The 144,179-nt window shown below is 35.2% G+C and overlaps 6 protein-coding genes and 5 non-coding genes across 15 annotated transcripts; 3 read left to right on the forward strand and 8 right to left on the reverse strand.

The window, feature by feature from the left end:
* Nucleotides 1-19,809: 19,809 nt before the first annotated feature.
* On the reverse strand, nt 19,810-21,156 carry LOC107798551 (uncharacterized). Of its 2 annotated transcripts, none has more exons than XM_016621574.2 (2): nt 20,970-21,156; nt 19,810-20,292 (listed from the first exon to the last, which is right to left on the reverse strand). In XM_016621574.2, the coding sequence occupies exons 1-2, from the start codon at nt 21,070-21,072 to the stop codon at nt 19,976-19,978; spliced, it is 420 nt and encodes a 139-aa protein (XP_016477060.1). In that variant the 5' UTR covers nt 21,073-21,156; the 3' UTR covers nt 19,810-19,975. The 2 variants fall into 2 exon arrangements, with proteins under 2 accessions (XP_016477060.1, XP_016477053.1); XM_016621567.2 differs by having other exon boundaries at nt 19,810-20,295; nt 20,970-21,149.
* Nucleotides 21,157-31,187: 10,031 nt separating this feature from the next.
* On the reverse strand, nt 31,188-33,653 carry LOC107811774 (uncharacterized). Its single transcript, XM_016636768.2, has 6 exons — nt 33,297-33,653; nt 33,117-33,158; nt 32,485-32,600; nt 32,201-32,306; nt 31,976-32,029; nt 31,188-31,776 (listed from the first exon to the last, which is right to left on the reverse strand). Exons 1-6 carry the CDS (start codon nt 33,597-33,599, stop codon nt 31,618-31,620), a joined length of 780 nt encoding a protein of 259 aa, XP_016492254.2. The 5' UTR covers nt 33,600-33,653; the 3' UTR covers nt 31,188-31,617.
* An 8,642-nt stretch (nt 33,654-42,295) lies between these two features.
* On the forward strand, nt 42,296-42,377 carry TRNAS-GCU (transfer RNA serine (anticodon GCU)). The gene has a single exon. It is a non-coding gene; the product is annotated as a tRNA-Ser (tRNA).
* A 9,374-nt stretch (nt 42,378-51,751) lies between these two features.
* LOC107811785 (mitochondrial uncoupling protein 5-like) lies at nt 51,752-53,217 on the forward strand. Its single transcript, XM_016636777.2, has one exon. It carries the CDS (start codon nt 52,085-52,087, stop codon nt 53,051-53,053), a length of 969 nt encoding a protein of 322 aa, XP_016492263.1. The 5' UTR covers nt 51,752-52,084; the 3' UTR covers nt 53,054-53,217.
* A 6,121-nt stretch (nt 53,218-59,338) lies between these two features.
* Nucleotides 59,339-71,295, reverse strand: LOC107811792 (uncharacterized). 2 transcript variants are annotated; one of them, XM_016636790.2, is made up of 22 exons: nt 71,037-71,252; nt 70,328-70,700; nt 69,278-69,495; nt 69,126-69,182; nt 68,890-69,024; nt 68,533-68,651; nt 68,140-68,445; nt 67,688-67,775; nt 67,489-67,594; nt 67,285-67,398; nt 66,563-66,726; nt 66,339-66,459; nt 63,880-64,104; nt 63,578-63,768; nt 62,539-62,706; nt 62,354-62,459; nt 61,679-61,816; nt 61,251-61,412; nt 60,950-61,150; nt 60,585-60,779; nt 60,412-60,483; nt 59,339-59,819 (listed from the first exon to the last, which is right to left on the reverse strand). In XM_016636790.2, exons 2-22 carry the CDS (start codon nt 70,664-70,666, stop codon nt 59,667-59,669), a joined length of 3,378 nt encoding a protein of 1,125 aa, XP_016492276.1. In that variant the 5' UTR covers nt 70,667-70,700; nt 71,037-71,252; the 3' UTR covers nt 59,339-59,666. The 2 variants fall into 2 exon arrangements, with proteins under 2 accessions (XP_016492276.1, XP_075080839.1); XM_075224738.1 differs by lacking the exon at nt 70,328-70,700 and having other exon boundaries at nt 71,037-71,295.
* A 3,943-nt stretch (nt 71,296-75,238) lies between these two features.
* On the reverse strand, nt 75,239-78,924 carry LOC107811801 (uncharacterized). The gene is made up of 5 exons (XM_016636799.2): nt 78,628-78,924; nt 77,366-77,673; nt 75,854-75,958; nt 75,681-75,752; nt 75,239-75,511 (listed from the first exon to the last, which is right to left on the reverse strand). Exons 1-5 carry the CDS (start codon nt 78,755-78,757, stop codon nt 75,440-75,442), a joined length of 687 nt encoding a protein of 228 aa, XP_016492285.1. The 5' UTR covers nt 78,758-78,924; the 3' UTR covers nt 75,239-75,439.
* Nucleotides 76,392-76,477, reverse strand: LOC142166710 (small nucleolar RNA snoR128). Its single transcript, XR_012697109.1, has one exon. It is a non-coding gene; the product is annotated as a small nucleolar RNA snoR128 (small nucleolar RNA).
* On the reverse strand, nt 76,578-76,663 carry LOC142166711 (small nucleolar RNA snoR128). Its single transcript, XR_012697110.1, has one exon. It is a non-coding gene; the product is annotated as a small nucleolar RNA snoR128 (small nucleolar RNA).
* Nucleotides 76,767-76,852, reverse strand: LOC142166709 (small nucleolar RNA snoR128). The gene has a single exon (XR_012697108.1). It is a non-coding gene; the product is annotated as a small nucleolar RNA snoR128 (small nucleolar RNA).
* LOC142166712 (small nucleolar RNA snoR128) lies at nt 77,143-77,227 on the reverse strand. Its single transcript, XR_012697111.1, has one exon. It is a non-coding gene; the product is annotated as a small nucleolar RNA snoR128 (small nucleolar RNA).
* A 56,447-nt stretch (nt 78,925-135,371) lies between the features above and the next one.
* On the forward strand, nt 135,372-142,716 carry LOC107811808 (14-3-3-like protein D). 3 transcript variants are annotated; one of them, XR_012696386.1, is made up of 5 exons: nt 135,372-136,260; nt 137,523-137,645; nt 139,211-139,327; nt 139,644-139,723; nt 142,472-142,716. XR_012696386.1 is itself a non-coding variant. In XM_016636809.2 (4 exons), exons 1-4 carry the CDS (start codon nt 135,772-135,774, stop codon nt 139,662-139,664), a joined length of 750 nt encoding a protein of 249 aa, XP_016492295.1. In that variant the 5' UTR covers nt 135,373-135,771; the 3' UTR covers nt 139,665-139,820. The 3 variants fall into 3 exon arrangements, 1 of the variants encoding a protein (XP_016492295.1); XR_012696385.1 differs by lacking the exon at nt 142,472-142,716 and adding an exon at nt 140,347-140,857; XM_016636809.2 differs by lacking the exon at nt 142,472-142,716 and having other exon boundaries at nt 135,373-136,260; nt 139,644-139,820.
* The last annotated feature ends 1,463 nt before the right edge of the window (nt 142,717-144,179 follow it).

The raw sequence follows: 144,179 nt of genomic DNA on the forward strand, positions 1-144,179 counted from the left end.
ACAAAATGTTTTCGTCATTCCAGTCTTCAAAACATGCCAAGTGCAAACAACACAATTAAACAAAGATTTGTAGCCTCTTCTGATGGTGCTAGACTTGACAATTAAATTCACATATTTGTTTTTTTCATTTGTCCTCTCTAAAGCACCGTTTGGCGACACTCTCATTATCATGAACGACCCTCATGTCAATTTGGCGAATCCTGCCTTTAACGGTTTTCTTTAAGTTTTACTTTCCCCAGTTCCACATGACTCGAGGTCCGAATAATCCCAAACCATCCTTATTTCTTTTAAATGTTCTTATCACCTCTCAATGGTTTTATGATTACCTTTTAAGATTAGGCTCAAACTGTGTGCATATGTCATGTCACTAGAATCAGCGCTAAACAAAATGATAAATGAGCTAAACAAAAAGATGACTGGAAATAATAAAAGACCGGATTTTGCATTATACTAATAGTGAAATGGTTTGAATAACAAAACAAACAAAACAACTGGGGTACAACTTTAGACCAAGCCCAAAACAAATCCTAGACAACACTAAACAAACCACTATGATGAAAATGGAAGGATAAGAGGGTTTGACACAAGACCATGTCCAGATTACAACCCTAAATATAATCCAGACAACAGAAATGACAATAAAACAAGCCATCAAAGATCCTCTCCGGCGGACCAAGGAATGGAGCGTCTTTCCAATTGCCAGGCTCGGCATCTTAGCCACTGAATTCGGCATCAACCTTACTGGGATCTCCACCAAAATATAGCACTGAAAACTTTGCCATGCGCGGACCCCCAAGGATCTCAGAAGAATTCTCATACTCCTTTTCAAAACAAATCATATTCGACCTATGCATCTCACTTCGAATAGGCGATGGACTTTGGCTAGTGTCTGTTGCACCCGGATTTTGCACGACAATGTCACCTGCATCAATAAGCTTCTGAATTGCTTCCTTCAGCCTCCAACACTTCTCTGTGTCATGCCCCGGTGCATCTGAGCAATATGCGCACCTTTTAGAAAAATCAAGCTTCTTTGACAGAGGGTTTGGCGCGTTTATATGAATCGGCTTCAACATGTCCAATTGCTTCAACTTTTGGAACAAACCGGCATATGATCCTCCAATAGGGGTGAAAGCCTTTCTTTTTTTCAGCCACCTATCATTCTTGCATGCTTGACAGGGCCGGAAACCTGATCCAGATGGCTTTCGGTAGGCTTGTGAGGGTGGATAGGCATTTTGTGGTGCCGGGTACCTGGAAAGTGAAGTATGGTTTTTAGGGTCACAGGGAGAGAAGTGGTGTTGGGGAGGGGAGAAGCATTGAGAAAACATAGCTGGAGGGCGAGTGATGGAGCTACTCGGGTGGCTGGGCAAGCTATGATAGGCGGTTATATATGGAGAGTGTGGGGGAGCGTCTGGCGTTGTGCTCGGTGTTCGGGTAAGGACAGATTTCAGGAAGCTAGGTGGTGGCGGGGGTGGTGCTATCCGAGCCACCCACGCCCGATACATATCTGCCACATGTTGTCTCAGCATCTTCACTTCTTCTACCAGCCCGTTGTTCCGTTCGACCAGTTGTTGTCGGTCATTGATACCGACCCACTCGGTTCTGAGGTTCTGTGTCATTTTCTTTGCAGGGAGGAGTTACCACAACCAACCACTTTTCTATATATGAACACAGCAAAGGGAAACCATCACGTTAGCGTTAGGGCATTTGACAGATAATCATATATCAGAGATGCAATGCACCTAAGTAGTTAAACCGTTCTATCAGAGATGCGATGCATCCGCGCTTTCCTTTATTTTTCTCTCTCTTGTTTTTCCTTTTTCAGTGGTGGTCGAATCTTATGGAGATTGCCTACGTATCATGACCCCGCATGAATCAGACCTTGCGTAGTTCGGCCAAAATGAAAGGTAACAACAATGAAACATTTTTTCTTTATCAATTTTCATAATAAAACAAACTGGGTTTCAAAGGTTTAATGATGACCTACAAACTCGAAAATCAAACAACTCACATATTCTAATAAAAAAAATTACAGACTCAAAAACAAAAGGCCAGCTCCTTTTCTCCGTTCGACAAATGCAACCAAACAGTTATTTTTGCAAATGTAGCCCCTTCCAAATTTCACATGGGCCGGGGAGGATTATTTTATGACACTTTACAAACTTGTCCGTTCTTTTACGAAAATAGTCTTTCGATAACTGAAAGATACTCTAAGGCTATTTTGGCAAGAACGGTTTAAGACGCGGCCGAAGCTGGCTCGGTTTATTTTTGACTAAAAATTCCAACGGTATTCACCTGACCGCTGACTCTTTGTTTTTTTTTTCAAATTACAATAAAACCTGGTGCTGCAAACACGGCCCTTCAGCGCCTCGGGGACGAAGATTTTTAAGGCTGTGTGGGTCAACTGGACCAAAATCCTAAAAAAATGACCCAAAGTGGTTGTTTATTCAAAGTCAGCCCTCTGGCGTCCCTTTCGGGAACATTCGGCTATGTCTTGACAAAACAGCGTCATCCAACTTCTTTATGATGTATTAAAAAAATGACCCGACTTATTTATGACAAAATTAAAATTTTGACATGTTTTTTTTTTCTTTATTTATTTGTTTTTGGCTATTTTAGCAAAAGGGGAGGTTGGACCCGATGAGGGTTGCCTACGTATCTCACATCCGGTGAGAATCAAACCCGCGTAGTTCGGGAACATGAATAAAGTAAATAAACTAACTTTTTTTATTTTTTTATTTTTGAAGGAAAGACTTACAAAGAAGAAAGGGAGCATTTTTGCAAAGAAGGATTTCTAAAGAAAAAAGATTAAATTTTTTTTTTTTTAATTTCGAAAGAAAAACTTCTAAAGAACAAAGTAAATATTTTTGGAATTTTACTTTTAATGAAAGATATGCTTAAAAAAAATATTTTTGAATTTTAAATTTTCTTTTCAATTAAAAAGACTTTCTAAAGAAATCAATAATGGAAAATAAAGATATATATATATATTTTTTGCAAGACATATTTTTTTTGGAATTTTACTTTGAATTTTCTTGGAAATACAATTACTCTTTGCAATAAATAAAGATATATATTTTTTTTTTTGGAAATAAAGAAAAATACTTTTTGGATTTTTTCTACAAATAATAAAATCACGTTCAACGCACGACTCTTTTAATTTTTATTTTTGGCATTATCATAAATAAATAAATAAAACCATTTTAAAAACAAGACTCTTTTTCATTTCAATTTTTCATGGGAAGACAAACTATTTTCCTTTTCTATTCTTGAAGACAGAACAACGACTCATTTTTTTTTTCTTTTTTTCCTTTGCTTTCACTAAAACAAACTAATAAGACATTTTGTTTTCTCATTTTCTCAAAATTTTGGTAGAGTTTTGACAGTATTTGGGCATTGGTTTTTTTTCAAAAATAAATAATTAATTCCCTAACCGCTATTTCTTTTCCTCAACTGCACAATATTCCTGATATTCAAAAGTCGGTCAACACACAAGTCCGAATCAAATAAATGCACAAGTAGTAGCAAGTAAGATGCATCATGATGGTCATTTTTATTTTTTGGTACACCTGTCCTAGACAGACCCAACCCCTGTGTTGAGCCTCCAAAGTCAAATGCACGTGATGCAAACAAACGTTCCTACTAGGGATCCGGCATGAAGCTGAGTTATTCTAAAATTTGAAGCAGTCACTTACTTGGAGATCTGAAATTTCACCAATTACAGAGAATGAAAGAAAGAGAAAAGAAAAGAAAAAAGAAGAAAATAACAAAATCGACTAGTCGGAAAGGACCCACCGGTAAGGGAAAAGTACCTTGGAGGAGAAGATAAACATTGTATTAAGTAATAAGAAGACTATAAAATAAAAAATAAAAATAGAAAACAAAAGAAAATAAAAACAACATTAGAAAGGGAAAAGTTACGTGGCAATTTATTATTGGTGCGTGAAACATACAACATTCCTTGAATCAAGAATTAGTCGTAAAAAGTGGTATTTATACCATCCTGAACAAATATAGGGGATCCTGCAAAGTTTAGGTCTTATTCTTGAAAAACGGGTCAATTCTAAAGGGGGAATATGTAATTTCCCTAAACAATAGGTACATGTAAATAGTGGTGCAACAACTCAAAATTAGTTCGATGGAGTAGTAATATTTGGAATAGAAGGCATAGGAGGCAAAGTGACCTTAAGGATAGTAGTATTTGAAATTGTTGGCAAAGTAGGGAGAGTTGTGTTTGGCAAAGATGGCAATGATGGCAATGTTGTTGAAATATTTGGCAATTGTGGCAAAGATGGAATACTGGGCAGTGGAATTTGCAATAGGCTACGAGCTGCAAAGCTAAGGCTAATGCTTGAGATTGACAAGGTCATGACCAAGCACAAGACAAAGCCATTCTTGAAAATAGCCATTGTAAAAATGATTGGGAAAGAATGTTTTTTTTAACGGCAAACTGGTCTGGATAACACGGTTATAAAAAAAATACTTGTTTTTCTTGAGGAAAGGAAGTGGAAATTGTTTGTTTGTGTTATGAGGTAGGTTATAATGAGTATTTATAGAGAAAATTATGTTGAAGGATTCAAAAGTTTGGGATGAGATGTGGGTGTGTAGAAGCATGGAAAATTAGGAGTTTGTTCATCTCGTTACCTAATTTCTTTTTTAATTTTGAAGTTTCTCGAGTTAGATTTGTATTACTTGAAATTGAGTATAAGAGTAGGACTTGACCTTATGATCCGTCACTTGATTAGCTTCCCTAAAAAAATGTATAGTCTCGATATTAGCTTGATTCAATACATAATGATCTTGTTCATTATGTAATTACTAGCCTTCCTGTTTAGTAGTATCGAGCAAAAGCAATTCATTTTTTTAGATCCACTACAGATAAGCCTAGGGCAAGTTAGTTGGTCAGTTTGGTCAAGACCCAACTCCAGATCATTGAAAGTGATCGAACATTTAGGTTAATTTGGAAACTAAAATTTTCCATTTCTGTATTTCTTTCTAATGTAACGGGAAAAAAATACAAGAGGTTAAGATTTATACATTAACGGTGTAAGAAATATTTATATATTCAGATCATTTATAAATTCATTACCAATAAATCTCGGATAGAATATTAATTGGAAACATGGTAAAAATAGTAATTTACCTGCTAGCTATTATAATATATTAACTTACAGTAATATTATATACAATCTTTATATCATAAATATATATACCTTAACTATATATCACGAGTTAAGCTGCACTAGATATATATATGTGGACATCGTGGTTTGCGTTCAAGCTTACTTTCCTCGCTAGGTATATTAATAATGTCGAGTGGTTTGGTATATGGGTGGACCTAGGGCGGAAGAGATTTATTCGTACCTCTTTTGCCGGAAAAATTACACTCTATCTATATATATATATATATATATATATATATATATATGAATGTATGTGTGTGAGATTAAAATTGTTTTTTATGTATATATAGTAGTAGATATTGAATTCCTTTAACTTCTTCTAGTGTTTACTTCTTTATAGCTTGGGTCTGCTTAGTAAAAATTTTGCTCCCCGCACTAGTTTGATAATTGTTTGAGAGAAGCAAATGTTTGGTCGCCAGCTTGATCAGTATGAGAAACACTTGGAATACATATGCAATGGCGAAACCAGAAATATTTTTAAGGGTATTCAGACTTGAAAGAAGTAAATAAAATTATCCGACAAAGGGTGTTCAATATATGTTTATACATCTAAAATTAATATTTTACTTATATACACAATGTACGTTTTTATAATATTTCGGCAAAGGGTGGTCAGTTAGGTGGCCTCGCCCCTGTACATGTCACACCTCCTTTTTTCGCCCCCGCAGGGGTGAAGGAGTTATTTCAATTAAAGGACAATCAAAATGTGATTTGTTTATTTGTTTCAGAGTCGCCACTTGGGAGATTTAGGGTTTCCCAAGTCACCAATTTAATCCCGAATCGAGGAAAAGAATGACTCCATATTACAGTCCGCGAACCAAAAATCCGGATAAGAAATTCTGTTAACCCGGGAGAAGGTGTTAGGCATTCCCGAGTTTCGTGGTTCTAGCACGGTCGCTCAACTGTCATATTCGGCTTGATTATCTGATTTAATACATATTGAACCTATGTGCGAATTTTAACTTTTAACCGTTTTTGTCATTATTATTATTTTTATCAAGAATTGCAACATCGTGGAAACACATCTAGAACCACGTCACAATCAATGCACCCGTGGTTGTTGGCATATTTCAACTCTGTTGAGATTTGGATTTGGGTCACATAAATGTGCACCCGAGTTTAAGAAGATTAAATTATTAAAGGCGCGCCTAAAGCGACTAGCGTATCATTTACTTTGGGTAGGGCCGTGAAATTTTGCTAAACGGTCCATCCCAAAGTCTAAGCAATTTTAAAGCAAATATTTACCGAGGGCCCCGCAATTTTGTATTTTTATTCGGCGAGGCTCATCTCATTCTTATTTTTTAAAAGGAATTTGCAACGTCATGGACATGCATCTCGGACCACGTCACAATCAGTGTACCCGTGATTAGAGACACATTTCGACTCCGTTGAGATTTGGATTTGGGGAAGGCGGTGAAATTCACTAAACAGTACATCCCAAATTCTAAGTATTCATTATGATCAATTATTGAGGGCCTCGCAATTTGCATTTTTATTTGGCGAGGCTCGTCTCATTATTTTTTTTAAAAAAGGATAGTCTTAGAATGACTACATTTTCTATTTTTTGTTTTCTCTAAAATAACTGAAGAAAAGGTCCTACTTTATTTACATACTTTCGGGTTATTATAGTTAAGTTTCGAAAGTGAGACGTTTAAAGAGTTTACATGGGCAGCGCATAGAATGTTCTACATACAGACAGTAAAAGAAAGAAAAGACTACATTAAACTACAACTTCAAATCTTTCTCATTTTTGCATTCATGCTTCGAGTAGCTTACAAGATGAACCAGTGTATCAGTTTGTGTAACTGGGTTCGAATGGCAACCTCGACGCGCTGTAACTCGACGAACTCGACTGCGTATGAACTGTTTCGACAACCCCGACCAAAGCTCGAATAAACAAAATGGTGAGGTCTCGTTTTGGTTTTGGACTGAAGGCGACGAAAACAAAAGTGAAGCAGCTGCGATTTGGTTTTAAAACCAGATGCTTGACGAGGCAGCAGTATCGCAGCCAAAGCAGATGCTGGACGGGCTAGGGCAGCAGCAACGCAGCAGAAAGAGCTTGGTTTTGGGAGTAGCAGCGACGACACAGTAGGGTGTTTGGTTGAAGACGATGACAATGAGGTGAAGCAGAAGCAGTCAAGTTAGCTGGAGGTAGCAGCAATGAGCTGGGATGGTTGTAGGCGGAGCTGCTATTCGTGTGGAGGAGATTGAAGCAACAGGGAGCCAGCCATGGCAGCCATGGGAGCCCGAGCTTGAGCTTGACGACGAAGAAAACGAAACAGTGGCAGCGGGGTCGTTCGTGGCTGCTCGTCGACGATGGGTTATTCGATAAAGAAGTAGTAGCCATGGGTCCTGTTGACGTAGCAGAGGCAGTCAGTGGTGAAGACGACGCTGGTCGTCGAGAAAGAAAATCGTCATGGAAGCTCGAGCTTGAGCTTGGCGACGAAGAAGACGAAGCAATGGCAGCGGGGTCGTTCGTGTGGCTATGGAGGTTCGACGATGGGGGGGGGGGGGGGAAGCTGGACGATGGAGGGGTTGTGCATGTGTGTGAAGGTGAGCAGCCATGGTTGGCTAGGGCTTTTTGTGGTGTTTGGGATGGTGAAGGAGAAGAGAGAAAGAGAGGGGGCGGATGGGATTTTTAGGGTTTTTTTGTTTTGTTTTTGGTGAAATATAAGATAGGGAGATGGGGTGTTGGGTATTTGGGTTATGGACTGGGTCGACCCGGTTTGAAGTAGACCGGGTCATGGGGAAGGTTGGGTATTTTTTGGGCTTGTGGCTTGAATTTGAAGAAGAGCCCAATTCCGATTTTCTTTATATTTTTGCTCTCTTTTCTTCTTTTATTTTTCTAAAACTAAATTCTAAAAATCCTTAAATTATTATATAGAACTAAATTAATTTATAAAAGTGCAAATTATCTCCCAATAACAATTAACACATAATTAAGTAATAATTAAGCATAAAATTGTACAATTGGACAATAAATGCTAAAAATGCAAAATATGCCTATTTTTATAATTTTCATTTTTGTAAAACAAACTTAATTACTAACAATTGTAAACTTAAATCCTAAACGCAAATGCGACGTATTTTTTATATTTTTTTATTAATTTATAAAATAAATATGCACAGACAAATACAAATAATTATCCAAAATGTCACAAAAATTCTCAAAATTGCACACCAAGGAAAATCGTTTTCTTTTGAATTTTTTGGGAGTAATTCTTTCATAAGGCAAAAATCACCTGCTTATAGCTGCCCCTCTTTGCCTGAAGACACGAAGGGTTTTCGTGCAAAGATAAAGTGAGCGATTTTTTCCTATCCAAGTACTCCGTGCGAAGCATTTTTTGAAAAAGATTTAACCGAACCTTGCTTCAAAGGTTTCCTACATATCCCTGGCTAAAGGGGAATCGGGTTAATGTAGTTCGGGAAGTTTTGGTAGCTGGGACTACCATGGGACTGCAATGTTGTTGCTGTTGCATGCTGTTATCACTGCTTACCGATCTCCTTGTTACACCGTGCTTAAAAGAAAACAAAAAGCTAGGCTAGACTACGGATCATAAGATCTCATCTATCTTCAACTTGTTCTTGTTGCCTTGCTTTCTTGTCGGCTTGTGTTTCTTCTGGTGCTTTTCTTCCGAGAACTTGGGGATGACACTGGCCTTTTGCTTTTCTGAATACCCGTTTTCATCATTTTGTTCGGTCCGCTGGGGATATGGCTTCCTTCATTAAGCTTTTCGGTGGTTTCTCTGGGGATACGGCTTTTTTCATCAGATTTGTTATGCTGGGCATAATTTAATGTTCACAGGCCGCTTCTTTCAAGACGCGTCTTTTCTTCTTTTTGACTCATGCGCTTGAATTTGTGATGGGACCTCTTGTTGCAACCTTCTGCTTTCCGGTGCTGGGGATTTTTATTGTTTCCTGCTGAGGATTCCTGTTGTAACCTTCTGCCTTCCGGTGGGTTACTGATTTCAAGATCTGAAGTATAAGACTAAAAAGTATTCCTCTCATTATACATGTGGGCGCCTGAATGCAAAAATATGAAATGTATTCCCTCGTTATACTGGTGGGCGACCTAGGACATGAAATGAAAATAGAAACGTATGCCCGCATTATACTGGTGGGCGACCTAGAACATGAAATGAAAACAGAAACGTATGCCCGCATTATACTGGTGGGCGGCCTAGAAATGAAAAAACAGAAATGTATGCCCGCATTATACTGGTGGGCGACCTAGAACATGAAATGAAAATAGAAACGTATGCCCGCATTATACTGGTGCGCGACCTAGGACATAAAATGAAAAAACTAGAAAGTATTCCTCTCGTTATACAGGTGGGCGCCTGATTTCAACAACTTTGAAAATAAAATGCCATTCTTTTCTTTAGGCTGGCAAGATTTAAACAACTTTGAAAATAAAACGCCTTTCCTCTCTTCAAGCGGGCTCCTGACTTCAACAAACTTTGAAAATAAAATGTCATTCCTTTCTTTAGGTTGGCGAGATTTAAACAACTTTAAAAATAAAACGCCTTTCCTCTCTTCAGGCGGGCTCCTGACTTCAACAAACAACTTTGAAAATAAAATGTCATTCCTTTCTTTAGGTTGGCGAGATTTAAACAACTTTAAAAATAAAACGTCTTTCCGTTCTTCAGGGGGGCTCCTGACCTCGACAACAATAGAACATTGATAATCTTAAGAAAACTAAAACAAATGACTCCCTTTTTTTTCAAACTTCTTCTTCTTTTCAAATTATCCTAGGAGAAAATTCCATCGGACCAAGATTTTGACTCTAGGAGATAAATCGTCAAACTAGGTCCATTTTGTTGTGATCTTAGGAGAAAGATTCATCGGACTAAGAATTTGTTATATTATCTTGGGAGGAAACTTCCATCGGACCAAGATTTTGATTCTAGGAGATAAATCGTCAAACTAGGTCCATTTTGTTGTGATCTTAGGAAAAAGATTCATCGGACTAAGATTTGATATCTTAGGAGAAAATTTCATCGGACTAAAATTTCTATCTTAGGAGAAAAATTCATCGGACTAAGATTTGATATCTTAGGAGAAAGATTCATCGGACTAAGATTTGATGTCTTAGGAGAAAATTTCATCGGACTAAAATTTCTATCTTAGGAGAAAAATTCATCGGACTAAGATTTGATATCTTAGGAGAAAATTTCATCGGACTAAGATTTGATATCTTATCTTGGGAGAAAAAAAAATTCCATCGGACCAAGATTGTGACTCTAGGAGATAAATCGTCAAACTAGGTCCATTTTGTTGTGATCTTAGGAGAAAGATTCATCGGACTAAGTTTTCTATCTTAGGAGAAAAATTCATTGGACTAAGATTTGATATCTTAGGAGAAAGATTCATCGGACTAAGATTTGATGTCTTAGGAGAAAATTTCATCGGACTAAAATTTCTATCTTAGGAGAAAAATTCATCGGACTAAGATTTGATATCTTAGGAGAAAATTTCATCGGACTAAGATTTGATATCTTATCTTGGGAGAAAAAAATTCCATCGGACCAAGATTGTGACTCTAGGAGATAAATCGTCAAACTAGGTCCATTTTGTTGTGATCTTAGGAGAAAGATTCATCGGACTAAGTTTTCTATCTTAGGAGAAAAATTCATCGGACTAAGATTTGATATCTTAGGAGAAAAATTCATCGGACTAAGATTTGATATCTTAGGAGAAAGATTCATCGGACTAAGATTTGATGTCTTAGGAGAAAATTTCATCGGACTAAAATTTCTATCTTAGGAGAAAAATTCATCGGACTAAGATTTGATATCTTATCTTGGGAGAAAAAAATTTAATCGGACCAAGATTGTGACTCTAGGAGATAAATCGTCAAACTAGGTCCATTTTGTTGTGATCTTAGGAGAAAGATTCATCGGACTAAGTTTTCTATCTTAGGAGAAAAATTCATCGGACTAAGATTTGATATCTTAGGAGAAAAATTCATCGGACTAAGATTTGATATCTTAGGAGAAAATTTCATCGGACTAAGATTGTATCGGGAGGGAAATTCATCAGATTAGGACTTTTTATCCTAGGAGGAAAATGTAAAGATCAATGATTTGAGAAACTTACCTTTGTAATTTCATCTTTTCTTTTCTTTTTCCTTTGCGCTGCTTTGTTCCTGTTTCAACTCTCAAGCAAAGAAAAATTTATCAGTTTTAAAATGGTGTCCGATCTGTAGCCTTGTTGGGGATGGCTTCCTCCTTTAAAAGCTGGTGTTGTCTTCCCACGAGACTACTGGGGATAATGATGTTGGGGAATTACATACTTGTTTGCTGGGGATAATACCACTGGGGGAGTCTCCTTTCTTCCCCTCCTTCAAATTTTTTTTTTTATTTTTTTTTTATTTTCTCTCAACACTGCTGAGGATAAAAGTGTTATCTTCTTGGGATAACGTTGTTGAGGATAACGCTGCTGGGGATGATAATGGCTTTTGCTTTTTCTAAACACCAGTTTCATCTCTTTGGTTCTGTCCGCTGGGGATAAAACTCCTTTTATTAAAACTCGTTATTTTCTTTCTTTCAACACTGCTGGGGATAACACCGGTTCAAAAACCCACTTCCCTTAAGACTGGTGTTATCTTTCTTCTTCCCCATGTGGATACCGGACTTCCAGAAAATTTTCAAAATGAAAAGAAAATTTTCTGCCCCAGTTTGATAATCTTCTTTATGGCATGCCTTTCCGCCATCAATGTCATTTCCTTTAAGATTCGACTGTGGTGGTTGATTGTGATACTTCTACTGGGGATGGCTTTTCCCTTTCTCCTTCCCTGCTCTGCATTCCAAAAAACTTGCTGGGGATGATATTATTTGCTGGGGATGATCCCTTTCTGCTGGGGATATCCCTCTTCTTTTGTGGCACAGCTCGAAAACTGGCATTTCCCTGACCTTTTAGTCTCATATGAATTTCCCAAATCATGCTCATTGCTCTCCTTGATTTGTCCACGGGCCTTGGCCTTGAGGTTTATACCCTTTGATTTTGGCAAGGGTATCCCTCTTGACACTCGTTAATCCTTTTGTCAATTCCTTTTTGCTGGGGATATCTTTCTTGACACTGGCCCCGCGCTTGTTCCTTGCTGACTATACCACTTGGATGTACTAGTCAGATCTCATCTTGCATAATTGGAAAGCTGATGGCATATTTTGAAGTCATTTCTCACTTGTTCTGACCAAACAGACTCTACTGGGGAATTTTTCTATGAAAGGAAAAAGATAAAAAGGAACAGAATAAAAGACAAAGGAAAAAGATGACTCTTTAACAAAAGAAACTATAAATAAAAACCTATCAAACGCAAATACTGACTCTAATGGTCATGACATGCATATGTGGCCTATCCTCCGCCGTCAATCGTCTTTCAAGATCTTCCCTTGGCGATTCCCCATCTGATTCCCAATCTTATTCGACATGTAGTGCCCGAAGGGTTTTCACTATCAAGCCTCTCTCATTTTGGTTTTTCTCTCAGCTTTCCTCGCCTTATGGTGTCCGTAAAGATTTTCACCGATAAGACTCTCTCATTTGTATCACTTTCCAGCAGGGGATTTGGAGTGTTGCCGGTATGACTCTCTCTGCTGGGGATTAGAGTCCTTTCTGTTGTGGAATAGAGTGTTATGTTCATCGGTAAGACTCTCATTTGTCTGACTTGGCATTTTTTGAAGACTGATCAGAAGGTCTTTCTTTGGACTGTAATGTGGGTTTTTGGATAGGCTAGAAAGAAAGGGTATTAAAGGCTCAAAAAACAAATCAATTTGGGGTTCAAAATTACAACCTTTGGAACCATATTTGTTTACAACAAGCGCAACCCTTGTCCTAGTTTCTTGCTTAGGGATTTTTTAATTTTTTGTTACACTATGTTACACTATGCACACTATGCACATTATGCACCCTATGACCGAGCCGTGAAGCGCCTACGTATCTTCCTTGAGGAATCAGGTCAAACGTAGTTCCCAATTCCTCTTTTTTCATTTACCTATTATTTTCTTTTCTTTTCTTTCTTTTTATCATTTCTCTTTTCTCTTTCGTCGTTTTGTAGTTTTCTTTTCTTTCTTCTCTTTTTTTTTCTTTTCTTTTATTTACCTGCCATGTTTGTGTTTTCTAGTCGTTACTACTGATTCCGAACGAGGGGTATGAAATAAAAATAAGGCTCAAAAGGGGTAACGAAGGATAAAGTGTTTAGGTAGCAGAACAAAATGCCTTCGTCATTCCAGTCTTCAAAACATGCCAAGTGCAAACAACACAATTAAACAAAGATTTGTAGCCTCTTCTGATGGTGCTAGACTTGACAATTATATTTACACATTTGCTTTTTTCATTTGTCCTCTCTAAAGCACCGTTTGGCGACACTCTCATTATCATGAACGACCCTCATGTCAATTTGGCGAATCCTGCCTTTAACGGCTTTCTTTATGTTTTACTTGCCCCAGTTCCACATGACTCGAGCTCCGAATAATCCCAAACCGTCCTTATTTCATTTAAATGTTCTGATCACCTCTCAATGGTTTTATGATTACCTTTTAAGATTAGGCCCAAACTGTGTGTGCATGTCATGTCACTAGAATCAGCGCTGAACAAAATGATAAAAGAGCTAAACAAAAACATGGCTGGAAATAATAAAAGACCGGATTTTGCATTATACTAATAGTGAAATGGTTTGAATAACAAAACAAACAAAATAACTGGGGTACAACTTTAGACCAAGCCCAAAACAAATCCTAGACAACACTAAACAAACATTATGATGAAAATGGAAGGATAAGAGGGTTTGACACAAGACCATGTCCGAATTACAACCCTAAAAATAATCCAGACAACAGAAATGACAACAAAACAAGCCATCAAAGATCCTCTCCGGCGGACCAAGGAATGGAGCGCCTTTCCAATTTCCAGGCTCGGCATCTTAGCCACTGAATTCGGCATCAACTTTACTGGGATCTCCACCAAAATATAGCACAGAAAACTTTGCCATGCGCGGACCCCCAAGGATCTCAGAAGAATTCTCATACTCCTTTTCAAAACAAATCATATTCGACCTATGCATCTCACTTCGAATAGGCGATGGACTTTGGCTAGTGTCTGTTGCATCCGGATTTTGTACGACAATGTCACCTGCATCAATAAGCTTCTGAATTGCTTCCTTTAGCCTCCAACACTTCTCTATGTCATGCCCCGGTGTATCTGAGCAATATGCGCACCTTTTAGAAAAATCAAGCTTCTTTGACAGAGGGTTTGGCGCGTTTATATGAATCGGCTTCAACATGTCCAATTGCTTCAACTTTTGGAACAAACCGGCATATGATCCTCCAATAGGGGTGAAAGCCTTTCTTTTTTTCAGCCACCTATCATTCTTGCATGCTTGACAGGGCCGGAAACCTGATCCAGATGGCTTTCGGTAGGCTTGTGAGGGTGGATAGGCATTTTGTGGAGCCGGGTACCTGGAAAGTGAAGTATGATTTTTAGGGTCACGGGGAGAGAAGTTGTGTTGGGGAGGGGAGAAGCATTGAGAAAACATAGCTGGAGGGCGAGTGATAGAGCTACTCGGGTGGCTGGGCAAGCTATGATAGGCGGTTATATATGGAGAGTGTGGGGGAGCGTCTGGCCTTGTGCTCGGTGTTCGGGTAAGGACAGATTTCAGGAAGCTAGGTGGTGGAGGGGGTGGTGCTATCTGAGCCACCCACGCCCGATACATATCTGCCACATGTTGTCTCAGCATCTTCACTTCTTCTACCAGCCCGTTGTTCCGTTCGACCAGTTGTTGTCGGTCATTGGTACCGACCCACTCAGTTCTGAGGTTCTGTGTCATTTGCTTTGCAGGGAGGAGTTACCACAACCAACCACTTTTCTATATATGAACACAGCAAAGGGAAACCATCACGTTAGTGTTAGGGCATTTGACAGATAATCATATATCAGAGATGCAATGCACCTAAGCAGTTAAGCCGTTCTATCAGAGATGTGATGCATCCGCGCTTTCCTTTATTTTTCTCTCTCTTGTTTTTCCTTTTTCAGTGGTGGTCGAATCTACGTATCATGACCCCGCATGAATCAGACCTTGCGTAGTTCGGCCAAAATGAAAGGTAACAACAATGAAACATTTTTTCTTTATCAATTTTCATAATAAAACAAACTGGGTTTCAAAGGTTTAAAGATGACCTACAAACTCGAAAATCAAACAACCCACATATTCTAATCAAAAGAATTACAGACTCTAAAACAAAAGGCCAGCTCCCTTTCTCCGTTCGACAAATGCAACCAAACGGTTATTTTTGCAAATGTAGCCCTTTCCAAATTTCACATGGATTTTGAGGCCGGGGAGGATTACTTTATGACACTTTACAAACTTTTTCGTTCTTTTACGAAAATAGCCTTTCGATAACTGAAAGATACTCTAAGGCTATTTTGGCAAGAACGGTTTAAGACACGGCCGAAGCTGGCTCGGTTTATTTTTGACTAAAAATCCCAACGGTATTCACCTGACCGCTGACTCTTTGTTTTTTTTTCAAATTACAATAAAACCTGGTGTTGCAAACACGGTCCTTCAGCGCCTCGGGGACGAAGATTTTTAAGGCTGTGTGGGTCAACTGGACCAAAATCCTAAAAAAATAACCCAAAGTGGCTGTTTATACAAAGTCAGCCCTCCGGTGTCCCTTTCGGGAACATTCGGCTACATCTTGACAAAACAGCGTCATCCAACTTCTTTATGATGAAATATATATATTGCTATTTTTTGCAAAAAGGGAGGTGGGACATCACCCGACTTATTTATCACAAAATTAAAATTTTGACATGTTTTTTTTTCTTTATTTATTTGTTTTTGGATATTTTAGCAAAAGGGGAGGTTGGACCCGATGAGGGTTGCCTACGTATCTCACATCCGGTGAGAATCAAACCTGCATAGTTCGGGAACATGAATAAAGTAAATAAACTAACTTTTTTATTTTTTTATTTTTGAAGGAAAGACTTACAAAGAAGAAAGGGAGCATTTTTGCAAAGAAAGATTTCTAAAGAAAAAAGATTAAATTTTTTTTTTTTTGAATTTCGAAAGAAAAACTTCTAAAGAAGAAAGAAAATATTTTTGGAATTTTACTTTTAATGAAAGATATGCTTACAAAAAATATTTTTGAATTTTAAATTTTCTTTTCAATTAAAAAGACTTTCTAAAGAAATCAATAATGGAAAATAAAGATATATATAATTTTTTGCAAGACATATTTTTTTTGGAATTTTACTTTGAATTTTCTTTATATATATATATAGCAAGACATATTTTTTTTGGAATTTTACTTTGAATTTTCTTGGAAAGACAATTACTCTTTGCAACAAATAAAGATATATATTATTTTTTTTTGGAAATAAAGAAAAATACTTTTTGGATTTTTGCTACAAATAATAAAACCACGTTCAACGCACGACTCTTTTAATTTTTATTTTTGGCATTTTCATAAATAAATAAATAAAAACATTTTAAAAACAAGACTCTTTTTCATTTTCATTTTTCATGGGAAGACAAACTATTTTCCCTTTCTATTTTTGAAGACAGAACAACGACTCATTTTTTTTTCTATTTTTCCTTTGCTTTCACTAAAACATACTAATAAGACATTTTTTTTTCTCATTTTCTCAAAATTTTGGCAGAGTTTTGACAGTATTTGGGCATTGGTTTTTTTTCAAAAATAAATAATTAATTCCCTAACCGCTATTTCTTTTCCTCAACTGCACAATATTCCTGATATTCAAAAGCCGGTCAACACACAAGTCCGAATCAAATAAATGCACAAGTAGTAGCAAGTAAGATGCATCAGGATGGTCATTTTTATTTTTTGGTACACCTGTCCTAGACAGACTCAACCCCTGTGTTGAGCCTCCAAAGTCAAATGCACGTGATGCAAACAAACGTTCCTACTAGGGATCCGGCATGAAGCTGAGTTATTCTAAAATTTGAAGCAGTCACTTACTTGGAGATCTGAAATTTCACCAATTGCAGAGAATGAAAAGAAGGAGAAAAGAAAAGAAAAAAGAAGAAAATAACAAAATCGATTAGTCAGAAAGGACCCATCGGAAAGGGAAAATTACCTTGGAGGAGAAGATAAACATTGTATTAAGTAATAAGAAGACTATAAAATAAAAAATAAAAATAGAAAACAAAAGAAAATAAAAACAACATTAGAAAGGGAAAAGTTACGTGGGAATTTATTATTGGTGCGTGAAACATACAACATTCCTTGAATCTAGAATTAGTCGTAAAAAGTGATATTTATATCATCCTGAACAAAAATAGGGGATCCTGCAAAGTTTAGGTCTTATTCTTGAAAAACAGGTCAATTCTAAAGGGGGAATATGTAATTTCCCTAAACAATAGGTACATGTAAATAGTGGTGCAACAACTCAAAATTAGTTCGATGGAGTAGTAATATTTGGAATAGAAGGCATAGGAGGCAAAGTGACCTTAAGGATAGTAGTATTTGAAATTGTTGGCAAAGTAGGGAGAGTTGTGTTTGGCAAAGATGGCAATGATGGCAATGTTGTTGAAATATTTGGCAATTGTGGCAAAGATGGAATACTGGGCAGTGAAATTTGCAATAGGCTACGAGCTGCAAAGCTAAGGCTAATGCTTGAGATTGACAAGGTCATGACCAAGCACAAGACAAAGCCATTCTTGAAAATAGCCATTGTAAAAATGATTGGGAAAGAATATTTTTTTTTTAACGGCAAACTGGTCTGGATAACACGGTTATAAAAAAAATACTTGTTTTTCTTGAGGAAAGGAAGTGGAAATTGTTTGTTTGTGTTATGAGGTAGGTTATAATGAGTATTTATAGAGAAAATTATGTTGAAGGATTCAAAAGTTTGGGATGAGATGTGGGTGTGTAGAAGCATGGAAAATTAGGAGTTTGTTCATCTCGTTACCTAATTTCTTTTTTAATTTTGAAGTTTCTCGAGTTAGCTTTGTATTAATTGAAATTGAGTATAAGAGGAGGACTTGACCTTATGATCCGTCACTTGATTAGCTTCCCTAAAAAAATGTATAGTCTCGATATTAGCTTGATTCAATACATAATGATCTTGTTCATTATGTAATTACTAGCCTTCATGTTTAGTAGTATCGAGCAAAAGCAATTCATTTTTTTTAGATCCACTACAGATAAGCCTAGGGCAAGTTAGTTGGTCAGTTTGGTCAAGACCCAACTTCAGATCATTGAAAGTGATCGAACATTTAGGTTAATTTGGAAACTAAAATTTTCCATTTCTGTATTTCTTTCTAATGTAACGGGAAAAAAATACAAGAGGTTAAGATTTATACATTAACGGTGTAAGAAATATTTATACATTCAGGTCATTTATAAATTCATTACCAATAAATCTCGAATAGAATATTAATTGGAAACATGGTAAAAATAGTAATTTACCTGCTAGCTATTATAATATATTAACTTACAGTAATATTATATACAATCTTTATATCATAAATATATATACCTTAACTATATATCACGAGTTAAGCTGCACTAGATATATATATGTGGACATCGTGGTTTGCGTTCAAGCTTACTTTCCTCGCTAGGTATATTAATAATGTCGAGTGGTTTGGTATATGGGTGGAGCTAGGGCGGAAGAGATTTATTCGTACCTCTTTTGCCGGAAAAATTACACTATATATATATATATATATATATATATATATATATATATATATATATATATATATATATATATATATATATTAATATATGTATGTGTGTGAGATTAAAATTGTTTTTTATGTATATATAGTAGTAGATATTGAATTCCTTTAACTTCTTCTAGTGTTTACTTCTTTATATTTTGGGTCTGCTTAGTAAAAATTTTGCTCCCCGCACTAGTTTGATAATTGTTTGAGAGAAGCAAATGTTTGGTCGCCAGCTTGATCAGTATGAGAAACACTTGGAATACATATGCAATGGCGAAACCAGAAATATTTTTAAGGGTATTCAGACTTGAAAGAAGTAAATAAAATTTTTCCGACAAAGGGTGTTCAATATATGTTTTTACATCTAAAATCAATATTTTACTTATATACACAATGTACGTTTTTATAATATTTCGGCAAAGGGTGGTCAGCCTCGCCCCTGTACACATGCATCAAAACCCTTGAATCCCTTTTACCCACCTCCATCTAACTAATTAACCTTGCAACACGGATCTACTATTTAAACTTAAAGGCGAGCTCAAAATCCTCTCTTCTTTAATAATTGATCATACAGGTTTTAAACTTAATATTGTATGTTGCTTTTCAGCGTTTTCCACATAGTACTATATATTGATGATTCATACGCTAAAAATAATGAGTCCAATTAGTCGAACCTACTCTTAATATTATAGATCCGCCTCTCGTTGAAACTACCTATGTCATATGCCTTGTTTCATATCTTTCACCTTTTGTATGGAGGTAAGACTATATCCCCCTCCTTGTAATTTTCTGATCAATAAAAGCATGCACCATGCAGTGGGACGTCAATTTTTTTTTTAAAATCTAATTATGGCCTGTAGAATTGTTTGTTATAATATGATTTGTTTGTTCGAGCTTGAGGAAATTATGGGAACATTTATGGAGGAAAATTAGGGTCGGATGGAGAGAATAAAATACTGATATATATTTATTGCATATTTGCTACTGTATCATTTCCAGTACACATGCATGCAACTGCATTACGCTAAAAGCTAGAAATCAAGAAACGTAGTTTTATTTGGACTTATTACAAAAGCAGATTGACTCAGAAGTTGTTTAGGTTATTCATTTATGGGCGATTGGCTTCTTTTTGCATGTAGGCCAGAGCTTCTTGAGCAGTAGAGCAACACCTGCAGCCTCCTCCTCTCCCATATCCGCCGCAACACCCGTATCTGCATCCTCCGCCATGGCCACCACCTCCATGACCACCACCACCATGTCCACCGCCACCATAACCGCCACCGCCATGACCACCGCCACCATGACCACCACCTCCATAACCGCCATGGCCACCACCGCCTCCATAACCGCCATGACCACCACCACCATAACCACCTTGGCTTTGTTTTGCAGCATCTAATTGAACAGTTGCCTGGCCTTCATTTGCTGCTACATACATACAACATAATGTATTTCTCAGTGCATGGAACTAATATTGCTGAGTAATTTACTTAGTACTCCTTCGCGTTTTATTCTATATGGTTAGCTTTAAAACAAGAGTAAAGTTTGACATGTATCAAAAATATTCTTAGTTGTGATTTCAAATATGTTATAACATTCTTATAATTAAAAGAGTATGTCATTAAGAAAGAGTATGTCGTTAAAAATAAAATGAAAAATCCAACGTCAAAGAGTTTTCAAAAATAAAAAGATACTATTCTCCTTAAAAGAAAAATGACATTGTACAGCTGTGTAAAAATAATAACCGAAAAATTATATAAAATTTGTATATATATACATTATGTATGTTATATATAAAAATTATATAAATATTATACACTTTTTTTACTACCAAATATAAATAGTTTCTGGCGCAGGCTAAAAGTGATAATTCGCACTCCTAAAACAGGTCATATAAAGTACTCCTATCTTTTATATCTTATCATTGCGTGAAAGATTAGTTCAGAATATAACATCAAGACGGATGAAAAAGAGAACTAATTCCTAAACTAAACTATATTTAAGTAAGTGAAGAAATCAATAGTGTATATGTTTAAGCAAAAATAGAAATACTACTGTCTAAATCTGACCTAAATCATTAGAAGTACAGTAAACATTAGTACCTTTTTTCTCATGTTGAGATTTCTCATCAACTGCTAAAGTTGAAGCAAGAAAAAGAGATGCACATAAAAGTGATAGCAAAATTAGGGTATTATTGAGCTTCATATTCTTGGAACTTCTTTTACTATCCAACAAGAAAGACTTTTGAGAGTAGAATGAAACTTTCTTTCAATTGAGCCTTAATTTATACTGCAAAAATTCCCACTACAAGATGTAAACTCTGACTAGGCTCCATAATTTTAGATGGTTTTTCCATTGGATGACGAAATGAAGAAGAAAATTTGCTACTACAAGCTGAGAAGGAAGCAGAGTAAGCTTAGCTAAGCTACGTGGAAGATGTGAAGGCTATACATATGGAAATTGAGGTAATGCTGCTTAGAAGGAAACATTTGTCACTATCTTCATATAGTCAATCTTGGTGTCTTGGTTTGTTTTGTTAATCATTGTCTCTCATTTTCAACATCCTGAGATAAGCAGAGAAGTGGTGCAAGTCAAAAATTCTGACAAATTGATCTTAAGACTCCTATGTTTCAGCAACAACCCCAATATAATTCTGCAGGTAAGGTTGGAGAGAGTAGTGTGTACGCAAACCTTATCCCTATCTTGAGGGTAGAGAAGTTGTTTATGATAGACCCCCGACTAAAAAATTGAAAAAAAAATAGTAGCAACAAGCAGCAGCAACAACAAGATAATAAGAAAACAAGCAGAATGATCAACATGTAATAGAGAAAGACTCATATGTTTCAACAACAACAAAAAAAAATTCAGTATAATCCCGCAAGTGGGGTTTGGGGAGGGTAGTATGTACGCGAACCTTACCCCTATCTTAAGGGTAGAGAAATTGTTTCTGATAGACCCCCAACTCAAAGAAAGCAGTAGCAACAACAAAAAAATAAGAAAACAAGCAAAATGATCAACATGTAGTAATAGAGAAGGCCAAATACATATACTAACCATTAAACTTGGCCCAATTTTTCATTTTGGCACTTTAACTCAGCCTTGTTCCATTTTGGCTCTCCAACCCCATTTCTTTTGTTTCACTTTGACACAAAATTTTTTCTCCCAGGTAAAAATGCAGTGCGTCCAAATACTCAGTTGCTACCCCACCCCACCCCACTGCACCCCCCTGCAAAAAAAATTATTTTTTTACTTTTTTTTTTTTGTAATTTCAAATTATTATTTTTTTCGTTTTTTCTGCCCACATCCCGAGGAAAAATATTTTTTTATATATATTTTTAGTAATAACTACGGGTTCAACTGAACCCATAACTTTCGACGTATAGTAAAAATTTGTATGTAAAAATTCATTAAAATTATAAAAAAATAGATATAAACCCATAACTTTAAAAATATAATGGGTTCAATGTTAAAAACATTAAAATTGAATCCATAGGATTTAAATTCTGGATCCGCCTCTACGTTGGGAGTATGAAATTTGGCTTAAAAATGGCTCTCACGCGCTTACAAGAGTGAAGTAAATCACACATGGAATCTAGTCAACTTTTGTGTCAAAGTGGAACAAAAGAAATGGAGTTGGAGGGCCAAAATGGAACAAGGCTGAGTTAAAGTGCCAAAATGAAAAACTGCGCAAAGTTTAATGGGTTGTCTATGTATTTTCCCGCAAGTGGGGACTGGGAGGATAGTGCATACGCAGACCTTATCCTTACCTTGAGGATAGAAAGGTAATTTTTGATAGAGCCCCAATTCAAAGAAAGATAAAAAAGAAAGCAGTATCAACTGCAACATAATAAGAAAACAAGCGGAATGATCAATATGTAATAACTGAGAAAGATTCATATGTTTGAGCAGCGGGTAAAAAGATTGGCCAAGCTAAACTATGTATATATCCTATTCATGTAATGAACATTGTTGCCTTCTTCAATACATAGCACCAAATAGACACTTAATAATATACTACTCACATGATAATATTACTTCTGGAAACTAATTTCTACAGCAGATTTTGCCTTCTATCCAATATTTAGTATTTTGGTTTCAAACCACATACGCTTAAATATGCTTATAATACTACATGGTAATAACCTTTCCTTTGTTATAATGCATAAAATTTCCCCTGAATTATACTCGAAGTTGCACATCTTACTTTTACGGAGGTTCTATTACCCGCCTAATTTTTTTTTTCTTCGCACCTTTATTGCTGATGTGGAGCACTGCATGATAACACCTCCTTCAAGCGCTTGAGAACTTTAAAAAAAAGGCTCTAACCTATACGAAAAAGTCACGTGTCAATTCCAAAGCCGATTTTCAAGAACTCTTCATCCCCATTTTTTCATACATTTTCAAGAGCTCCAAATCTAATTTTTGGTGCCAAAATTTAACCAAAACTCAACTAAAACCACACCAATCAAGCTCAAATTTCAACTACAACTTCACAACAACATCATCATCATCATACCCCAGTGATCAATTTGGCCAACAACCAAGAATTTTGACAAACATATTTTTTTGTTCTTTAAGTTTTTTCAAGGTTTAACAATAGTGGATTAATTCAAAATTCTTTTTTCATTTTCAAATCTCATCTAGAACTATAGATTTAGAATGAATTTAATACTTGAATCTCCACTTTAAAACTTCAACGACGTCCGCATATGCTCAACACCTCTAATAATTTTTCAAGTTCATACAAAAATAATTTTTCTTTTCATTTTTCTAAATACAAAATAATATTTCCATTACATTTCGAGTTAAAAAAAAATAAAGGAAGAAAATGAAATAGATTTTAAAAAAATGCGAATTACATGTGGCGGTGCATGTATTTCACCGCTTGCCAAATGTTTGGTTCTCTATGCCACGTCAGCATTTAGTGTGACATTTATTCCACTTTAAAAAAGTTTAGGGATCCTACGTAGAAGTAAGGTGTGTCGTAGCAACTTTGGGTATAGTTTAGGGAGAATTTTATGCATTATCCCTTTTCTGGGGCCATGTTTTTCCGTCCGCCTATGTATGTATGTGTCCTCAAACGTATCCAAAAATTTTCATGTGGCGCCCAATTTGCCCGTCCATTAAATTTGTACACACTTTTTAAAAAAGATTTAATTGATACTTAATTTTTGGATAACTTCATATACATATACTTTTCTCTTCTTCTTTGCTGCTGCTTTCTTCTTCTTTATGCTTAGGCTTTCTTCTTCTTCTTGTTAGTTGAAAAATAGATTTCCTAAATTTATTGTTATTTTGACAATCTGATGATTAGACTTTGCTCTTTATGATATTTGAAAGTTATGTTTCAAATTTGAGCTTATTTGCAGTAGATTTATGTGTTGAATCGTGTCTTGGATTGTTAAATTTCGAAGAACAAGTTTATATTTCAAATTTGAGCTCATTTGCAGTAAATTTGGGTGTTGAATCGTGTCTTGGATTGTTAAATTTCTAAGAACAAGTTTATGTTTCAAAACTTAAGATTCAAAATCTGAAGTTGCATTGAAAAGATTAAACTACTTAAGATTCAAATTTTTGAAGTTGCATTTGAAAAATAGAAGAACTTCAACTACCTAAGATTCAAATTTCTAAAGTCGCATTTGAAAGATAGAAGAATTTCAGATTTGATTTCTGAAATTACATTGAAGAGATTAAACTACTTCATATTCGAGCGGGTACATTTTGCAAAATTTTGTACAATACAAGTATAACTTCAATAGTAGCCCCAGAAGTGAGTATATATGATAATGCCCCAACGTATCCTCAGTTTGCTGGACGTATATGGATGGATCTACGTGTCCTAAAAAGTATCCTTCCTGTGCTTCCAGTAAATGAGTTAGTATTTGTTTGGTCTTGAAGGCAGTAGCAGAACCACATGAAATAAAGGGATTCAATTGAATTCTCTTCGTCGAAAAGTTATACAATGCTAATAGGGTACAAACAATTTTTTTTGGCACACAATCAGTTTGAGTTCATGTTGGATCGCTCCACTACGAAAGCTATTCACCTTATAGGAGGTTGGTGGAACAGTACAGGGATAAGAAGAAGGATCTGCACATGGTATTTATTGACTTGGAGAAAGCGTATGATAAGGTCCCTAGGGAGGTGCTCTGGAGATGTCTTGAGGCAAAGGGTGTGCCGGTGTAGACATGTGATTTTTGACTCTCCCCAAGATTTTTTATATATTAGCGTAAAATATTTAATTTAGGCATAATATAGATATTTTAAGTAATTTTGACTCTTTTAATCTATTTTATTACAAGAAAACAAAAACTTACAAAAATAGGTTCATTAATGTTTTGTAGTTATTTTTAATCTAAAAAAATATACAAAAATAGTACAATATTTTTATTTTAATATGATATTTGAAAATACCAAAAATAGATTTGTTTAATGATTAGTTTTATTTTAATAATTATTTGAATAGTAGTAATAATTAATAAATGGGCTCATATTTTTAATCTCGTTCGCAGGGAAAGAATAGAACTTAGGTTCGAGCAACCCATTTTTAGACCTAATTTTGGACCTAGCCTATAATTCCTAGGCTCATACCCCTTAACCTAAAAAAACCCTACAATCTACAATATAAAAAGGGACCGAAAAAATCTAAAGGAAAGAAAAAAAAAGAGAGGGGAAGACTGAAAAACAAAAGCAAGAGAAGCCAGCGCAGCATACACGGACCCCCCTTCATCGGATTCATCTTCTCCTTCACTTGGAGGAACGAAAACCGAAACCAGCCGCAACAGTGCAAAGAGGAGACCCCTCTCTGAAATTCATCTCCTTGGTCATCCCCCAAGCACGCATGAACTTTGAAAATTGCAGACCCTTACTCCATCTCCACTAGTTTTTTTTTCAAGAGTTTTGTTTCAAGTTTTAGATTTCTTCTTCGGGTTTCTGATTTCGGAACGATGGAATTAATCGAAGTTTGGATCCATTTCCGAGTTCGGATCGTTGGAGGTTGCCGTTGAAGGTTTAAGTCCGAAAATCTGATTCGATTTGTGACGATTCTATTTGAAGTCACGTCAATATCCGGCTGTAATTGTTGCTTCATTCACTCCGTATAAACTTCAGGTTCATCTTTGCAGCGTTGGTTTCTCTCTTCCAGATTTAATCGGTTCATGTGAATGTTCAATGTAGTCTTTGTTTCAGCAAGTTTGAATGTGTATGTGATTAAGAAGATGTTAGTATTAATTAGTTGCTTCGTTTCTTTCTCTGATTTGCCTCTTACCTTGTGGTGTCATTGTTGGGTGGATTAGATGCCTGTGAAATGATTAGAACAAATGTCCGATTTCTCTTTTCTTACGGTGTTACTAGATATTGCTATCATCTTTGCCTCCTGTTAGTTCGGAATTAAAGTGTTTGGGTGTTTAATTGTTGGGGTGTTATTAAAAGGCTGTAACGCATAGCTACAGATCTGGATAATCGTATTTCTCATTTTCTTAAACTCTGTTTTGCTTAACAGTGTGCTTCCATTAATCTGTCGTTCTCTGTTTGGTGATGTGCTTGGGTTGAAGTTTTATTGTTTTGATTTGAGGATGGTTGACTTCTCATTTCCTTCCATTCTTATTTGCTGAACCTCACACCCTTGTGATAATATGATATCTTTGTACTTTTGGGTGGTAACATCCATACTTTTGGAGGAAAGATTATTAGAAGATTTCATCATTATAAAGCCTATATGTAAGTTTTTTTTAACAAGGTAATGTATGCAGTCTTATAGAAAACTAGAGATATTAATTTGTACAAGAGTAAATGGAGAACAATGATAGGGTAAGGAGAGTGCGTATAGGATGGGATGAGTTTTATGAGAGGCAAGTTAGCAAGTTAAAATAGTTTGTAAAATCTCAAATGAGATGAAGCGAGTTGCGGGTTAAATGTTTTAGAATATAGACCAATTGTTTGAATTCGAGTGCTCTGTTCGTTGATGGTATGGGTTACTACATCACTGTTTTGTTTTGAATGTCTAGATAATATTCACTTTGTTAGTAATTCTTGTTTGCACGTTGCTTAGCAAATAATTTGTTCCGGATGGAGTTTCGCCACTTCGTTAAGAGACAATTGCTTAAGGCTTCCCAACACCGGATTTGTGGGAGTTAACTTTCAAAACGTGAAGAAATTGGACTTGGATTCTAGATGAGGTAAAGTAGAATTGAGGTTAAGTTCGTGTTCTTATCTTAATATAAATAAAAAATACCATCGTGGTTGTGGACACGTTCGCGTGACACGGTTACGATTTCTTAAAAAAATAAATCGGAGTATACGCTCGCGTAACTTCGGCTAAACTTTCTTAATAATAAGCGCTATTAATTTACGCGCCAAAAATAGGTACACATACGCGTGACCCGTTTCAAGATAATTTTTAATTTAAAAGCGGTTAAGAGGTGAAAGCACATAGGTTTCAGAACGAGTAGGTAAACAATTTAGTAAGCCAAGTATAATTAAAAGTGACCGTGCTAGAACCACGGAACTCGGGAATGCCTAACACCTTCTCCCGGGTTAACAGAATTCCTTACCCGGATTTCTGTGTTCGCAAGCTGTAGAACAGAGTCAACTTCCTCGATTCGGGATTTTAAACCAGTGACTTGGGACACCCTAAATTATCCCAAGTGGCGACTCTGATTTTTAATAAATAAACGATCTCGTTTCGATTGTCCTTTAATTGAAAAAACTCCCTTATATTTATACCCTTCACGGGGTGTAGGTAAAAAGGAGGTGTGACAGCCGGTAGCCTACATAAGAGCTATCAAGTACATATATGATGGAGCTAAGACTAAAGTTAGGACCGTGGGAGGCGACTCGGAGCATTTCCCGATTGTTATGGGATTACACCAAGGCTCTGCGCTTAGCCCGTTCTTATTTGCCTTGGTGATGGATGCATTGACACACAATATTCAAGGGGATGTGTCATGGTGTATGTTATTTGCTGATGACATAGTTCTAATTGATGAGAGGAGGGTTGGTGTTAACGAGAGGTTGGAGGTTTGGAGACAAACCCTCGAGTCTAAGGATTTCAAATTGAGCAGGTCTAAGACAGAGTACCTGGAGTGCAAGTTTAGCGCTGAGTCGAGGGAAGTAGGCAGGGACGCGAGGCTTGGATCACAGGTCATCCCCAAGAGAGATAGCTTCAAGTACCTTGGGTCGATGATTCAGGGGGATGGAGAGATCGACGAGGACGTCACTCACCGTATAGGGGTGAGCTGGATGAAATGAAGGCTTGCATCTGGAGTCTTGTGTGACAAAAAAGTGTCACTGATACTCAAAAGTAAGTTTTATAGAGTTATGGTTAGACCGGCCATGTTGTATGGGGCGGAGTGTTGGCCGGTTAAGAACTCCCATATCCAGAGGATGAAGGTAGCAGAGATGAGGATGCTGAGGTAGATGTGCGGGCACACTAGGATAGACAAGATTAAGAATGAAAATATTCGGAAGAAGGTGGGTGTAGCCCCCTGTGGATGACAAGATGTGGGAAGCGAGGCTCAGATGGTTCGGGCACGTACGGATGAGAAGCCTTGATGCTCCGGTGAGGAGGTGTGAGCGGTTGGCCGTGGTGGGTACGAGAAGAGGTAGAGGGAGGCCTAAGAAGTATTGGGGAGAGGTGATCAGGCAGGACATGGTACGACTGCAGATTTCCGAGGACATGGCCCTTGATAGGAAGGTCTGGAGATCAAGCATTAGGGTTGTAGGTTAGGGGGTAGTAGAGCTTTCCTTACTTCATACCCGGGGTGAGGCGGGGTTGGATTAGGGTTGATCTTAGATGACTTGCAATTTATGTTGAGTCCACCCTATCCTTGTTGTTTATCTTAGCCCCGGGCCTTAGATACTGATTATTGTTATTGCATGTCATTTATCTTTTGGTTGTTATGCTTGTATTACTATTACGGGTTTCTACTGGAGTTACTAATGAATTGTCTTTTCTTATTTTTGATTTCCGTCTTTCTGAGCCTAGGTTCTATCGGAAACAACCTCTCTGCCCTATCGGGGTAGGGGTAAAATCTACGTACACATTACCCTCTCAGACTCCACTTTGCGGGATCTTACTGGGCAGTAATAGTAGTTGTTGTAGTATATATGAATATTTGAATTCCCTTGACGCAAGAGAAGTACAGGTTCAAATCTCGTATTTGACTTATTCTTATTCTTTTTAATCCCTTTGTCAGAATTCTTGATTCTATCACTGCTTGAAGGACGTCCAACCAGAATACTCAGAGTATCCTAGAGGATAATCAAGAGGTAGCATCACTAGTCCATATATATAGAGCTAGGAATGAGGACTCTTATTGGAGTCCCAGTCGTTTTACTCCTTAAATGGTCGTGAGCAATCCTTTATCTTATGATTGGGGTTGAACTATGACCAAAGTCTCTATTAGAGATCAAATCCATCTGCTCTATCCTCCGAATTTTCATTTCACAATTAGGGCACCAGAACTCAATTAAACAGAACTAAGGGATACAACAGCTGACTAAATTTGGATACATTTTCAATTATAAGATTCAGCATTCAGAAAATGCTGCACAAAACAAACGAATCTACGGATTGATTCTATATGGTGTCATTGGATCAATCCATAATAGTTTTTATAATACTAGCAACAAGATTTATATCACACACAGTTTATTATGTTCACTTAAAATTGGAGTTATGTTATAGCCTAGAAAGCAGATTACCTACACACTTTGCAAAGATTAAAAAAAAAGGGTAGCGCGGTGCACTAAGTGGATCCGGAGAAAGGCCGGACCACAAGGGTCTATTGTACGCAGCCTTACCTTACATTTCTTCAAGAGGTTATTTCCACGACTCGAACTCGTGACCTTCTGGTTACATGACAGCAACTTTACCGGTTACGTCAAAGCCCCCTTCAACATTTTGCAAAGATTGCAGCATATTATATGCTTATTTCTAGAACTTCAACTTGTATGATGGCAAATAGAAATTATCTTACATAGCACCATATAACTGTATAATCAACTCTATCAGAACTTCCATCAAATTCATCCTCCTGATTTCAAATAGAAAGAGAATGGGGGTTTAGTTATATTGATATTATAATCTTCTGATATACTCCCTGTCCCAAATTGCTAGTCTTGTACACTTTCATTTTATGGAAAGACTTAATACATTTTGATTATGGTAAATTTTTCTGCTACCACTTTTACTCAACATAAATTTATCCTTACTATATTAACTTCAATACAAAAAAGTTCAAATATGAACCAATAAGTTTCTCAACAAATATTAAACAACTTATGCTTTCAAGTTTCAAGTGTTAAAAGTCAAAATGACCAGCAAAATCGAAGTAACAAAGCGAGTATCACAAATGAACAAGAAACTGGTTGCATTTTGTTTGCACACAGTTATAGCCTATAATGAAACTAGTACAGAGTATTATCACCAAACAATGACCTAGCATTAACTTCCTCAGCATCATGATTCATGAGACAATATCAAAGGCAGAATCAAACAAGGATCTCGACAATCAGTTATCAGCATTCGAATTTTAGCAAAAAATACCAACAACGATATACCACCCTGCAATCTTACCTTGAATTTTCACCGAATCCAAGCATTACTCCACCTCCAATTTGCAGACGAAAAGGAAAACATGTTGATCATATCCTCAGAACAAATTGATCAAATACAATATATTCAAACAAACATATGAGGATATAAGCTTGGTATCATATAGCTTTCTCCACTCTACTAAGTAATTATCACAAAATAAGAACTATCGATGAATTACCTTGTCCCACAATTTCTGAATACCACAAGAATAGCTATACTGCAGGGTTTGTATAGCTTATGAACCATACGTCCGAAAAGGCGGATCAACATGCAAATAACTCAAACCTCAACAAACCCAGTGTAATCCCATAAGTGGGGTCTGGGAAATAATTCAAACCTCACGAAGAAGAAATGATATATAACTCAAATGCAACTGGACACCCTCAGCTCCAGCACATGAAAAGACTAATCAATTCTATAAACATAAGCCTGTGCCGATCACATCGCTGTAATTTAAGGCTCTTCACTGCATAAAATTTTACTTATCTACCTATACTTAAAAATGTCCAGCTCAGAAGAAAAATTCAGGATACTCCACATATTTTCTTAGATTTTGTATCACAAGTTAAGATTTCAAATATGATAATCACAGAGGTTATACATGATATCTTATGGCATTAGTTTTCCTTTCACCATTATTAGTAGCTAGCCATTAACAGATGTCAACACTCTATGTTGACAGATCATATTTAAAACTGAGTTCTGTTATAGACTAAGCTCGTAAACTGTATAGACATCCATTTCTTATTCATAAGAACTGAAAACACAAGTATTAGTAGATGTACAAGTATAAATTTCTGGAAGTTGTATAAACATGAAAGCAAATGAGGACAATCCACCTCTCAGCTTTCAAGGTCCTTCCTATAGTGACTCCCAATCACAGAACGAAGCCAAAAAAAGGAGACGGGCGGAAAGTGCAATCTACTTCCAGCTAGAGTGTATCAATCAGGTAAAGAAGCTAATCCACTCACTAAACTGTTAGCTCAGACTTTGGAGTGAACAAGAGCAATGCTTTGAACCTATCGGAAAAGAGTGAATGTTATTATCCATCTTGACGAGCAGCTTGCTTCTGGAGAAGAAGGTATTTAAGATCTCCATAAGTTCCAGCAAGATGGAACCGAACCAATCAAACAAACTGATATGGCAAAATTTTAGCGTTTGTAGAATACAATGTCACGGCTGCAGTTGGCCTTAATAGCTTCCTCTAAACCTTGTACACGGTCAAAGTCAACTTTGAAAGTGACCATGGTGACTCCATCTTTTCCGGTATCATAATCCTGCTTGATGTCCTCTGCTTGGAAAGACTGGAGCTGCATATCACAAAACAGATTTTCAGAAATGCACTAACATAAAGTAAACATGCACCAATTATGCTCTTTCGGCATCCAGCTTTTGACTAAGAGAATGAACCGAAAAAAAATGGAAACAGAAGAATCAAACACTACAGAGAATATAAATAGAGCAACAGCAAGAAATATTAGCATTTTTCATACATAAGATCAAACTTACCTGATGGTATAAAACCCCTAACAGGTCAAAAGGAACCTCCAAGCCCATCGGAACCTGAACCGAAAAGTATTGCCTAATCAATGAGTAGGTCTCGAGTTTATGTCAAAAGCGTAGAATGAAATGAGAAGAGTAGGATCAGCAATAGAAGTGGATTTTGAAACTATGCTTATACAAGATGGGCAAGGGACAAGGGGCAGAAAGCTGCTCAAGCAATTAGTTTATTACTTTAGATTTTATGAGACACGTAGGAGCATTTCTCAAACATTCTGCAGCTACTCCTCCATAAGCTCTAACTAGACCGCCAGTGCCAAGTTTAATTCCTCCAAAATACCTGCGATTTAGAAAGCAACAAGATAAAGAAACATGAATACTTTCACTTCTTGGAAACAGTCCCCAGTTTAGGTGCATGAATTTTCGTTTAACCTCAAGAAAGATGCAAGTCTAGTTTACATCTCCTTGACAAATATTATGCTAGTATTAACACTGTTTACTGAAATAAAATCGGGTACCTTATCACAACAACCATGACTCTATCCAACCCTGAGGATGCAATTGCAGAATGTATTGGCTTGCCAGCAGTACCGGATGGTTCGCCATCATCATTACTCCGATATTGTTCTCCAACCTAAAGAGAACAAACCATAACATTTTTTGGCATGGCAAGGTAAAAGCCAAGAAAGAAATTTAAAAAAATTGGAGAAACCTAAAACTAGAGGGACTCTGTTTCTTATTTGTCACTCCAAGCATAAGAAGCAGTCATCATTATGGATGGAAACAGTTGTAATCCAAAATTCTACTCGCGAACCACATGTTCTCAATCAAATAATGTATCAACTACACTTCAATCACTAAACCAGTAGCATACACTTAATCAGTGGCGGAGCTGAAGGGAGCCAGGATACTACTGTAGCGATAATGGGGTTCAAAAATAGCCTTACGTCACAAGTTTAAATCCGAGGTGTGACACTTTGGTATTTTTTGTTTTAATTTCCTCGTATGAATTTTTGGCTCCGCCACTGCACTTAATACTTGTTTCAACAAGTGTAGCTGTTTTTTTTATGTTAAAACTATTTTTTTCATCAAATTGCAGATATTTCTATCATATATCAATAAAAACATAATTTTGGCCATAAGTACATACCTTGTACGCCCAACAATTATGAGTAGCTCGAGGGTCTTTTACCTAAAATCAAATCCAATCAAGTATTACAAAAATATAACCAAAACCCAAACTAAACACAAATCTTCAAAAACAAACTCAACATTCCAATTCCAAGAACTAAACACATGCAAAAGATTCAATCTTTACACAAAAGGGTACCTCTGAAAGGAAGGATTGGGCAGAACGCTCGTCAGGAATATGGCCAGCAATTGCAATAAATTTGCTCTTTTTTATTTCTTTTTCAAAAGTGGCCCTTTCTTTAATTGTTGTAAATGCACCTTTATTGCTATTGGGATTTGAACTGCTGCTGCTGCTGCTGCTGCTGCTAGTGGCGACCATTTGTTTTCCGGTGCCGGAAAATAGGATCGCCGGTGAGAAATACAGGCGGTGGTTACGGAGGCGACAGTAGAGGTGGTGGTTCAGTTTTGAACAAGGAGTGGAAAATAACCAGTTAGCAGACATCTATGGCAGCTATTTCGTGGAGATTGAGGATGTTGGCAACTGGTGTAAAATTAAAAAGGGTAAATTGAATTTTTTACCCATTTAGTTTATGAAATTGCGAGAACTACTCTATAGTTTTGGTAATGACGAATTAGTCTTCGGAGTTAAAGAGCTCCCCAGTAGCTAGTGGTGCTTATCGGACGGATCGAGGGATAATTAAGTTTAACGGTTCGATTTATCGGTTATCAGATTATAAATATAGTAATCCGCTAGCCATCCGATAAGACAACGGGTGGACTGGTATCGAATTAACGATTATCGGGTGGTTTATCGACTAAACCAAATAAAAAAAATTTGAACAATTCTAGTTTTGTGAATATCAAATGGCCAAATTGCATAGTTCAAACTGTCTCTGTTAGTAGTAGTAGCTTTTCCTGATGAGAAGCCAGAGATGACCGTCGTTAGCTACAGACAGTTCTATCATTCTATGTACAACTACTTATGCAACAACGAAGTAACGGTTGCTATTACTTTATTGTGCTATAATATGAGTTAATTGTCTGTTCACAACAACAACAACAACAAAACGACCCAGTATAATTCCACAAGTGGGGCTAATTGTCTGCTCACTCGCTTTTATAATTTCAACCCTTATCACAGAATGCTCAAACTGAAACAAGGATAAAACCAGGTGAACCAACACAAAAGTAGCCTGCACCAGAGGATACCACCAAGCCAGTACCCAATGTTGCTTCTACGCAGCTGCAGAAATCCAACATTGATTCTATAACAGGAAATACTTTGCCGGAAATAACACCCCAGTGTATGGGCACAATAAAGACAAATTTGATTCTGATACAAAGATGAAAAACCTAAACTTCTTACTAATACTTTAGCCATTTAGGATGTCAATAGTACTTTATATATATATAGGGGTAAAAGTGTAAATATAAAAAATTTAACGAGTTAACGGTTTATCCGATAAGAAAATTGAGTAATCCTCCTTCCTAAACCGTTAAGCTGTTATTTATAAAATCTCAATTCGTTCATCACTCATTACCCCCGATAATCCTATACCAACAAGCCAATAAGTCATCGGTTCGGTTAACGGTTTCAGTTCAATTTTGAACAGTCCTACCAGTAGCAACTATACTTCTTGTAAAGTTAGGGCTGTCGAATTTGGCCCCAGCCTAAATGGCCCGCCCAAGGTTGGGTTGGTCATTGACGCACCCATTTATTGACCTTAGCATATCTTGATTCAACAAATCTCAACCTATTTAAAGTTGGGCTGATTTTTAACCCAAATTAATCCATGAGTAACTTTACTAAAATATCTTACAAATAAATTTTTTTTTGACATGTTATATATAACCATAACAACAACAAAAAAAGTCTTATTTAGTAATTATACAATTCATAAGAAAACAATACATATTGAGTAAAGTTTGATAAGAGTGGATGAGTTGGGTTATGACTCACATTTTAGCACATCTTGACCCAACATATTTTAGCTCAAGTAACTTAATGACCGCCCAATTATTGACTCAACTTATTTTAATAAATCCAAAATCGGTCCAACCCGCCCATTTGACACCCATATAAAGTTGAAAATTCTTCAAAATGGATGTCATTTCACTTGAGGAATAAAAGGTAAAACATTATACTCCATTAGAAGACCTCTTCTTTCATATAATGGTAGGAAAGAAAAAAAGATTTTCTACCTTATACTTTGTTGTGGAGAAAGATCTACCAAGGTTTAAATGGTAGTTGTATAACTATCAACTATGATATTCGGATGGATGAGATCTCAGAAAAATAATATTTATTCGTATTTGATATTTATATTAGATAAAATAATTTTAACTTAGTACTTTTTAAATGATAAATATATATGTATGAAAAACACATTTTTCATTCATTAATTTGATGTAAAAAAAAACAAGTGTAATTCTTTACAATATGATTCGCTCACCCTTAATCAGAGATCTCTAGTTTGAGCTCGAGAATGAAAAATGTTTTTCCCTCTAATATATCATATATGGTACAATATACCATGCAATGTTTTCTAGTAAATCATTTTGTCTTTTTATTTCCTTGAGCCGAGGGTCTTTTGAAAATAATTTTTTTATTTCTTCGGAGTAGGGGTAAGGTCTGCGTACACACTGTCCTCCTCAGACCCCATTAGTGGAATTTTACTGGGTTGCTATTGTTGTTGTTGTTGTTGTTGTTGTTGTTGTTGTTGTTATAGTAGTATAGTGTAAATACGAAATGCTTCGTGCACCGGGCGAACCAATGTGGTGTGAATCTAACTTAGTTAGATCGGTATGTTTCAAATAGCGGCTAAGCAACCAACAATAGTTTATAAAAATTGTGTCGTTAATACAGAGTATAAATTCTATATCATTCTCATTTTCTCTTCCTTTTTAAAATCTCTCTCAAAAGCAACCATTGTTTCTGTTTATAGCCTCGATTGCCTAAAACAATTTTACTTCATTCGTACATAAAACATGAATTTAGAGAAGAAAGGTATAAGCCTCCACATTATTTATTGTAAGAGCTTTAAAAAACAAAAAGTTAGAAAATTTCAGTTTTCCAATAAATCTTTGTTACTACTCTCGTGTTGCTTACTGTTATTGCTTTTTTTTTAATTTTTTTTTGAGTTGAAGGTCTATCGGAAATAGTCTTTATATCCTTATAAAATAGGGGTAAGATTTGCGTACATTCTACCTTCTCCAGACTCCACTTATAGAATTGACTGATTTATTATTATTGTTTTTAGTGTGTGTACAAACCGAACCTGAAAACCGTACCAAACCAAAAAGTCAAACCAAGCCGATTAAAAAATCCGACTAGATTTGGTTTGGTATTGAGTAAAATAAGATGAACCAAACCGACATATAAATATATAATTTTTATATATACTTTTAAGATTTTATATAGAATTTTCTTTAAAAAATATCTAGAAATATTTGGGATTATCTTGCGGGATATAATATTTAATACTATATAAAGTGCTCCATATTTATTAACCTTAGATATTGGGTTATATGATCACTTTCTCGTCAAGCGTTACTGAAATGCGTCAATCTCTTTGTCCTTCTATATTCATATCATATGTTAAGATCTACTAAATTGTTATATCTTTTTCGAATGTGAGGTGATTATTATTATTTAGGTACCATATTGATTTTTATGTTTAATTACTAAATTCGGTTAACCTTGAAAGTGTACATCAACGAAACATTATTGTCAGACAACTAAAAAAATAATTATTATGTGTTACTTAGAAAATTCTCTCATAAGAATATTTTAATAGATAATATGTTGTCAATTTTTTATATTTTTACTAAACATATATTTACTTATCAAAAAATTAACAAAGTAAGATTTAAATAATATTTAAGTAACAAAAAAACCCGAAAAACCTTAAATATCCGACAAAACCGAACCAATCCAAACGATATAGTTGGTTTGATTTGGTTTTGATAAAACCCGAATCAACCCAGTCTATATACGCCTCTAATTGTTGTTACCTGACAAAAATATTTTTTCAATGTTAACTTGTTTGGTCAAACTTCTAAGAAGCTTAACATGCTTATTTTGAAGAGTTAAGATATTTGATCGAAATTCTCTAAAAATTAAATAAAAATGTCATTGCGTTGTAGTAGAGCTATTTTTTGGTTGTAGTGAAGAAGTTGAAAAAATAGCTTCTCCTTAGAGGTAGAAACATAAGTTTAATTTTTTTAGGATTAAATAGCATTTTCAGAAAGACTCATCAAACAAAAACTACTTTTACAATACCAACAAAGTGCTATCCAAATCATCTTATGATAGAAACATAAGTTTAGTTTTTTCAGGATAAAATAACTTTTTAAAAAAGACTCACCAAATATAAACCGCTTCTCAATACTAACAAAGGCGTTCATAAAATGATTTGCTAAATACTGCTGCTATTATCTGAAAGTTCCTTTTACGAATCTCATCACAAAAAATACTTCTCAGAAATCGGGAATTGAATGTTGGAAAAATTGGATGATTATGAAGAATAAAATGTTTAGCTTGAGGCGTGTCAAGAACACTGTCCTTAAGGATATTTCGCCCATACCGAGATGAATAATATTAGGCATATCCCCCAGGATTCAACAAGCTCTTCTAGTATAACTAGGAGCAGAAACAACAAAGATTTATAAGAAGAAAATCCAGCACCAAAGCCACCATCAATTGTCAAACCGTTAAAATTAAATTGTTAATTGAAAATATTCTATCAGTTACAATTCTATCAAGATTATATTAAAATAATGAACCTAGACATAATTGTAAATATTCTTTTTGAGATATTAAAATATTTTTGATTCAACAATCCCCCACATAGTTCAAAAAGAATATTATAATAAAATAAGATAAAACTAAAAAAAATCCTGGGTTTTCACAATTGAGCATAATGCGTCGAATCTGGTGTCTCTTGGACTATGAACCATACCTAGATAAAATAAGATTAAACTTACAATATAATTGGTGAAATTTAGAACTTCTATGAACCAAGAATTCTTTTGTAAGTTTAGTGTCTTATCTATCACATTATACTCGCACACACTTTGTTGTTTATCGCAGTTTTGCGCTAATAGGCCATGCGCGCGCCTGGTTTTTATGAGTGCTCTAGAAATTTCGCCACAAATTTTATAGTAGCAGCCCCACTCCACACTCATATAGGTCCATCCATCAAGTGTATTATGCAGCACAATACACCACCCATAAAGGCTATGGATTATTAGATTAAGAGTTTAATAACTCAGCCTCTCATTCCTTGTAGTCTTGTACTATATACGCACACACACCATAGGAAGGGATATAATTAATAGTGCACGTTTGATCAACTAATGACTTGTTATTACCCATATGAACCTACTTCATGGGATCTCCAATCACATAGGTTGGGTTACCATCATAGTTGATATAACTCAAATTGGCAAAAGTCTCATTCCCCTCGATGTTTCAGATATTAATTTTCTTCCCAAAGGTTTAGTCAGAGGATCGGCCAAATTCACTTCTGACTTCACATAATCTATGGAAATAATTTCATCTTTCAGCAGCTGCTTTATCACATTATGTCTCAATCGGATATGTCTACTCTTTCCATTAAAGGATTTATTTTTTCTTTCCGCTACACCATTTGATTGTGGAGAATATGACGGAGTTATCTTGTGAATTATGCCTATTTCTTACAATAATCATTTAGCAAAATAAATTCACTACCTTTATCAGATCTAACTCTTTTGATTTTCTTATCTAACTGATTTTCTACTTCAGATTTATAAATTAAAAACTTATCAAAAGCTTCATTTTTATTTATGTTTCGGATATTAATTTCCTTCCCAAAGGTTTAGTCAGAGGATCGGCCAAATTCATTTCTGACTTCACATAATTTATGGAAATAATTCCATCTCTCAGCAGCTGTTTTATCACGTTATGTCTCAATCGGATATGTCTACTCTTCCCATTAAAGGATTTATTTTTGGCAATGGCTATTGCAGCTTGGCTATCACAATGCATCGACACAGAGGGTGTCGGTTTAATTCCTAGTGGAATACTCGCCAAAAGGTTTTTTAACCACTCTGCCTCATTGCCAGCTAATTCCAATGCCACAAACTCAAATTCCATGGTAGATCTAGCTATTATCAATTGTTTAGCTGATTTCCATGCCACAACACCCCCATCGAGGGTGAACACATAACCACTAGTGGATTTTGTCTCATCTGAATCAGAGATCCAGTTAGCATCATTGTATCCTTCTAGTACAGTGAAAAATCCACTATATTTAATACCATAGTTCATGGTACCTCTCAAATATTTCATTACTCTTAATAATGCATTTCAATGATCATGACTTGGGTTTTGAGTATATCTACTCAATCTACACACAGCATATGCAATATCAGGTCTAGTAAAATTCATCAAATGCATTAGACTACCAAGAACTTGAGCATATTTATTTTGATCTACAACATCTCCATTATTCTTTTTTAACTGACTACTAGCATCATAAGGAGTGCTTACAGGTACCACATCAAAAGTATCAATTTTTTTAAGAATTCTTTCAACATAATATTCTTGAGTCAACATCAAACTATTGCCATCTCTTATAATTTTCATGCCTAAAATAACATTAGCTTCTCCCATGTCTTTCATCTCAAAATTAAAAGACAAGAAAAATTTGGTTTTATATACCAAATCAAGGCTAGAACTAAAAGCATGTCATCCACATAAAGGCAAATAATAACACATGTACCATCTACACATTTTGTATAAACACATTTATCTACTTCAATCGACTTGTGATATTCGTTGATTTGTGCGGTTTTGTCCTTGTCCTCCGTCATCTCCCACTTGTAATAGTTTCCAATTACAAACTTTTGTTTAGTAGCATCTTCAGTAGTGTACTATGTTATCATTGACTCCTAGATTTCTTTTGTCTCCTTATAGGAAACATAGACATCGAACAATTTGTTAGAATGAGTAGAAATTATAGTATGTCTATATACCTTATTAGCATGAACCCATTGATCCATCTGAATGGAAGTTGCTTCAGTTGGCTTAGGATCAGTAAGAGTAAAAGCAACTCCATGCATATCCAAAATAGAATGCACCCGTTCCTGCCAACGCTTAAAATTATCTCCACTGAAAATCTCAATTTTTGAACATCATGAAAAGGTTTGGCATAGGTAATTGGTGATGGAACAGCAACAGAAATAGTTGGTGCACCAGATGTAGTAGCATCAACAACAACATTAGCAACGTTATTTTCCATAATAACTATGTGGAAATATCCTTAAGATTTTTGGAAAAATTGGATGATTATGGAGAATAAAATGTAGTAGCATCAACAACAACATTAGCAACGTTATTCTCCATAATAACTATGTGGAAATATCCTTAAGATTTTTGGAAAAATTGGATGATTATGGAGAATAAAATGTTTAGCTTGAGGCATGTCAAGGACAATATCCTTAAGGATATTTCGCCCACACCGACATGAATAATATTAGGCGTATCCCCCAGGATTCAACAAGCTCTTCTAGTATAACTAGAAGCAGAAACAACAAAGATTTATAAGAAATAAACCCTGCACCAAAGAAAAAAGAAGAAATTTTTTATTATTTTCACACTGCCCTTCTAGGTAAAACCAATAAAGTATATATAGTGCAAAGAAAATGCGCACTCTGATATATAAAACTGTCCAAGCCATAATGGCTTTTTAACTTACTATATGTTAAAAACAAAAAAATAACGTAAAAGAAAGGATCAAGAAAGAATTCACTGACAAACAAATCATTAAGAATGCAATTCTAAGAATGCCAAAACGAATCATTAAGAATTCAATGTCAAGAATGCAAAACGTAAAACCATTGAAAGCCACCATCAATTGCCAAACCGTTAAAATTAAATTGTTAATTGAAAATATTCTATCAGTTACAATTCTATCAAGATTATATTAAAATAATGAACTTAGACATAATTGTAAATATTCTTTTTGAGATATTAAAATATTTTTGACTCAACAATCCCCCACATAAGATCTATTTATCCTTTTTAGAAGACGGTATACCGACACTCGGACTCGAACCGAGATGTATTAGCACTGCTTCCTAAGAGCAGCGTGTCTACCAATTTCACCATAGCGCCGTGTCTTGAACTCATAATAGCCTATGAATAAGCAATCGTTGAGATTGAGGAAGCTATTTTAGTTTAGTAATGATTCAAATGGATCAATAACAATAAAAAGTTGTTCAAATAGGAATTTGAAGTTGAAGGTTCATTATTTTAGATTTGAGTTTAGAGTCTTAGTTTTTTTTATTTAACCTGGGACTTTCCCATATTTTATGCTTTCCTCGAATTGAACTCTTGTAACTAAACCGTTCTATACTCTATTCCTCTTTATAATAACTTTTTACCTATAACAGCAACGACCATATTTATGGCAGAACGCTCTTTGTAAACCCATTTATAACAGCCATATAGAATCATAAAGATTACTAATAATAACTTTTAAAATATGCACACAAACTTTTTCATTAAAATAAAGTTTCTATTTTTCATAAGATATAAGATTTGAAAAATTGCACATAATATCTTTTTCATTGGACAAATCTCAAAAAATATTTAGATTGACAAATTTAATTGTTAAGCTCTTAGATTGTCTTCAACAGAAAGCTATTAGATACCTTTTTGCTGAAAATTTGGAGACGAATCTTTATATCTCTAATAAAACAATGAACTCTACGAAAAAACTACAATTACAAAGTTCTTCTAGCAGTCTTTAAAGAATTTATTTTTCTAGGTAGCTTTAAAATGGCCGACTTAGAGTTTAAATCTTTATACATTTAGTTATGAATTTATTAATAATATATTAGCTTTCTTCAATAATTACCTAGTGAAATATGCATATCCTTTTTGAGAATTTAAATTTGAATAATTTTTTATATGTAATATTAAAAACGAAAAAATAATTGACTTTTGGATAATTTTTATCTATAACAGGCAAAAAATATTTAAACATCAAATGTTATTATATGTGTATAACAACCATTTTCTATAAAAGCCAAAAATTATTGGAACAAACAAAACTGTTATAGAGAGGATTGACTGTAGGTTAGAAAGATCGCTAAACATGTTATATTGAACAAATACTAAATTCTGTTTTAATAATTAAATTACAAGAAGTCGCTTTGGCCGAGTGGTTAAGGCGTGTGCCTGCTAAGTACATGGGGTTTCCCCGCGAGAGTTCGAATCTCTCAGGCGACGATTTCTTTTTGTCCGCTTTTTGACACCAATGGGCCCCAAGAAACTCAGCTGCTATTCACCTTTTGCCACGTAAGAGGAAAAAAATCAAAAGTGGGCCAAAGTGAATGAGCACCCTCCCCTAATAAACCCAAACGCGGTGACTCGGTCCCGTCTTTCCAGCTTATAGGGCAGGGCGATTGCGTCAACATTTTGTTCCTTTTTTATTACTATTCTCTTTTGGGTCCAAGTCAAGCACTCAAATTATTTGGCAAATTTCCTTTATTTGGACTTTGAAGGCTTTATCATTTTGAGCTTGCCTTTACTAATTTCTAGTGATAATATAGATAGTCTACCCTTTGCTTCAATGATTTGAACATGTAATCTATATATATATATATATATGCGAATGAAAATTTTCCCACATAATGTGTCAATTGAGATTGTTGCATCTTGAGCAATCTTCCATTAGGCGCGGAGGCAAAAGCTAAGCTTCGGGTTCGGCCGAACCTAGTAAATTTTGCTCAAAATGTATATTTCTATTAAAAAATTAATTTAATATATAAATATTGAATTCAAAACCAGTCACTAACACTTGAAGTCTGTGTATAAAATCCAGAACCTATAAGGTTAAAATCGTGGCTTCTCATGTCCCATGTTTGATTATTAGAAGCAGAAAAATGAGAGGATCGAGCAATTCTGTAAGGAGGTTGACACAATAAAGGCGGAGTCCTTGGGGTGGAAGAAAGGTATGGACCGCCTTGATGCAGAAAAAGAGACTGCTGGACTTGAGTTAAGAGTACGACAATTACATTTTTATATCAGTAGACGGTGTTCAATTAGTTTAATTTGTAAATTTCTTATCAAATAAAGAAGTGGTAAATACTTATTAAAATTTGTTATAATTTGTTGGTAAAAATATTGGATTATGGAGAATAAAATTTAGCTTGAGGCGTATCAAGGACACTATCTTTAAGGATATTTCCCTCGCATTATGATGAATAATGTGACGATCCCAATTTCCCTCCGTACGATATCGTGACGGCACATAGTCTCTAAAACTAAGTAAGCCTAACAACATGCGAAAATAACTGAAATAATAATTAAAAGACTCAACTCAACAACAAATGCAAAGACAATCTCCTCAACTCAGTATATAAGTAATAATCCAAAACCCGACGAAATACAAGTCACACGCTCTATGAAGTGATACTAAATATTTTTATACATCAGTGTCTAATAAAGGATAGAGAAATAAAATAGTTTAGATAAAAGGGGGACTTTGAGGCCTGCGGACGTCAGCAATTATACCTTGAAGTCTCTGCAATTGAGTTCTTGCTAATACCTGGGCTGGTAGGAGGTACCCGGATCTGCACACAAAAAAATATGCAAAAGCGTAGCATGAGTACACCACAACGGTACCCAGTAATTAAGTGTCAAGCCTAACCTCGATGTATTAGTAACGAGGTCAGTTCAAGGCCCTACTGAAAATAATACGAATCAGAATGAAAAATTTCACAATATAATAATAATGACAATGAAAATAAAACAAACAAGGAGCATGCCACAATTTAGATACACAAAATAAAGGTAAATAATAAATTACGGAAGAAAACAAGGATGTTATGACACGGAACTAAACAACCAAAATACAAGTGAAGAGATAGAAAGTATCAACAAGAGTCGTTACCGAGGTAACACCTCGTAGTCTCAATTCATAAATAAATTCACAATTCTTTCCTTATATCACTGCGGGAGCCTTTACATTTAGTTTTTAAAAACTTATTTTTCCCGAAATAGCATCCCATGTTTTAGCCCACCTTATCACCCCGCATGACTTCTAGTAGTTCCCCTACTAGCCACGTGTATCAAGCCCATATTATCTCACCACATGCGTTTCAACACCAGACCTTATATCACCACATGTGTATCAATATCACAACGTAACACAAATCACACCTCAAAGATATTCGCCAAAATGGCTATCATATTAAGACTACAAATGATGAAAAGATTGAATATCTTTATATTACTATAATAATGTCCGGTAAGAAATATGTGCTTGAAATGTTACATGCTCTTTCCTCCGGCTTATACTACACAAGTATTAGCAGGATTGAAACACATGCCGTAGTAAACGAGAAGTTTACTAATCAAGATAATTTTATTATTTGGCATGACCGGTTGGGCCATCCTGGTTCTAATATGATGCGTAAAATAATTGAGAATTCACATGGACATGCAATGAAGAATCAGAAGATTCTTCAATTTAAGGAATTCTCTTGTGCTGCGTGTTCTCAAGGAAAATTAATTATTAGACCATCAACTATTAAAGTTAGGATGGAATCCCCTGCATTTCTAGAACGTATACAGGGTGATATATGTGGGCCCATTCACTCTCCATGTGGACCATTCAAATATTATATGGTTTTGGTAGATACATCTACAAGATGGTCACATGTGTGCTTACTATCAACTTGCAATATGACATTTGCGAGATTGTTGGCTCAAATAATAAAGCTAAGAGCACAATTTTCAGATTATGCAATTAAGACAATTCGTCTTTATAATGCCGGTGAGTTTACATCCCAAGCCTTTAATGATTATTGTATTTCAACTGGGATAACAATTGAGCATCCGGTTTCTTATGTTCATACACAAAATGGTCTAGCAGAATCATTGATCAAACGCCTCCAATTAATTGCTAGACCAATGCTTATGAGAACAAAACTTCTCATTTCAGTATGGGGTCATGCTATTTTGCATGCAGCAGCACTTGTGCGGATAAGGCCCACAAGTTATCATAAAGTCTCCCTATTGCAATTGGCTTTTGGTCAGGAGCCAAATATTTCCCATCTCAGGATCTTTGGTTGTGCGATATATGTTCCAATTGCTCCACCACAATGCACAAAGATGGGTCCTCAAAGAAGGTTGGGGATATATGTTGGATATGAATCTCCTTCTATTATAAAATATCTAGAGACGATGACTGGAGATTTTTTTACAGCAAGATTTTCTGATTGCCATTTTAATGAATCAGTATATCCAACATTAGGGGGAGAAAATAAGCAGCTGAAAAAGAAGATAGATTGGAATGCATTATCACTGTCTCATTTAGATCCTCAAACAAATCAATGTGAACAAGAGGTTCAAAAGATTATTCATTTACAAAATATTGCAAATCAATTGCCAGATGCATTTACTAACCTACCAAGGGTAACTAAGTCACATATTCCAGTTGCTAATACTCCAATTCGAGTTGATATCCCGACAGAACAATTAATTAAAGCAAATGAGTCTAAGCCATGCTTGAAATGTGGTAGACCAATCGGTTCTAAAGATAAAAATCCTCGAAAAAGAAAAGGAGCAAGTGATCAAAGTGAACATAACACAGAGGTAGAGGCTCAAGAAGAGCCCCAAGACGTAACAAATGATAAGACCTTAGGGGAGGTCCAAGTGCCTAAAAATAATGAAAATGAAGAGATGTCAATAAGTTACGTCTTAATCGGGAAAAGATGGAACCGAAATAATATTGTTATCGATAACATTTTTGCTTATAATGTTGTTGTTGAAATAATGCAACAAGATGAGGATCTTGAACCAAAATCTGTCAATGAATGTAGACAGAGAAATGATTGGCCAAAATGGAAAGACGCTATCCAGGCAGAGTTAACTTCACTTGGAAAACGTGAAGTCTTCGGACCCATAGTTCGAACACCTGAAGGCATAAAGCCAGTAGGGTATAAATGGATTTTTGTGCGAAAACGAAATGATAAAAATGAAGTCGTTAGATATAAAGCACGACTTGTGGCACAAGGGTTTTCCCAAAGGCCTGGAATTGATTATATGGAGACATATTCTCCTGTAGTGGATGCTATCACCTTCAGGTATCTCATAAATATGGCAGTACAAGAAAAACTTGATATGCATCTAATGGATGTTGTTACAGCCTATTTGTATGGATCATTAAACAACGAAATTTTTATGAAAGTACCTGAGGGATTTAAAGTACCAGAAGCATATAAAAATTTTCGAGAAACTTGTTCAATAAAGCTTCAGAAATCTATATACGGATTGAAACAATCAGGACGTATGTGGTACAATCGCCTGAGTGAATACCTGTTGAAAGAAGGGTACAAGAATGATCCAATTTGTCCCCGTGTCTTTATAAAAAGGTCTGGATCTGAATTTGTTATAATCGCCGTATATGTTGATGATTTAAATATCATTAGAACTCCTGGGGAGCTTCCAAAAACAGTAGACTGTTTGAAGAAAGAATTTGAAATGAAAGATCTTGGAAAGACAAATTTTGTCTTGGTCTACAAATTGAGTATATGAAAGATGGAATATTTGTCCATCAATCGACATACACCGAAAAGATTTTAAAGCGATTCTATATGGATAAAGCACATCCATTGAGTACCCCGATGGTTGTGAGATCACTTGATATAAAGAAAGATCCATTCCGACCTCATGAAAATGATGAAGAGCTTCTTGGTGCCGAAGTATCATATCTTAGTGCAATTGGGGCATTAATGTATCTTGCCAATAATTCCCGACCAGATATAGCTTTCTCAGTAAGCTTATTGGCAAGATTTAGTACTTCGCCAACACAAAGACACTGGAATGGTATTAAACATATATTCAGATACCTCCAAGGGACCATTGATATGAGTTTATTTTATTCAAATGAATCCAAGCCATCATTGATTGGTTATGCAGATGCAGGATATTTGTCTGATCCACACAAAGGTCGATCTCAGACAGGCTATTTATTTACAAGTGGAGGTACAGCCATATCATGACGTTCGACAAAACAAACTATGGTTGCTACTTCTTCAAATCATGCAGAGATAATAGCCATTCACGAAGCAAGTCGAGAATGCGTTTGGTTAAGATCTATAACTCAACACATTCAGCAAACATGTGGTCTTTCTTCGAAAGAGAATATTCCAACAATATTGTATGAAGACAATGCTACATGCATAGCTCAATTGAAAGGAGGATATATCAAAGGAGATAGAACAAATCACATTTCACCGAAATTCTTTTTCACTCATGATCTTCAGAAGAATGGTGAAATAGATGTACAACAAGTTCGTTCAAGTGATAATTTGGCTGATCTGTTCACTAAGGCATTACCAACCTCAATATTTGAAAAGCTGATATATAAGATTGGAATGCGTCGTCTTCGAGGCATTAAGTAATTTTTCATTAGGGGGAGTAACTACACGCTGCACTCTTTTCCTTAACCAAGGTTTTGTCCCACTGGGTTTTCCTGGTAAGGTTTTTAATGAGGCAGCAAGCAATGCATATTATAAATAACTATGTATATCCCAATATTTTTTTTGTAAGTTTTTAATGAGGTACATTATCTTACATGGACATCCAAGGGGGAGTGTTATGAATAGTTTGTACATTGGATACTACTTTGGATACTACATTGGATACTACATTGGATGCTACATTGGATACCCATGTTGTGAATAACTTAAAGATTAAATTTCCTATTTTATGTCCATCATCTTTACTTTTTATGTCTATAAAAGGCCATGTAATTGCAATGAAAAATTATACCAAAGTGAAAGAAGAAAACATTTCTCCATTCTCTCTATCTCTTCTTGTTTACATTTTACTGCATTGCTTTTATTTTATAACAAGATTCAATTTGTTAAAATTGAATTCAAGCTTATCAATCGCTAGTTACAAATATTAAAGAAATGTATTCAAAATAATTAGTGTAAAGAAGACCCATTAAATCTTATCTTGGGATACGCTTAATTTATGGTTTATTGTGTAGGTGAAATATTTTAAATGACAATATCTTTGACACGCCTCAAGTTAAATCTTGTTTTCGATAATCAATTTTTCCAACAAAACTTACTACATTTGTGTTTATGAGTAAATTTTATTCAACACGTAATGTACTAATTTTCAAAACTTAGGAATGAAAAAAAAATGAATATACCTTTGTGATAGTCACTTTGTAGGGGTGGGGTGGGTGGGTTCTCTTTTGGGGGTAAAAGAATCATGGAGTAGATATTACGCATGTAAAATAAGCCACAAACTGCAGATGCTAGCTTTCTCCCATTTTCCGTAAACAGTTGACCGCACAATTGGATGGCCCGAGAGCCAAATTGGGGCATCAAATGCCAAGTTGACCCGTTGGCTTTAACTGGGTTTGAAAATGAGTACCTCCTATATATCAATTGACGTGATGCATTTTTTTAGTCTGCTGCACAAAAAAAAAGGGACAATTTTTTATATTTTTAAAAAATTACAATTAGACATATCATTTTATTCTTAATGATATGATCTACAGCTACGCAAATAATTATGGCCGATTTAAAATTATAAATTTTTAAAAACTTTTCTTTCTTTAATTCTATGTCTAATCAAGGCATATCAAATAAAATAGGACGGAGGAAGTATATATTAATGTTTTTGATTGCGCGGTTTCAAAGTGCCGGGTAAAACTTTGGGGTCCTTTAATTTATTCTCAACCTATACATACGCGCCATGAATTTTCTGCAGAAGAAAAAAAGGTCATATGATCCATTAATTACACAATAAAATTTCAACTTTTTGATAGCAATTCCTTCGCGTAACGAATAAGAATTTTTCTCTTTTCTATCTAACGATTCTTCTTAAAATAGAGTAACTATTTGTCATATTATAACAGAAATGACTTTAAATTTATCGAAATGGACACATATAGTTCATATATGCACTTGAGTTAACTATCTAAAAGTTGGGCGTACAAAGTAAACCGATAAACCGCACCAACCCGATAATTCGAGTCAAACCGAGAAAAAAACCCGACTATGATTTGGTTTAATTTGGTTTGGTGTTGGAAAAAAAAAACGACCATAATTGGTTTGGTTTGGTTTTAACTAAAGAAAGTCAAACCGAAACCAAACCAACCCTACATTACATATATAGAAATTTTAGATATATTTAATATATAAATATACTTATTGTGAGTTTATAAATATTTCTTAAAAAATTTCATAATTTTATCTTTTAAGGTATTATTTCAAGGTTGGACTTAGAACTTTTGAATGTTCCAATAAGTTTTATAGTCATTAATATTAGTAAATTAAATAATGCTAACAAAAACCTAACCAAAATCAAATCAATACTAATGCTGACAAAAGACATTCAATTCAATACTACAAAATTGAATATCTATTTTTTGTTTGCAATAATTTAGATAAAAATGCATAAACTATTTTTATTTTTTCTTTAGCGTTTAGTCATGTAATTAATACCCACTTATTAGTCTACTTATTTTAGCATGACTTAGTACTTTTAGATTATGCTTATTTTTATTATGGCTTTTTAATTAGCAATATTCATATTACATAATTTTATTATCTTTATTGTAGAATATTTTAGGATAATGTCATGACACATCTCATATTTCGTATTATTTTCTTGAAAAATACTTTATATAGTTGTATCTTACTAGGATTAAAGAAATATTTTGAGCATAATTTATATGTTTTGTTCTATGAGGATTTTACCGGGAAAAAAAAATCCGAAAAAACTCGAGAAAATCCAAGAGTGAAAAACCCGAGTTTTATTGGTTTGGTTTAGTCTTTAAATTTAATAACCCGATACAATTGATTTGGTTTGGGAATTGTAAAATCCGATTTAACCCAACCTATGTACACCCCTAATCTAAAGATCGGATAAATTAAAAAGGAAAGATCTTTTGGGAATTACGTGCAAATAAAGGAATACTTAGAGTTGGAAAGGTACGTACAAATTTGTATGGAATAATATTTCTTTCAAACTACTGCTTTCAAAACTAATATGTACAAAAACAAATTCAATGACGCACGTTATTGTCTAAAACTAAACCTAAAATCAACTACTTAGAGGTCATGTGTTTTTTTAACCATGGGTAATACGAAGCATCAATAGTATTCTCACTTACTTTTTATGCGATTTAAACTTTAAATAAATAATAATAATAACATACCCAGTATAATCTCATATAGTAAAGTTTGGAAACGATATTTAGAAGGTTAAAAGGTCTGTTGAGCGCCTCAAGGCTATGTCATAATAGATCCGAACACTTGCCCCGGATCGACAGGTAGCTTGCTTACTCTCAGACACTAGTTAGACGTGTGTACGCACAGAGGCAGATCCATGATCTAAACCGTTTGGATTCAACTTTTAAAATTTTTAGCATCGAACCTATTATATTTTTAAAGTTATGAGTTCATATATACTATTTTTGCAATTTTAATGAATTTTTACTCTGTGTTATAGGTTTAATTGAACCCGTCGAATATATACTACTTCCGCCTCTGTATACGCAGACCTTATCCTACCTTGTAAAGGTAGAGAGACTATTTTCATTAAAAATGAAATGCTTAATTATTAGAGCGAGTCTCACTCGTCCATGTTAAGCAAGATAAAGAAAACAATCAAATAATTAATAACATAATGTGGCGTTTCATTGACTTTTTCTTACAAAACCACATGGGAATTTTGAGAAAATATAGGAGTATTTGATATCCAAAGTTGTTAAAAAACAGATTTTCTTACTGTTCTATATTTCCTACCATACTTCAAAAGCTCCCCAAAATTAGGATCTACACTTAGATCTAGAGAGCACAATCATCTGCAAAAGACTTTCTTACCATCACTTTTTATATTTGTTTTTTGGACTAAAAGTGTGTTTGTAAATAGGAGAAAAGGAATTAATTTTTAAACAAATTCGAATCTTACATCCATGCCTGTTAGAAGTGTTTTTTCCCCGAAATAAAGGTGTTTGATCAAACTTTTAAAAGGGAAAATAGAGCTTTCAATTGAAGCAAAAATAATTTTTGAGAAACAAAAAAAATTCCCCCCCCCTCCCCCCCACAACAATAACAATAACCTAGTAAAATTTCACAAATGGGGTATGGGGAGGATAGAGTATACTCAGGCTTTACCCCTACCCCAAAAAAGTTGTTTCTGATAGACCCTCGGTAAAATATATTTTTGAAAGTACTTTTGAAAAAAAATACAACTTAAAAGTACTTTTTAAAAGTTTAGCCAAATACTAATTACTGCTCAAAAATATTTTTTAAAATTAGTTAACCAAATACAAACTGTTTCTCACCTAAAATATTTTTTTAAAAAAAACCGTTTTGAAAAAAATAATTTTTAAATTAAGCTAATTTTGAAGCTTGGCCACACATACTACCAATATTAGTACAAAGTAAAACATGATAGCCAGCTGTATTTTCCTAAGTTTCTTTCAACTTCATTAATAGTACTCCCTTTTTTGTTCCCTTTTGTAATATAGCACCACCACGTGGAAATTTCCAATAAATAAATTACCATGTCTCATTTTTGGCAATTTAAATATTTTTGGTAAACATGTTTTAGTAAAGAGAAAGAGAACCCGCGTATGCTTTTCCTCGAAACCCTATTTCCACTTCATTTCCTTTCTTTTCTCCTTCCCCTATAAATTCCTTTCTTCTACCTCTTTCTCAACTCACCAATTCATTCTTTACTGCTTATGTCTCAGAGACCCAACGTTCCACACTTCGCATCTTTAGCTTTTGGTCTTCATTCCCATCTCCTGGTCTCCAGTGAGATGAGCTCTAATTCCAATTGGTCTTGAATTGATCCATTTTTTTTTGTTCTAGTGTTCAATTTCTTAATTCTTTTCTAGCTCTCTTATTTCATTCAATTGAAATACCAAAATTTTCGATTTCGATTATTGAAAGATGGGTGTTAAAGGATTTGTTGAAGGAGGTATTGCTTCTATTATTGCTGGGTGTAGTACTCACCCACTTGATTTAATTAAGGTACGGATGCAACTTCAGGGTGAAACCCCTGCTCCGGCGGCGGCTGTTCAGAATCTCCGGCCTGCACTTGCTTTTCATAGTGGTACCCACGCTACGACTCATATTCATGTTCCGGCGCCGCCACCTCCTCCCCGTGTGGGTCCTGTTGCTGTGGGTGTAAAGATCATACAGCAAGAAGGTGTTGCTGCTTTGTTCTCCGGCGTGTCGGCGACTGTTCTCCGTCAGACGCTTTATTCTACTACCCGGATGGGTTTGTACGATATGTTGAAGCAGAAATGGACCGATCCGGATACTAACAACATGCCTTTGTCGAGGAAGATCGTCGCCGGACTAATCGCCGGAGGTATCGGAGCCGCTGTCGGAAACCCGGCCGACGTTGCTATGGTCCGCATGCAAGCTGACGGCCGGCTCCCGTTAGCTCAGCGGCGCAACTACAAAAGCGTTGTTGATGCTATAACGCAAATGAGCAAGAGCGAAGGGATTACTAGCCTGTGGCGCGGCTCGTCTCTTACGGTGAACCGCGCTATGCTCGTTACAGCATCACAGCTGGCATCGTACGATCAGTTTAAAGAGACGATCTTAGAGAAGGGGCTGATGAAGGACGGGCTTGGGACCCACGTGACGGCAAGCTTCGCCGCCGGGTTCGTGGCGGCAGTGGCATCGAATCCGGTAGACGTGATTAAGACACGTGTCATGAACATGAGGGTGGAGCCCGGTATGGCCCCACCTTATAGTGGGGCCCTAGATTGTGCTATGAAAACTATCAAAGCTGAGGGACCCATGGCACTTTACAAGGGTTTCATCCCTACAATCTCAAGGCAAGGACCATTCACTATTGTGCTCTTTGTCACACTGGAACAGGTCCGGAAATTACTCAAGGATTACTGATGATGACGAAGAAAAATATTTAAAATGTTTTTATTTAATTAATGTTCTAAATTTAAAATTAGCTCCTTAAGTTTAGGAGAGAACTAATACTAAGTCTATGGTCAGATGTTGTGTTCTTACTATTATATTACTTATATATATATATAAAATCTCGTTTGGTGGAATTATTCTTGATTAAGCAACTGTTGATTGAAGGCAAGTATTGTAGTTTCTAATTTTCTGTGTTTTTTGCTTGAAGTAGAAATTTTGTTAAAAAAAGAGCACAAAATGGAATTTAATTGAGCCTAATAAGTATAGGTAAAATTATCGACAGAAAATATGGTTTTGGTTGATTTATATCATAGTTTGAAGTTATAGATGAAAATGGAAACATATACATAAGTACTTAATTAGCTAGAGATATTGAGTGTTAAAACAATTTAGAAGGGAATTATTTGCTCAAAATAGTTTGTGCGTACTATGTGCAAGGGTCATTATTCTTCAATTTAAACGGAGACAGATATATTAAGTGAATTTCTTGATATAAATATAGAATTTAAACAGAGGTGGATTTTGGGTTTTAAGTTTATGCTTTTGGACCACAAATATTTTTGCTTAATGGGTTCGAGTAAGTAAATTTCTTAATAGAACGATAGACCAAAGAGCATATTTGCATAATACGTGCTAAAAGCGTAGTACAAATCAATTGTATAAAATGTGCAAATCACATAACCAATTTTAAACATCAGAAAAAATTAATAAGGCTGTCTTTCTGATGTAATGCTTCTAGACATTTAAAAACTTAAAAATGATCCTTACTCAACATTTGGCTCCATTGGTAATATAAAAGCAATTTCTTAAACAATTAAATGGTTTATTTAATTATGAAGAACAAGTAACACCATGTTACGTAAGTGGGAACAATATATCATGCGCACCTTCAAAGGACAACAAAAACAATGTCAAAATGGCTTTTGGCCGCCAAAAAAGATTATATTAAACTCTCTTTATTTTCACACGCTTTAGAACAGCTTGACCTAAGAAATTTTGAAAAAGTCCTGGTCATACTTCTAAAAGTCAAAAAGTGTTGAACACAATTTCACTATTTATTTTAATTTTACATATAAAAAAATATCAAACATTACATAATGTTATGTCACCTGAATAATTTTTATTCGTTAGAAAAAAAAAGAGTTCCTACAAGATCGATTCAATGCATTTATTTTAATAACCAAAAGCTGTTGATCTCTGTGATAATAAAAATGAAAAGGCTATTTCTAGCTATGACTTTTATTCCTTTTTTATTAAAAAAAATACAACTTTCAGGTTTTGCAAATAGGCCATTACTATTCCTTATAATAAAAATTATAGTCAAATTATTTATGTTAGAAAAAAAGCTTGTGCATTATTGGACTAACTTGAATTTAGGAATTAAGCTATCTTTGTTAAAGTTATGCCCGTTACAGTCTCACCCCATCAAGAGTATGAGATGCATATGATCCTTTTTTTTTGTTTCCACTCGGTGTCCGGTATCCATATTAGGGTCCGACTAAATCCGGATTCGCGCCGGAAAGTCCTACATTGGGGGTAAAACGCTCCCTAACAAAGACGACTACATACCCATGGGCTCGAACTCGAGACCTCTGGTTAAGGATGAAGGAGTACTTACCACTCTACCATAACCCTTATTGGCTGTCCAAGTATTCTTTAGTAGAGGGATGCAACACGAGGACTTTCCATGGGGTCACCCATCCTAGTACTAGAGATGCATATGATCTTTAGTACTAAAATTTTTTTTTAGTAGATTTTACGTGATAGTATTTTATATTAGTCGAACCAGTAAAATTTCAAGTAAGCACATACATATACAAAAAGGAAGAAGCAAGGTACGTCTAGCTAATTAATGCGCTCACCCTAATTTTTTTATATATTAATATTGCCCTTTAATCATCCGATTTTTTTACCCAAATATCTTTTTCCTCTTTTTTATGGCTACCCAAATATTAAATCCAATTAAAGAAAGGTTCTAATTGCATAAGGTCAATAGTTGTCACCTAGTAGGTATGAGAGCGTGTGCTAGGGCTGGCATATGCATATAGGCCCTCAAGAATGTACTTTTGCAATGTGGCTTTTGTTTTAAAAGCTTTTGAAGACTTTTTTTAAAATCAAAAACTTTTTAAAGCTTTTGAAAATTCGTTTTACTTGTTTTTTAAACAAACGCCACGTAAATTCTAGGGCAAGTTAGATAGCCAATTAAAAATAATTACATTAAGCTAGATATACATTGATTATGTATAAAATGTATGTATATACTTTATATATCTATATATATATATCTATATATATATATATATATATATATATATATATATATATATATATATATATATATATATATTACCAACTAAGTTATTTATGGGAGCAGCTACACAATACAGTTAGGGAAATATTTTGCCGGCTCTTATTTTTTGGAGTGGTTGTACAATATTATTAGGGATACATTTTGCCGTTTCTTATTTTTGGGAGTAGCTCTACAATGTAGTTAGGGAAGGAATTTTTCCAACAAAGATGTAAATTAGGAAGGATAGGACGACGAAAATGAACCAAAGACTGAACCTTGATATACCCCAGAATAATTCTTTTGTTTGTTACCACAAGATGTATTGGAAGTCGCCAATCATTTGATTAGGCATAAATTTGAAATGCGTGTACTTGACGATATGAATAATTTGAAAAATAAACGTATTTGTTTTGTAGCATATCATTTATAAGATTAATTTGGATTGGCTCTGGTTCGTCTAAAAAATATGGTACATTTTACCGGCTATTATTAATTCTCATATCTATCGGGCAAGATGCCATTATTAATTCTCATATCTATCGGGCAATATGCCAATCATCTTTCCTTCTTGCCAACACAACACCATTTTTCTTTTTATAATTGAAAGTAGGGATCAAAAGACAGAGGCGAATCCAAGATTTAAACATGAGAAATTAAAAAATAGTCAGATTTACAAGTGGTCGTTCAAAAATAGCTCAGTTTCAAAAGTAATCGAAATTTAGCCATTTTTCATGTAAAGATAAATCTGAACGAAAATACTGTTCAAAATCTAAAAAAATACTCCAACATAATATGCTGGAGTTCCAATATAATATACTGGAGTTTGGAGCACCGATGTTCCAGTCTCCAGTATATTATACTCAGGGGCGTACGCAGAATTTTTTGTAAACGGTGTCGACAATTTTAAAAAGTGAATAAATAAACAAATATAACATAGATGTTATATTTAAAAAAAAGATTCAATTTATATCAATAAAATGCAATATATTATAATATTATAACTTTTCTCGACGAGTTTTTACTTTTTTGAGAATTATTCATAAAGCGTCATAGTACTATATATATAAGGCATCACACAATCTCTCATATTTAAATAAATTTCAAAGAACTTAAAATTTCTTTCATTGCGTAGATATGATTCGCCTCATTGATTCTTTCTTCCAAGTTAAATGAAATTTAGATGATAAACTTGCTTAATTTTGAAAGTTAAAAGATTTTATCTTCAAGAAAAAGAAAAGGAAAGAAAAAGATGTAGCAAAACACATATGAGAGCTCCTAAGCTTCGAACCCCTTACCTACCCCGTTCATACTTGGCTTCTTAGCCACTGGACCAAGATGCATTTCCTTTGCAATAATGTTCGTTTTATTTTATAACGGCTATTTATAATATTATAAATTTAATAAAATATATATTTAATTAGATTTTCCGGCGAAGCGGTGTTGGATGACACCGCTTGCGCAAAGGTGCATTCGCCCCTGATTATACTGGAGCCAGCAAGGTATATCGGTCCAGCATAATATGCTGGAAGTTCATACACAAGTGCACCGAACTCCAGTATATTATGCTGGATCGATCTCTGTTGCAGCAAAATAGTGGCTATTTTTCATTGACTTGGTAAACGCTGGCTATTTTTGAATGTCCAGTTCGAAAACTGGCTAAACCGTGCTATTTTTACGTTATGGGTCCAGATTCGTAATTCTATCACAGTTCATTTAATTATTGGGTTCAAAATTTATTATTTGTACATATTTAACAATTTTTTAGGCAAAAAATATGTATAAACAAAAACTTTGGGTTCAGTTGAACTCATTCCTTCTACACTATGCCAAAAGGGGAGGAAATTTCTTGAGACAAACAGTATAATTCTCTGTTGCTTGAGATGCATTGCATCTTTGGCATAATGTTATTTGTTTTTTTTATAAAGATTTGCCACAAAGATTGGTTTCATTCCTTAGAATGTGCCTATGAATATTTTTGATGAATTCTTGAACATGCACTTCTTTAGATGCTTTGATACTTCTATAATTGTAGCCCATAATTGACTACATCCACTGAATTCTTTTCTTTTTTTATTATTCTATTTTTCTAATGAAATATTCTCTTGGTTCCTATTTAATTATTACCAATAAGAAAATCAGAAAATTTAAATAAAATATATGCAATAAATCCCTCAAAATGGGAGTATGTGTTATGTGTAATATTTTCACAGAGATATGTCTCATAATTGTTTTTGACACTTCCGTCAATATCTAAATCTCATAATACAAATGTTGTTGGGGCTTTCGCGGAGCCAAAATTTAAAATTTATGATTCGGTATTTTAGTTATTTTAAGTTATTGAGTTCTAATTAATAATTTGTACATATAATTAGATGCGGAGTTTGGACCAAACTACTAGTTCGGTCGGAACCGTAAGCTCTATGCTAGCTCTGCCCCTGGTCCCACTTAGGCACGTGTTGCATCCAGTATAATGATGGTATGAGCTTATACTAATTATGATAATTCGTATAGTCAATCCCAATTTATTTGGAATTTAGACGTAATTATTGCTATTGTTACGTTAGTCTTGGCTAAGGAAAATATTTTCCACGTTTTTGTAACAACAAAAAAAAAAGGAATTATTATGAGTTTCTTGTGCAACTTTTTCAATCATGTTATGCCACATATAATGGTCGGGCGGATCTAAAAATAACTCTATTCTGTTTGCCACTAACAAGCAGTAACACCACTTATATTAATTTTATATGAGAAACTAGATTCTTAAGGACAACCTATTAAAAAATTACAGATAAAAGCATTTTTGGACGGAGAGTATTAATTTTCAAATAACGTGTTGAGTGGTAGGTTGTCTGATTTTTAATTTGTCCTATGATTCTCTGCCTGGTCAGATATGTGGGACTAAGAATGAAAAGGATTTAATTTATATATACAAACAGTAAATTTCTAGTGTATTTTAACAAGTTGTATCATGTAATAGGAGTATGTTTTATTTTTCCAAGTTATTAATCTCACTTTTTACGGCTTGTTTGGATGATTGTTACCTATTTATTATATCATATTGTTACTTTAAATATAATGTTTGTTTTGGTTGTTACTTAAATTTTATTGTATCGTTATGCAATTACGAAAAGTGTCACTTTATGGTAGTGCGGTGGCGTCGTTATCTTGTTTTTCCCTCTCATCTTGCCCTTTCCTTATTATTAAATAATCACATTTTATTCTTTACCCTATTTTTTATATAATAATTCTATTCTATATCTTATTTTTTTTCATAGTATTATTGCAAGTTTATTCTTTATATTATTGGTGCATGACATTATGGAACGACGACAAACGATATAATCTATCCAGACCTTGCATTCGTTAAATAATATAGTACAGTGCAGTACAATATAATGCGATACATTATAAAACGACACGTAATAACACTCCAAACAAGCTGGCTATCTTAATTATCATTTAATATCACATACATAAATCAAAACCTAACATAAAAATGATGTAAATCTACTAGTATTATTTTAACTTATAGCAAAATCATGCTCCTAAACCTGTTCAATCAACATGGCTTTGTGTGTTGTACCAATGGTATATATTAGAGGAATTTTCAGTTGTTTAGTGTACTGTTCCATGTTCCAGATTGGGAATGAAGAATTTTTTAGTAAAGAGTGTTTTTCCCCGTTAGTAAACCTATTCCATGCAAAACCTAATTAATTAGGCCAGTAGACTTTGATTACCGATTAATTACCAAAAAGTTTATGTAAGTCAAACATTTTAGGTTACCAGTTGGTATCTGTATAGTTTCAAGCACGTATTTAGGTTACCTTTTTACGATTGAAAGTTACTTACCTTTTTGCAAAGTAAAGGCAAACTAGATTATGATGCTTGGGTCTATACATATTACTTCTATATATTGATACAAATATACATGTTCTCAAAGATTTTTTCAAAGAGAACAATCCTTAATACAAGGGCCCTTAACTGATGCTTTTCGTTATTATTTGAGAAATATCCCAAGAGTATATAAGCTTGGAGGACTACTAATACAACTTTCTAAATGAATAAAAAATGATCAGTTGTGATCTATGGTAATTGGCAGCCATTAAGAACCAAAACATAAGAGTAGCTAACAAAATTGGTCGGGACCCTAATCCGGCTCCATTTCACAAGACGCTCTCTTCATCTCTACGCTTCCTGTGGTGCAATTCTTGATATTTTTCCGCGACAAAAAGTAGTAAGGAAATTGCTATCCAGAAGCATTTTGTATATATACTATGTACAAGTTGCTATACACTAATAAAAGTAGTTGTTGTCGTTGTCATTCACAGCGTCTTTACAAAGCATGGATCGAACATCTGCAATAGATCTAGGCGGTTCCAAGTCTTTCTCTTGAAGCGCATTGCCTAGAAATTTTTGCATTTCTGATCCAAATATGTCATCTAAACTCTGCAAGTTGAAAACAAAACCATCAAGGGAAATGTACAGAGTAAACAAACAAAGGAAGCTAATAGGCTCTTCTTTTATCTTTTTCTTTTTCAACAGGAATTTCATAGAACCTCTATTCTCCACGGAAAAGTTGGAAAAAGTAGCAAAAACAATTTACAACAGAGGGAGAGATGTGAACATTGGTTACATAGAGAAGGCAGAGATATAAAACGGTTTAGATAGGAATCATCTAATTAGCTCCTCTATAAACATTCATTCACAAATCAACAACAACAACACTAACACAATAAAATCCCACAAGTAGGATCTGGATCTGGGGAGGGTAGTGTGTACGCAGACCTTACCCCTATCCCGAGGGAGTAGAGAGGTTGTTTCCGATAGACCCTCGACTCATAATTATCATATGAACGTTTTGAGCTTTAAAGAACCAGAAGATAACCATTTCCTTATTTTCATATAACATGAAGATTCTAGATTGCAGATAATATAATTTACGGGCGGAAAAAGTAGCATGCAACGCGAACTTTCAAACTACGTGATGATTCGAGAATACAAGATAGAATTTACTAGAGGAAAAGTAGCATCAACTCACAGATACTGCAACTCGTGATGCTTTGTACCAAGATCTATTGTCTTTCTTTTCCTCCAAAAACTTTCGCACATCCTGCAATTAAACATGTGTGAGTCATTTAAAAAGTGCGCGAGATTAGGGAAGAGTTATTGCATAAGCCATTGTTAGCTGTTTCAAAAATGCTATTTACTAACCTGCCCCATCCGATCCCAGAAGCCTCGGCAAATAATTATGAAAACTTGTGTCTCAAATACCATATGAAGTTGCTCTATTGTATTTTCCAGCATATCCTTCAGCGGCTGAATCCTAACTCGTAGATCCGATTCCTGTGTACCTTCCTTAGCATCTTGGATTATCTTCTTCAGTTTGGTGGGACTCTGCAATCTTGTCTGTATATAAAAACAGCTTATTCTGATGCCTCTCGATAGATATCTTTAACTCTAGAATTACAGGAAACCGCTATTGATTGAATCATCACAACTCTTGCAAACAACAAAGAAGAATTTTAAAGAAAAACTGAATAGCACAAGGCTGTAATGCATTCTAATAGGATACCTACATTTTCGACAAGTTTATCCATAACTGCTTGCATATAACCTCTGAATTTGGTTCTCAACATAACTGTAATTTCACTGATACGCTCTCCTGGGGTGACATGTCCACCATCTGGCAGGCAAGAACCCCATGACTTGAATTGCAGTTCTATCTGCGGCCGTAGAACATCCAGCATTCTCTTCATGGAATTCAAAAGAATTCCCAGCTGAAAAATAACTCAGACCATTGTTTTCTTGGAAGTAGAAAACAGAAAATAAAGGATTCGTACACTTACAAGGCTATTGCACAAATACCACGGAGCTCACCTCTTTGCAGACTGCATAGGGACATACTGTGCCTTTTGTAATTTTTTGGACATACTTGAGACCTAATTTAATGGGCATTACATTCTCCTTTAATGGAGATAAAACATCTGCATAGTGCTTATCCAAGGTTTCAATAACCGCCTTTTCCACATCTGATATAGCCTTTTGAAAAGACGTGGAAATTTAAGTGTCGTTAGTCACTGTAAAAAGTCGTGAAAAACAGACAAAACTAATTGAACTTTAGTGAGTAATAAGAGATTTCACATATATAACCTTGCTTTCTAGAAGTCTATCCCTAATCTAAGAATCAGATATAACATTTCTAAAGTCTTCTAACGCCAAATGCTCCACACCACTTAAGTTAAAAAGCAGTCAAGTGCACAAAGGAGTTGAAGATGAAGAATTTGAAGAGCAAAGTTTATACATACAGTTTCCAACGAGAAAAGGTATTCAGGCCAGCGTCTTATGACAGCATCATATTCAGCTAATGTCTCCTTTATTCGTTCATAGATATCATCAACAAAAGGAGTTGTCGAATGCCGTGCATCTACACAGGGCCACTTTATCTGCAGATAATACAACTATAGTCAGGTACAGAATTCTAAGAAAGCAGTTCAGATCTCTCTCTCGTTAAGCACATTTAAAAGTTCTTATACAGTCGAGGCATTTAAGCCCCTCATTTGCCTTAGAATACAAAGTATTTAGTAACCTTATCACAACAAAACACAGATTATTTAGTATAGGAAGGAAATGGACCCGTGTAAAGTAGAACGGAGACCGGATTCATGCATCTGAACCAACTAGTTTGTAACTGAGAAGAAGTTTATCAACTGATTGCACAATTTAGCCACTGGAACTTGGAAGTCGGATATTTAATGTACTGATAGCATTCTCCTTGATGAAGCAATGCACAAAATGTCGGATCGAAGATGTAAAATGTAGGAACAAAAACCACTAGAAATTGAAAGACACAAGACGAACTACCCCTGATATACATCTCTGTCCCATATGCATACAAAAGTCACAGTACATATATTATGTGCATTAGCCAAGTCACTTGAACGTATTGTCGACAAATCGCAACAATGTGGGGATTGACATACCTTGTCAGGTTTACAGAATTCGAGCAAAGCAAGACGCTTCTCTTTGATCCAGAGGGTAATATATGGATGGAACAACTCTTTTGCATCAACTCCACCTTTGACAGGACTGTGAAAGTGTTTTCACCTCTGTTAAGATCATACACACAGGACGAGCAGTAAAAATTGAACTAACGAACATGCATTACCTGATGTTCCAGGCACTAAAATCCTTCTGAAGATCAGCTGTCGCGACAATGAGTTCAGCTACAGGAGACGAGGGACCAGTGGGAGGACATGCAACAAGGAATGCACGCAATCTGCTACATAGCTCCGTGGAGTATATAGCTGAAGAAAGATTTGGGAGGTCTAGGAAACTACACAAGATTACCCAGAAATAGCTATGAGTAATGGCATTCCATATAGTAATTGCCTAATAACAAATCTACATGCTATCAGGTCTTTCCACTGTCTTTATTTAATGTCTTCCTCTTTTATTTTCTTCGCAGCAAAGAGAGATGATTACTCATGTCCAGATTAGACCAACATCCAGAGTTTTAAAAAAAAATTATGAGAGACTTACATAAGAACTAACAAAATACACTAATATTTCTAAACAATTCTATACTAACAAGACCAGGTCAAATTTTATCCATAAGAACAAACGAACAGATCATGAAGAAGGTGAGTGAGATAATAATTTATTTCCTCATACGGACCACAAAGCGCAAAGTGTCTAATTTCCTAAGCAAGCTCCACAAAATATATGCAACAAAATGGTTCGCACCTTTAATTACCATGCTTGAATGAAGGCATTGAGCATGCAACTTGGAGTAAACCAGTCAGTAAGTTGGTGTTAATTGATGCAAATCAAAAGATATGCATATTCAATCATGATTAGAACCAATAAAGCTGAACCAATATGAATAAACTGTGATTCAGACGAGTTTAAATGAAGCGGCATGGATAGCGTGAATTCATACAGACGACCCCAACTAGCTTGTGGTTGAGGCTTAGTAGTAGTAGTTGTAGTTGTTATATAAGTAGACTGTGTTGTATTTACATGGTTCAGTCACTCAATTATCCAAATTAGTAAGAAAAAGGAACAATAGATTGATCCATCAAAATCGGTATCACAGGCAAAATGACCAGCGAACTTCAAATAACCAGTATTGACCATCTAAATTTCCAGCTTTATAGCTGAATGACAAAGGACCACACTCCAATGAGGAAAGGGGGGTAAAGTACCTTGGAAGTATATTCTGATTATGGATCTCCATGTCAGTACGAACTTCACGTCTGATATTCAAACAAAGTGATACCATCTTATGGTAAGCGGTGGAGCGAGCCACAGGATCCATCAATATGTTATCATTGTTGTTGGAGACAAATTCATCTGTTTCTCCCAAGTGTCTTCTGGATCGTTTCTTCGCGGCAATCTACACAAAAATTGATGTGCAAAAGTGAGGAAGCTTCTCCAGAAAAAAAGGTAGGTTTCACATCTTCCGCTCCCTTTAAAAGAAAATAAGTAGGAAGAAAGTTTCCAGAACCTGAAAATTTTTGCATAGCTTCAACTGCGCCTCTGGAGAAAGTATATCATTAAGAAGCCTATACAGCTTCAAAGCAGGAGACAGTGCGGGAGCTGCAACTCCAGTAGCAGGTCTGAACACATCCGCCATCCCTGATGGTAATGATTCGTCTAAAGACTTGTAGTTCTCAAAAACTAGTGCAACGATCAGCTCGATCTTTTCGGAAACTTCTCCTAAAATTCGATTCTGGGTCATGATAAAAGGCCAGACAAAGTATTGCAGTGAATACAAACACGTTTCATTATCCTGGACAAACTGAGAAGTAATAAAATAACACTAGATTCGGGAACACAAACTTGCATGTGCATATCATGTTGAAAAAACTTACCTATGCATATCATGTTAAAAGAAATATGAATTTGGAAGATAAAACTGAAATATAGGACAGAATTCATAGAAAGTGGACATTTTTAACACTTTTTTCATATGAATAAAAATTGTTTAAGATATCCAAAAAAAATAAACAGAACTACCTATACAATGTAGTAACATTTTTAACAATTTCCTTTTTCTTGTCAGAAAGGTAGTTAGAGAGGTATTTAGGGTGGGCGATAAAGCATGTGATAGGCTTCATTAAGCAATTGCTTCACTCTCCCTTAACTATTAGAATAGATAGAGTTCGTAAGAAGGATCACAGAAACTTATGTTTGGAGCAGCCGAACCCATAAAGTAACTACGATACGAGATATCCATCCTAGTCACTATGGACGTATTTGCCCAATTGACAATTGCAAATTACCCCATATTTTGTGAAATCACAGTCTCTTATTACAGCTTAATTAAACAAGGGAGAATTACACAAAAATACAGTTCACCTATATACATTGCAGCAGAATAACCCAGTTACAACTTTGCAAATCTGTAGCCCATTAACAATAGGCCAAAGTTTCAAAAATAAGCGTTTCTTCTTCTTTTTTTATTCTGCAGATCTTCAAGCACGAAAATTCGGTAATTTTTTATTCTTCTTCCCCAAGTTTGTATATATTCCTATTCCAGCTACAAAAAAATGCAAATTCATATATAATGCAACTTGAAAACCTTAAATTTTCTTCTTTTCCAAGTTCCAAATAGCATAAATAAAAAATAAAAATTGAAAAAATTATTGCACGTTCATGATTTTGCAAATAAATTAACAAGAAAAGTCGATTTATACATAGATTGAACATATAAAATTTTAATTTTAGATTTAACTGCACATGTGCATTACATGTATAATGATGTATATCTTTGTATAAACTTATATATACAATCTCTAATAATGTATATCAGAAAAATAACACAAAGAAGAAAAGAAGAAAGGGTCAAACATCCATGGATGCCTATTATACACGTACAATGTATATACACACTTATACATTAAAAATATATCTAATTTATACAACATTGTACGCATATATACACAATTATACATATTTATACAATATTGTATAAGTGTGTATAAACACAACCTATAACAAATTTACACCAGAAAACACCTTCTGTCCATCACCACATTACAGTTTTCGATGGTTGCTGGTGTTGAATTTTTCCGGCGAGATTTTGGCATTCAAATCTGGGCTTCACCAGTAGCAAAGGATGAAACAAAAACTAAGAGAAATAAGAAAATATGAGACGAGGTCGCCGGAGATGCTCTTTTAGGCAAGATCTGATAGTTTTAGGCCAGATCTGATAGTTTTTGGACTGATATGCCAAATTTTATTGTGGTTCCTTAACCTCCTTTTGTCAATTAACACAAAAATCGAAATCTAATTGACATAGAATGCGAGGATTATCACGAGTGTGTACAAAAATTCTGTAATTTTTAGGGAGAATGAAGAGAGGCGAGTGAAGAGAGATTGAGTATTTTGGGAAAGAAGAAAGAAGAAAAGAAAAAAACCCTAGTAGTTTGTCTTTAATAATGGGCTAAAGACTGAAAGGCTTCTTTCAAATTATATACAACCTGGGCCAAACCGGGTAAAGACTTCAAATCTGTCTGACCACTCAAACTATGTTTTATCATTTACATTCGGTTTTTACTGTCACCAAACATGACGTTTTTTATTTTCTCGAGATAAGCTGTAATTGCCTCCAAAAAATTATATGGCTAGGGAAAAAAGTCTTTCATCTTTTTCCATATATATGGTAATCCCCACTCTCTTGAGTCGAGGGTCTATCGGAAACAGCCTCTCTACCTCTCCAAGTAGGGGTAAGGTCTGCGTACACACTACCCTCCCCAGACCCCACTTGTAGGATTATACTGGATATGTTGTTGTTGTTGTTGTTATGGTAATCCCCACTCTGCCAACGGCCCCCTCCCCGGGAGCCCAACAGTAGCTCTTACCACTAAGCTATCTATTCCTGCTAATAACTATATGGAATAAGTCAATTAACTAAAGGGAAAAAAAGTCAAAAGCGAATAATTCAAACCAAAATCCTCTTACCTCTTGATGACTTAGGGTATTCTTAGCTCTGCCTTTAGAGACCACAGGCAGTAGCAAATCATATACCAAGTTCAGACAGTCCGCTGTAGGCGTTGCAACATCCATGACATAAGAAAGATATCTAACACACAAATTGGAATTTTAGCAGAATTCCCATGTGGTTCATTTATCAAATCTCTGAGTGATACTAAGTATAAAAGATTTGCCAAAATAATCTCCCATACCTTAGCCTAGTGTATGCATCTGAGACTCCATAGTATGATGCAAATTCAGTTACCAACCATCTCCAAGCACCATGAAGCAACAAATTTCTCTGCTGAAACTGTTGAACTTTCATTGCTGCTTCCAGAACACAATCATATGCAACGGTTTCTGCGACAGGACCACCCTAGCAGAAAAATAAGCAACAAATAAACTTCAAGAAACCTAATTTCTGGTCATCCATCATACCACATAATCATGAACACACAGAAAAATCTATGAATAAACAAATATATACCGTGTTTAGTTTAGGCAGAATATACTAAGAAAATATGTTGCATTGTCAGTGTTATAAAATTATCATAGCAAAAAACTGGAAATATGTTTCTCTTTCTTCAGAAGATGATCTAATTATCAAAATGTTCAATTATTTGGCACTACTTACATGGAGAACATAACAATAAACCATTTGTTAAAGCTAATTCCGAATAACAATAATTTGACATTCACCAAATAAACATGTGTATAATGACCACACATATGGTTATGAAGCAACTTGGCGATGGCATATAATATGAATCTAGAACTCGTTGAGAAAAGCTATGATACTTGAGCTTTCACAAGTAAAAGTTTGTGTTTGTCAATTCAGAAAAAGGTAGGTGGACGAGTACCAATGGTTTGCTTCTGGAAGTCTTTTACAGCCAAATAATACAGATAAATAAGATTTTTGCAGGATTGTTGATACCTTAGTGTGGCTATTTTCATCAGGACTAGTAGAATAATTTATGTATAGTTGTACTCTTCCAACAAGTTCATGCTCTGGTTCATGATATATGGACCACCAACGCAGTTTGTCGCCCTGCATTATCGCAATCAAAATTAAATTTTCCTCCAAATAAGTTAAACCTCAATAACAGAAATAATTACAGATGAGATTCAGAAAGTATACCGGATCATCAGCGATATCAGCAACCTGAGCTACTGCACGGCCACAGTAGTTTCCCTTTGAGTCATGTACTTCAACAATTAAGTCATCCCCAAGCCCCTCCGGTAAGCTGAATTGTATTATAGATAATATAAACCCTCAATGTCGAGAAGATGAAAAACATGTACTAGTAATTAAACTTTGAGCAAACAAGTCCACATACAATAGATGTGTTTCAGCGGATCCAGCTTGCATTTTTACTGTGTCCTCTTCAGGTAAGCTTTTCAATCTCAACGAACAAAAGTATGTCTCTGCATCAAGACAAAAAATCAAATTCAGTAGCATTGTCTAGAAAGAACCCAGCAATATCCTGCTTTGCAGCAATCCACACTTATCATATTATGTTATTGAAGCTCAGGCACAAAGTTTTAAATATCAAAAACCTCTGAAGTCCTAAGAAGAAAGATGCGACAGAACTATGGTACATTATTCCTCAAATTTTCCAATTCCAAATCCTATGCAAAATTGGCTGTCAACTACCCAATAGTTCCATAGTAATTGGACAATAATAAGTGCTTTCCACCTTAACAGTCACCAAGGACAATTGAATAGAAGAAAAGGGGAACAAAGTTGCTAATAATCACAACTCCAAGAACTCAGCTAAGAGTTGCATACCTGGAACTACTTCATATGATGTTGAACTGCTTCGTAAAGTAGTTACACCAAGTTTCAAAATCTCAGAAACGTCTTTTACATAACGAGTACCGGCATGAAGGTATGCCAAGCTTTGACGCGATAAAGAACCATTTGGAGGAATCCTTGGAGCCACACGTACTTTTCGTATGGCTCCCCACTCAGAACTGAGAGTTGATTTCACATTGGACAACTGAGCACGTATAGCCTCCAGTTTTACCTTCGGTGGTTTCAAAGTGGAAAAGCTGCAGCCCGTGGGTGGGTCCAATGCCATTTTCACTTTACGCACTACAAGAGAATCATACAGTTCAGTTTGACAACTGATTGGTCTAAGCAAGAAGCCATCAAAACTTTAACATGAAACCTCTAAAGCACCTTGTACTTTCAGCTTGCCAAAAGTTTTCTTTGGCTTCATCGAGGCTCCCTCACCGACAAGTTCCAAGGACTTTTTCTTCAATAGCTCTTCCTCCGATTGTAACAATCCTTGCCTTACGCTGAAATATTTGCAACATAAGGTCAAGAATTACAAATAAATAAATGCACGGGATGAACCGACATGCTATTACAATTTGCAAAAACATTACAAATCAAACATTGTACACTGTATAGATTCAGTATGCAGCACCAACGACCAAATCATTATTAAAATAAAAGTGCAACTCAAACTTTCTGCTATAAGTTGACAATTAATTGGAAACAGAAATAGAGCAAAAGTGTTGGAACGAAACGCACCCAAAACCATCTCGCAACAAGGCACATTCATTTTCCAAGAAAGCTGGAGCCTCGTGGCAACCCTTTGCCCATGAGTGAAGGCATAGTCGAACACATGCCTCATAAGCAACGAAAGCTTGCCAACTACCTCGTACACTATATCCAACTCAAATTACAAAAGAAGATGATAAATACATCAAATACTCCTAGCAGAAACTTTATGATAGAAAAATTTTAGACCACTCGGAGTGAAATACCTTGCATGATATGTTGGAAAGACGGCAGATGAAGAATTAGAAGGCACACCACCAACCCTGAGAATGACAACAAGGTTGTCACTTTATGCATTCAAATTCCTCGAGGATTATTCAGAAAAAAAAAAAAAAAAAAAACATGTCATGGTTCATACCTTCCGGACGGATCAGACTGTCCATCTTTTGCAGCACCTGCCGATGCAGCTTTATATGCTTTAGCTTCATCCATAGCTACAGAACAACCTGATATTTCTGGGAAGGAGATATCATCTGCCACAAAAGTTTTACGTTGCTCAGCAACTTGATCACGCTGTTGTAGTGAAACACCTAATGGCGGTGCACTGGGAATATCCCCATTGGACAACTTCAGGCTCTGCTTCAGCATAGAACAGAATTAGTAGACAGAATAAGAGTAACATATTCGCATATGAAAGGTTACTACAAAAGGAACAGAGTACTTGATCCTCATTGTAACAGTTACACAGATACGTAGTTATGTAGACACATATGATCGTAGTTTATAGCCAAACAACGAACCAATCAGAGACTTATACTTCTGGTCCACCTTCTCGCAAATGGTTTTAAAGGTTTAAACTTTCAGTCCACCTTCTTGGGAAACTTATGCCAAATGGAAACCCAAGATACTTGGTATAATAAGTAGCGGCAATCAGCACCCTACTCATGCAGAGAAATAAGTTTAGAGAAAAATGGGATTCCTCTGATTAACAATCCCAAAACAAACTTGTTAGATGTTATCTCCACTTTCCTGGTAACTTTAGAGTCTCATTAATAGCCATCCAATGCAGAGGCGGAGCCAGGATTTCAAGCTTATGGGTTCAGGACTCTAATCCTTTTAAGTTACTGGATTCTACATTAATAGTTTGTATATATTCCATGAATTTTTTAAGATAAATACAGGATTTGAATCAAGTAGTCGGCACTCTGGCTCCGCCATGGGTCCTCATAAGAGACTATAACTATTGTATCTCACGAGAAGCAGAAGCATAAACAAGCCAAACATAAATTTTGCCTCAAATTAAGTCTTATTCATTCACAATGATACCAGGTTGAGTATTAAAGTAATCTCCAAGAAGATTTCAAAGTGGCTTCAGTTCTTTATCTCACTCAACAAGTAGAAAACTATCCCAAGCTTCCACTCACTAGTCCTGCATTGTTTACCAAGAGGCAAAAGTAGAACTGCAAACCTGTCTCGAAAATGGCACCGAAGCTGTAGTTTTAGAACTTGCAACAGAATTTGATGGTTTTTTAACTCCATAACCAGGCTGCACACTCTCAAAATTGTTCTTCTTTAGAATACCAACATTGTGAAACTTATCATCTTGAGGTGAAGTTTCAACTGAGTAATGTCCACCATAAACCTCACCGTCCGAATCAGAACCAGTATCCATATCAGACCCCCACCCATTTTCATTACCAGAAGGAAAAAGCCCAGCTTGAAACTTAGAACCACATAGTATTCCAAAGCCCAATCCATCATTTTTTCGGCCAAGAATAGAATCAGATGGCATCCTCTGAGTATACATTGTAAAGTAATCTGTTCTTCACACTATCTCCTACCTAATTCCAAATCAAGGGGTATTCAATTTATCACAAAAACTCAAACACAACAAGCACAAAACAGATAAAAATACAATCTTTTTTCTATTCTCACAAATAACATATGACATTAATCACCCAGAGCTAGTTAAAAGCATTGTTGCAACAAAACAAGTAAAAAAACAAATAAAAATACAATCTTTTTTCAGTTCTCACAAATAATAGACAGTTTTAACATTGTGATTAGGGATTTTCCACTAAATAAACCATGAAAATACCACAGAAAAATACATAAACAATGAGAGGAATGAAAATGGTTAACAGCAAAAATCAAAAAAAAAAGTAAGCAGAACTTACAAAGAGCAAAGAAAGCCCAGTTCTTTAATGAGAAAAATTGAGCAAATCACAGTTCTAAAGATTCTCTTTTTAATTCACACCCAATTTCTCAATTGTCCCAATTTTCCGATCTTTCCTAAGAAATCAAGATTTTTAGTGTAATAAGCAAAGTTAAGTTGCCATAAATAACCAGGAACTGGAAATAAAGCAAACTATAAAAAATTTGACTAAAAAGGCAAAGAAAAAGACAGAAGAAAATAAATAAATAAGCAAAAGAATTGAACTTTTTCTCTTTATGTGCATGTATATGACAGATTGTAATGCACTTTGGACTGAGGTGTGAAAATGACAGCAAGTTAGAAGGAAAACCCTCTTTCTCACTCTCGAGCATAAAACATTTAATGGTGTTTTCCTTTTTGTTTTTTCACTTTTTCATAAATAAATAAATAAAAAGAGGTTGGAGGGAGAAAATGGAAATAAGTGAAAATTATGAGAGAAAAAGATTTCAAAAAGAGATTAGTTTATGCAAAAATATATATATAATTGAGTAATTTAAAGAGTAATTATTACATGTAATATGTATTTTGTTTAATAAAAATAAACAAAAGGTTAAATTTCTTATATTGTTTGAACATATAACTTAAATTCCTTTAGAAATTTCTCATGAGTATTGAGAACAATGTTAAGACTATTATTAATCCTCGGCATGTACTTAAGGCCGCTGAAATTATATTTTTTTATATTTTAACATCTCTTAATCATAATATTAATTCTGTCTGTTCGACTCAAAAAAATTCTGTTATATAGGTTATGTCATCCATTTGAAACTTTGAGGTCTTGTACATTGCTATGGTGTACTTATTATAGTAGATTACTCGTTGTTTATTTTATATTGAATAAAAATTATATCTTATTTTCTTTTAAATAACTTGATTATATAAGTGTTTTGCCGTTTACTAGTAATTATGTAAAATGAAAAAAGAAGAAAAAAAGGCAGAGATTGACGGAGAAAAAGGAAGAATAAAAATGAAAAAGAGGTTGACGGAGACGTAACGAAAGTAACGTGAGTATGACGTGGCAAGGGCATGTTTGCCTTGTAATAACGGTCGGTCGTTTAATGGCGCGTTTTTGCCGCGGGGGAAGCGGTGTTGGTTACAGTTGGGTGCACCGAGTTTCTGTGCTACCTTTTTTTTTTAAAAAAAAAATTGTATTGTTTTGCTATTTTATTTGTTTGGAGGAAATTATTTTCTATTTTCAAGTTGACTGATAGGTGAGAGAATGTATGAAAGGGACAATCTAATATTTAGATCATTCGGTGCTTTATCTTATTGACTAAGAAAGGTTTCAGAAAAAAGAAAATATTATTATTAAATGTTTTGTGATTTGGAAAGATCTAAAAATAGATTCCTTTGAGTATTAAAATGTGTCTTTTTGCACTAATGTTTTTCCTTTTTACTTGCATCCCTTAACTTTTTGGTCTGAATCTCAAAAATAAATAATGGATTATTGTCTACTTATTCTAGAAATTTTTTGGTCGAATTAAGGTTGCTATCATAATATTTTCTCTCGTTATATATGCGAAAAAGAATAATGGACTCATTTTTAATTAAACACTTTCTACTCCTTTGACCCTTTACGTTTGTCATTTAAAGTTGAAATCATTTAATTATAACTATAATGACTATTTGATTAAGTTTTTTTCTTTAGTTATTGACTATATGTTTTCTTGAAATATATTGAAAAAAACAATTTATGCTTTTCTGAGTTTATAAAAAGTCATTTGTTTTTAGGTGAACTGATCAATAAAATGGATTAAGACTTGTATTCAAGGCCGTCAAAAGCTTCAATGAACATTAAGATGCAAAGAATAGAGCTACTAAATGCTAAGTTTTAAGGAAGTTAATTACATTGTCATATTTAGTTTGGGATTTAATGAGTCAATTCAGAACTTATCAAATACTGGTGACCCATTGTGATTTGACTTAGTAGTGCATACAAAGGAGAAAATAGCATGGGCTAGCCAGTTTTCGGACTAGTAATTGAAAAATAGTTAATATTTGCAAAGTTATTGAAAAATAGCCTCTATTTTGCTTCAACACGGAAAGTTTCAGCATAATATACTGGAGATTGGTGCACATGTGTATGAACTTCCAGCATATTATGCTAGACTCCAACACACGGAAAGTTCCAGCATAATATATTGGAGATTGATGCACCTGTGTATGAACTTTTCAGCATATTATGTTGGAACTTCTAACACACCGGAAGTTCCAGCATAATATAGTGGAGATTGGAACACTTGTGTATGGACTTCCAACATATTATGCTGGACCGGTATATTATACTGGAACTCCAGTATATAATGCTGGAACTCCAGTATATCATGCTAAAATATTTTCCGAATTTTGAATAGTATTTTCGTTCAAATTTATCTTTATATGAAAAATGACTAAATTTCAATTATTTTTAAAATTATGGCTATTTTTCAATTATCACTTGTAAATCTTACTATTTTTTAATTTCACCATATAAAAGTGCACACTACACTATCGGTCCCGGTTTTCACGTTAGATTGTGTACTCTTCTTCTTTTTTCCTTTCTATTTCTTATCTTTATAAGGTGATATTCGGTAAGTTTATACACGTCATGATTATTTTATCAGGTATTTGTTATCTCCTGTTATCATAAGTTCCGGATAACTCTACCACGCCAAATTAAGAAATAAGAGATCTTTAAGGGGCGAAAAGACACTTTAAAGAAAAGTTATTTATAAATAAAATAAAAATAAAAATACATGTCGTTGTTTCACAAATATATATATATATATATATATATATATATATATATATATATATATATATATATATATATATATATATATATATATATATATTTGCAACAAATAATAAAACCACTTTCAACGCGACTCTTTTTATTTTATTATTTTGAATTTTTCAGAAACCTCGAGATTCTTTTTTTGAAAAAATCTGGTCACGATTTGTAGTAGCCACCTCCTACGTGAAATTTCTATTTACAAAAATCAGGTAGTCAATTGGAATATTTAAAAAGTATTAAAAATAAAATAAAATCGGGTCATCATTTCCGGAAGCGACCTAGGGGAATATATCTTTTACGAAGAGAGAATTTTAAGCTTCTTTTTGGCTAAAAATGTTTTTTTTGGCCAAAAGCACTTTTGGCTAAAAATGTTTTTTTTGGCCAAAAGCACTTTTGGCTAAAAATGCTTTTTTTGGCCAAAAGCACTTTTGGCTAAAAATTGAGGTGTTTGGCTAAACTTTTGGAAGGAAAAAAAAATGTTTTTGAGAGGAAGCAGAAACAGTTTTGGAGAACCAGAAAAAAGTAGTTTCTCTCCAAAAGCACTTTTCTGAGAAGCACTTTTGAGAAAAATACACTTAGAAGCAGTTTTTTAAAGCTTGACCAAACACTAATTGTTGCTCGTACTTTTCAAACTAATTAGCCCAACACAAACTGTTTCTCACCAAAAATATTTTTGAAAAAAACATTTTTAAAAAAAAACACTTTTCAAAATAAGCTGATTTTTGCTTGGCCAAACCGGCTAAAATTAAGGGTGTGCCATTTTTGGGATAGGATGTCAATATTTACTCTCTTCGTTCTTAATTTTATCTCGTGTTGATCTTTTGAAAGTCTCAAACCCAAAGTCCCAACCTACAAAGAAGAGTTCTAATTTAGGTAAACAAATAGATTTAAGATTGTTAATAATTACTGTATATACAAATGTAAAACGTCTAATTTTGCCTATGAACATTTTCCTTTCTTTTCTTGAAGTTTCATACAAAAACTAGGACACGTTAGACAGAGACTGCACTATTATAAAGACGTGTATCTAAAATTTATATTTGACAATGTTTAAATTTAATATCTTATCATGAACTCACTACACTTTAGAAATTATAACTTCAAAATTATATTCTTTTTAGATTTTTTAGTGATTTTCAGGTATATATTTGTATTCCGTGCCAAAAACAAGATCGTCCAAATAGAATTTGAACCGCCAATTTTGCTTACAAAGGTACATCCAATAATTATTGGATCATAGGAGCCTCTGACCATGGGGCACGCACATACATAGGAGTAGAAAGTCAAGTTAGCATCTACACAAATTCGATCAAATTAGTAGAACTGCCCAAGGATTGCAAATCAGAAAAACAACTGTGACCTAGCTCTGAATCATTGAATCTAACTTCTTGGTGTAGAAAACTTGAACTATTTCATAGAAATGAGTTCGATCTTTCAAAGAAAATAAAAGCATATATACGAAAATTTCTATTATTCACACATTGGCATGAAAGAGTGCCAGCCAATTTCTATGGAGATAAATCTCTTCTACTAAGATACAGCTCCCTTGTGCACAAAACTAAAAGGAACAGAAGTTCTTTCGACGTTAATCAATCATAATTCGACCCTAATACCTCCTGCTTAAGCTCCTCAATTTTAGCAGCTAGCTCATCCCTATTTTTCTGCAGATACAATATCATATGAATATGAAACAGTTAGAAACAAGTAAAGGTAAAACTTCCGGGGATAATTTTATAAAGATGATTCAAACTGGTAAAATCCAAACTAGAGGGACTGTTATAGATTGATTTGCTGCAGCAACTTGAGAAATTTATGATAGTGCAGTCATACCTTGAAAAGTAGATAGCGGGTACTAAACCAGACAGTGTAGCCAAGACCCACCACTTCGAGTAATTTAGGAAACTGAAAAATCATACAGTAGCAACGCATATAGATGTCAGCAACAGAGCCCAGAACATATTAAAATAACAAAAACGTCAATCTTTAGAGAGGAAAGTACGAACCAAAGGAATAGAATCGATGGCTCCAACAATAGCAGTCGTCAACCAAAGAGCAGTGACAGCAGCACCACCAAAGAGGATAATTGAAGAGGAATCTTCAGGATCAAACTGGAAAGTAGGAACTCATTGCGTTAACACTTGAAAGGAAATCTCAGTATGTAGACAAGGCAAGAAATTTTTTAATCAAACAGAATGAAATAGCAAAAATGACAGCAAAGATGGCTAGTTTCTTTAAATTTTCCATGTTACTACAAGATGAGCATCATATACACATAGCTTTTGGACATATTTACATTTAAGCTACAAAGAAGTTCCATAGACATGTCGCATTTGCATGTTGACAAGTTCAGCTACAGTGAAAAGAAAATCTTTTTTCATTACTAATTCACCAAGTACATTGCATAAAGAAGAAAAAAAGGAGCATTGCACACTTAGTATATGCATATCACAGGAGCCACAACAACAGCACAGAGAAAGGGAGAATTATGAGAAGAGGACAGACGGACAGTACGATACTAAAAGAATCACATGGAAGGTGAGGTTGCTCAGTTAACCGCTCAGAATCGACATGATTGCCGATGCATCTTCAAGCCTCGCGACTTTCAAAAGCTGAATTCATCACAGCAACCAGATTTAATCACTCAATATTACCTCTATATTTTATAATTATTATGAGAGGAGAACAGAAGGACAGTATGAAACTAAAAGAATGGCATGGAAGGTGAGGCTGCTCAGTTAACCGCTCAGAATCGACATGATTGCCGATGCATCTTCAAGCCTTGCGACTTTCAAAAGCTGAATTCATCACAGCAACCAGATTTAATCACCAAATATTACCTCTATATTGAGGAATAATTATTTTTAGAGAAGAACAGAAGGACGGTATGATACTATAAGAATGCCATGGAAAGTGAGGTTGCTCAGTTAACCGCTCAGAATCGACATGATTGCCGATGCATCATCAAGTCTAACGACTTTCAAAAGCTGAATTCATCACAGCAACCATTTCTAATCACTAAACATTACCTCTATTGAATTATTTAGTGAAAAGTAGAAAAAATAAAAAGAAATTTTGCAAGATGATCCTCACAGGAAAATGGTAGTATCATGTTTGTAAGGGAACTGGTGAAGTGAGAAAACACCTCCACTGGAATTTTATTAAACAGCAAAATTATTTGTATCCAATAGAAACCATTTACATTTTGATGAAACATGTCCTGCAATTGAACGTGTATTTCACTAACTTTTGAAAATAAAGACTAGAAGAAGTGATTAAGATACGACTGATCAGTTAACTGCTGCTCAGGATCAACATTACTGTTGATGGTTTCATCAAGTATCAAAACTTTCAACAAGTTCTGAGTATAATCATAGTTGTCTACTTTTTAGTAATAAGGAGATCATTAATCAAAAGAGGGAAAAATCAAAGTGATTAGTCAAAGAGCCAATACACAGCAAATTGTGATTTCAGCAAACTTCTAATGAGACAGCAAACTCCAAGAAAATGGAACATACCTTAATATTTAGCTTATCAAATAACTTGGGCAGTTGCGAATCAAAGTCCAGAGGAGAATCTTCTATTGTTGATTCAGCTTGAACAACTCCATCACCTTTCTCTTCAACTTTGGGAGGTTCATATATCAAAGATGCATAAGCGTCCGTCTCTTTGTCTTTCCCAGAATCTTGAATTGGTGCTTCACTCTGAACAGCCCCATCATCTTTATTTTCAACCTGAGGAGGTACATATAACTCATAAGGGCTTGTAAAACTTGACGATTCCTCTGATGCTGATCTAATAGCTGAACCCGTACGGTAAAGCAATCCTGAAATATAAACACAAGACCATAATATGGCAAACAGTCACTCTTCCATCTCAATTATTCAATCAAACAAGAGGCAAATTTTGAATTTTGTGGTTGGGATTCTAGGACAGCAACATCAAGTGCTTATAATTGAGTTTGGATCTTAAATTTTGCTCTTATTTTGTGGATTTCTTAACACATATACAAGGTTTGGGTCATCAGTCAAAGCTAATGGGTTCAGATCCGAGCCCATACGCTACACTCCATATTGCTCCCTGATTGAAAAACAATGCCAAATAACTACATTTTACTTTGATAAAGTCGCTATTGGAGCTTGCAGACAAATTACAAAAACATAGCAGCCTCTAAGTAAGAAAAAATCTGATTGAAGCAAGCTCTTACCGACAAAGGATATAGTATTATTTTTCGCACAGTTAGTGGAAGTTTTGAATCCTGTCATTAAGACAGAAAACAAAAACCCAACTTGAAAACATTCATGAGCCCAATAACCTAGCGACCATACAAAAAAAGTAAAACAGACTTGTGCAAATATTAACTATGTAATCTTAAATTAGAACTTACAATAACAACTACTACACCTCAGTCCCAAACAAGTTAGGTCGGCTATATGTATCATCATTGACCATATTACTCCATCTAACTCCTAGCATATCAATATTATGCAAATACAAATAAAATGTATCAGAAGTTCTTTATATTTTCCAAACGTATAGATCTCTAAAAGGCTAAACCACTACTAGAAAGCTACATTCAAAGTGAAAACATCTAAAATATATTCTCAACTAACTATAAATTAGAACTTAATAAAACTATTGTTTAGAAATGAAAAATTCAACCTTACACCCAATATATAAACTATGTATCGGAAATTGGACGGTTCTCAACTTCTCATTAGCATTTGAACAGCAAGCAACAAAAAAATATTGAGCTTTAAAAAAATTTAAGAAGTTATACCTTGGTTGAAGCGAGACTTTAGGGGCTTTTTGAGAAGAAGAGAGGCTTTCCACTGAAAATGAGCGTGGTTAGGATTGATAAGCCGGTGATTTGGAAGGTTCGAGAAGGTTTGAGGTGTACACAGCTCCATTTTTTCAGCTACTGCTTAAACCCTAAATACTGGAGTGAGATGGAGAGGGGAAAATTCAGCTTTATATAGGAGAAGAATGTGGGAGAGAGAGTGCTAGGGTTTTAGGTGTGGTGGTGGTACTGGGCTCAGTGTGTATGTGTGTGTGTAATCCTCGTAATGTCAACCAGGTAAAATGAGTGAAGCAGAGACTGAAAGTACAGTAATAAAATATCTTCTTTGCTATTTATGGATTGGGCCTTGAACATGGGCTTTCTTGAAGCTACAACCTTAGGACCACCGTTCTCACTTTTGGGCTTTTTTTCTTTCTTTGGGAGAATTAGGAAACTTTGGACTTTATGGATGCAAGAAAAAGTTTGGATAATCTACGTGGTCTACCCATTAAAAACACCAGTTAACTTCATATACCTTTAAAATATTTATTTTATATTTTATACCTATTTTATAAAACTTTATTTACTTCTTAAATTTTTAATATCATTATATGTCATTAAACATATCCCATATTTTAAGAGATTAGATTATCTCCTCCAGATTCTTTTAGGATATCTTCAATCAACACTTAATTGGGATAATATTATATTTTTCTCAAAATTGTAGTAAGCATCGTGCAAACATCTATTCCTTCTTACTAGTTCGATCACACAATCACTTCTTTTCAAGTTTTTCTTCTCAAGCAAATAACAATCAAAAAGTTAAGGAAAGGATGAAAAGAAAATTGGCTTTCCATAGCACTGAAAAAATACTTGAAAAGGGCGATAAAGTTTCTTCTCTCATTGAAATTCAATCGGGAGAAATGAAATTATTGGATGAAACTCCACATGCAATCTATGAATCGGCTTCCAAAAGGGATGATAATGTTAGATTTGCGAAAGTACGATCTCAAAATTCTAAAGTTCGAGCATCCAAAAAGGATGATGGCGAAAGAATACGACAGGATAGAAACTAGGGTTCCGGGTCTAAAAAGACGAAATGTTGGTGACAACAATGGCGGAAAGAAACTTTCAGTATTATTAGAAATCAAGCATACCACAATATTTTAAATTGGAGTACAATATTCAAATCAAACATCCCACAATATTCTAATAAAGAATATGATATTCAAATCAAGCATACCACAATATTTTAAATTGGTATGCAATATTCAAATTAAACATATCGCAATATTCTAATTTGGAATATAATATTCAAACAAAAAAAAATATTAGAATAAAATATTCAAACCAACACACTTTAATAGAATATCGCATTAATAGTTTATTCTATTTTATGATTAAATGTTGGTATATTATTAGAAATTATTTGGAATACCACTGCTCTTTAATAGTATGCTAGTATTAGAACCCGCGCAATGCGCGAATAACACTAAAAAAATATTAATCGTATTATTTTAATAAAATTTCAACTGTTATTTTATATCTTTAATGCAGTGTAACCAAAAATAAAATAATAAAATTAAAGAAAACTAATTATATAGCTTTAATTAACTTTTTTGTTTATTATTTTGATTTATTACATTATCGGCTATTTCGTATTATTACATAGATATAAAAGCTTTTACTAATGGGTTAGTATCCTTGTCCATTACTTCATTTTATATATCGATATATATTTTTATTTATCCTACTTTTTAAATTTTTTTGATTCTTATATTGTTAACAGTTTTTTCGAATATTTAATATATAAATAATAATTTTGTATTTCCTACTTTATTTTATTTTTAAAATTTCTGTGCCCTGTTTTGTATATTTTTTATACTATGATGTTTTGATTAGTTTTCCTCATTTATTTTTTTATCTAATGTTTTAATATTTTTTATTTTGTATTACGTCTATTAACGATATTTTTTCTATTTTATTTTAATTATTGAAAATTTTCTACATGAGAAATTTCTTTCTATTTTTAACATTTCACTATGTTGCTCAGAGGACTTTTATTATTACATATTTTTATTATCTACTTTACTTAATGAGATTCGAGATATGTAACATTATTTATTGTATTCACAAATCAAAAATAACTCCTCGTCTCAAACTAAAATAAGTATTATTCTTTCAACCTTATAAACTGTGTTAGTTCGTTGTTGCATTATGCAATACTTAGTCTAAATCTTAAATTTAATTTGTTTTCACACTCTTATTTTATAGCTAGGAATTCATTGATTCAGTAAAATTCAATCGGTTGAGAAGGCAAAAAAATGGTAAAAAGAAGAATAAAATTAAGTTTAGCTATGACAGAACAACACAACATAATTTTTGTTTAAAAGTAATTTAATCTTTGTTTTTCTAAATGTTCAATAATTTTGTAACTGTTAAATTACTACTATTTAAATAAATAAAAGTAGTAAAAAAATCTGAATAATTGTATTCCTGGCATACCATACAAATAACATCTTCTATTATTTGCAAAAGCAAAAAACAAAAGTGCATAAAAAGGTTTGAAAATAAGCAAATGAGAATTAAGTCATAGTAAAGACAAAGTAAAATTCAATTCGACATTATTTCTAGACATATATACCATTTCAAATCATGTTCTTTCAATGCGTACACTAATGAGAAAATAACTCAGGAGATAATCGATACCATCTTATATTACAAAGAAGTTATTCTCGGTCCTTGGTACTCTATTTTAAAGAACAATGCATCAAATGGATCCAATCAATTGAGATAATTACCATACAAAGATCACGGGTTCTCTAAAATTTAACAGTTGTAGCTATTACTATTTATTTGTAGATATTCTAAAGAGTATTTTCTATGTTCTTTAACCAAACAGGAAGTCTGTTGAAATCAAAATAGTCAAAATAAATGATAGATGATATTATAAAATATTTGACTGAAAATTTAAATACAATAATTATCTGTAATTACATATAGCGCATTATCCAATTATGAACAACGCAGAATGCCTTCATTTTATATCAACTTGATGAACCTTATAATATTCAAATTCACCGGAAAATCATACTAATTACTTTTAAGAAATGATGATATACTTCTGGAAAATGAATGAATTAAACATTAAGAACAATATCATATCATAGTTATAGAATTTTTTCAAAGCTTCATAAATAAGAAAGAAAAAGAAAATTCACCGTACTATCATTGCTTCAATGGGAAAAATAATACATTAGAGATTGAACCACTTTTAGATGGATCGGACTTGCTTTCTCTTTCCCAGAAAGTAGATTATATATACATGAGTTTAAGCTCATACTTCCTAAAATCTCTCCTAAGAATATTCTAATAATATCATATTCCTATAATATATCATATAGTATCACATCTCTAACAAATATGGATACACAATATAGAAATACTATATTTACACATTTACAGATCTTGATTCATAAAAGAAAATCCAACAACAATGAAGCACGAAGAAAAATCAATAAGATCTACAATTTTTTTTAATAGTACCATAATGCTTCTTTCAATCAAACTTGATTTTTGAATCTCAAGATTTAAGATTTCAATTCAAAAACTTTTATTCTTCAATTTAAATTTTCTTTATCTCGATTTAAATATGTTTTAATCTAAATTCAATATTTTTATTATAATATTTATTAACTTTTACTTTAACTTTTTCTTATCACACCACTTGACGTGGTTGATTACCTTGTTATTCTTAATTAATTATCTGAGTGATTTATTTAACTCTATTTTTCGTTAAGGATAATAGTCTAAAAGATATGCAAGAGATATGGCAGTTTAGGAGTCTTTTTTCCTTAAAAATTATTTTTCAAAACATTTGCAAGATTCATTTCAATAAATTTAAACCTCATCATATAAAGCCTGCATTAATAAACATTTGAAATTCAATAATTTAATTACATCACATGTTTCTAAAAAAATATTTTTAGCTCTAAAGTAAAATTTATAATAAATATTTGTTCAATAGTAAGGGATCGTTGGATATGAACTATCGATTTTGTAAGATACAAAATGTTTATTTAAATATATTTTTCTTAAAAAATAATACTTATCATAACTGAATTATACACAAAATTTAATTAAAGATACCTATAATAATGTATATTATTCATAAATAAGGTTAGATACAAAACTTGTACTAAATAAAGAATTATTATTTCAACTTAAAATTAGTGTATAAGATTTTCAACGAAATTTTAATTGATTCTTGCTAGAAAAAGGATACCTGCCATAACTGAATTATACGCAAATTTAATTAAAGATACCTATAGAAAATCTCGTACTACTACTTCCATTAAATATATTTTCATTTATAATTTAAATTTTTAATGTTGTCTTACAATTGCCAAGTGACTTTATTTTAGCTTGCCACTTGGAATAACCACATGTTTCACTACTCTCCTTTTAATATAATATAGATTATAGTAATGTTGATGTAATATTATATTTAATTGGATACTTCAATAGAATATTCTAGTATTATATTTTGAATATTACGATACACATTAGAATACTTTGAGTTGTAAATCAAAAACTAAGTTGAATATGTGAGTGAAATAATAATATAATATAAATTGAATATCGTTGTGTAGCTATTGAATATTATCATAGATGTAGTGAATAAAGTTTTAAATTAAATAATATACAAAGTAAATGTTATCAATATAAAAAACGAATATGCCTCTTTATTTTAAGAATATTATTGTAAATGTATATTGAATATATAAAGTAAATAATATCTATGGTTTAAATTGAATACTGCTATTTATTATGGAATGCATATTTAATTTCCTTACTTTGAAGAGTTTATATTGTAAAAAGGTAACGTATTTTCTAGGAATATGATAAACTTCAGTAATTGGCTTTGATAGGAGAGAGGTAAATAGCAATATTCAATTTATTGCCTCTAGTTATGGCTACATTTAAGGGATATTATCCTATATAATCGTGACTGTTGGATAAAGAAGGTATATGAAGTAATTATTTTAAGGATTTTTAACTTTAGGATATATGGTATAAAGAGGCCATGTAGATAGGTATATGGTGTAACTTCTCCAAAAAGTTTTTAAGGATTTTACACAAATAGCCGGTCTGGATTCATTGTTTACCTTTTTGAGCGGTATATAGATTATAAACGGTTATATAAATATACCAATATACCATTTGGCTATTTTTATTTTAAGCTATTGGATATGCGGATATTTAGGTTAATTCTTCAAGTTTTTTTATGAGTGAGCTCGTCTCTCACTTATGGCTTGTTTGGTGTGAGGGCTAAGGGATAATTAGTTTCGGAATTAAATTTGAGATGAGCTTATCCCGCGTTTGATTGGGATAAAATAGTGATATAATTAATATGGGGATTAATTATCCGGGGATTATAGTATTATTTTTATCTCTATGGGAGAGTGAGATAACAATCCCTGGATAACTAATTCAGATATAATTAATTCTGAATAACTAATTCCGATATAATTAATTTTAAGATAAATTATTTTCTAACCAAACTACCTCTTAGTTCATTAGTTCATTCTACGTATTATCAGGACTAATTGAGTAATTAAAGCAACCCCGGAGAGTTTCCAAACCCACACGAGGGTAGAGGAAATATTTGAACCATGATAGCAGATAATATAGCACCAATGAAAGTGAATTAACATAGAATAACAAGAAGCGGTAGAAATTGAACGGGGCGCTCTATTTGATCGCCCCCATTTAACTTGTATCTACTGTAGATAATTGTGTCGAGAAAAATAAAATTAAGATCGAAAATATTGCGACAATCGTAGTATTTGATTTCAAATAATATGAGTATACAATCTCTATGAATCCTCTGATTCTTCTTTCAATATTAAATAAACTCAAGGGCCTTTGAGCTTGATTTTGAATCTATGTTTGTTGCCACGAACGATGATCTTGTTCTTGAGCTTGAACTTGATTGCTTGAACTTGACCTTGATTTGTTCTTCGTTCTTGAGCTTGAATTTGATTGCTTGAAGCTTGAAACTTGTAGAGAATCGACGTTTGATCCACGAGCTCTCTCTTGCTTCTTGTTATAACTTCTAGTGTCTTTTCTCAGTTATGAAGATCCCTATTTATAGTTGTGGGAGGGAAGAGTTATGATAAGAACAAACTCTTTCCGACCAATCAAATTGAAGTGTGACATGACCGCATTTGATTGGCCAGAACATGTCACTTGTGCACGTGACGCGATTTCATTGGCCTTTTAATGTGACTTGGCATGCCTTGTCATTTTGACACGTGACACAATCCTATTGGCTCTTTCGCTTGACTTGGGACGCCGCGTCATTTGACACGTGATACCAAACTAGGCCTCTAGGAAAATTACATCTTAGGCTTAACGATGTGGGCACATCACTTGTAGCCCAACTAAATGGACTAGCCCAATGGATTAAGACTTATTTATTTAATCCATATGTTGGACTTATAATTAATCCAATTATATTAGCCCAATAAATTTAATTGAATTAATATATCTTGAATTTTAAAATATAGTCACAGTTATTTTACGGATTTAATTTTAATAAAATTTATATGCCTACACCTACTTTTTAATTTTTTTTTGACTTGTACTCACTGTTTAAACAACTTGATTTTTTTCTTCTTCTTCTTCTTCTTCTTCTTCTTCTTCTTCTTCTTCTTCTTCTTCTTCTTCTTCTTCTTCTTCTTCTTCTTTTCTTCTTCTTCTTCTTCTTCGGGTAACAATGATTTTATATGGTGTTTGTAAACATATTTTAAGGTAGTTTATGATTTTTTACAGTGTTGAGTTGTTGTGACACTTTATTTTTTTACTATTGGTTAGGATTTCTTCTTCTTTTTTTCCTTAATTGCAAAATGAATTCGTTAGATTTATTATTTTTTTGGCAAATTGATGATTGGGGGTTTGTTCTTGATGATATTTGGAGGTTATATTTTAAATTTGAGCTCATTTGGAGTAGATTTAGGTATTAAATCGTATATTGGATTGTTAAAATTCGAAGAACAAATTTCTATTTCTGGACAATTTGTACTCCATGCCTATTTGGCCATGAAAATGTTGGTTGCACTTCAGACCTTTTGGCTTTAAGTGCATCTGAAATGTAATTTTTCACTTCAGACATATTGGCCTTAAGTATAGGAAAATATTTGTTGCACTTCAGACCTTTTGGTATTAAGTGCATCTGAAGTACAATTTTTAACTTCACATTTATTGGTCTTAAGTGCATGAAACCATTTGTTGCACTTCAAACCTATTTGGCTTTAAGTGCATATGAAATGTAATTTTTCACTTCAAACTAATTTATTTTAACTTCAGACCCGATAAATCTGAAGTTAGATCGTAAAGTGAGTTGGCTTGCAACTTTTTTGCAAAGTAGGTATAGGTTCAATTTGTGATCCCAAAATCGAATATTGATGCAAAAGCCGCCAAGAAGTGAACGTCAAAATAGTGAGTAATTTGGAGTTTCCAGCCCAGAAGGATTATGCGGACCGCATAACAAGAATTATACGAATCGCACACATTTTTAGCTGAAAGAGATATGTGCTAATCAACAATCATCAACTTAGATAACCAACTTCAACTTTAATTTAATTGCATTGCCACGTTATTGTTGGACTTTAAGCATTGGGCTTTAAAGACTTTAAGCATTTGGCTTTAAAGTTTAAGAGTGTGAATTGGGAATTGGTGGGAAATAAAATGGAGGGAAATAAAAATTTGAATCAAGTGAGCTTTTGTCATGAACTTTGTACCACATTGGTGAAAGACAACTACACTTGTGTGTATAAATATGGGATCACTTCTTAGAGCTCTTAAAAGGAGTTGAAGAGAATGAATCATCGCGTCGTCGTCGTCGTTCGCTCGGCTTCGGCTTCGGATTTGTCAATCGATCGATAAGATTATTTTTTGGACAAAATTTATTTAATTAATTATTTAATAATTAATTAAATGCCAGATCACTGCTGAATATTAAGAAGTATAGTCTGGCCACGGTCCTGGCGTAACCGCGGTAGGACCGCGCCAGAACCCTTCTGCAGATTCAGAGGGCCACTCTGGCCGCGGTCCTGGCATAACCGCGGTAGGACCGCGGCAGGCGACGTAAACTTCTGAAAAGGCACTTTTTCCAGAACAAAAATCACACCTATTCCAATAATTGCCTATAAATTCTGAGGCATGACTTTGGTTTTAAAACACCAAAAATATTACAGAACTTTCTTCTTTCTGAAAATAGTGCATTCTAATTCCCAGTCTCTCTCTCTCAAATTTGTAAGTGTGATTTTGCTCCGTTCTTTGAGTTCGTTGGTATCCTGCAGTTTGTATTGCCACTGTTGCAGGAAGGTTTATTCCGTTTCATCCTGGGAGGATTTAATCCATTACCTTGGCAACGTGTGAAGGGGTTAACATTCCTTAAGGACGCACAAGCAAATTGTGGACTCGGAATATTTCCTATAGTTTACTGTTTTTTTTTTCCAGTTTTTTCTTCTAACATGTTTTCTATATTTTCCTCCTAATTTTGTGTTTCCACACATAACTAATAACAAGCTTAAGGAATTTTGAATAATCTAACGGTTCTGTATTGAAATATATATATTAAACTGTTATCTATATTTTGTATACTGGTTTGGAGACTAAAGCCTTCGTGCTTTCTACTCCAATAATTGTTCTGTCCGGTTTAAAGTATAACAAAACTTTTTCGGAATAAGAAACGTACGGGTTTGAAGTATATAAAAACTTCACCATTGTTACATGTTGTGTGTTTGATTTGGTATTCAGTTTGAAGATATCAAAACTTCACTGATTTAACAAAGTTCTGTTTTGTTTCCAACTCTACAGAAACATGTCAAATGAAAACCAAACTAATGGAAATGTTGCGGGAACGGGTGCTACTGTTACGAGTGTTGCTGCCTCGTCAAGCCGTTCAACTCCTGCTCATGCTATGGCACCAGCAGAAAAACTCGGAAAGTTTTTCGGTATTGACTTCAAACGTTGGCAAATGAAGATGCTTTTCTATTTGACTACGTTGAGTTTGCAGCGATTCATCAAAGAGGATTCTCCGGTCCTGGCTGAAGGCACTCCGGATGACGAACGATTTGTGGTAACTGAAGCATGGAAACATTCTGATTTCTTGTGCAAAAACTACATTTTGAGTTGTTTGGAAGATAGCTTTACAATGTCTATAGTGTCATGGAAACTTCAAAAACATTATGGAATGCGCTTGAGAAGAAGTACAAGACTGAGGATGCCGGACTTAAGAAGTTCGTGGCTGCAAGGTTTTTGGATTTCAAGATGATTGACACTAGGTCGGTCATAACTCAAGTTCAAGAATTACAAGTCATTGTGCATGATCTCCTTGCTGAAGGTATGACCCGAATCAATAATTTTATTAATAAGATTTTTCGTGTTATTAATTGTGAATTTATTATTGAAGGTATGGTCATAAATGAGGCCTTTCAAGTCGCCGCTTTCATTGAGAAGTTACCTCCGTTGTGGAAGGACTTTAAGAACTATCTTAAACACAAGCGGAAGGAGATGACACTTGAAGACTTGATTGTTCGTTTGAGGATAGAAGAAGACAACAAAAATGCTGAAAAGAAGTCACGTGGAAACTCGACAATAATAAGGGCTAACATTGTTGAGGAGGCGCCACAAAATAAGAAAAGAAAGAAGGCTTTTGGGCCAAAGAATTACCCGAGCAAGAAAAAGTTCAAGGGTAATTGCCACAACTGTGGAAAATCTGGGCATAAGGCCGTGGGTTGTCGTGCACCAAAGAATGATAAGAAGAAGAAGAATCAAGCTAACATGGTTGAAAATGCTGAAGAAATGGAGGACTTGTGTGCAATGTTGTCTGAATGCAACTTGGTAGGAAATCCTAAAGAATGGTGGATTGATTCTGGAGCCACCCGCCATGTTTGTGCTAACAAGGAGTTATTTTCTTCCTATGCCCCCGCAGGACCCGACGAGACAATTTTTATGGGAAATTCGTCTACAGCCAAAATTGAAGGAGTTGGCAAGATTGCGTTGTAGATGACGTCGGGAAAAATTGTGACTCTAAACCAAGTTCTCCATATTCCAGAAATTCGCAAGAATCTTGTGTCTACCTCACTTCTTGTCAATAATGGATTCAAATGTATTTTTGTTTCTAATAGTGTTGTACTAAGTAAGAATGATGTGTATGTAGGAAAAGGTTACCTGAATGAGGGCCTTTTTAAGCTAAATGTAATAGCAGTTCCTATAAATAAAGTTAATGATTCTTCTTACTTACTTGAGTCAAACACTTTATGGCATGCACGCTTAGGTTACGTCAACTTCAAAACATTGCGAAAAATGATAAATTTAGAAGTATTGCCAAAATTTGATTGCATTAATTCTAAATGGCAAATATGTGTGGAATCAAAGTATAATAAGCATCCTTATAAGTCTGTTGAAAGGAATTCAAGTCCTTTAGACTTAATTCACACAGATATTTGCGACATGAAGTCAACACCATCTCGCGGTGGGAAAAAGTATTTTATTACTTTTATTGACGATAACACGAGATATTGCTATGTTTATTTACTTAATAGTAAAGATGAGGCAATTGATGCTTTCAAGCAATACAAGAGTGAAGTTGAAACACAACTAAACAAAAAGATCAAAATGATAAGAAGTGATAGGGGTGGCGAATATAAATGTCCGTTTGAAGAAATATGTTTGGAAAATGGCATTATTCACCAAACAACTGCCCTTTACTCTCCACAATCTAATGGAATTGCAGAGAGAAAGAATCGAACGTTGAAAGAGATGATGAATGCATTGTTGATAAGCTCTGATTTACCACAGAACTTGTGGGGGGAGGGAAGCAATACTTACAGCTAACCGAATAATCAACCGTGTACCTCATAGTAAAACACAGTCCATTCCTTATGAAAAATAGAAAGGAAGGAAGCCCAGCTTGAAATACTTCAAAGTGTGGGGGTGTTTAGCTAAGGTACAAGTTCCTAAACCTAAAAGGGTTAAGATAGGTCCAAAAACGGTTGATTGTGTATTTATTGGATATGTAACCAATAGCAAGGCATATCGTTTTCTGGTTCATAAATCAGAAAATCCTGAGATTCACGTTAATACGATAATAGAATCAGATAATGCTGAATTCTTTGAAACTATTTATCCGTATAAAAAGGAAAGTGAATTGACCTATCAAAAGTCAAAACGACCTCGGGAGGAAATAATAAATGATATGCCCAATGAGGAAAATCCGAGAAAAAGTAAACGTCAACGGACATCTACTTCATTCGGTCCAGATTTTCTGACTTTCCTGCTAGAAAATGAGCCTCGTACCGTCAAGGAAGCAATGTCTTCCTCAGAAGCACAATATTGGAAAGAAGCTGTCAATAGTGAAATAGAATCCATATTGAGCAACCATACCTGAGAATTGGTTGATCTTCCTCCAGGTAACAAAATATTGGGTTCTAAATGGATTTTCAAGAAGAAAATGAAAGACGATGGTACTAAAGGATTTAGACAGCGAGAAGGTCTTGACTATTTTGACACATACTCGCCGGTAACAAGAATTACATCCATTCGGATGCTAATAGCATTAACCGCCTTGTATGGTCTTCAAATCCATCAAATGGATGTAAAAACAGCCTTCTTAAATGGTGATCTAGAGGAAGAAATTTACATGAACCAACCTAAAGGGTTTGTGGTTCCGGAAATAGAAAAGAAGGTGTGTCGACTTGTTAAGTCCCTTTATGGACTAAAACAAGCACCTAAGCAATGACATGCGAAATTTGACCAAACAATGTTGTCAAATGGCTTTAAGATTAATGAATGTGATAAGTGTGTTTACATTAAGAACATTCCAAATCATATAGTAATTGTTTACTTATATGTTGATGATATGCTAATAATGAGCAAAAACATTGCCGACATTCAAGCTTGCTTGCTAATAAGTTTGATATGAAAGACTTAGGAGTTGCTGATGTAATTCTAGGAATTAAAATCCAGAGGACTCCTCAGGGTCTAGCTTTGTCTCAATCACATTACGTGAAAATGGTACTTGAAAAATTCAAACACTTGGAATTTAGAAATGCAAGAACTCCAATTGACTTAAACCATTATCTTATAAAGAATAAAGGTGAAAGCACGTCTCAATTGGAGTATGCTCGTGTATTGGTAAGCTTAATGTATATCATGAACTGTACACGTCCTGATATAGCTTGTGCAATAAGTAAATTTAGTCGATTCACAAGTAATCCCAACAAACATCACTGGGTGGCAATGAAACGAGTTCTGGGATATTTGGAATATACCCAAGACTACGCTTTACATTACAATAAATATCCTGTGGTTATCGAAGGATATAGTGCTGCAAACTGGATAACCGGCTCAACAGAAACAAAGTCCACAAGTGGATATGTTTTTACTGTTGGCGGAGGAGCAGTATCTTGGAAGTCTTCCAAACAGACGTGCATTGCTCGCTCTACAACGGAATCAGAGTTTATAGCTTTGGATAAGGCCGACGAAGAAGCTGAATGGCTTCGAAATTTTTTAGAAGACATTCCGTTCTGGCCAAAACCTTTGGCTCCTATATGCATACATTGCGATAGTGAGGCTGCAATAGGACGGGCAGGGAACGTTATGTATAACGGAAAGTCACGTCATATACGACGAAGACATAACACCATTAGACAGCTACTTTCTAGTGGAATTATCACTATTGATTATGTAAGATCAAAGGATAATGTGGCGGATCCGCTTACAAAAGGCTTAACTAGAGAGAGAGTTGAGAAATCATCTAAAGGAATGGGACTATGGCCGAGGACAAGTCAACATGGCAGTAACTCTACCTAGAATTTTGGATTTTCCGAGATTTAGGTTCAAGGAGCTCAAACAAAGTTGTGATTGACCGGTTCAACATTGTCAAAGTAAAGTCTTTGGTCCCTTCTCATGATGAAGACAATGTTCAGTAACAAGGATAGAACTTTACACGTTCTTTAATGATTACCTAAGTTTGATGTGGTATTTATCAAATAGTGTCAATCTAGAGGATTACATGTTTAGGAATCACCTATGTAAGTGTGAAGTGGAAGCCGCTTCAATGAGAATTCTGTAAGGCCAATTCTCTACGCACTTATGAAACCAGGAGGTGTTCATGGCTGAAACGAACACAACAATGAGAACCAAAAGACGGTTAAGGGTTGATTGTGTGACATATGGTTGTCTAGGTATACACTAAAGTTTCACGGTTCAAAGATATCAAATATACCGATTGACCGAGTATATCCGACATATGCTCACTACGGAAAGTTCAAAGGGAAACCTACTTATCCAGATGCAATTAATCCTTACCTGCAAATCACACAACTTTCATCGATGATCATTCTTATTACAGTCATTCCCATTTATGTGGGGGATTGTTGGACTTTAAGCATTGGGCTTTAAAGACTTTAAGCATTGGGCTTTAAAATCTAAGAGTGTGAATTGGGAATTGGTGGGAAATAAAATGGAGGGAAATGAAAATTTGAATCAAGTGAGCTTTTGTCATAAACTTTGTACCACATTGGTGAAAGACAACTACACTTGTGTGTATAAATATGGGATCACTTCTTAGAGCTCTTAAAATGAGTTGAAGAGAATGAACCCTCGCGCCGTCGTCGTCGCTCGCTCGGCTCGACTTCGGCTTCTGCTTCTGCTTCGGCTTCGGCTTCGGCTTCGGCTTCGGATTTGGATTTGTTAATCGATCGATAAGATTATTTTTTGGACAAAATTTATTTAATTAATTATTTAATAATTAATTAAATGCTAGATCACTGCTGAAGATTAAGAAGTATAGTCTGGTCGCGGTCCTAGCGTAACCGCGGTAGGACCGCGGCAGGCGGCGTAAACTTCTGAAAAGGCACTTTTTCCAGAACAAATATCACACCTCTTCCAATAATTGCCTATAAATTCTGAGGCATGACTTCGGTTTTAAAACACCAAAAACATTACAGAACTTTCTTCTTTTTGAAAATACTGCATTTTATTTCGCAGTCTCTCTCTCTCAAATTCGTAAGTGTGATTTTGCTCCGTTCTTTGAGTTCGTTGGTATCCTGCAGTTTGTATTGCCACTGTTGCAGGAAGGTTTATTCCGTTTCATCCTGGGAGGATTTAATCCATTACCTTGGCAACGTGTGAGGGGGTTAAAATTCCTTAAGGACGCACAAGCAAATTGTGGACTCAGAATATTTCCTATAGTTTACTGTTTTTTTTCAGTTTTTTCTTCTAACAGTTTTTCTATAGTTTCCTCCTAATTTTGTGTTTCCACACAGAACTAATAACAGTTATATCAATAGTTCACAAACTAAACGGGCTCTTTGATTATGCACTAATAATGCCCCCGGTTGAAACTAGACGCTTCCAATTTCGGTAAGGTTACTGAATTGTAGGGGTGTCAATGAATATTTAAAAACTGACTAAACCGACCGAACAGAGGCAGATTTAAAATTTTCGGAGGATGGGTGCATTATTACTTTAAAAAAAATAATTAAACAAAAAGGTTGGTAGAGGATTTGATCCCCCGACCTTAGGCTTTGGAAATAAGAGACCAAAACCAGTGCACCACTTTGTCTCTTTTGCCCATGGGTTCCATCAAGTATATATATCTATTTTCGCCAAATTATATACATCATATCTATACTTTAACCCGAGGACCACGGGTTCACGTGAACCATGTTTTACATGGTAGATCCGCCCCTACGACCGAACCATACCGAGTCGAACCGATTTTTAGGTTTCTTTCAATAAGACCGTAGGGTTTCATATAAATTTATAACCGTACCAATAATTAGGGTAGGTTTTTTATTTTATGAAAATAAACCGAAAAAATACCGAACTGTACCGAATAAATTTACATGGGAAAAATATATTAATATTAAAAATAATAAAGCATTAAATTTTTTCTTGGGCCTTGAAATTATAAAAATGGTTACAAGCCAACAATTAATTAAACCCAAAGTTCTATTTCCCAAACCTAATATACTACTCCTATTGAAACTAAATCATTTCCAGCATATTCACTAGCAAGACACAAGGCAAGCGATTATGAGTAGCAAACTACAATGTATTGAATTTTCGTATGATTTAAATTTATATTTTCAAATATTTAATATTTATAGACTTTATTCTTGAGTCTTAGCTTGATTAATATCTTTCCACCCGTGTGATTTATATTTTCTTTGTCTTTGTTTAGTTTCTTTTATGTTGCTATAAAATAGTTGATGGATCCATACTCTGATCATCTTTCATGCTTTCTTAGTTCATCACATTTTAAATAGTAAAATTTTCTAGAGAGTTTTGATAAATCCTATCAAAGTAGGTATATCATTGCATTATGCGTCTACTAGTATCTTTTAAATGATATTTAAAAAAATACCGAATATTAATCGAACCGTACCGATACTGAAGAGAAGCCGACATGATTGGTATGATTTTTAAAAGTTTAATTTTGGTTATACATCATAAAATAACCAAAAAATTGATATATTACAAATTTTATAAAATAATCGCCCTACTGAATTGTCTCAAATTGATAGTCAGAAGCAACTGTCCAAGTGCGGTTCTCACTTGCTGCTTAAACATCTGTTAACTCAGCTTTGTCTTTGTGTCATCAAATCCACTTACAACATTAACTAATTAACGATTCATTATGTCTCCTTTCTGCAACCAAGTTCATTCTAATCACAGTTTAAGATATACATGCATTGATAATGTAAAATGTAAGAAACTTTGTCACGATCCAAACTTATGGGCCGCGACGGGCACCCGGTACCTTAGTCAACCGAGTACCAACATAACATATCATTTTTATCGTACTTTCATTGGAAAATGGGCCATCATGGGCTAACCAGAATAAACATCAAGGAATACTCAATATAGGACGACCCAACCTGATATAAAAACTCATACCTGTGACATACGAGCCTATAAGGCCATTGTAATCCATTATAATGAAATAAAGTGTAATGCATATGCGTATAAATATCATGTCGTGCATAGGTACATGTGTTCATAACATCATCAAGCCTCTGAGGGCATCCCATCATATCATCTCGGCCACTGTGGGCAAAATCATCAATGTATACCAGCTGATCAGGTGGTGGTGCGTATATAACGCCGTAACCTTTTTTCATATCCTGTATATATATATATATATATATATATATATATATGCATATATAAGTATGTATATAACGACATCTGGTCATGGGTATACATGAATGCAATGCATGATAAGTACGTCAATAAAATCTCTCGGAATGTTATAAGACCATTATGCCTTTGATTAGTATCATGAAGTAAACGTTTTTCAACTTATGTATTTTTCTGAGACCCATGAACAGATGATTGAATAATAGGACACATAGGGAATCAAGAACCTAAGCATCTCTAGCATTTCTATGAATAGAGTCATTTATGAAAATTGTGCATTTACTCCTTTAGTTTGTGTCGTATAGATCATGCTAAAAGAAATAAGTAATAGCCTTAACTGTAACGACCCGACCAGTCGTTTTAATAATTAATGTCCCGATCCCCTATTAACTTCTTATCCCGTATTTGTTTCTGCTATTTTAATTTGCCAGGATGTTTGGTTTTGAGTTTTAGAGTGTTTTGGGATACTTAGTCTCTAAATGAGAGCTTAAGCTTTAGAATTTGGACTGTAGTCGGAGCAGTGTGAAGACGGGCTCAGAATGGAATTCCGTTGGTTCCGTTAGCTCTGTTGGGTAACTTCGGGCTTAGGGGCATGTTCGGATTGTGTTTTGGAGGTCAGTAGCTTATTTAAGCTTGAAATGCCGAAAGTTGAATTTTTGAAGTTTCCGGTTCGATAGTGAGATTTTGATATCGGGGTCGGAATGGGATTTCGGAAGTTGGAGTAGCTTCGTAGTGTTGAATGTGACGTGCATGCAAAATTTCAAGTCATTCAGATGAGGTTTGATAGACTTTTTGATCGAAAGCATAATTTGAGAGTTTTTGGAGTTTTAGGCTTGAATCCGATGTTAAATTGGTGTTTTGATGTTGTTTTGAGCGTTCTGAAGGTTGGAACAAGTTTGAATGATGTTTTAGGATTGTTTGGCATGTTTGGTTGAGGTCCCGAGGGTCTCGGGTGTGTTTCGGATGCTCAACGGGTCATTTTTGGACTTAGGTGCACAACAGATTTGCTGGTTTTTCTGTTGCAGACTTTTTGCGAAGGCTGGCCAGGGGAAGTATCGCAAACGCGAGGAGCGCAGTGCGTTCGCGAAGAGGAAAGGTGGAGCAGTTAGGGACCCTATGAAATTTTTCTACGCGTTCGCGAGTATTGGATCGCGTCCGTTCGCGAAGGTCTTGGAGCTGAAGCTACGCGTTCGCGAGTGGACCCTCGCATTCGTGAAAGAGGAAGTTGGCCAGTAGAATTTTTGTGCATCGCGTTCGCGATAGTAGTCTCGCGTTCGTGAAGAAGAACGCGTCTGGACAGAACTTAAATTTCAAAATCGAGGGTTTTGAGTTCATATCACAAAATTGAATTGGGGAGATCGGTGGGAGACGAATTTTGGAGAGATTTTCGGAGGGAGTTTGCGAGTAATGATTCTTAACTCCGTTTTGCTTATAACCATTAATCTAAACATGAATTCATCATCTAATTTCGGATTTGGTGTGAGAAATTGGAATTTTTTTGGAGAAAGTTCGTAGACCTAAATTTCAAGTTTTGATTGGGAATTTGACATTGGATTTGAATAATTTTGGTATGGTTAGACTCGTGAGAGTATGAGGATTCTAAAAATGTAAATTTTACTCGATTCTGAGATGTGGGTCCGAGGGACATTTTGGTCATTTACCTAATTTCGCGTATTAGCTTAGAATTTATTTGTAGAATTAGTTACTTGAAGTGTTATTTACACTATGCAATTGAATTGAATAGATTTGGGTCATTTGGAGCCGAGTACTCGTGGCAAGAACGTGGTTTCAGGTTGTTTTTGAGCCGGTTCGAGGTAAGTGGCTTGCCTAACCTTGTATGGGGGAAACTCCCCTTAGGATTTGGTATTGTTGATAATTGAAACGCCTTGTACGTGAGGTGACGAGTGCGTCCTTGTGCTAATTGTTGAAAATCTTGTTTTCATTAAGTAACTTTAATTGTGTTTTCCCTTCTTGTTTATTCTACTTGCAATTTAAGCCTGTTGTTAGCTTAGGGAATCATGTCTAATTGACTTAATTGCTTGTATTTGCTCAAACAGCCTTATTTGGGCTATGTGAAGCATGATAGGTTAGAAAATACATGTTTTACCTTGGTGTGAAATTTAATTTAATTGAGTATTCTTCGGGTTGTTGTTGCGTGTTTACTTTGGGACTACGAGACGGTATCCCGGGAGATCCCCTGCACATATATATTGATTTGGACTGTAGTGCGGGATACCAAGAGATCCCCAGCACATATTGAGGATACTAAGAGATCCTTGGGATACCGAGAGATCCCTAGCGTATATATTGAGGATACTAGGAGATCCTCGGGATACTGAGAGATCCTAGGCACACATATTGAGGATACCAAGATATCCTCGGAATACTGAGAGATCCCCGGTGGTTATCTCTGTGTTGAGATGTACTCCTTTCCGTGATTATTTTGCCTCTGTTATAGTTGCTGTTGTTCTTTCTATTATGCGTTATTTCTTACTGTTGCACTTAATTGTACTGTCTCATTTTATACTGGTATACCTTATATTTATTTAATCTTAGTGGGGCCCTGACTTTCTTCGTCACTACCCGACCGAGGTTCGGATTGGCACTTACTGAGCACCGATGTGGTGTACTCATGCCCTTTTTGCGCATGTTTTTCATGTGCAGATCTGATAACTAGGGATTTTAACGCATTTTATACTCCTTCTTGCTTATGCTTTGATTAGAAATTCATACAAAATAGTCCCAAAAGACTCACAAGTTGTGCTTGATTGCAGGTTTGATAAACAAAGTGACAAAATGTCAAAGATCAGCTCAAAAAGGAGTGAAACTTGCACAAGTCCCAAGACAAGACAAAGCTCAGGAAAAACAGGCCCAGTGCAGCTGCACACCATTCTGTGCGATTCGCACTAGGAGATTCAGAGAGGTTGACATTCAAGCACAAAGGCAATGCGGCTGCACTACGTTTTGTGCGGTCCGCACTGAAGTTAATGCGATCGCACTCGACTTAGTGCGATCTGCGGACCCAAGAATCAGAGAGATGCCAGTTTTGAAGTTTCAAGCCAATGCGGTCCGCAGTCCATTATGTGTGGACCATACTAGAAGCCTCTGCGGCCGCAATCCATTTTGTGCGGTCCGCATTGCCTGAGTTCAGAGAGTTGGATTTTGAAGTCAAGAGCCTTAGTGCGGCCACACTCTATTTTGTGCGGTCTGCACTAACCCTGCAGGGGCATTTTTGTCCAAAATCTTTAGCTTGGTATAAATAGCTTCTTTTCCCATTTTTAGGGTATCAGATAGTTTTGTAACGTAGCTGCACTCGTGGGTTCGACTTTCTTAGCCATTTTGGGCAATTTTATCTACTTTTCATCATTGAATCTTGTTATTTACCTTAGTGATTAATTAATATGAGTTGTTCTTCATCTATTTCTTGCTTTTCTTCTTTAATTATGAGTAGCTAGACTCATAAGCTAGGGTTGTGTCTCAATCCTAGTGTGGGTAATTAATGGGTCTTGTATTTTAGGGCTAGATTGACTATGGGTGTTTGATATTTGGGCCAATTTCATGTTAATTGCTTAATTAGTGGTTGCAAACACTAGTTTGTGTTTAGTTGACTAGGTCTCTTCTTGAGAAAGAGAGCCTAAGTCTCCGAAATTGGTCCAACAAGGAATTGGAGCGTACTCAAGAGATTGATAGCCCCAATTAAAGGGTTAAACCTCGAGAGAGTAATACCCGACTTGCCTTTTCTATAAATAGGGCCTGAGGCCCTCCTTTTACCCTTTTCAAATCTTGACTCTTAGAACTAATAGAAGCACTGTTCAGCATCTTTTCTCCTCGTAACTAACTGCTTGGAATAGTTATTCTTCATTTCATCTCATAGCTGGTACCATTACTTCCCTTTTACTTGTTCAATTTTGTTAATTTCTTTTAATTTTTGTTTTTCCTGCTTCCTTTTCTATGTTTCCCGTATTTTCCTCAATTGATTAGATTAAGGTTGTTAATTTCTTGATTAGAGTAGGCTCATGTATTTAAAAACAATGGTAAATCACATAGGTACATGACTCAGGTGTTAATTAAGCTTAAAATAAAAAATCCATGGAACCCTAACTTAGTGCCACAGCTAGGCACTCAATGCGGACCGTGGTCATTTCTGTGCGGTCTGCAGTGGCCTTATGCGGTCCGCAGTATCATTTTGTGCGGACCGTACTGCTAATTGTTCTGAAAGTTGAACCTTGGGGACTGCGGCTGCACTACATTTTGTGCGGACCGCAGTGGACCCTGTGCAGCCACACTACCTTTTGTGCGGTCCACACTGCCTTGATACAGAGAGTGTATAGTATGAACCCCACCTCTGTGTGGACCGCACTACCATTTTGTGCAGACCGTAGTGGCCTCTATGCGGTCGCACTACCTTTTATGCGGTCCACACTACACACCTTCTGCAATTATCTGTATCTTTTCTGCAATTATCTTTCTTGACTGTTGCAACTGAAACTAACAAGTTCATTTGAATTGTGTTTGTAGACAATGGTGAAACAACGGGGTAAAGGATCTAAACAACCTGGCAGAGGTAGATCCTCCCGGGAGGGAAGTAGAAAATGATAAAACTCACTCCTCAAGCTAGGTAAAACATCAAAAAATGAGGAAGATGATAAAAGTTGCTGACAGAGCCATTGACATGTCGGGGATTGAGTACGAGCCCTACCGGGAGATTTCTTCAGACTCTATGCCATAATACATCCCTGACTGGACGAAGAGGAACATGCTGAGAGACACACCTCCGTCATCGCTGCATAAGATTTCGTAAACATTTCTTCTGGGTCGTCTGAAGGCTCAGGTGAAGGTAGTGGGGAATACTCCACCTCTCCCACAGCTTCATTATCTGGACGGGGTGCAGTAGGTGATGAGGAGGAAATAGGGGGAGAAGAAGAAGTAGGAGAAGGAGGTGAACCTCAGGTGGGGGTATTGCTAGAACTAGGAATCCCGAGGTTTGGAAAGACCGTTTCATTAGTGAAGTAGCATACCATAAATTCTGGGAATGGTGGCCGGTGAGGAAGTTAATCCCGGAGCGGAGTTTTATTGATAGAGACTTGCTACCTCACAACCCCAACGTGAGGAGGAAGTTTAGGACAAGAGTGGGCTGGGAACATTTTCTAGATGAGTATGTGGATACCAACGAACACTTGGTCAAGAAATTTTACAGCAACGTAGCCCACATCAAAAAGGGCTCCAAAGTGACCAAGGTTCGAAATCTGAAGGTGTTGTTCGACGGGAAGACAATCAATGACTATCTTGGGTTTAATAAGGAAGATGAGACCCTGTACATGGCAAAGATGGAAATAGGCGAAGAGGTCCGCCCATGGTTGGCACAGTACCTGGCAATCCCAGGTACCACCCCTGACTGGTTGACTGCGGGCGTCAAGATTCTGAGACATAGTTTGAATTTCGAGGCACGGGGGTGGGAGACATTTGTATGTAGCAGGTTAGACCCCACGACACATGACAACTCCCTATCTCTCCACGGGGCAATTTTGGTGGCATCGATCATGGCGGGGTATCTAATAAATGTGGGGAATGTGATGTCAAGAATTGTTACAATTGTGGGTGCTGAGCATGACAGAAACTATCTGTTCCCCAGTTTTATCACTATGTACTTCCGGGATCTGAAAGTGGAAAAGAGGCCCTTCGACATCAAAGTCAAAACGAAGGCCCCTTTTTCCTGGTACATCATGCAGGGGGATGATAACCCCAAGAGCAAGAATTTCAAGGGTACAATTACTGCTCCAACTGGCCAGTCTGAAGAACCAGTTGTGGTAGTGACTCTTGTTGAGCCTGCCTTTACATCCACTGCTATCCCTCCTGGTCCATCCACTTCAGTGGACCCGGAGATTCCATCCTCCCGTGCACATCCTATTACTGCCCACCGACTGAGCCAGGCACTTCTTAGTATCAACAACTAGATGTAGAGTGCGTCCTCCCAGTTGTCTACACTCACTACCACGGTAGAGACTCAGTCGGCACCTCCACCCCCATAGGTTCCCTAGTCGATAGAGGATGCTCTCAAAGAGATTTTAGACAACCAGAAGAAAATCCTCGACTCTCAGAAGGTACTAACTAAGGCAGTTGATTCACATAGCAAGGCTCTCAAGGAGCTTGCTCAGGAGCACAAGAAGTTGAGAAAGACATGGGCATCCAAGGAGTCCGTGAAGGTGTTGAGAGCTGATGTTGACAGACTGAAGACAGATCAACTACCTTTAGACTTACTACTCCAGGACCTAGTACCCGCAGCTCATTCCCATCCAGAGCAGTCATAGAGGTCTCCCAAGAGGAAGAGGATGATTCCTAGAGCGGACGATGTAGTCATCCAGTTGGCCGACCTTCCGGAGGCTTCCTCTAGTCAGCCTCAGGATGCACTTCAGGAGCCTGTCCAGGTCCACGCCCAAGTCCCAGTAGTAGTAGAGCATCAGGCCACCAGGAACCAGTCTGAGGTTCCCGAGCACAGTAAGGACCTTGGGACCACTCAGGAGCCTATGTAGACAGACAGGCCATAGGGAGTCCCTATATCCTTTTTCCTTTCTCTTTTGATGCTTTATTTGGTTTAGTTGGCATTGGGGACAATATCAGCTTTCATTTGAGGGGGTAGGCCCTACATTAGGATGATTGTATACATTTAACATTTTTTTTATGCTTTCTTGATTTTTCATCTTTGGGTTGTATATAATTTTAATATTTCATTACATTTATCGTACTTTTATTTTACTTTGGGTCTGTATATAAAGTTATGTTACATTGTACATATTCATCCCATCTATTGTATATTCGACAAATCCCCTCTTGTATATATTCATTTTATTTTTCGCAAATTTTTCTTGCCATAGCTTCTTATTTGTGATTTGTAGCTTCTTGTTTTGAAAGTTTACAATAAGCCTTTGGTTTTCTTAATGTCACAGTTCTTTTCAAAGGTGGAGTGTTGTATGAACCGGGTGACTCTTCCCAATGATGGATGGCATGACAACTTTCTTAAGTGTTTGAGTCTGTTTCTCTTTTTGTTTTTAGTAGTTAATAGTTAAGGGTGCCTCAAGTAAAGCTTCACTTGGGCCTAGAACATTTGCCTTTGATCTTATGGTCAAAAATAAATTGTTGTGTTTAAGATGGTGAAAGTAGTGACCTTGAGACTCTTATGTTGACCGATAATCATCAAGTGGTTTTTCGAGACCATTGTGTGCTCAAATCTTATCTAAGGTTGTTATGGGCCTCCGACTCTGTGTCTTTAGCAATCCCATAGCTTGTATGGTGAGTAATCGCATTGCAAGTCCAAGTCCCGAGCCATTGGTCTAGAACTTGCCCTGAATGTTTGTTGAGGTGAAATCCTAAATGAATTCTGACTTGAGACATGATTATAGGCTCTCCTTGGTCCAAATGATAGTTGAACACACCCATAACCTACCAATGATAAGATCCCTAGTTAACCCTTTTGAGCCTTAGACCTCTTTCCTTCAAGAACCTTGATACAAGCCTATACCCATTCTGAAAGATACCCTCTCTTGACACCCGATCTTTCCTTTAGCACATGGCAAAAGTATAAGTTTGGGTGGAGAGACGAGGATTGCAACAAAGTGGTAAAAAGGCACAAAAATAAAGAAAAGGAAAGGCAATGAAAAAGAAAGAAAAGCAAAATGGCAAATAGAATGTTTAATATGAAAAAGAACAAAAAAGAATTCAAGAAAATCAAAGAAAGAAAGGTGTGGAAAGTTGAAAAAGGAGAAGGTTTGAAATGTATAAGAAAGAGTGACAGTGTGTCTCTCTAACCCCTCAGAAAGAAGTGAAATGACTCAAAGAGTCAAGTGAATGTGTGTCAAATGAATCAAAAGAAGTATTTAAGGGAAAATAGAACATACTTAGACCAAAACATTTCCTACCCTGAACCAAAAGCCTTCACAATATCTCCACAAAAACCCTATATAATCTTGAGTTGAATGAAGCTTACATTAGTGGATTCTCACATAAGGGTCAAACATATGGTACATAGAGCCGGACTTGTGACTTTTTCTTGAGAGAGATGAGTGAACTTCCATTAACCTCGTTTTGAGTGCCACTATTCTAAAGGTGGGATTTGCTTAGGGAGAGTTGAGGATGTGTAAGTTTGGATTCCACAATGACGTAAGTAATAGAAAAGAGTTCATTGATGTGTTGCGTCAATTCTTGATGCTCTTGTGTCGCACGTAATCCATGGTTTTTCAAGGAGTAAAAGTTGTTAATGATTCATTTGTATTGAGGGCAATTGTCAGTTCCAACTGATGCTAGATGAGGTTACTTTAAGTCAGCTGAAAATTTCTTGGATTTTCCCTTAAGGGGTGGGTCTTATTTTGTTTGTTTGAGGACAAGCAAAAACTTAAGTTTGGGGGAGTTGATAACTAGGAATTTTAATGCATTTTATACTCCTTCTTGCTTATGCTTTGATTAGAAATTCATACAAAATAGTCCCCAAAGGCTCACAAGTTGTGCTTGATTGCAGGTTTGATCAACAAAGTGACAAAATGTCAAAGATCACCTCAAAAAGAGTGAAACTTGCACAAGTCCCAAGACAAGACAAAGCTCAAGCAAAACAGGACCATTCTGTGCGGTCCGCACTAGGGGATTCAGAGAGGATGACATTTAGGCACAAAGGCAATGCGGCCGCACTACGTTTTGTGCAGTCCGCACTAAAGTTAATGTGGCCGCACTCGACTTAGTGCGGTCCGCAGACCCAAGAATCAGAGAGATGCCAGTTTTGAATTTTCAAGCCAATGCGGTCCGCAGTTCATTCTGTGCGAACCGCACTAGAAGCTTCCCCGACCGCAATCCGTTCTGTGTGGTCCGCATTGCCTGAGTTCAGAGTTGGATTTTGAAGTCAAGAGCCCTAGTGCGGCCGCACTCCATTTTGTGCGGTCCACACTAACCCTGCAGGGCATTTTTGTCCAGAATTTTTAGCTTAGTATAAATAGTTTCTTTTCCCATTTTTAGGGTATCAGATAGTTTTGTAACGTAGCTGCACTCGTGGGTTCGACTTTCTTAGCCATTTTGGGAAATTTTATCTACTTTTCATCATTGAATCTTGTTATTTACCTTAGTGATTACTTAATATAAGTCGTTCTTCATCTATTTCTTGATTTTCTTCTTTAATTATGAGTAGCTAGACACATAAGCTAGGGTTGTGGCTCAACCCTAGTGTGGGTAATTGATGGGTCTTGTATTTTAGGGGTAGATTGACTATGGGTGTTTGATATTTGGGTCAATTTCATGGTTAATTGCTTAATTAGTGGTTGCAAACACTAGTTTGTGTTTAGTTTACTAGGGCTCTTCTTGAGAAAAAGAGCCTAAGTCTCCGAAATTGGTCCAACAAGGAATTGGGGCGTACTCAAAAGATTTATAGACCCAATTAAAGGGTTAAACCTCGAGAGAGTAATACCCGACTAGAACCCTAGTTGCTTGTGCAAATTTGTATACCCAATTGGTCTTGAGAAAGTTAATTTGGGCAAAATCACTCGAACCACCAAGAGGTGTAGAGTGGGTAATATCGTGCAACGGTTATATCATACTCCCCAATTATGTCAATCGTATCTTAGATTCAATTACCCGTCTATTAACCACATAGGTGAAAGTCATTACCCTAGTGCCTTTTAAACCATTTGAGCAACCCTTTTTAGTTTAACTCTTAGCTTAATCTAGTTGTATTTACCATTTGTAGTTGATAATAGTAGAAGTAAAACGAAAACCCCAAAAATGATTAGAAATGTAATTTAGAACATATACGCAATCCTAAACTAGATAGATACTCGATTCCAAATTCTAGCTCTCTGTGGAAATCGATCTCGACCTTAAATCGGGTAAAAACTGCTCCGACCCTCTATCGCTACTCAATAGTAGTGTGGAGTAGGCCGCGATCAAGATCCAGGTACTTCCACTAAGTCTTATCATCCTTGAGGTGAGACATTTTTGTAGAGACTTCGAGGTATATCTGCTGCGTCCGCAGACCGAGGAGTCCCTTTCTATTTTCTGTACTAGTATAGCCCTTTTGTATTTTCCTTTTGATAGACATTCCCGAAATTAGAGCTTTTTATGTATCTCTTAGCTTGTGATTCATGGGGTTCCGGATTTTGGGAGTGTTAGGTTGAGATTCTTGTACTGTTGTATGCCAGGCGACATCTTAAACACTGTTTCACTTTGTTATCTCGGTTTTTAATTATTTTCTTTCCGCAATTGTTCTTCTTCCGCATTTGTTAGGCTTATCTAGTCGTAGAGACTAGGTGCTGTCACGAGAGTTTACGTAGGGCAAATTGGGGTCGTGACATTAACATACCTGAGTCGATTCTCTTAACAATCCTTCTAACATACGACAATTGCGACAAAACACGTGATGGCAAGATCGAAGTAAGGAAAAATCCGTATGATATTCTTGAGAAGGATTGCACCGCACTCCTTTATAATCGCAAAATCCCGTTGTTATTACATTACGTAGTCTCGTATGATTTTTGTAGCAAAATCATGTTGCTAACATCTCATCTTTTGTGAATTAGTTTGCTGAACCTTTCTTTGAGCTCTGTAGAGATTCAATTTTGAATTAGAGATGTCTTATTTGAGTGTGGGCCCCACTTAGTAAGACTTGGCCACAAAAATTCATCAAACTTTGCCACCTTGCTTTGTGAATAAAGAGTCACTTAATATATTTCCATGTGGCTGCCACGTTTTGCCTTAGTCTTTATTCAAAGACTTTAATTAATCAACCACTAATTATTAATTAACTTGTTAATTCCTCCATTATCCAATAATTCACATAATTAAGGATTATCTCAAAATACTTAAAATACTACTCACTTTTAAAACACCTTATACACCTTACTATCATGGTCATGTGGTACCTTGTATGACACTAGTCCATAAATTTTGGGTATTTTAGCTCGGGCCGTATTTTATCCCAACATGTCAAACTTTGATGAAAATTCATTTTCTTTGATTTGCTTACCCTCTCACCTTCACGAATTTACTCATCACTTGTTTGAAATAGCATAATGCTTATAATCTCAAAATAATCTTACGTCTATTAGCTTACGATGGACCTTTAACGTACGAAAATACAGAATGTAACATTTTATTTCCGAGCTTATATCAATTTACTTATGGCGTACTTCCACGTACGAAACATGGGGTATAACATCATTTCCCCCTTGGAACATTCGTCCTCGAATATTGACTGATGCACTTATCATTTTCATGACTTATGTTTTCCGAATACGTTAGTACTCTTTGTGCCATCTAGGCAACTGTTCTGTGAGTAATTCCAAAGACCAGGGCATTCCCCTCTTTGGGCCTCTTTCTCACACCATGACTTATGGTCGGAATCCTTCCAATCTCGTAACTGTTGTTACCTTCTATCATGCAGCATGTACGACTTCGACCTTGTAAGTGCGCCTATGCGACTCTTCTCCCTTTTTTCCTCCAACTTTTAGCCAATCTCTAGTCCTCACTTTGTAAACATATGCAGAGCTTGACAAAATGTCCCTCTAGGAATCTATAGGTATACTGAAGTCTTCCCTCGGTACTTTGTTGAACTTACGAATATTGTTATACCTTATTTCGTAGATCCATTTATCCATCTGTATGACTTTACTTCCATAACTCTTACTTTGATTTATCGTTACTATGGTCTGCTGCCAAACTCTAGGTTACTCTCGTTGCTTATCCTATATGTATAAATCTATGTCCTTTAATGCTTCTTCATTATTGTTCATCTTAAGAGTGACGGCCTAATCTCACCTCATACTTTGTGACATTTGTCCATACATTGTCGATTCACCTTAATGTTGATGTATCATCTATCACTGATAACTTGATCTCTTATGTAACACTGTCACTAGGGCTCACATCTCATCGTGGAATATTTGAAGTGATTGTCTTGATCCACCTAGGGGCGATACGATACTATACTTCCATAATCATATTTTATAGCATCCCAATGTGATTTACCTTATGTGAGTATTTTAATCCTGTACAATTCATGAAATCATTACTCAATTGAAGGCCTAAACGTCATCATTCATCTATCACAATTACACATTCATTCTACTACCAGGGTAGCATTCCATCTCCTCCAAATGCTACTGGTCTTAGACTCCTTTAAGTTTATTCAGGCAATACTGAACTTTCTATAACTTAGAGAAACCGTCAGCTCTTTTTTTTCATGGGCTTAATCCTGAGGACTTATCCATTCGCATCACCTTCTCACTCGCTCTTTCTTATCCTTACTCCTGTCTTCTTAAAACCTTGTCGCTTTACCATACTTTAGCTTGCGACCTACACATATTTATTTATACTACTCGTAATATTTCTTCAACTTGCTTGCACCATAGATTTCCTTATGTTATTCTGGAACATCAAGTAAGACATCACATTGTCTCAAACTCTTCTTTTACTCTCTTAACTAGACCTCTCGATACCTAGAAACCATAGGCTGGAGGATATGCTACCGACAATGTCGCTATCATTCCTGGATATTAAATCCCCCCGCTTCTAGCATTTTATTTGAAGTATGGACTATTCACAACCTTCTACATTTGAGTATTTTGTACGTTATTCACCTTTACCTTACTACCTTAAAATATTGCATCGTACCTTCTATCTCTTTCATGAACTCCCTTCCACATAAGTATAATTTACGTCTATAACTTGAAGATCTATTATAATACTTGCAACTCTGGTGCATACACTATCCGGTGGGAGATTCGTACTGAATCCTTATGAGGCTGGTACTTTTCCAACTGGCTTTATCGTAGGGTCGTTATAGAATATGGTTGTTGTACTTTCTCTTTTGTATCTCTGATATTAAGGGTGATCCTTCAATGTTCTCAATCACGACTTCTATAATTTTTTTGGTCCAATAATCAGACTCCTGATTTACATGGTTGATGTAACTCTCTTATTTCCTCTTCCTTCTGATCAGCCTTTATGTAGGCTTAAGCTATCTTCCGATCTGTGGCTACTGGTATTAGTTATTACTTTATTCTTTCATGGATGCTATGGAATATCCAGGATACAATCTTCTAACAAGTCAATCCTTTGTCTATGCCATGGGTTCAATTCTTTCTTTTTAACTTATACCAGAGTCTTTTATGTCTGTATGATTGTCAGCATATATGCTGCATGTATAAAACTCCGAACTCTTAAGTGCGTTCATAATGTAACTAACTCTAGATTATTAATAGAATGATTCTTTATGTTCCTTCTCAGCTTTCTTTAAATGTAAGCAATTACTTTTCCTGGTCTTCTTGCCCCCTTGTTGCGTGCATACTTAGCTTACCTTAGTGCCAACACATATTGATTTCCATACAACTCATGTGATCTTGAGTATCACTTCTAATTTTTCTTCCCATTCATTAGCTACGTAGGTGCCATTTTCTTATGGAGCGCATACAATATTGTAGTGAGACTTGTGAGCACGTGATTTTTGCCCTATATGAATTACTCCCATAAATTCAAAATAAAATAATGTTTTTCATTTGTTTGCAATTTCGTAGATTTTTGTCTGTTATTGTTTGCATTTGTCTGTGCATGTTTATTTTATTTAATTAATGAAAAATACAAAATATGTTGCATTTGCATTTAGGATTTAATTTTACAATTTTAGGATTAATTGACAAACTAGTCGTTTTATAAAAATGGAAAAATCACAAAATAGTTTATTTTGCACTTTTCAATTTTAATTTCGAATTTTGGTATTTGTTCCTTGAATTTGGTTTTTAATTAGTTGTGGTAATTGTTATCTAGAGTTAATTAATGTAATAGGATAATTTAATTAGTGATTAATTTAGGTTTATTTTATTTTTAAATTTAAAAGAATTTTGGAAAATAAAAAAGAAAGAGAAGAAAAGAAAGGATTTTGGAAGAAATCGGATTTTTGGGCTAAAATCTAAAATTGTCCAAGCCCAAACAAATTTCCCTTTAGACCCGTCCAAATCATCCCTTATCCGGCCTAAAACCCGCGTCTAACCCGGTCCGGTTCCCCCCACTTAACCAAACGACGCCGTACAATTCCCTTCATCTCGATCGTTGAACTGATCTGATCGAACAGATCGGAACTGGGGAGGTAAGGATATTTATATGTCCAAACGCTACCCTACACCCCGTTCCATCTCTCACCTCACACCCCAGAGACCCCTTCGTCTCCCTAATCACCACCAACCGCTGGAAATCGCCCACGGCGGCGGTCGACCACCAAACGCCCCAAATCTCACACCAAAGCTCCCTCTCCCCTTCCTTATCTTGAATCCACCATCAGCTCCCTTCAAATCCCACAGGAATCCCTCAAAACTCCGAAACCCTAGCCGCCGCCCTTGTTTTCTCCAATGGCGGTGTCGACTCCTATCCTCACCAAAATTACACCCCGGGACCTCCACGAACCCCTCTTCCCAAATCCCATATCAGTTTCCTTCGAACACCCTTGAATCCTCTCGAATCTGGATTTGAAGACGAACCCTAGAAATTCCAAAATCCTGAATCGAGTGTTCGTTGAATTTTTACGGTCTAAATTGATTTTATTCGTGTGTTCTTGTTAAGAACACACGATTAACTTCAAAATCGGTCAGAACTCGGATGATTTGAAGACCCAGGCTCCCTCTTTCATTTCTCGAACCTTTTCGTGGGTACTTTCTTTTCTTTCTTCGGTTTAGTCTTTTCTTCATTTGTTTTTCTGCTTTCTGCTTCTTCCCGTGCTTTTGAAAATCTTAGTTTTCTAATTTTAGAGTGTTAATTACATGCGCGTTAGTTTTTTTGTTAAGAAGTTTTCTTTTCTTTAAGTAGTTTAAGAATTTGTTAATAATTTAGTTCAAATTTCATTAAGTGCTTAGTTGCATCAATTGGAATAAGTAGAAATTTTGCCCGAATTGTTTTTGTTTCTGTGGATTTCATTTAGAGTTGGGGTTTGTTAGTAAATACTAAATTGGGTTGGTTTCATGTTGGGTTTGAAAGCCCAAAGAAAGAGGTCAGTCCAGGTTGGGGTTAAATGTTGGGTCAACTTGACCCATGAGCTGAAAGGTAGCTAGTTAACCAAGGTAATAACAGGGTCATTAAGGGGTAAATTGGGAAACTTGGGTAGGGAATATTTTTCTAACTAACTAGGAAGCTTCTAGGAAGTTGGGGAGGGAGACTATTTTGAAGTTCTGAGATTTAAAAGAGGGATGCCTCAGCTAAAATGAAAATTTCAGAAGGTTTTAAGTACAAAAATTGATCCCTTAAGGCTGCCCTACTTGCCTTGCCTATAAAGTTAGTCTTTCTTGCCTTTCAAGGCAGAGACTTTAAGGGAGGAACATTCTGAAAAATCAGAGAAAAAAGGAGAGCAAAAAATTCCAGAAATATAAAAATGGCAGCTTCTTTATAAGTCAAAATATAACTTGGAAATCTAGGGAATTTCTGAAAAGTATTGAAAGTCCTGCTTAGTTTTTGCTTTTCTGATCTGATTAACTTGGTTGAAATGACTGAAAACTCAAGGTTTTGGTTCTGATTGTGGAATGAGTTGAGTTTGGTTATCTTTGGAAATTGTTGGTTTACGTTTGGTATTTTGGTTATTGTTTCATCAATTCTGGGCACTGTTCCTCTGTTATCTGCTGCTGCTTGGCTGTTGATCTCACCTCTCTTATTTCCTTTCATTTTTCAGGTATGTTTTAACACTTTAGAACATGTGAGATGTGAAAGATGTAGCCCTGTGGTTGATAGTGAATGAATTGATTACTGAAGAACTATTCATGTGTGTTTTGTCCAAATTAATTTGATTGCTTGAATAAATTTTGCGTTCAGTTATGATCAAGCCATGTATGTTAAGGCTATGCTTGAACTTTGGTTTCTTATTTTAACTCTAGCTTAACTAAGATTCCCTATCAGATAATCATGTATTGGGGCTGTTATGATGGATGCTACTATGAGTCTATTTGAGTTCTGCACCTATAATTGGTGTTTAGATTTGATGATATGAGTTAATCACTAGAATTGTTATGATTGGAAACTCTACAGTTCATGTAATTGGTTTGAATAATAGCGGCGGGTGCCGAAATATGTCTAGTTTTATCTTCCGTAAAGCAGTTTGTTAATGTTAAAACTAGCATATGGCAAAGAGTAATATAGGTCCTTGTTCACTTTGGTAATTAGGGTATGGTTTTGAATGCTGAGTATGGTTAGTGTTGAATGATTGTGTAAAGTCTCCTTGCCAATGCATATAATATATGAGTACTGATTAATTTAGGTCTTCTCTATAATTTATCTTGAAACATAAGACATTCTTGCATGAAAGATATGATGTTGAAAGCTGGCATTAATTCAATGTTGGGATGCACCTGCGTAAATTCAACTTGCGAGCCCAGCATTAGGCATGGTTTCATGGGTTTGGATTTGGAGAAATCGACCTAAAAATCGGAATAGTACGGTTGGGGCCTAATGAATTTTATTAGCTCAACTCCCTCATTTGCTTGGTTGTTAATGGCAGATCTAGGTCGGGTTTTTAGCTCTGAACATGTTTTGGACTTTTGGGTTTCTTCTTTTCCCATAATTAATTAATTTCTCTTAGATGAATGTGAGGTGAGCCGCAATGGGTTAATTCGAAATAATTATGGCCCTCATGAATTAGTATAGAAACCTTTAAGTAGAATATTTTGAGGTGCGCTGTGCCAAACAAAGATGACAAATTACATGGCCCTCGTTTAATTACTTCTTTTAAGATATTTAGAATTTGAGGCGTGCTGTTTAGTAAATTTCCATGGCCCTCGCAAACTTAACAACGCGTAGTTGCTTTAGGCGCGTGATCTTAATAATTGATTTCCTTAAACTCGGGTGCGCATTTATGTGACCCAAATCCAAATCTCAACGCCGTTAAAATATGTCAAAAGCCACGGGTGCATTTATCTGACGTGGCTCGAGATGTATTTTAATAACGTTGCAATCTTCTTTAATTAATTAAATAAAAGCATTTAAAAGGTTAAAATTTGCACATAGGTTCATAATTGTTTAAAATCAGATAATTAAGCCGAATATAATAGTTGAGCGACCGTGCTAGAACCACGGAACTCGGGAATGCCTAACACTTTCTCCCGGGTTAACATAATTCCTTACTCGGATTTCTGGTTCGCGAACTGTTGAACAGAGTCAATCCTTTCCTCGATTCGGGATTCAACCGGTGACTTGGGACACCATAAATCTCCCAAGTGGCGACTTTGAATCTTTTAATAATAATTCCGTTTCGATTGTCCTTTAATTGGAAAAACTCATTTACGCCCTTCGGGGTGTAGGAAAAAGGAGGTGTGACAAGACTATTTTTACATGACCATTTTTTTCTCTTTCAAGTTACCATGTTTAGGTTGAAGCCTTCTTCCTTATTTCCTCAGTTAGTCTTTTATTGTAGTACTTAGGGAAGACCTTCTGACTCTTGTAAAGTTGCGAGCTTATTGCATCGTATACCCGATGGAATTCTTGATGTTCGTACTTACCTATAGTTATCCGTAGTTCTTACCTCCATGCCCTTGTGCTTGTAGGGTTGTTTCTGAACTGATATTTTAACTGTCTTCCCAATGGCACTTTCTTTTATTTTCATAACATTCATACGATACCTTTAACTATCCTAACTCCTATCTGAATATTTCTCAAGGGTCCCGATGTCATATCGGCGAGACTGAATTCTCCATATTGGGGTTCACTATGTTTATCTTGCATGATCTGCTGATTTGTCTGTAACCTCTTATCTAGCCATGATTAGGCTCTTCCTGAATCAACTACTAACTACTCGTTGGGCTATTCTCATATCAATATTCCGCGTAATCTTTCTTGGGTTATTTCCTTTATCTTCACTTACCTCTCGCACTGGCTCCTTGTTTATCAATAACATTCCGGGTAGGAACCCTTACTTCCTTTCCTCGACGTCGTGCTTACATAATGTTCTGGGATCGTAGCATATTTATAGGATTTGAATAAGTACAATCTTATTCCTTTTTTATTTTTATTTTTTATTTTATATATATATATATATATATTACTATATTCTTCCTTTACCATTTCATGATTACTAGAATCACTTAATTCTGACTTCATGCCACATCACTCCATATTCCCCCTTTAGGGAAGTACTAAGATTTAGAGCTACGACGATCTACCTATAAATGTTTTATCTATTTATCTTTATCGTCTTTTCACATCATTGATGATCCTTACTCGCCTTGTGGTAATCCTTTTGCACCAAGGATGACGAAATTCCTTACTCGCGAGGGTGACACTTAGTGTGACTGGCACATACAGTCCTTTAAGCTTAACTTTGCTCACATTGCTTGCTTTAGGGAAGCATCTTCCTGAATGACCATTCTCTGAATTTCTCATGAATCTTCTTCTATTATCGCCGGAATGCAATATGAAATTCTCATGATGATGACCATTATCAAATCACTCAGTCCTTAATTCATGTTTAGTTTGTCTTTTTCACCATCCCATACTGATTTCTATTACTCTAGCGTTTAACTCTCCCTTCTAGTAGTCGCGTTGGAGTAACAAGCTTATTTTTGAAATGAGGATATGACTTTATGGCCTATATTCTTTTGTTGTCTCAAGGCCAGTCACTTCTCGTCTTTACCTTCCCTTAACTATAGACTGTATAATACCGTTTCTTTTTTTTAATCTACGGTTGTCATCCATGTATCACATTTTATTCATAATGCTTCATTAACTCTCTCCTTATTTCCATGCTAATATTTCTGTCTATCAGTTTATTCTGAAAAATTCAACAAGACATTCTTTGCTTTTAGATCCCCTTGCTCCATCCACTGGCTCTTCGAATTGCCTATCATTCTTTCTCTACTAGGGACGAGAGACACACTTAGGTAATATTCATCCCTTCAAGGCTTTCAGTGACTATCTTTGTACTACGTATTTAGAGTGCACCATCTGGATGTCTCACAAGGAGATTTATTAGCACTTTTGCAATTTCCTTCAGAAATGTCAACTAATACAAATAATTCATTCACCATTTTGGGTTACTCTAACCCCAGCCGGATTCTGATATCCCGTCCTTTTCTTAAACCATATATATTAGCTCCTATAGGGCATAACTTAGATCAGTGTAGCCAATTGTACATATCTCTATTACTGTTGAAGGTAACTCAAAAGGCTTATATTCCTCTGCCTAAGTTGTAAATACTGTTATCCTTCATTAATTGGGCGCCTCGTACCCTTTTACATCTTGCTTCTTTTACTTGTTGAAACTTGTACCTTCTGATTCTTTCATTGCTTTTTACCATAAGAGTGGATAGGCACTCTTGCCTTAGGGATCCTTATCAAGAAGCTTACACATCTTTGTATACACATGATATGTTGAATACCTCATCTTTATCCATCATAAGCATGATGCAAAAATCGAGTTCCTCTGACTCAATTATTCCACAGCTATATCCCTTACCAATCGTCTTTCTGGATGTAGGCATCGTCGTATTATAAATAAGATAGAGTTTAGAAAATTAAGTTCTTACAACTAGGCTCTACCACACAATCTAGAGTAAGACGAAAGAGTGACAGTCCTAAATGCCCTATAGCCTCCTGCTTATAAGTGTGGTGCACAATACACCTATAAACAAGACTCTACTAGACACGGCTTGTAGATTCCCTAGGACAGAACTGCTTGATACCACTTTTGTCACGACCCAAACCTATGGGCCGCGACGGGCACCCGGTACCTTACTCAACCGAGTACCAACATAACATATCATTCTTATTGTACTTTCATTGGCAATGGGCCAAACGGGCCATCATGGCTAACAAGAATAAACTTAGAGGAATACTCAATATAGGACAACCCAATCTGATATAAAAACTCATACTTGTGACATACGGACCTATAAGGCCAATGTGATCCATTATATACTTAAAATATAAGTCGACAAGGTCATACAAGTATCCGTATACATGACATATGTCTACAAGCTTCTAAGAGAACATACTTATCACAAAGGCCGGGACAGGGCTCCGCCATACCAAACAATACGCGTCTAAATCATACTGACCAAATAAGAAACTCCGGAGCAAATGGAGCGCACCAACATCTTCCGCTGATCTGATGGCCTACTTGGAGGACTCTCTGTTACGCCCCGCAATATTGCGTCTATATTACGTCTCGTAGTATTAAATTACGACGATATTGCACCTTGTAATATTGTACGTTGAATTTGTCATAAGGTAATTGACATTAGTCCAAGGAAAAGATTATTTGGAGATTATAAGGATTATGCTATTTTTAAACAAATGATGAATGAATTCGTGATGGTGAGAGGGGGGAGCAAGCGAAAGAAAATAAATTTTTCGTCCAAGTTTGGCATATTGGGATAAAATACGGGCCGAGCGTTAATACCCGATATTTATGGACTAGTGCCATACAAGATACTACATGACCATGATAGTAGGGTACATAAGGTGTATTAAAAGTGAGTAGTATTTTAAGTAATTTGAGATAATTCTTAATTATGTGAATAATTGGGTAATTGTTTATTTTTAGTAGGAGATTAACTAATTAATTAAGTATTTTTTGGATAAGCTTTATGGGCTTCAACGTGGCAGCCCAAGGAAATGCCCAAGTAGTGACTCTTAATACATGTGAAAGGTGGCATTTTTAGGAGATAATTGTTGGCCAAGTCACCACATGAAGTGGGCCCCACACCCATTAGAATAAAACATCTCTAAATCAAAGAGAAATGCCTTTACTAGGTAACGAATGATATAATCTTTCCTAAAGCCATCTCTTTGTTCATCTTTTCCAAGTGAAAGTTTAGTTTCTATATGAATAGTAACTAAAGAATATCATACGGATTGGTCAAGTCAACAATTCATATGAGATTTTATCATGTAATAGATGCAATTCTAAGAGAGCACGATACAATCTTTCTCAAGAATATCATACTGATTTTTCCCTACGTCGATCTATCGTTACGTGTTTTGTCGCAATTGACGTGTGTTAGAGTGATTGTCAGGAGAATCGACTTAGGTATGTTAAGGTTATCCCTTCTTTCTTTTGGCATGATCCATACGATACAAATGAAACGTGCAAATGCACAATTTCCATACATGACTCTATTTATAGAAATATTAGAGATGCCTATATTCTTGATTCCCCATGTGTCATATTATCCTATCATCTGTTCATGGGTCCCAGAAAAATACGAAAGTTGAAAAGAGTTTACTTTATGATACTACTCAAACGCAAAATGGTCTTATGACATTTCGAGAGATTTTATTAATGTGCTTTTCATGCATTGCATTCATGTACATTGACCCATGACCAGATGTCATTATATACGCGTGTATATATATATATATATATATATATGGGAAAGGTTATGGCGTTATATACGCATCACCACCTGATCAGCTGGTATACGTTGATGATTTTGCCCACAGTGGCCGAGATGATATGATGGGATGCCCTTAGAGGTTGATGATGTTATGAAATATGTACCTATGCACGACATGACATTCATACGTATATGCATGACACTATAAGTATTTTATGATTTACAAAGTTTTCCAAACTTACAGGTTGAGTCATTTACTCTATATTTCTTCCATGTCTGTTATGTACTTATTTATGTGCCTTACATACTCGGTACATTATTCGTACTGACGTCCCTTTTGCTTGGGGACGCTACGTTTGATGCCCGTAGATCCCGATAGACAGGTTGAGAGCCCTCTTAGTAGGCTATCAACTCAGCGGAAGATGTTGGTGCGCTCCATTTGCTTCGGAGTTGCTTGTTTGGTTAGTATGATTTAGACGTGTATTGTTTGGTATGGCAGGACTCTGTCCCAGCCTTTATTAAAATTTCTTCTTCTTAGAGGCTTGTAGATAGATGTCATGTACGTAAGAGATTGTATGGCCTTGTCGGCCTATATTCAGTGTACGAGTGATTATTTTGGGCTTGTAGGCCCGTATGTCTTATGTATAGATTGGTATTACATATTGTATTCTACCTATTTTATGGCAGCCTCTCCGGCTCGGTTATCTATGATAGTATGATATGAAAAGATACGTTATATTGGTACTCGGTTGAGCAAGGTATCGGGTGCCCATCGCGGCCCATCGGTTTAGGTCATGACAAATGTGGTATCAGAGCAGTTCTGTCCTAGGGAGTCTACAAGCCATGTCTAGTAGAGTCTTGTTTATGGGTGTATCGTGCACCACACTTATAAGCATGAGGCTACAAGGCATTTAGGATTGTCACTCTTTCTTCTTACTCTAGATCGTGTTGTAGAGCTCAGTTGTAGGAATTCAAATTCCTAACTTTTATTTTATTCGTAATAAGATGATACATACATCCATAAAGACGGTTGGTAAAAGACATGACTATGGAAGAGTTGAATTAGAGGAACTCGACTTTGAATCATGCTTATGATAAGTAAATGTGAGGTCTTCAACAGATCATGTGCGTACTTAAACGTGTAAGCCTCTTGATAAGGAGCCTTGAGGCAAGAATACCTATCCACCCTTATGGTGAAAGACAATGAGGGATTCAGAAGATAAATACAAGTTTCAATAAGCAAAAGAAGCAAGATGAAGAAGGGTACAAGGCGCCCAGTTAATGAAGGTTAACAGTATTTACAATTCAGGCTGAGGAATATAAGCTTTTTGAGTTACATTCAACAGTAACAGAGGTATGTACAATTGGCGACTTTGATCTTAGTTATGCCATATGGGAGCAAATAGATATGGTTCAAGAGAAGGATGAGATATCAGGATCCGACTGGGGTTAGAATGACCCAAAATGGTGGATGAATTATTTGCGTTAGTTTCCTTTTTGAAAGATATTATAAATGTGCTAAAAGATCTCCTTGTGAGACATCCAGATGGTGCACTCTAAAGTAGTACAACTAGATATGAGTACCACAGATATGGGCACTGGAAGCCTGGAAGGGATAAATACTATCCTAGTATGACTCTTGTCATTAGTAAAGAGATAATGCTGGACAACCCAAAGGGCCAGTGGATAGAGCAAAAGGGAGCTAAAAGCAAAAGAATATCTTGTTGAAATTTTCAGATAAAGTGATAGACAGAAATATTAGCAGAAAATAAGAAGAGAACTAAGGAAGCATTAAGAGTAAGATGTGATACATGGATGACAATGGTAGGTCAAAAGATGACAATATTACAGAGTCTATAGTCAAGTGAAAGAAAAGACGAGAAGTGACAAGCCTTGAGACAACAAAAGAATAGAGGCCATAAAGTCATATCCTCACTTCGAGAAATATGTTTGTAACTCCAATGCAACTACCAAAAGGAGAACTTAGACCATAGAATAATAGAAATCAGTATGGACTGGTAAACAACATAAACTAAACGTGAATTAGAGACTGAGTTATTTATAATGGTCGACATCATGAGAATTTTACATTGCATTCCGGCGATAATAGAATGGACAACAGAAGAAGATTCATGAGAAATTCAGAGAATGATTATTCAGGAAGACGCTTCCCTAAAGCAAGCAATGTGAGCAAAGCTAATATTAAGGGACTATGTGTGCCAGTTACACTAAGTGACACCCACACGAGTAAGGAATTTCCTTATCCTTGGTATAGAAGGATTACCGCAAGGCGAGTAAGGGTCATCGATAGTGTAAGAAGAAGCTAATGATGAAGAGGTAAAACATCTATAGGTAGATCATCATAGCGCTAAATATTAGTACTTCCCTAAAGGTGGGAATATGGAGTGATGTAGCATTAAGTCGGAATTAAGTGGTTCTAGTAATTGTGGTGTGGTAAAAGAAGAATGCGATAAAATGAAAAAGGGACAAGATGCACTTATTCAAAGCCTACAGATATGCTACGATACTAGAGCATTATGCAAACACGACGTCAAGGAGAGGAAGTAAGGGTTCCTGCCTGAGATGTCATTGATTAATAAGGAGCCAGTGCGAGAGGTAAATTAAGACAAATGAAATAACCTAAAAAAGATTACGCGAAATATTGATATGAGAATGGACCAACAAATAGTCAGTGGTTGATTCAGGAAGTGCCTAGTTATGGCTAGATAAGAGGATACATACAAAATCAATAGATCGTGAAAGATAAACAAATTGAACCCCAACATGGGGGATTCAGTTTCGCAAATATGACATCGTGACCCTTGAGAAATATTTAGATAGGAGTTAGGGTAGTTAAATGTATCGTATGAATGTTATGGAAATAAAAGAGTGCGCCACTAGGAAGACAGTAAAAATATCAATCCAGAAGCAACCCCACAAGCATAAGGGCGTGGAGGTAAGTAACTACGGATAAGTATAGGCAATGAAGGACATTAGAAGGTCCGTCGAGTATACAATGTAATAAGCTCACAACTTTACAAGAGTAAAAAAGTCCTCCCTAAGTACAATAATGAAAGACTAGTTGAGGAAATAAGGAAGAAGGATTCAACCAAAGCACAACGACCTAAAGAGGAAATGGTCGTGTAGCAACAGTCTCACAACAACATTGGAAGCACTCCAAAGGAAAGTGGCAGCTACCGTGGCTAATGAACGGGAAGTAAAATTGAAAGTAATATTCGAGATCATATGAGTTGCACGAAAACTCTGGCATGTGTGAGTACTAAGATAAGCTAAGTATCGACGCAACACAGGGGTAGAAAGACCAGGAAAAGTAATAGATTACCTTGAAAGAAATCTAAGATGGAACAAAAGAAATTATTCGATCAACGATCCAGAGTTGGTTACGTTATGAACGCACTTAAGGGTTCAGAGTTTATACATTCAGCATATACAACCGTAGAAGATTTTGTATACAATAATAGAAAGAATTGAGTCCAGGTCATAGACAAATGATTGAATCATTAGAAAATTGTATCATGGATATTCCATTGCGTCCATGAAAGGCTAAGGAAATAACTAATGCCATAAGCCGCATATCGGAAGATAGCTTAAGCCTACATAAAGGTGGATTATAAGGAAGAGAAAACTACATAGTTACATCAACGAAGTAAACCATGAATCTGATTATTAGACACAGAAAATTATAGAAATCGTGATTGAGCACATTACAGGGCCACTCTTAATATTAGAGGTATAAGAGAGATATTACATTATCCATATTCTATAACGGCTCTACGATAAAGCCAGTCAGAAGAGCACCAGCCTCATAAGGAGTTAGTACGAAGCTCCCACCAGATTGTGTATGCACCAGATGTGCAAGTATTATAATTGAGCTTCAAGTTGTGAACGTGAATTATACCTATGTGGAAGGGAGGTCATGAAAGAGATAAAAGATACGATGCAAGATTTTAAGATACGAAAGGAAAAGGGGAACAACATACAAGATACTCAAAATGCAGAAGGTTGTGAATAGTTCACTGCAAATAAAAGGCTAGAAGCGCGGGGATTCAGTATCCAGGAATGATAGCAGCGTCGTCAGTAGAATACTTCCCAACTTATCATTTCTAAGTACCGAAAGGTCTAATTAGAGAGTAAAAAAAGTCTGAGACGATGCGGTATCTCGCTTGATGTTCCAAAAAATGCATGGGAATTGATCACAAGCTAAAATATGATATAACGACAAGGTTTTAGAAAGATAAGAGTAAGGATAAGGAGAAGGCAAATAAGAAGGTGACAAAAAAGGATAAGTCCTCGGGATTAAACCTGTGAAAACAAAGAAGCTGATGGTTCCTCTAAGTTATAGAAAGCTCAATATAGCCTGAATAAACTCAAAGAAGTCTTTGACTAATAACATTTAGGAGAGATGGAATGCTGTAGAATGGGGGTGTGATTATGATAGATAAAGAACGACGTTTGGGCCTTCGATTGAATAATGGTCTGGCGAAAAAAGAAGAAAAAAGAAAAGGATTTCATGAATTGACAGGATTAAAATAGCCACGTAAGGTGAGTCACACTGGGATGCTATGAAATACGGTTATGGAAATATAATATCATATCACCAGGTGGATAAAAAAAAATCACTTCAAATATTCCATGGTGCAATGTAAGCCCTAGTGGCAATATATTATGTAAGAAATTTCAAGTAATCAATGGATGATTGTAGATCAACATTGAGGTGAATCAACAATGGATGGATAAAAGTTGCAAAGTACGAGATGAGATTGGGCCATCAGTCTTAAGATAAACAGTAATGAAGAAGCGTTAAAGGAGTTAGCTTTATGCATATAGAATAAGCAACGAGAGTAGCCTGGAGTTCGGTAGCAAACCTCAGTAACGATAAATCGAAGTAAGAATTTTGGTATAGTATGACCTACTTAGATGTAGTAAAGCTAATGACGCCCAAAGGGACAACTTGACATAATTTTATCTATGTTCACAAAGTGAAGCCTAGAGATTGGCTAAAAGCAGGAAGAGAAGAGAAAAGTCAGGCGCACATACAAAGTTAGAGTCGTAAAGGCTGCATGATAGAAGATAGCAACAGTTACGAGATTAGGAGATTCCGACTACAAGTCGTGATATAAGAAAGAGGCTTAAATGGGGGAATGCCTTGACCTTTGGGATTCTTTCACAGAATAGTCGCCTAGATGGTAAGACGAGTACTAAAGTATTCGCAAAATCTATGGGTTATGAGAATGATAAGAGCATTAGTCAACATTCAAGGACGAATGTTCCAAAGGGGGGAAAGATGTTACACCCCACAATATTGCGTCTATATTATGTCTCGCAATATTAAATTACGACGATGTTGCACCTTGTAATATTGTACGTTGAATTTATCATAAGGTAATTGACATTAGTCCAAGGAAAAAGATTATTTGGAGATTATAAGGATTATGCTATTTTCAAACAAATGATGAATAAATTCGTGATGGTGAGAGGGGGAAGCAAACCAAAGAAAATGAATATTTCGTCCAAGTTTGGCATATTGGGATAAAATACGGGCCTTGCGTTAATACCTGATATTTATGGACTAGTGCCATACAAGATACTACATGACCATGATAGTAGGGTACATAAGGTGTATTAAAAGTGAGTAGTATTTTAAGTAATTTGAGATAATTCTTAATTATGTGAATAATTGGGTAATTATTTATTTTTAGTGGGAGTAACTAATTAATTAAGTATTTTTTGGATAAGCTTTATGGGCTTCAACGTGGCAGCCCAAGGAAATGCCCAAGTAGTGACTCTTAATACATGTGAAAGGTGGCATTTTTAGGAGATAATTGTTGGCCAAGTCACCACATGAAGTGGGCCCCACACCCATTAGAATAAAACATCTCTAAATCAAAGAGAAATGCCTTTACTAGGTAACGGATGATATAATATTTCCTAAAGCCATCTCTTTGTTCATCTTTTCCAAGTGAAAGATTTAGTTTCTATATGAATAGTAACTAAAGAATATCATACGGATTGGTCAAGTCAGCGATTCATACGAGATTTTATCATGTAATAGATGCAGTTCTAAGAGAGTACGGTACAATCTTTCTCAAGAATATCATATGGATTTTTCCCTAATTCGATCCGCCGTTATGTATTTTGTCGCAATTGACGTATGTTAGAGGGATTGTCAAGAGAATCGACTCAGGTATGTTAAGGTTATCCCTTCTTTCTTTTGGCATGATCCATACAATACAAATAAAACGTGCAAATGCATAATTTCCATACATGACTCTATTCTTAGAAATATTAGGGATGCCTATACTCTTGATCCCCCATGTGTCATATTATCCTATCATCTGTTCATGGGTCTCAGAAAAATATTAAAGTTGAAAAGAGTTTACTTTATGATACTACTCAAACGCAAAATGGTCTTCTAACATTCCGAGAGATTTTATTAATGTGCTTTTCATGCATTGCATTCATGTACATTGACCCCTCACCAGATGGCGTTATATACGCGTATATATATATATATATATGTACATGGGATATGGTAAAGGTTATGGCGTTATATATGCACCACCACCTGATCAACTGGTATACGTTGATGATTTTGCCCACAGTGGCCGAGATGATATGATGGGATGCCCTCAGAGGCTGATGATGTTATCAAACATGTACATATGCATGACATGACATTCATACGTATATGTATGATACTATAAGTATTTTATGATTTACAAAATTTTCCAGACTTACAGGTTGAGTCATTTACTCTATATTCCTTCCATGTTTGTTATGTACTTATTTATGTGCCTTACATACTCAGTACATTATTTGTACTGACGTCCTTTTTGCTTGGGGATGCTGCGTTTTATGCCCGCAGGTCCCGATAGACAGGTCGAGAGCCCTCCAAGTAGGCTATCAACTCAGCGGAAGATGTTGGTGTGCTCCATTTGCTTCGGAGTTGCTTGTTTGGTTAGTATGATTTAGACATGTATTGTTTGATATGGCGGGACTCTGTCCCGACCTTTATGAAAACTTCTTATTCTTAGAGGCTTGTAGACAGATGTTATGTACGTAAGAGATTGCATGACCTTGTCGGCCTATATTCAGTGTATGAGTGGTTATTTTGGGCTTGTAGGCCCGTATGTTTTATGTATAGATTGGTATTACATGTTGTATTCTACCTATTTTATGTCAGCCTCTCTGGCTCGATTATCTATGATAGTATGATACGAAAAGATACGTTATGTTGGTACTCGGTTGAGTAAGGTATCTGGTGCCCGTCACGGCCCATCGGTTTGGGTCATGACACTCTCGACCTGTCTATCAGAACCTGCAGGCATGAAACGCAGCGTCCCCAGGCAAAAGGGACGTCAGTACAAATAAGGTACCGAGTATGTAAGGAATGAAAATCAGTAAATAATAGACATGAGAGAAACATGGAGTAAAAGACTCGACATGTAAGTCTGAATAGCTCTGTGAATCATTAATATTTATAATTCCATGCATATGCGTATGAATGTCATGTCGTGCATAGGTACATGTGTTCATAACATCATCAAGCCTCTAAGGGCATCCCATCATATCATCTCGGCTACTGTGGGCAAAATCATCAATGTATACCAGCTGATCAGGTGGTGGTGCGTATATAACGCCGTAATCTTTTTCCATTTTCCATATCCCATATACATATATATACAATATACGCGTATATAAGGTCATCTGGTCATGGGTATACATGAATGCAATGCATGAGAAGTACGTCAATAAAATCTCTCGGAATGTCATAAGACCATTATGCCTTTGATTAGTATCATGAAATAAACTTTATCAAATTTACGTATTTTTCTGAGACCCATGAAAAGATGATTGAATAATATGACACATGGGGAATCAAGAACCTAAGCATCTCTAGCATTTCTATGAATAGAGTCATTTATGAAAATTGTAAATTTACTTGTTTGTTTGTGTCGTATAGATCATGCCAAAAGAAATAAGGGATAGCCTTAACATGCCTGAGTCGATTCTCTTAACAATCTCTATAACATACAGCAATCACGACAAAATATGTGACGGCAAGATCAAAGTAGGGAAAAATCCGTATGATATTTTTGAGAAGAATTGCACCGCACTCCCTTATAATCGCAAAATTCCGTTACTATTACATTACATAGTCTCGTATGATTTTGTCGCAAAATCACATTGCTAACATCTCATCTTTTGTGAATGAGTTTGCTTAACCTTTCTTTGAGTTTTGTAGAGATTCAATTCTGAATTAGAGATGTTTCTTTTGATATTTGAGTGTGGGCCTCACTTAGTAAGACTTGGCCACAAAAATTCATCAAATTTTGCCACCTTGCTTTGTGAATAAGGAGTCACTTAATATATTTCCATGGGGCTACCATGTTTTGTCTTAGTCTTTATCCAAAGACTTTAATAAATCAACCACTAATTATTAATTAACTTGTTAATTCCCCCATTATTTAATAATTCACATAATTAAGAATTATCTCAAATTACTTAAAATACTACTGACTTTTAACACACCTTATACACCTTACAATTATGGTCATGTGGTACCTTGTATGGTACTAGTCTATAAATACCGGGAATTTTAGCTCGGGCCGTATTTTATCCCAACATGTTAAACTTTGACGAGAATTCATTTTCTTTGATTTGCTTACCCTCTCACCTTCACGAATTTACTCATCACTTGTTTGACATAACATAATGCTTATAATCTCAAAATAATCTCATTCCCCAACTTACGTCGATTAGCTTACGACGGAACTTTAACATACGAAAATGCGGAATGTAACATCACATTTCCGAGCTTATATCAATTTACTTATGGCGTACTTCCACGTACGAAAATATGGGGTGTAACAAATTTTATACTATTGTTATTGCTATTTAATTGAGTATTACTCCCTCCATCTTAAATTATTTGTTATGATTTCTAAAAATAATTATCTCAAATTATTTGTCATTTTAGAAGTTCAAGATAATTTTCTTTTTTTTTTTATCATTAGTAATTGTTCTTGAAAATGAAAATGACACATAAATAAAATAAATATTCAATGAAAAGAGATTATATTTTAAGATATAAATAAAGGTAAAATAATCAAAAACTATTCTTAATTTATGTTTCTTACGGACAGTGTAAAATATAAACAGGACAAACAATATGAGACAAAGAGGAGCACTTAATTTCTTCTAAGTTATCCTTACATGTGCAAAAAAGTGGGATGATTAGGCCGAATTGGTTGATAAATTCGTAATTTCTTTCTTTTCTTACTTTTAGGTAGGGTTAGGTTATGCTTACACATCACTCTCCTCAAATTCACTTATGAAACTTGACTCAGTCTGTTGTTGTCGTCTTTGCATCGTGAAGTTTGACTTTGTGCAGCAAGCAACGCTAAGTGATTGTCGCTTCGCCCTCGCAACACCAATCTCTATTAATTCCAGTCCAACCTTGCCTCTACAGATACAGTCCGAATGAATACTATATCAGGAGCCGAGTTATTTCACTCCTGGTGACCTGTCATCTTAACAACAATGTACGGAAATGACTGTGTGATCACAGTTTCCGACACAACATTCATCCGGACAAGCCCATTGGCTACGTATTAGTTAGTGTAAAAGTTATTTTTTGTATTATTAGTGCATGAAACATTAGCTCAATTATTAATGATCATGCATGCTTAAACTCCGAACTAAAATGAAATGCTTGTCTAATTCTTCGACAACACAAACCCGAAAATTGTGCAAAACAGAAGCAGCACCAGAAATTCCAGCAAGGATACAACAAATGATGAATTTGATACAGCTCATGAGTCATGTGATAACTGATATGGTACTAGTTTTCATAATTTTTCTTGGGGATCTTTATATGTATTTTCTATGTAATTGTAATTAGTGACAAGTATGATGATCTTGATGCCTGACAAGTACATGAAATTACATTCTTCATGGTAATTTTGTGTCACGACCCAATTTAGGGTCATGATCGACACTTAGGAGCAAGTGCTCCCAAGTAAGCCTCATCGGTGTTTTACAGAAAATTGGGCAGAATTTTCCCTATTTTAGGACTATCCAAAAAGTTTCCTATCTCATAAACAAGAAATAAACAACCAATATTCACCTAAATCAGTCATAATCTTCATCAATTAATTAAAAACAAGTCTCCGTCAACATCTTCAACCATTTTCAACATGATCACACTAAATCCATCTTAAAATTTCAAAAAAAAGTGTAATACTAGTCACTAGTTCTGAAAAATGAATGAATAATCATGACGCTAATAAGGATGACTATGGAACAACTTTAAGAATTTAAAAGAAAAAGAGGCAATAACAAAAAGATAACTCATTGCCCATGCGAAGCAGTGCGGGCTTACTATGAACTATGAATTCGTGTACTCTAATTGACGAAATCCTCGCTTGCGTCAGCTGCTGTCTCTGAAAAAAATAACGGGGAATGAGTCGCTAGCTCAGTGAGTAATAACAATTAACCACAACGATTTTTTTATTAGGGACAAGTCAGAAATTCATGCATGTATACTAATAATAATTAGAAATTATCATAAAAATAAAATGTACTTTCAAAATGGTAACAATAATCATTCCCATCATGTGTTTCATGTAATAGAAATCAATTTAACAATTCGGTAATAAACTCGGTAAGCACTGTCTCATATCAATTCTTTATGTGTGGAAGGTTTCCAAGAAATGATCATGTAATTTGTATCACTGTGTGAATGCCTTCGTAAAAGGAGTCAAATATAACGGTAGGTCCCTACTCGAGGGAAAACTGTAGTTGTATGCTAGTTCTACCTTTCCACTAACAGGGGCTATAACTGTAATCGGTAATCTATAACTACGAGATGCACCAGGTCTAACTAACCCGCTGTTAGCTACGGGATCCTTCTAGGTCTCCTCTAATTTATACTTCTCTTTGTAAACAGTAAATATTCACATGAAAACATTTTCAAAACAGTACAGGGCATTTCAATTCTTATCAAATTATGTAATCCAATTTCGGTAACGGTTATCATATCTCAAGTAACAATAAAACATATCTAGAAACAGTGAGAACATTTTAAATAACTGTAAACATCTCAAGTAAACTATTCAATACCATATCAAGTAAAGGACTTGTCCCACACGCAGTTTCAAACATTCAGTAACACATTTTAATTTCAAAATAATGTATAAACCATGCAGGTTACGAAAACACAAATTGCGGTAAGATTACTACTCATAGTACTCGTGTGGAAATACCAAGCGTGCCAACTCGGGCAGTCCATATGATTTCTTCGATCAATCTATATTATCACAAAGACGAGTCTAAGTATCAACTTCGTGAAGTACAATATAATCGGGTTCTATTCTACCAAATTCCTCGTGGTTCCATTCGTAATAAGCTTAGTTAGGCTACCTATGAACTTATCAAATACTTCTCTGCAATTCTTTCTTCCCAGTTTATGAAACATTTATCAATTAATCAATTTTATGATAATAAAATAATTCATGTCTAATGATATCCATTATAATTAAACACCAACATTAATCCTAGTATTACAATTTAACTCAAGTCAATGATTATGTATATAATATTACTAGTTAAAAGTAAAATTAAGAATACATTGTTACCTCTTTCTTTTATTCACTGTGTGAGTTTTGTTTATGCGTATACCTACACTGAATCGAGGTGAAATTCCTCTTCTTCTTTCCTTGTAAAACTTATTGCTAGAGGACTCCATTCCCTCTTAATTTCCTTGTAATGCTTTCTGCATATGATGGTAAATATTTCTTTTGCAGAGGCTTCGTGGCTCCTTCTCAGTTTTCCTTGTTTCAGATTCTTTATATTTGGAGTAAAGTTCTCCACTACCCCAGTTCATGTTTTAATCCATACTGATGGGCAACAGCCTATTCATTGTTTTTTTTTGGTTAATTAGTTTTATGAAATAACCAATATGTCCTCATTTAAATTATGGGGGTATTACAATCTCTCGACCTTACGTACATGTAGACTGAAATAAATAAGAATACTTGACTCGTATAGAATCTTCCATTTCCCATGTAGTATCTTAAACTTTATGATTTTTCTATAAGACTTTCGCGAACATATTTTCTTTAGACCGTAGCTTTCTTACCTATCTATCAACAATAGCTACCAGCTCCTCCTCGTAAGACTTCTTCTTATCAAATGGCGTAGTTGGTGTTTCAAGCACTTGAGATGAGTCTGATATATATTTTCTTAGCATAGATGAAACACTGGACGAATAAAAGATAACTAAGGAGGAAGGTCCAAACAATATGTCACAACTCCCACTCTATCAAGTATCTCGTAAGGTCCTATAAAACTGGGGATTAACTTACCTCTTTTTCCAAATCGCATCACGCCTTTCGTAGGGAGATACATAGAAACACTCTGTCACCAATTGCCAATATTAATCTCTTCTCCTTTTATCTGCATAAGACTTCTGTCTACTTTGAGTTGTGGGAAACTTCTGTCCCATCAACTGGACCTTACCAATCGCTTCTTATACTAAGTCGGGTCCCAAAATGTTAGTCTCACCAACTTCAAACCATTCGAAAGAGAACGACATCTCCGACCATACAATGCTTCGCATGATGCCATCTGAATGCTGGACTCAAAAACTATTATTATAGGCAAATTCAACTAAAGATAGATGAGCGTCCCAACTACCGCCAAATTTAAGAATACATGCTCTCAACATATCCTCCAAAATCTGTATAGTACATTCAGACTGCCCGGTCTGTCTATGGATGAAACGCAGTACTATGATCGACTCATGTACGGAATGCTTTTTGAAAAGATATTCAAAGGCGTGCAATAATTTGTAATTCTCTATAAAAATGGTGGACAACAGAAATCCATGGAGTCGAACAATTTTCTATTCATGTATATTTGTGCAGATTCCACCTATTGTAATAAATTTTGACTAGCAAGAACGTACCTACTATGTAACCAATTTACAAATTTTTAAACATAATCGTAACCTCTAATTGTTCGAGGTAGTTTTGTAAAAAATTTCACTAGTTTTAATCAATTTTCGCTTTCGAATCTCGAGTTATTATAGTGGTCCTGCAAGTCGCAAATGCTTGCCTTGATATGCTAACAAGTAAAATAGTTAGAAACAAGTTAAAGAAATCTTCTTCTTTCTTTGCTCACAAACAAAATTTTCTTCTAGTTATGGTACATCTTATTGGACCCGAGTGTACAGTGTATCGAGAGTTATGAGCTCCAAAAGAATAACTCGACTTAACCCATCTATATCTGGTACACATAACTGGCTACCCAATCGAAAAATACCATCACCATCAATAGCCATGCCCTTGCTTCCTTTTTGTGTTTGTTTACTATCTAGGACCTCATCTCAATATTTACATAGTCGCTCATCTTCATATTAAATGGCTTGTGGTGAACTACTAGTAAAGAATTCGCTTTAATACAAGCCAACAATATCTCTACATTCTCCATACTAAATTTAATAAATATATCCTGTAGTCTCTACAATTTTTTAGCCACTTTTTTTTTTTGCAGAACTATATGTGCCAAATTGCCCATAGATTTCTGGCTCATTGCTTCAGCAACAATATTGACCTTTACATAATGATACCAAATGGAACAATCATAGTCATTGAGTGGTTCCACCCGCCAATGATGTCTAAGATTTAGATGTCTATGTTGGAAAATATTATTCAAGCTCCTGTGGTTAGTATAAATCTCACAAATTTTACAGTATAAGTAATGTCTCCAAACTTTCAAAGCCAAATCACTGCAACTAACGCTAAATCATGAGTATATAGTATAGGTCGTGATTCTTGAATTGTCTCAAAATATTGAGTATAACACGATCATATGCATGAGAACACATTTTAATCCATCCTCAAAGCATCACAAAATATCATGAATCTTCCAGAAGCTGATGGTAAGGCTAATACTAGTGTAGTTGTTAAACATGTTTTGAGTTCCTAAAGCTCTGCTCACATTCCTCGGTCCACTGGACTTTGTTTTCTTTTGGGTGTTAACCAGGTTAGTGACACTGCTATTTTGGAAAAATCCTATACCAAATACCACTAATAGTCTACCACGTTAAGTAGTTGCAGGTCTCTATAGGAATAGTTGATATTTGCCATTTCTGAACTGTTCCATCTTTTTTGAATTTACTATAATCACATCTTTAGTTATAATATGCCCGAACTGAGTCTATCCAAAATTCGCACTTCAAGAACTTGGCAAAAAGCTAATTTTTCTGGCAGCATCTATAACTATTATTTCTAAGTGGTACTCATATTTTTTTTTCTGACTACGAGAATATACCAAAATATCATAAATAAAAACTAATATTTTTTTCTAGAAACAACTAAAACACCATATTCATTATATCTATAAAAGCGGCTGGAGCATTGGCCAGTCCAAAAGTCATTATAAGTAACTCATAATATATGTACTGAGTTCTAGAGATTGATATCGAAATATCTTCCTTTATCATTTTAAGATGATAATAGTTAGACTGGAGATCAATCTTTTAAAAATGGTAGGCTCATTGTAACTGATCAAACCACTTATCTATACGAGACAATCTGTACATATTATGTATCGCTAGCTTTTTCAATTGTTTGTAGTCGATGTACATTCTTAGGGATTTATTTTTTCCTTTTTTCTTTCAAAAAACATTGGTGCCCCGTTGGTGAAATACTTGGTATAATAAAACTCTTATCCAATAAGTCTTGCAATTGTTCATTTAACTCTCTCAACTCCGTTGGTGCCATATAATACAGTTTGCGTGTCATGTGTCAAATCAAATTCCACGTCTATTTCTCTTACTGAAGGTAGTCCTAATAATCCTCATGAAAATTCTCTCACTACTGGTACCTTTTCCAAACAAAGTGTCTCATCTCTTGTATTGACCATAGTTATGAGACCCCTACCACCTTTGTTAAATAATTATTAAATATTGACAAATAATATAACTTTGTCCATTACTAGTGAATGATCCTTTTTAATACAAAACTGATTTTATTGGGTATCTCAATCAATCTACCTTTACATGAAAACCAAAGGTAGTGTGGCAATAAGATAGATAATCCACACTCATCGGCACATCAAAGCATACCATATCAAGTACAATTTGGTTAACTAGGATATTCCTTCTCTAATTCAAATGTAACAAGCTTTTATACACACGTTTAACTACCGTAGATTTTCACAAAAGTGGCAACCCAAAAAGGCTCGCTCAATATTTCAAAATATCCTTAATTTTTAAATCTTCGACCCATATTAAAATACATACTGAAGGATTCCTAACCTCGGTTCTCTTACGTGAATTCTTGGTTGCACGCCTATCGTGTTCATATTTTCAATCTTTCTGGTAAGTGCAACTGCCACAGAATATGTTAAAGTTTTTTGTATGTATAGTTACTACCTTGTTTAAATGGTTAACTAATCTTTCAGCAAGCCTCTAAACTTAATATGTTGCTTATCTATTCAGTTGTGAAAGTTAAGTGCTATATATCAGTGCATGCATCGTCTAAATCAATTTCTTAAACTTTCTTGCAAGCAAGTTTATATTAGAAATTATCAACAAGGAAGTGATTCATAAATACTTTAGTGAAATCATTTGCGAATTATTTGTGCTGCTCCTGCTAGCATCCCTAAGAGTACATTATCAATTCATGTATTCGACATGTTCTCCGGTCTGTAAGTTGTTTGTCTCATAGACCACTCCATGAAATATTCTTTAGCTCGTAATGTGGTAAATATTTTATCAAAAACCTTTAAGGATCGTCTGAACTATCAGAAATAGTATACTTGGTAGTTTCAACTTTAGGAACTAATATTTCTATGTTCCCTACAATCTTCTAGGTGCATGATGACTCTAGAGCACTATTCTGTTGCCCATTCTTCTCATGTCTATCAATTATTTCCGTCGATATCTCAATTTTCTTTCGCATGGAGGTAAGTACCTTTGTAATGACACTCTCCTATTGCTATGATGGTGAAACCGTACTAATTTCAGGAATGGACTCCATTACACATGTTAGCGGAAAGAAAGCTCCTCGTTATGGCACAACGGCCCTTTCATTGTCCTTATCTACTTTTTCGTTGCTTTCCTTTGCCGACAGATAATTGCTTGTCCAGTGTCAACATTTGATATCTTTAAACCTTTAGCCAAATTTTATTATCGGGCGAATTATACAAAAACAAGATAACAATGACAGATGTAGTTATTTATTAAGTAAAGATTTCAAAAGTATTATATTCAATATATGCAAGTTGTGTACTTTAGTTGGTACTTTTGTGATAATTATTTGCCATTTCTAAATGCAAAAAGAAAATGTGAAGTTGACATTCACGGCTTAATAGTCTTTTCTTCATTTACAAATATTCGATGGTTCATGTATTTTACAAAAAATTTAAAAATATCTTTATATTTTTGTTATAAATATTAAAAAAAATGCCAGCGCCGAATTTTGAGAAAGGAGAGGAGTGGCTGTAGTGGAAGCTGACTCTCATCCTTCTCACCTGTAATCTCTATCCTCAGTCCCATAATTATTGACCAATCACACACCATCCTACTCGCCTTTCCCTTACTCGCACATGTACTCGCCCCTGCCCTTTCTTAATTGTGTCAAATTTTCTTAAAGTTATTTTTCTTTAATTATCATAAACATCATTTCATTTTCCTTCGGTAGTTTTCGATTTTCAATTCCTAATAACATAAGAAATATAACTTGATATATAATTAATCAGTATGAATTTTTGATTACTAAATTATCTGACTCCTAGCATCTAGGTAGATTCATCCAATTAAATCTATGATTATTGATTATGTAGAATTTACATATAAGAGAGAAAGGATAATAAGTATTATGTTATGTATAGAATATGGATTTTGAAGAATCACGTCTAAATAGAGGATATACTGCATCAAAAGATGAATTATATTGCACGATTTTGATCAGACACTAAATATAAGAAAAGATAACTTTTGAAACTTGTAATTTGAAGAGATTAGATATTTGTGTGAATATAAATTATTCATTGAATATAGAATTTTAAAGTTAAATTATTTTTTAAATATAATTTTTTTCTAAGATGGATATTTTTTTAAACAAAATAGAGTAAAAGAAAATATGTCGCCCAAAATGCGCAGGAGACAACAAAGTAATACTCAAATTTGCTTTAAAGATAAATTCCCCCCTCTAACTTTGATCAATCGTCATTTTACCACTTATACTATGTTATATGTCTATTTCGCCATTGACATCTTAAATTTTGCTTCTATGTAATACTCATTCTGATCACTTTTTACTTGACATGTATACTAAAAATAGATTTTTATTTTTACTTGTCACTTTACGCATATCAAGAGAAGACAATTTCTTTTTCCTATTGTGCCCACAGTATTTATTACTCATTTCAAATTATTTTTCTCAAATCCAATAAAATGTGTATCAATTAATATGGGTATCATGGTAAATTATGCATATCATTTATTATTTTTTAAGGGGCGTGAAAAGTCAAAACGTACCAAGTAAAAGTGAACAAAGGGAGTACTTTTTAATTTTCTATATTTTCTTAATGTAGTTATATTACCTAATAATGTTATATTTTGTTATTAAATTTAGTTTAAGTTCATTAGCATTATAAGTAGAATAATCTTGTTATGAATTTGTGAAAAACTCTGCCACTCTTTTATGTTTATTATTTCAATATTATGCGTATAATTAAGTGTGTACATATGTGTCTCTCTCCGTGTGTATTTGTGATTTCTCCAAGTTTCATTTTGTGTATACTAGTTTTAGTGTACGTGCGTTGCACGTGTATGTTGCTTCAATCAATAAATATATTTATATGTAAGAAGAAAAAGTTACTGAAAAATAGCAATTTATATCAAAATAATTTAAGTATTTTCTTAAGGAAATCATTTGTAAAAGGTGGTTAAAATTTTAATTGTTTCTTAATTTTATACATTAAAATTTCTGATTCAAATAATATATATTCGATAAATAAAATTGCTTTTAAAATCTTAAATAAGTAAATATTAGGAAAATTAACACATAAAATAATTAGTTGTGACATAATTTAAGAAAATATAATTTAAACAACCAAGAAAATATTTTCGTATGAAAAGGAAAATAAAGGATCACAATTGATCTTGCACGCTAAAATTTTCCTTGTACGATATAGGTACAAAATATTTATATGAAAATTATAAAATATTTTTTGTACTTGGTTGAAAAGAAACTTTACTTTTTTATATTCTCTTCTTTTTTAATATAATTTTATCCTTATTTAGTTGATTTCGAACTTCTAAATATTAGGTAATATTTAAAATTTTACTTGATTTTAAAGTCCTAACTATTAGGAAAGTAACTTAAATTACATATTTGTCAAATGTGAAACTTATTTTTGAAAGTTAAAAAAGACGAACTACATTTCAGTAAGGGCGTTCATATTTTTAATATATTTGAAAATTGTTGGATTATATTATTTTTTCTAATAATTAATTCATAGACTTAATTATTATTTTTATTATAATAGCAACTCATTAGATTTTGTTGATTAAAGTTCTTAATATTAGCATAAAGAAATAATTCATATAAGGTAATTTAAATTTAAATTAGTTTTAAAGTAACACAAAAAATAAATTATCCCAGATAGTTTCCATGTTCCCCTACATTTCTTACCAATTGAGCGTGCATGTATTGGGTGAGTTTATTAAAGTGTTTAATTAATAGAATTTTAGTTGATGTTAAAATCCTATATTTTAAGAATTTAATATGAAATGATTACAGTTATATAAATAATTTAAATAAGGTAAAATCTTAATTGATTTTGAACTCCTAAATATTAGGACTTCATTCATAATTTAAATCGGAAACTAAGTCCTAAATATTAGAAAAATAATTTGAATTACTATTTTGTCCAATATAAAATTTATTTTTAAAGGGTAAAAAAGGCGAACGATATTTTGCTAAGGGCCTTTGTGCTTTTAATATATTATAGATAATTTTTGAGTTTTATACCTTTATTGAAGAAGAAGAAGACGACAGAGATCATGAAACCTGGCAATGAAGCTCCGCCGACGATAATGGAGAATTCGTCGGAAGGCGGCAAGGATGGTTTCTAATGGTGGATCAAGGGGGAAAATTGAAGATTAGGAGAATTAGCACTTCATTTTTAAAACCATATAAGTTACATTTTAACTGCAAACTACGAGTCCTTTTAAAAAATCTCAAAAAATTATTTACATCCCTCAAGTTTGACTTAAAAATCAAACTCCCCCTCGTATTTTATTAGTAGTCATTTCCTCCCCTCTCATAACTGAGGCGAGTACGGTATTTGAACTTACACACGCAAGTGGGCGTTAAACAAAAGATACCAATACCAAGTTACACTACACTTCCCTCCCAATATAAAAATCCTCTCTCTCTCAACCTCTTCGAAACATTCAAAAAATCTCATAAACGAAACAAAAAAAAAAAAAAACCTCTCTCTAAAAGCACCAAGAGAAAAAAATAAAAAAATCTCCGGCGAATCTCCGACGATGGCCGTACCGGAAAATTTAACCAGAGAGCAGTGCCTATACTTAGCAAAGCTCGCCGAGCAAGCCGAGCGTTACGAGGAGATGGTAAAATTCATGGACCGCCTCGTAGCCGTCTCGGGTTCCTCTGAACTAACTGTAGAGGAGCGAAATCTCCTCTCGGTAGCGTATAAGAACGTAATCGGTTCACTTCGAGCCGCGTGGAGGATAGTATCGTCAATTGAGCAAAAGGAAGAAGGGAGGAAGAACGACGAACACGTGGTTTTAGTGAAGGATTATAGATCTAAGGTTGAATCTGAGCTTAGTGATGTTTGTGCTGGAATTTTGAAGATTTTGGATCAGTATTTGATTCCTTCAGCTTCTGCTGGTGAGTCGAAGGTGTTTTACTTGAAGATGAAGGGAGATTATTATCGTTATTTGGCTGAATTTAAAGTTGGTAATGAACGTAAGGAAGCTGCTGAGGATACTATGCTTGCCTACAAAGCTGCTCAGGTATATTTTATTATTAAATTTAAGTTAGGCAATAACCTGAGTGCACAGAATTTTCTTACACTGTCTGTAAAATTTAACATGATATAGTAGGTTACCTGTAATTACAATACTTACCTGATCGTGTACATATTGTTTAAATGTCAGTTCACAGAGCTTATACTCTTTATTTTTTAAATTTATTTCAATTTTGAATCTACTTTAATTCTGGAATTGTTAATTATTTAATTCTTCCGTCCTTCGTGTATTAGTAAATGGAAATTACTTTTTTTTTTCGAACTTCAAGTATTCTGAATAATGATGGAAATTGGAGCATGTGAGTAGCTTGAAGATTGGAATTTTAAGCGGTTTGATTTTGACCTTGTTAATGTGGATCTCCATATCTTGGTAGTTTTATGCTGTTTTCGAATATTAAAATGCTGGGGAAGGCATTAATTGTGTAATAGTTGAACTTTTAAAAGATCTACCAGCTGATTAGACTTAACTATACCTGAAAATTGGATGCTTTTGGCATAACTAGAGGGGAGGGAACCTCAAGTCCCCGCTATATCCTTGAAATAGAGATGTGATAATAGCTTGTTCTGCTATTACACCAAGATAATCCAATTTTCCTTCAACGTTTGGACTGTATTACAAATGTCCTGATCTTAATGAAGTCATCACTTGAAAAAACTTGATTATCTCTAAGCACTGACTTCGTGGTAGATTTTTAGAACATTTTTCCAGCACCGACTCTTTTGCTTGTTATTTCAAGGCACAATTTGTTCTTAGACATCTCTTGCCATTTAAAGAAAAAACCATTAGCACTTTTAGGCTTTTAGCCTCTCTTTTTTCATGGCAAATCACCTTTATTATTGGATTATAAGCCAGTAAACGGGTGTAACTTTGATTAGGGAACGAGATCATGGAGCTTAAAGTGTAATCATCTAATGATACTGCTTTGAAATCTTTTCTAGATGTAAATATGTGGCATAAGTCAAATCTTCCCATTCATATCCAGGAATGGAGCTCTGCAACGTCTCATGCAATTTATATTTTAGTCATACCAGTTCATGTGTCTGGCTCAGCTTATATTCTGCTGCTCTCACCTTATATTCATATCACTTCATTCATGCATTTTTTACTCCCACATTTATGAACTGATAATAATGCTGAATTTCTTGTTTTTGTTATTATCAGTTCCGGAGATGCTTTCACCTGCATAAAGTGAAAGCTGGTTGACTGTTGTGTTACTTATTTATGCATTTCTTGTGATTGTGCTACAGGACATCGCCCTTGCTGAGCTTGCCCCAACACATCCTATACGACTTGGGCTAGCTCTCAACTATTCAGTATTCTACTATGAGATTCTGAATGCATCAGAAAAAGCATGCAGCATGGCTAAACAGGTTCGTTTGTTTCTCTTCCCCCTATTGTGTAGTTATCTACTTTTTCCTCCACCGGGAAAGTAATGACAATGTGTCCTTCAGTATAACTTTTAGCCCTGCCACCTATATACCTGGCGTTTTATGAGTGTAAGATGCATGCACTTTATTTTTATCGTTGATATTTTGATAATGCTCCTTCAGAGTCTTGGATAAAAGCATAGCACAGTCATATCAGAATCAGTAAAAGCATCGAAGATAATGACGTTCACTCCGATGTGCCATAGTGTTCAGAACTTTTTCTTTCTTTCATTTATTTTCTGGTGTGGGTCTGAGACTAAGGTATATGAGGAAGGAACTTTTTCTGATACAAAAAAAAAGTTTGTTGCCAGCCAGGAGGCAAATAAACATTATCTTGGGAGAAAATAACTCATGTTGTCTTGCCAAGTTGATGTTTGATTCAGTATATGCATGAGGCTTGAGCTGATTGGTATTCAAATCGGTGTATTTGTGCATTAGATCTCCATTATGTTGCTGTTTTTGCTTGTGGAGAATCTAGGCTTCTCGCAGTTGGGTTTCCACTGTTTGGTCCCTAGTATTTGGATATTTAAGTATTTAACATGTCATTGAGTAGTAATAATAGGAGTTAGAGTTAGAACTTAGGAGACAGCATGTGATGAAAATTATTAAATATATAATCCTGCCATCGTTTTTCAGGGGAAAGAATCACGAAAATCAGAGCTGACGTAAAAGAAAAGTAGTAACTGCATTTTGATTATGGAAATCAGTAGAATAGTTAAGCCGCTTGATATAATTGTGTAAATATTGGTTATAAGGAACAACTCGGCTGCATTTTTGTAGCTAGGTTGCACTTCTTGCTAATCCTAGGAAGTTTCTTGCTAAAATATCAAAGATCCACTTGTATCTGCTTTTATATGCAGAAATAAGCATGTGGAGATTTTGGTAGTGTTGTATAGAGTACTATTTGAAGCTAGGCTCATTCAGGTTAAAGTGTAGCAAATTTATAAAAATCCCAATATGCTGGAATTCCGTACACTATTGCAATCTGGGGTTGCTGCGAAGATTTCACAATGAGAGTGATACAACCTCGTTTTAGTTCTGTGGTGGAACAGAATAATGGTACATCTTAGATGAAGTTTCAAGCTATTAGCATGACTTTTAGCATGATAAAGGAAGAGAAATTACAGCTTCTTAGTCCTAGGACTATTGTGCTGGACATGTTTTGAGATTAAATTGTTAAAAGGAAACATAGCATGCTCTGTCATCCTGAAATGAAAGGTCGATGTGTTATGCTTATTAATTAGGTGTTCTAGGTGGTGAATTGAGAGGACTTCTCTATGGTGTTTGTGTGAGTAGTTGCTGTGCAACGTTGTAAGAATTATTTCACTTCTCATATTCTTGTTAGTTAAATGCATAGATCTTTGACCATGTGATTATGCCAAAGAGTACTACATCAACAATGAATTCCCCGCATATTCACTTGATTCATTTTTAGTTTTTAATGAATCAAGTTTGATCTTAGGTGTATAATTGAGCTGATTCTTGAATTTCCTTTCGCTATGTTGCAGGCCTTTGAGGAAGCTATTGCCGAACTGGACACTTTGGGGGAGGAATCCTATAAAGATAGCACCCTTATCATGCAGTTATTGAGGGACAATCTCACTCTCTGGACTTCCGATATGCAGGTACGTCATTTTTCCTAATTAAAAAAGTTCATTGAATTAGATAATTAGCATACGGATGCTTTTTTTTCTTCCTGTTCTTCTCTAAATATGATTACACCATGCAAACATTAAAGCATGATACAAGTATTTCGATGCATAACTAAATCCCAGCTAATGGACTTCGATAAATTCCATTCACACTGCAATTCAAATGTACAGATTTTCTACCTATATCCAATCCCATTGAGAATAGTAGCCAGTTGCTTCCGGCTTGTTGTGTACTCGTAGTCCTTTTGCTTAATAGAACTAAAACATGAGTATATTTTGGCTAATGCAGGAGCAGATGGACGAGGCTTGACATTAAACTGCTCCTTCGGGGGGTGGGCTCAAATTTCACACAGCAACTCTGTAATCTACGTATGCAACTGATAGCTTTTGTAATTTTATTTCTCATGCCTACTTTGATAATTATCTTATTCAAACTCTGGTTTGAAACTTAATATTTTTAATTTTATTTCTCGAGCTTCCCTTTTTTGTTTCTTCTTTCTCTTTTTGTAGAATTTTTTTCTTTTTTTCGCTGAAGTCACCTTTCGAAGATCCTCATTCTTTTGCCCACCACGGAAACAGAAATCGTTTAGGAGCATTCTGAAGAGTCGATTTTTTCCCCTTGAACATGAAAGTATCTCAGCCAATCCTAAACTAATACTCCTAGTTTCAGAGGGTAACTGAATGGTTGATTGATTGCTAGATATGAAAGAAAGAGATTTGCTTATGTAAGTGTGGACAAATAGGATGAAATAGCCTTCTCATTGTCTTTATATCAACATAGATGCAATCATAGGCGTACATTTGGTAGTCTGTCTTTCACTAAACAGGTGAATTGCACATATAGGATTAACTTATTGTCTAGAGCCTAATAAACGATAAAACTTTAGTCACTTCAGTTCCATCCATCCAACGTGGTTCCTTGCAATCATATACTGCAACAAAAGATCTTCATAATGCCAGGAATGGACTTAATTCGTTTGCTTTATACCCAGCTCAACTAAAGATCATGGTGCAAGAACCGTTCTACTTGAGTAGGAGTGGCAAATGGACGGGGCGGATCGAATTGTTGGAGCTGATTATTCAACATCCACTATGGCAATCTTAGATACAGAAGAAAATGAGGAAAAGATTTCAGATGAGAGAAAGGATTTAGAGTTTGGTCCTAATGAAGATGACTTTGGTCGGAACAACCAAAGTCTTTTATTCTCTCACAATTTAACAGATCTCAGTTGTCCAAATCAGAGCAAAAGTTCTAATCACAAGCGTTCATCTCATATGGAATCATTTAATCAACACCGTTGATTCAACGATTCTCATTTTTGTGCGTGTGAGCATGTGTCAGTACAGAAAATTTGTTTTTTTATATTCTTGCACAATTATATAATTAGTTAGACTAGACTAATAGAAAGAATACACCCGTACAGTAGCATAACAAATTTTGATTCCTTTTATCTATATAAATAGCTGTACAACAATTGAATAAAATACACAGAAATTTTTTTACTGCCTTCTCCATTGAATTCTTTCATGGTATCAGAGCAATAGAAGCTCGATCCCTCATCTCCTTCTTTGCTTACTCTGTGAAACTCTTGAATCATGCCTGATAACACTGAAGCAACAACCACTCAAGCCACTACTGGTGCAGTATCCATCATTGACTCCAATCATGCTTGCTTCCTTCATTCCTCTGCTGCACCAGGAATGACGTTTGTCAATTCTGCCTTTGATGGTAGAGGATTTCAAGGATGGAAAAGGTCAGTGCTTATAGCCCTCTCAACCAAGAACAAAATAGGCTTCATTAATGGTGCTTGCCCTGTTCCAGCTGCTGATTCAAAGGACTTCCAGCCCTAGAGTATATACAATGACATGGTCACATCTTGGCTATTCAACTCACTATCCAAGGACATAGGGGATAATGTCATATACTCAAAATCTGCTAAGGACCTATGGACCAGTTTAGAACATAGATTTGGTCAGTCAAATGGAGCTAATCTTTATCACCTAAGAAAGGAATTGTCAGGATTAGTCCAAGGGACAAATGACATAGCAAGCTATTTCACAAAACTCAAATGATTATAGGATGAGTTGGATTCACTAAATTGTGATGTGAAATGCAGTTGTTTGTGTGTGTGAAGGGAAACAAAGACTAGAAAAATCATTAGAAGATGAGAGACTCATTCAATTTCTTATGGGTTTGAATGGCAGTTATGGACAAGCAAGGGGGAAACATTCTCATGATGAATATTTTACCAAACATAAATCATGCATGCTCTCTTGTGCTACAAGATGAAAGCCAGAGAGAAATCTTTGCCAATCCACTCATTTGTCCTGATTCCTCAGCTTTTATGGTCACAAATCAAAACAACTTTGCCCAAAGAGGAGGAAGGCAGACCTAAAAAGGAAGTACTCAATATCCAAAATTTGGAAACAACATGCAAAAGGGAACCAATAGTTTTGTTAAGAGGAATTCAACTTTCAAAGGAAAGGAAAGCAAGTTTAATCCTAATGTTTCCTGTAGATATTGTAAAAAGGTAGAACACACTATGAATGATTGTTATAGAATAATTGGATTTCCAGAAGACTTTGAGTTCACAAAGGGAAATCAAATGCAAATCATGGGAAATGGAGCATTTCAAATGGAACAAACAGAACATAACAATACTAATTAGACTGAAATGATCAATCAACACCTATCACAAGATCAGTTTTCTCAGCTGATACAACTGATCAAACAAGTCAAAGTTGCAGACACAGGAAATTCATGAGCAGAAATCAATGCCAATACTATTGCTGGTACTATTACAAGATATTCAGGAACTTTTTTTTAGTTTTTAATTCTAGTACATGGATTATTGACTCTGGGGCCTCTAAACACATGTGTTTTGACTCAAATGCCTTTATTTTTTTAACAGCTTTATCAGTTCCCTTGAATATAAACTTACCTAATTCATTCAAAGTCACAGTCACTCACATAGGAAGGATTGCTATTCTACCTGATTACATCTTGAAAAATGTATTACATGTGCCTAGTTTCAGATACAACTTATTATTTGTTAACAGTTTTGTTTGCAATTTCAGTCAATCCTCTTTTTCACTTCTTCCTATTGTTCCCTGCAGGCCCCTTAGTGAAGAGGGCACACGTTTTTGGTGAAGCTAGGGAAGGTCTTTATCTTTTGGAGCCAAGTCAAGTTAGAAATAGAATAGAAGTAGAGCCAACTCTTTCCTCAAATCAAAATGTCTTTAGTGAATTATCAGTTTCTTTTCCTTTCTCAGCAAATGTAGTTTCAGATGTAAGCCTTTGACATGTTAGATTGGGGCATTTGCCTTTTTCATCAATGAAGCATCTCAATTTTATTTCTTTACCCTCTAAATCTCAATGTTTCTGTGATATCTGTCCTAAGGCTAGGCAAACCAGAATTCCTTGTACTCTAAGTCAAATTAAAACAAAAAGGCCTTTTGAGTTAATTCATGTTGATGTTTGGGAACCCTACAAAGTAACCACTTATAATGGTTTCAAACATTTCTTAACTATTGTGGATGACTACAGTAGATGAGCTTGGACTTTTCTCATTAGTACCCTTTTGGTATACTGATTTTTTTTACAATGGTGGAAAGACAATTTTGGATGAAGGTGTAGAAGTTGAGAACATTTTGAACTAGGCAAAGGTTCTCAAGAAGCAGCCTTTTTTGCTTCACAAGGAATACTGCACCAAACACCATGTGTGGGCACACCTCAATAGACTGGGGTGGTTGAGAGGAAGCATAGACATCTTTTGAAAATTGCAAGAGATTTGCTATTTCAATCTAAACTTCCTCTAATCTATTGGGGAGAATGTGTGTCGACTGCTACTTATCTGATCAATAGGCTACCTTCTAAGGTTCTCAAAGGTAGATCACCTTACTTTGTGTTGTTTAAACAACAACCATCCTATGATTCATTCAAATTTTTGGTTGTCGTTGCTATGTATCTACTCTGTCTGCTGGGAGAGGAAAATTTGATCTCAGGGTAAGCCTTGTGTGTTTCTGGGATACCCTTTGGGCCAAAAAGTGTATAAGGTTCTGGATTTGAATACAAAAAGAGTAACAGTCTCCAGGGATGTTCAATTTTATTAAAATAAATACCATTTTGACCCTACCAACCTAACTCCAGGATTCATCCATCTTTCCTATTCCATCAACCATAGAATATGATCCTCTTTCAGACCACATTCACCAAATTCCTGCTACATCCATGGAACTTTCCCAATCACTATCCCAATACATCCACCACAGCATACCTATCACACCTCAATCACCCTATACTACTTACTCAAGATCCACTTCCCATTGCCCTTTATCCATAACTCTAACAGAAATTAGGAAGTCCACTAGAACACATAACACACCAGCATACCTACAAGACTATGTTTGCAATTCAGTATTCCTAGCGGATCTAACTAACTCCTGTTTCATGGAACCAATTCAACCTAATGTGCTACCCTTTACAACCCTTTTATTTGCCAACCAATATCTAATTAACTCAACTTCATACCTCACAGAACCTACCTCTTATTCACAGGCCATGTTGCATCCAGGATGGCAAGAGGCCATGGCTAAGGAATTGGAAGCTCTTGATTTGAACAAAACTTGGGAAGTAGTTCCTTTACCTACTGGGAAGAAAGCCCTTCCCTGCAAGTGGAGTCTATAGAATGAAGTACAAATCAATGGTTCTTTGGAAAGGTTCAAGGCTCACTTGGTTATTAGGGGAGACACACAAAGAGAAGGTATAGACTTCACTGAGACCTTTTCTCCAGTTGTCAAGATGACAACAATCAGATGTCTTCTT

This window comes from Nicotiana tabacum, chromosome 11, assembly GCF_000715075.1.
Source record: "Nicotiana tabacum cultivar K326 chromosome 11, ASM71507v2, whole genome shotgun sequence".
Taxonomy (NCBI): Eukaryota; Viridiplantae; Streptophyta; class Magnoliopsida; order Solanales; family Solanaceae; genus Nicotiana; species Nicotiana tabacum.

Excerpts from the sequence above, each read along its gene's own strand:
- LOC107798551 (XM_016621567.2), bottom strand. The coding sequence starts at position 21,072 with ATGAAGCTCAATAATACCCTAATTTTGCTATCACTTTTATGTGCATCT. Across the intron at positions 20,296-20,969 it reads ATCTCAACATGAGAAAAAAG|CAGCAAATGAAGGCCAGGCA; the intron begins GTACTAATGTTT and ends GTATGTATGTAG.
- LOC107811774 (XM_016636768.2), bottom strand. The coding sequence starts at position 33,599 with ATGTCTGCTAACTGGTTATTTTCCACTCCTTGTTCAAAACTGAACCAC. Across the intron at positions 32,030-32,200 it reads CGTGTCTCATAAAATCTAAA|GTTCCGATGGGCTTGGAGGT; the intron begins GTAATAAACTAA and ends TTTTCGGTTCAG. Across the intron at positions 31,777-31,975 it reads TAGGGGTTTTATACCATCAG|CTCCAGTCTTTCCAAGCAGA; the intron begins GTAAGTTTGATC and ends TGTGATATGCAG.
- LOC107811785 (XM_016636777.2), top strand. The coding sequence starts at position 52,085 with ATGGGTGTTAAAGGATTTGTTGAAGGAGGTATTGCTTCTATTATTGCT.
- LOC107811792 (XM_016636790.2), bottom strand. The coding sequence starts at position 70,666 with ATGTATACTCAGAGGATGCCATCTGATTCTATTCTTGGCCGAAAAAAT. Across the intron at positions 69,496-70,327 it reads CGGTGCCATTTTCGAGACAG|AGCCTGAAGTTGTCCAATGG; the intron begins GTTTGCAGTTCT and ends ATGCTGAAGCAG. Across the intron at positions 68,652-68,889 it reads TTGTTGCGAGATGGTTTTGG|CGTAAGGCAAGGATTGTTAC; the intron begins GTGCGTTTCGTT and ends CAAATATTTCAG.
- LOC107811801 (XM_016636799.2), bottom strand. The coding sequence starts at position 78,757 with ATGGAGCTGTGTACACCTCAAACCTTCTCGAACCTTCCAAATCACCGG. Across the intron at positions 75,959-77,365 it reads TTGATAAGCTAAATATTAAG|TTTGATCCTGAAGATTCCTC; the intron begins GTATGTTCCATT and ends CCTACTTTCCAG. Across the intron at positions 75,512-75,680 it reads CCCGCTATCTACTTTTCAAG|AAAAATAGGGATGAGCTAGC; the intron begins GTATGACTGCAC and ends TTGTATCTGCAG.
- LOC107811808 (XM_016636809.2), top strand. The coding sequence starts at position 135,772 with ATGGCCGTACCGGAAAATTTAACCAGAGAGCAGTGCCTATACTTAGCA. Across the intron at positions 136,261-137,522 it reads TTGCCTACAAAGCTGCTCAG|GACATCGCCCTTGCTGAGCT; the intron begins GTATATTTTATT and ends ATTGTGCTACAG. Across the intron at positions 137,646-139,210 it reads CATGCAGCATGGCTAAACAG|GCCTTTGAGGAAGCTATTGC; the intron begins GTTCGTTTGTTT and ends GCTATGTTGCAG.